The sequence below is a fragment of the Podarcis raffonei genome, chromosome 2 (assembly GCF_027172205.1).
Source record: "Podarcis raffonei isolate rPodRaf1 chromosome 2, rPodRaf1.pri, whole genome shotgun sequence".
Taxonomy (NCBI): domain Eukaryota; kingdom Metazoa; phylum Chordata; class Lepidosauria; order Squamata; family Lacertidae; genus Podarcis; species Podarcis raffonei.
Window position 1 is genome coordinate 112,103,122 of NC_070603.1, and position 117,361 is coordinate 112,220,482.

A 117,361-nucleotide genomic window follows, 5' to 3' on the forward strand; every position below is an offset into this window, starting at 1 on the left:
ATAAATGCACAATAAAAAGGATTGCTGGAGGGGACTTTCTGCAGAGTGGCCATCTTTTTTCCCCTACCAAAATTCTCCACTGTTTTCCCATAGTTAATCTTTTGCATGCTTTTGTCACTGTCGGTACTTTGAACTTCCTAACAGTTGAGCGGGTGGTATTCAGATGGTTTATGCTAGCGGCCCCCAGAAATAATAATAATAACAACAACAACAACAATAATAATAATAGTTTATTATTTGTACCCCGCCCATCTGGCTGGGTTTCCCCAGCCGCTCTGGGCAGCTTCCAACAAAGATTAAAAATACATTAAAATGTCACACATTAAAAACTTCCCTGAACAGGGCTGCCTTCAGATATCTTCTAAAAGTCAGATACTTGTTTATTTCCTTGACATCTGATGGGGGCGTGTTCCATAGGGCGGGCGCCACCACCAAAAAGGCCCTCTGCCTGGTTCCCTGTAGCTTTGCTTCTCGCAGTGAAGGAACCGCCAGAAGGCCCTCGGCACTGGACCTCTGTGTCCGGGCAGAACGTTGGGGGTGGAGACGCTCCTTCAGGTATACAGGACCGAGGCCGTTTAGCTCGGCCCAGTTAACTAAGTACTGTGGAGCCCTTGTTTTTTCAAAAGCCAATTTTCCTACTTTTGAAAACATTGATATATTTGTGGTAGCTTTCGTTATGGGAATGATGTAACCATAGCCTCCAACTTGTCCCAGAGCAAAACCAGGATGCGTCTGCCAGGACATTCTCCCGTGCAAGTCATGTGACCTGTGCAAGAGCATTGCACCCTAAAACATGTTTCAGGGTGCCACAATCTTGCTCAATATGTGTGTTTGGCTGTAATCTTGCTCTCAAATGGGATGTCCCAGACAGTTGATGGGTATGCGCCATGGACAGTATAGGCCTTTGGTCTGACCCAGCAGGGCTGTTATGTTCTTATGACCTCTCTGAGCAACGGGAGCTCACCCCATCGTGGGTCTAAGGGACGCGGGTGGCGCTGTAGGTTAAACCACAGAGCCTAGGACTTGCTGATCAGAAGGTCGGCGGCTCGAATCCCCACGATGGGGTGAGCTCCCGTTGCTCGGTCCCTGCTCCTGCCAACCTAGCAGTTCAAAAGCACGTCAAAGTGCAAGTAGATAAATAGGTACCGCTCCGGCAGGAAAGTAAACGGCGTTTCCATACGCTGCTCTGGTTCGCCAGAAGCGGCTTAGTCATGCTGTACGCCGGCTCCCTTGGCCAATAAAGCGAGATGAGCACCGCAACCCCAGAGTCGGCCACAACTGGGCCAAATGGTCTGGGGTCCCTTTACCTTTTACCTTTGATCTAGGCATAGCTGTCAACTTTCAGATTTGAAAATAAGGGATCAGCAGCCTCACCTGTCCCGGGGACAGTCTATGGGATATCTAACAATCCGGGATAGCAGCGGGAAACGGTGCTGTAATAAGGGAATTTCCCGCAAAAAAGGGAAGGTTGACAGCTATGGATCTAGATATTGCTGGTAGCAGGAGAGCTTGGATCATGTACCCCAAATTCCAAATGTCACAGCTCCATGTGGGAATGGGATGTGAAGTGCACATTAACCGGCCCTGCCCCCTGCAGTTTCATCCCCCCCACACCAACCTTGTGAGGTAGGCTAAAGGCAATGACTGGCCGAACAGTACCCAGTGTGAACTCGAACCCAGGTCCTTGTCTAGCCACTGCACTGGAGAATCAGGTCTGCGGACACCCGTGTTAGCCGGTGCACACGTTGCAAAGAGTTTCTGCTTTAATGGCTAGAAATGCATTCGCTTCTGCGGCCTCGTGTCAGCAGCCAGGATGGCCAGGTGTTTAAGGCCACTTTTAGAGGGGAAATCTGAAGAGTTTAAAACGAGTTTTCTATCCATTCATAGAACCCGCAAAGGGCAATTGAGCAGCAAGCCTCCTTCTCCTTTAAGGCGCGGGGCGAGGCATAATTAGGCAGCGGCCCCTTTAAATAAAAACCTTCCTTCCTCCGCGCTTTCCGAGCGCGTCTGGTTGTCCCGCCCGCTTCCCCGTTCCGTGAGCGCCCGCACGACGCATGCGCAGCCCGGGAAGTTCTTTCTGGGTTCTGAGGTTTGGTCCACGCGGGTTCTTTGCTGCTGCGTCTGGCGAGCGGCGGCGATGGTGAGTTTGTGACGTCACGGGCTGGTTCTGTGACGCAGCTGCCATTGGTTTTTCTCCCCCCACCCCTAAAAGCAGGGTGCAGGAGGCAATGGTGTGTGGGGCTATTATTATTATTATTATTATTATGCAGTCAGGGAAGCCACTTGCAAATCGGGGTCGGTGGGGAGTCGGCGAACTTTTCCTGCTTTTAATTTCTGGACTCAGAGCACAGCAGCCTGTGTTTGGGCGATGAATGCAGGCAGCAGGGTAGCTTAAAATGCACCTTAAATACTAACAGCGTCGCCATCATCATTAGGATCAATGCTTTTTATGTTCTTTTCATAGTAGAGTTGGAAGCGACCACGAGGGTTATTTACTAGTCCAACCCCCTGTAATGCAAAAATCTTTAGCCCGACGTGGGTTTTGAACCCACAACCCTTATGAGTTAAGAGCCTCATGCACAACCTCAGCTGAATCTCTTTAAGCACTTCCTTACACTGGCCTTAGACATCAGAGATAATGTGTTGCCAGGGTCCACCCTATTTCTATGACTGTAATCCGTTTTATTTTATTTTTTAAATATATCTTTATTCATTTAAAATAAATACAGTGGTACCTCGGGTTACAGACGCTTCAGGTTACAGACTCCACTAACCCAGAAATAGTACCTCGGGTTAAGAACTTTGCTTCAGGATGAGAACAGAAATCGCACGGTATTGCGGCAGCGGGAGGCCCCATTACCTAAAGTGGTACCTCAGGTTAAGAACAGTTTCAGGTTAAGAACGGACCTCCAGAACAAATTAAGTACTTAACCTGAGGTACCACTGTACATTTATGAAAAACAGACGCACATACAAGTAAACAAACATACAATCAATCAAACAAACAAATAACAGAAATATCAAACAAACCACCACACTATAAGATATAAGAAGATTAATATAATTATCATATAATTTCCTGGTATTGAACACAATTTTAAAATTTATAGAAAAGAAATTTAAAACTGACTTCCAATTAATCTCACTGTACTATAATCCATTTTAATTGTTGCTAATTTGAAAAGTGTTGGCAACCCACCCTGGGGCCTGCTGGTGTAGGGCGGGTAATAAATTTAATAATGGTGGTGATAATAGCACCATTATTGTTGTTCTGTGTAACACCGTATTAGTGTACAACGACTTGGCAAAGAGCACTGTTTCCTACCCTGAAGGGCTTTTAGCCTAAATTAGAGGCAAGGAAACAGTGGAGCAAAGGGGAAACTGAGTCGTGAATGGGCAGAGGAAAAAGGATGATGGGTATTTCGGTGACCTGTAGTTGAGCACTTGTTGCCACAGGGGCTAGAAACCTCTTTTCAGACTGTGGGTCCTATTCCTTTCTGAGCCTCTACGCTGCACGATGGGAGTTGTAGTCTGAAACATTGGGTGCTCCCACCGTTCGTTGGAAGCTGATATGTATATATGTGATGTGTTTGGTGCATAATGCTTCCAGCTGAGCAGTGGAATAAAAGTTGTGCGAGGCCGTCTTGTCTTTAAGTGCAAGGGAGTCTCTGGGTCAGGGGTAGGCAACCTAAGGCCGGGGGGCCGAATGCGACCCAACTGCCTTCTCAATCCAGGCCATGGATGTTTTTACATAAGTAGAATGCAGCGTGTTTTTACATAAGTAGAATGTGTCCTTTTATTTAAAATGCATCTCTGGGTTATTTGTGGGGCATAGGAATTCGTCCATTCCCCCCCCCCCAAAAAATGGTCCGCTCCCCCCCAAGGACAGTGGACCGGCCCTCTGCTGAAATAGTTTGCTGACCCCTGCTCTGGGTGATCTCTTAACATTTGTTCTTCCTTCATTGCAGCTTTTCTACTCATTCTTCAAGTCCCTGGTAGGGAAGGACGTGGTGGTTGAACTGAAGAATGATTTGAGGTACAGTTGGGTACAAACACATCTTGCTCTCCTTGGGGAAAATCCAGGAGCCTTGGTCCCGGATCCTAACCCTTTTCTAAAAAACAAAACAAAATTTATTATTTCTACCCTGCCCATCTAGCTGGGTTTCCCCAGCCACTCTGGGTGGCTTTCAACAGAACATTAAAAACAAAATAAAATTTCAAACATTAAAAAACTTCCCTAAACAGGGCTGCCTTCAGATGTAAAAATAAGATTTATTTCTCAGCTTTTGCACCCCTCCCCAAATATCCCATGTGTCCTGGCTGGCTTTTAATTGTGCCTTTTCTGCTTTTTTACAGTATATGTGGGACCTTGCACTCGGTGGATCAGGTATGAATTACACCTAAAGCCTATTTCTTCCTTACAGATTATAAAGGTAAAGGGACCCCTGACCATTAGGTCCAGTCGTGACCGACTCTGGGGTTGCGGCGCTCATCTCCCTTTATTGGCCGAGGGAACCGGCGTACAGCTTCCGGTCATGTGGCCACCATGACTAAGCCGCTTCTGGCGAACCAGAGCAGCGCACGGAAACGACGTTTACCTTCCCCTGGAGCGGTTCCTATTGATCTACTTGCACTTTGACATGCTTTCAAACTGCTAGGTTGGCGGGAGCAGGGACCGAGCAACGGGAGCTCACCCCGTTGCGGGGATTCGAACCGCTGACCTTCTGATCGGCGAATCCTAGGCTCTGTGGTTTAACCCACAGTGCCACCCACGTCCCTTGTTTGCAGATTATATCCTACCCTAATTCTTAGTGGATCGCATAGGCGCAGCTTATAGTTAAACTATGGAACTTGCTCCCACGGGTGGCAGTGATGTCCAACAACTTGGATGGCTTTAAAAGGGGGTTTGGCAGATTCACGAGAGAAGGCTACTTGCAGCTAGTGGCCATGATGACTAGGTTCTGTCTCAAGAGACAGAATTGCAGGAGAGGAAGAGTGTTGTCGCTCTCATGCCCTGCTTTTGGGCTTCCCACAAACATCTGTTCAGCCGCTGGGAGAACTAACTGGGCCACTGATCTGATCTAGCAGGTTTTGCTTATGTTATGTTCTAGGTTTTATGAAAAATATGTGCGTTTTGGTTCTTAAAAGGGCTTCATGTGTGACTGTACGATATGTGCAAGCAGGCTTACAGAAAGCAGAACGTCTCTTTAGTAGTGCGGCTATAAGGTTTTATTTATTTTAATTGTGGGGCGTGACAGAGATGTGTAAAATGATGCCTGCCACGAAGATATTGGACTGGGAGAAGTTTTCCTTCCTCCTCTCTCGTAATACTAATGGGGCCACCCAGGGAAGCAGAACATGTTGGAAGATTCTGGACGGGCGAAGGAAAAACCGTCACAGAGCGTATGCTTGAATTCGCTCCACAAAGAGCAGCGATGGCCACCAACTCAAAAGATTAGGAAAATTCATGGAGAAATATAATTGTTAATGGCGGCTACCTCTCCTGGCCATGTTCTGCCTCCACAGTGGGAGACAGCGCCCCTCTGAATAGCAGTTGCGTAGAAAAGCAAATGGGCTGTTGGGCTCAGATTCTGCTTGAGGGTTTCTCGTTGGTGTCTGGTTGGTCACCGTGACGACGGGATGCTGACACAGATGCTCCCAACAGGGCTCTGTGTTCAGTGGAAGCTGACCAGAGGTGTTGATTAAGGTGGATAAACAGCAAAGGGGTAATGAACAGGCCACTAGGCAGAATGTTGTATTACTTTTGAACCTTACTTGCTTAGTTCCGCCCCACCCTCTCTCTTTTCTGACTTTGCAGTATCTGAATATCAAGCTCACAGACATCAGTGTGACTGATCCAGAGAAATACCCTCACATGGTGAGTGATGGCCTTGGGCAAAAGGGGGGATTTGGGACGGCAGGCGTGAGAAGTGTAGATAAATGCCGAGGTAGAAATTGGTATCTCTCTTGCTGGCTTTTAACCTGTAAAGCCGCATAACCAGTGCAGGGATTTTTCTTGGTGGTTGGGGGAGATCTGAGGGAGCTCTATAAAACTCTGACTTTCCACAGGCTTACCCTGATTAATTGTTGTTTTAGAGCAGGGGTATGTAACCTAAGGCCCGGGGGCCGGATGCGGCCCAATCGCCTTCTAAATCCAACCCACGGACGGTCTGAGAATCAGCATGTTTTTATATGAGTAGAATGTGTCCTTTTATTTAAAATGCATCTCTGGGTTATTTGTGGGACCTGCCTGGTGTTTTTACATGAGTAAAATGTGTGCTTTTATTTAAAATGCATCTCTGGGTTATTTGTGGGGCCTGCCTGGTGTTTTTACATGAGTAGAATGTGCGATTTTATTTAAAATGCATCTCTGGGTTATTTGTGGGGCATAGGAATTCGTTCATTTCACCCCCCAAAAAATATAATCCGGCCCCCCCACAAGGTCTGAGGGACAGTGGACCGGCCCCCTGCTGAAAAAGTTTGCTGACCCCTGTTTTAGAGCCATTCAAAACCACTTGGCATTTTAAAAAAAATCTCAAGGTGTTATCCAGAAATTACAACCAAATGAAAATAATAATTATTAAAACAAATAAAATCAGGGATTCAGAAATAGCAAGGCCCGGTCTTAGGCTCAGAGAAAGCCTGGGCAAAAAGATATCTGAAGCCGGTAATAGATGATGTTCTACCCAAGTCTCATTTTAGCCTCCTAGATACAGGAGTTAATGGCGTTTTTGAAAATGAATTGGGGGGGAGTTAATTTCCCACCCCTCATCTGGTGCCCTGTCACCTCCCCCCACCTCAGAAACAACCTTGTGGGGTAGATCTGTGGGTGCTGTTTGGCCACAAGGTCACGCAGTGGAGGATTTGAACTGTTGTGTCCCCCTAGTCCAGTCCGGACGCTTCTGATCTCTGCACCCTGTAATGCTATTCTTCCTCTCCAGTTGTCCGTCAAGAACTGTTTCATTCGTGGCTCCGTCGTCCGCTACGTCCAGCTTCCAGCCGATGAGGTCGACACGCAGCTGTTGCAGGATGCTGCCCGCAAGGAAGCTTTGCAACAGAAGCAGTGAGGGCACTTCCTGCTTTCACCCCCCTCCCCCTTTCTGCACTGCGTGGTTTTCCTGGGAAAGAGTTGAATGAAGATGTGGGGAAGCTAGACCCAGCTTCCATACCTGCCCCCTGTGCCATGGAAGCTGCCACCAATACACACACACACACAGTCCTGCACCCATTGGGAGGCAGAATGCGTGCCCCAGGCTAGAGTTGGTACCTGCCTCCTATGGGCTGGATCCAGACTTAGGAGTCACCCTTGCAGAAGCCCCACGGGAATCAATAGGAATTTAGTTGCGGCTACCTGAAATCCCGTCGGGTTTTGGTGGGTCTGTTCCAAGCGCATCGAAACCTGGGTCCCAACCCTGCAAGAAGCAACAAATTGGTTTCTCTTTTGCTTTAAGTTCAAGGAGGTTGTCTGTACACTCCTGTTCCGTTCCTGGTTAGGACGCTGAACCCCCTTCCATGGTAATGGCAGCAACTTTTTTTTAAAAAGTAATTATTTTGAGCCAGTAGTTCAATTTCCCAGCCCCTGCAAAAGCTTCTAGTATTTCATCTGCTCTACCTGTGGCATTGTTCAGTAGTGGGAAACGTTACTTCTTCACAGGGGGGCTAATATCCCACCATATGTCCTTTCCGGGCTTTCCCCAACCCACTGTTTTTGTCCTTCCTTCATTTGTTCTCCTACCTGTGTTGCCGGTAGAGGCCACAATCCTGTGGGTATTCTAGGTGGTGCAGACTTGAGTTCTGCAATCTATAAATGCCAATTAGCAGTACTGGGGGTGGTTCAGATTGTGTGGCAATGCTCCTTTTGGCCAGCAGAGGGTGCCACGTGGCCAGCCAACTTTCCCTAAGCAAACTTGATTCTCCAGCTGTTTTTGGACTACAACTCCCATCATCCCTAGCTAGCAGAACCAGTGGGGAGGGATGATGGGAACTGTAGTCCAAAAACTGCTGGGGACCCAAGTTTGGGAAACCCTGCTTTATAGCAACTTTTGTGTTTGGCCCACAAAGACGGGACCTGCCCATGTTTGTATTTTCTTGTATTTTGTTTTCCTCATGTATTTTGTGTTTTTTTTAAGAGAGCAAAATGAAAGAGAAATTGCATGTAAAGTTGCAGAAGAATAAAAGGTTGCATTTGAAAGATTGTAGCTGTTATGGGCTCGGTCGAGGACTTGGGGAAAATACCACACCCATGGTTCTGTATAAATGACACGCAATAAGGCCATGGACTTAATTTTCCATGCCCTGCAGCCCAACTTTGGATTGTCGGCTTTTAGGACTGCTCTGCCCCTTACTTTTTCCAAATCCGTCTTCGTGCAATGATGGCTAGAACACCTTGCTTTCACATAATCGCACCAATAAATTCATCATGCGTTTTGCAAGTATGCAAGTTCTTTCTACCAGTGAAAGCCAGGCAAATAACGCACATTTATATCTTAATGTGTTTCCTGTGTTTATGTAACCTGACTGCCGCTGCACCACCCTCCTATCCCTTGACTTAAAGCAACTGTGTGAGAAGGAAGCCTGTTTGTCAGCATTCTATAATAATAATATTAATAATAATAATAAAAATAAATAATTTATTTATACCCCGCCCATCTGGCTGGGCTTCCCCAGCTACTGTGGGTGGCTTTCAACAAAATATTAAAATACAGTAATGCATCAAACATTAAAAGCTTCCCTAAACAGGGCTGCCTTCAGATGTCTTCTAAAAATCTGGTAGTAGTTGTTCTCTTTGTCTGGTGGGAGGGCATTCCACAGGGTGGGCGCCACTACCGAGAAGGCCCTCTGCCTGGTTCTCTGTAACCTCGCAGTGAGGGAACTGCCAGAAGGCCCTCGGAGCTGGACCTCAGTGTCCGGTTACAACAGTGGGGGTGGAGATGCTCCTTCAGGTATACTGGGCCGAGGCTGTTTAGGGCTTTAAAGGTCAGCACCAACACTTTGAATTGTGCTCGGAAACTTACTGGGAGCCAGTGTAGGTCTTTCAGGACCGGTGTTATGTGGTCTCGGCGGCCACTCCCAGTCACCAGTCTAGCTGCCGCATTCTGGATTAGTTGTAGTTTCCGGGTCACCTTCAAAGGTAGCCCCACATAGAGCGCATTGCAGAAGTCCAAATGACACCATATATCCTGTGTGCTGCTTTGTTTGGTTTCTAGATTACATATGCAGAATAAGACACAGCCAGGACTTCCAAGAATGGAAGATTCTACTGTGCAGGGAATCCAGCTTTAGGGAAAACCATCTCTTAGGAACCTGCCTTATGCAGAGTCAAATAACTGGCAAATCATTGGTAGGTTTTCCTAACTTAGCAGCAACTTTCCAGAATTCCAGGTCTCCCCTACTACTAACTGGAGTAGCTGGGAATTGAAAGTTCTGCATGTGTGGCAGATATTCTGCTGCTGAACTCCAACCCTTCGCCAAAGAAGAACAATCCCTTCCTGTTCATCATCGCCACATCCTGCTTTGCAAACTCAGGTTGGTTTAGATACTGCACTCAATGGCCTTGTGCTGTGACCTTCCCAAGGCATTCCCATATTCCTCCTTGTTAGCTTATTTTGTGGAGTTTTTGAAGGCTGCAAAAAAAAAGTTGGGCAACTTACAACACACACCCTGCTGATCCTCTGCATGTAATAAGGAACATAAAAACCAGCTTTGGAGATTTGCCGATTTATTAACGTTTGAACTACAGCAGGCTTCCTCAACCTCGGCCCTCCAGATGTTTTTGGCCTACAACTCCCATGATCCATAGCTAGCAGGACCAGTGGTCAGGGATGATGGGAATTGTAGTTGAGTTGAGGAAGCCTGAACTAGAGCATTCCGGGGGTGTTTGTAAAACCATAGGGCAGATGTAGGGAACCTTTGGCCCTCCAGATGTTGCTGGCTGCTATGTCCCATCAGCCCTGACAAACATGATGTCACAGACTGGTTGGATACAGAGGAACAGCGGGGGACACCAGCTTGGGGAACCCCCAAAGGAAGAAGACTCAGTGCCAGGGTAGAGGTGGTGGGACAATGGTGAGTGGTCAGAGGGAGAAGACTGGGAGGAGGAGGTGTCTGAAGCTGAAGAGGTAACAACTTGGTGAACTGGGGAGAGTCCATGTCAGAGGTCCAGAATCGGAGGCAGAAGCTGAACCAGAAGAGGAGGGAGGTCAAGCGGCAGAGATGTGTCTGGTTGGCAAAGAGCCACAGGTGTCTCCCCCTCCTGGTACAACAAGCTCCCCTCACCCCTGGTCTCCCAGAACCAGCAGAGGCATGAAGAGGGTGGAGGAGGGGTTAGCTTCACGGAGGCGCAGTCTCAAGATTGCTTGGGGGAAACCCTAGAGAGGAGGGGGCAACTGTGGGGAGACAGGGACTGTCAGGGAACTGCCACTGGCTCAGAAGCGAGAAATAGAAGGGCAGTTGTGTTACAGGTAGCCTCTGAAAATCTTGCGAAGCAGTTCCTCTTCCGGGGAGGAGGAAAGCCCCACCTCCAGTGGAGAAGAGGTGCAAGGACCAGAGGATGCTGGTGGGAGCCTTAACACCGCTGCTGGGCAAGCCGGACAGGAGGGAAACACGCCCTTGCCATCGCCCATTCTGCGCAGTAGCCTAAGACGCAAAGAGGGGAGGAGAAGGTTGGGAGTAACGAAACTTTTATGTTGGGGGAGGTACAATAAAAGACCACTCCCGGATTCTGCTAGCAATTGAGCCAGACATGAACTTATGACACTCTTCACTGTAAATAAAGGCAAAGGTAAAGGGACCCCTGACCATTAGGTCCAGTCGTGACCGACTTTGGGGTTGCGGCGCTCTTCTTGCTTTATTGGCTGAGGGAGCCGGCGTACAGCTTCTGGGTCATGTGGCCAGCATGACTAAGCCGCTTCTGGCGAACCAGAACAGCGCACGGAAATGCCGTTTACCTTCCCGCCAGAGCGGTACCTATTGATCTACTTGCACTATGACGTGCTTTCGAAATGCTAGGTTGGCAGGAGCAGGGACCGAACAATGGGAGCTCACCCCGTTGTGGGGATTCGAACCGCCTACCTTCTGATCAGCAAGCCCAAGGCTCAGTGGTTTAACCCACAGCGCCACCCGCGCCACTGTAGATAGTTTGCACCAAAATAAAGACAGGTTGGAGTCCTGCCTGGTTACTCTTGAGCAACCGCAACAGACATCTGACAGGGACCTTCAGTCTCGGCAAATGCTTGGAGCAAACCCTGCTGGAGATGAGTTGTTGTCTTTATGAGGACCGACATTTCCTGTTTTTGCTAATGAAGGGTTAACTCCCAGTTGCTCAGTGTGATTTATTGCTGGCCTGTTCCTATCACATGGAGGGCAAAAGGTCCCCCCCAGCCCCGCCGCCCGTACTCTAGGCTTGGTTTTTTGCTAAAAACGTTGGCCAGCTCTCCTTTTCCGGGTTCCCCCAATGTGCTCACGCACCCTCCATACTCTTAAGCGCTGGCATGGGTCCTCTCATGGCTAACCAGCTGCGACCGCTGACGGAAGCATTTCCCGCAGTGCGCACAGGCGTAGGGCTTTTCTCCCGTATGAGTCCTCCTGTGCTTGGCGAGCAGTGAGCTGCGCGCAAAGCTTTTCCCGCAGTCCGGGCAGTGGTACGGCCTCTCCCCGGTGTGGCTGCGGGCATGCGCCGTCAGCGCCGAGACCTGCTTGAAGCCCTTCCCGCAGTCGGAGCACTTGAAGGGTCTCTCGCCCGTGTGGGTCCTGGCGTGCGCGATCAGGATGGACCTCTGGCTGAAGCTTTTCCCGCAGTCGGCACACCGGTACGGCTTCTCCCCCGTGTGCGTCCGCTCGTGCACCGTGAGCGTCGACCTCTGGCCAAAGCTCTTCCCGCAGTCGGAGCACTTGTGGGGCCTCTCGCCCGTGTGGGTCCTCCTGTGCGCGATGAGGTGCGACCTGTGGCGGAAGGCGTCCCCGCAGTCGGGGCATCCGTACGGCCTGCCTCCCGTGTGGACCGTTCTGTGGGCGATGAGGTTTGAGCGGTGGCTGAAGCCTTTCCCACAAGCCGGGCACTCGAAGGGCTTCTCCCCTGTGTGGGTCCTTTCGTGGATGGTGAGAGTCGACCTCTGGCTGAAGCTTTTCCCGCAGAAAGTGCACGCGCACCGCTTCCCTTCTGGCTGGGAGATTTCATGCTCTGGGTGTCCGCCACGAAGGCGACTGCCCTCTGCCTCCTCTGAGCAGCTTTCTTGCCGTTGTGCAAATGTTGCTTCCTGATCGAGGCCGCAGGAAACATTTCTTTGGCCTCTTCCTGGCAACTTGCGACGTGGTTCTTTATCCTCAGGGTGCTCTGTCTGGTTTCGCTCCTCTGCATGACGCTGCCTATCTTCTCCTAGAATCGGGAGAGAGTTTGTAACGTGAAGGTTATTGTTTGTCAGGGACTGGGCAGAGGAGGAGTGATGGAGACCGCCCTCCTCAGCCTGACTCTTCCGGAGAAGAAGAAGACTGTTCAGAATTACAACAGGGGTTTGAGGGAGGTCACAGCTCAGAGGAAGATGAGGGGGGAAAGCTGGGAAATAATGGGAGAGTAGGAGGAAAAAGAGGAAGAAGAAGATGGACTCAGTCTCTTTAGAAAGCATTCTCTCAGAACCTGGCGGGCATTGAAAGCAGGAGAGAAGAGAGCTCAAAGGCAAAAGGCACTTTTCAGCACCTGTAGTGATGACTCATGAGGAAGTGGGAGGGACAGAGGGGCTGGGGTTTCACTCGGAGCAACACCGTTATTTTGAGAGGCTGCATTTCTAAGCCTCTCTCTGTGAATATTGAATAAAAAGCATTGGTGAAAACTTTCATTTTCCTACAGGGACGCAAGTGGCGCTGTGGTCTAAACCACTCAGCCTCTTGGGACCATTGCTCGGTCCCAGCTCCTGTCAACCTAGCAGTTCGAAAGCACGTCAAAGTAGATAAATAGGTACCGCTCTGGTGGGAAGGTAAACGGCGTTTCCGTGCACTGCTCTGGTTTTGGTGTTCGGTTGCGCCAGAAGCAGCTTAGTCATGCTGGCCACATGACTCAGAAAATCTGTCTGTGGACAAACACCGGCTCCCTCGCCCTGCAAAGCGAGATGAGTGCTGCAACCCCGGAGTTGTCTGCGACTGGACTTAACGGTCAGGCGTCCTTTACTTTTACCTTACAGTGGTACCTCTGGTTAAGTACTTAATTCGTTCCGGAGGTCCATACTTAACCTGAAGCACTATTTCTGGGTTAGCGGAGTCTGTAACCTGAAGGATATGTAACCTGAAGCGTATGTAACCCGAGGTAGCACTGTACTTCCTTTTCTTATCCATTCCTGGCAACCCACAATGGGGGGTTGGATTCTCTGGCGCCTGACATTATTATTATTTGCCCCTGCACTACAATGAAAGAAAACAACTACACAGCTTTCATGTGGGACACCCTTTCCAAAGTGATGTTCCTTCCAACTTGAATTCTCCTCCTTGGTTATGTGTCCACCTGCTTGCTGCCTAAGTCAGTGATGTGTATTAATTTCAATGGGTCTACTCGGTGTAGAAGTAGCATTGGATACAACCCCCCTGGATCCAGCTTTTACCCATAATCCCTTGAAAAAGCGGACTATGTGTGCATGCATAGGCCTTTTGTCTTTCTGCAGGTGGGGGGCTAATCTGGAGGAAGGGGAAGATGAATTACCAGAAAAGGGAGCCCCCGCAGCACTCAAAAAACAACAGTTTGTGCCCAAGGGCCAAATGTAACGCCTGGTTTAGAGGTCCTCGCTTTTTGCTTGCACTTTATCACTTCCACTACTTCCCGTCTGTGTCATTAGATGCCCTGTTTTTCTGCTCACCGCCTGGAATCAGACGTACAAATACGTCGCGCAAACACTTTCGGAATGGCGGTTTCCATATTTCTTTTAAACGCCTTGATTGAAAACGTTGTGAAGAAGCTCGTGCCACTTTCACTCAAGCCGCACGGATTTAGAGGAGCAGCCAGGAATCAGAGACACCGAGAACTGAAGGACAACCTAAACTGTAGCTCGTTTCGAGAACTCGAGATAATCCGCTGACCCAGTCACAATAATTCCTCACCTGGGGAGCTGGCATCACCATCAACCTTCTGGCTGAGTTCTCTGCAGGGTGGTTTCTGCCAGGCATCCGATGGACCGTCACTCTCTGCCTCTGCGCAATGTATGGCTGCCACCTTGAATGGCCCTGGTCCCTGAAAAAGCCAAGGAGACCCAACTGAAGGCATGGGGTAAAGTCTAAACCTGAGCAGGGATTTTGCTTCCACCCCCATCGTTTTGCCCAGACACTGAGGTCCAGTGCTGAGGGCCTTCTGGCGGTTCCCTCGCTGCGAGAAGCCAAGTTACAGGGAACCAGGCAGAGGGCCTTCTCGGTAGAGGCACCTTCCTGTGGAACACCCTCCCACCAGATGTCAAAGAGAAAAACAATTACCAGACTTTTAGAAGACACCTGAAGGCAGCCTTGTTTAAGGAAGCTTTTAATGTTTAATAGGTTATTGTATTTTAATGTTCTATTGGAAGCCGCCCAGAGTGGCTGGGGAGGCCCAGCCAGATGGGCCGGGTATAAATAATAAAGTATTATTATTATTATTTGTTTCTCAATAACCAGCATCTGGCTCTCTCACCTGAATGTCCTGCTGCCGCCTCAGGAAATCCTCTGCCAGGGACATGGCTTGGGAACAGGTTTGTGGTGCACCATCCCTCACCCATTTCTGGAGTTCTTGGGGCAGGATAGACAGAAACTGCTCCAGGATCACCAGCTCCAGGATCTGCTCCTTCGTGTGCCTTTCTGGCTTCAGCCACTGGCGGCAAAGCTGCCAGAGCTGCCCGCAAGCCTCTCGGGGGCCATCAGCCTCCAGATAGTCGAACCGCCTGAAGCGTCGTCGCTTCGCCTCTGCGTCCAAGATGGCGGAGTCCCCCTCCTCCAAGTCTTCCTCTTTCACCCTCATGCTATTTGCCTCGGCTTTGTCTGACTGTTTGGCATCTTTGCCAAGGCCTGGCAGGAACTGGGATAACCGCCCCGCAGCTCCAGGCTCGTCAATGGCGTGGGCTGCTCCTTCAGAGGTGGACAGAAAAGCCTTAGTATCAGCTGGTGCGGCCCCCGGCAATTGTGGGTGTTTCCATTCTGAACAGGGCAACTCGACCCTTTCGATAAATTCCTGTAGCTGAGCCTCCCAGCACTCCTGCAGCTGCTTAGGAGGTTCCTGCTTCATCTCATCCAAAATGGTTATTTCCTTGAAATCCCCACAACTCTCCACACGGACGGCACAAGGGCTGTTTTCCGCACCATTCCTTGTCCCAGGGTCTGCAAGCTCCGGTTCCTCCATTTTCAATCCTTGCTCAATCCTTGCTTGGAGCAGCAGAGGCAGCCCTGATACATCTACCTTTTCAGCAGCCATTTTGTCCCCTCAAAGGATGGAGGTGGGGAACTTAACTGGCGCTCCTAGTTAAGATGAACAGGCTTGATGAGATGATGGGTGGGTTTCTCACCCTTATTAATCGTCGCAGGTGGAATGCAATATTCCTAGGCTGAGGAGAGGGGCTGTTCCCTGAGGGAAAGATGGGACAATTGCCTAAAATTAGATTACATATATTTATGAAACTTATTACCCATGCTTCACCACAAGTCCCCATGAGTGGGCTAGAGCAACAGACTATATATACAACTATGAAAACAGATAAAATTAATGCAATAATAAAACAGTTCAAAATGGAACAGTATAACTTCAGCAAAAGAGGTGTGCCCAGCAAAACAAAAACCAGAACTAGCGCCTTGTTTTTTGGCCAGGGTCCACACATGTTGAGGAGCCTTGGTAAGCCACTGGAATTTGCAGTCAACCCAGCTCTGCCCTTTGAGGGAAGACACACAGGTTTCATTGTTTATGTCACGCCAAGCATTGGAGTTGCAGGGATGATTCCCAGTCCCAGGGTCAAGGCTTCGGACATCGTTTCCCAAACTTGGGTCTCCCCAGCTGCTGTTGGACTACAACATCTCTAGCTAGCAGGACCAGTGGTTGGGGTCAGAGATAATGGGAGTTGTAGTCCAAAAGTTGGAGGCTCAAGTTTGAGAAACTCAGGAGTGGAGATGGTCACACTAGAAGTGATGAGGCCATTCATTGCGTTGAGCAAGACTGCAGGTCTTACCCTACGGTGTGTGTGTGTGTGTGTGTGTGTGTACCTTTCGCAGGCCGCCCCTGCCTCCTGTCCCAAAGCCTTGCTATAGTCTAGAACCAAGACGTTTGACCAAGAACATGGGCTCCCAACACCATCTGAAAGGCCAAAGGCTTCCCTGCTTTCTGCTCATCTTGCGCTACCCCAGACCCGGTTTTCTGCCCGCCTCGATTCAACCCGCCAGATCCCCCCCGCCCCCAAACCCCCAAGCTGTAAAGATCCATCATCCAGTGCGCGTGGGAAATTCAAAGCCCATTTTCCCACGGTGGCGGAAGATTTTCCCACGGCCGGCGGAAGGGCCAGCAAGTCACTTTCCACAAGCCTCCGCCTCCTGCTGCGCCACCGGGGCTGCTTGGGGACGAGGGCTTTTGTCCGCCTGACCCTCAGGAAGGACCACCCGGCAAGGCGGGGAGGATGGCGGGTCCGCGGTCTCCCTCCAGGTGTTTGCTAGACGCCAACTTGCATCCTTGGCCGGGGCTGGTGGGAACCAACAGCATCCTTGGGAGAGGTGGGGTGGGCGCTGCAGGGTCGCCATTCCCGGGGCATTGCAAAAAGGGGCACCAAGCTGCAAGGGGAGGCAGCTGGAAACAAGGGGAAAGGCGGAGGCGACGTACTTCTCAGCCGACGGCTGCCCTGCAGCCCGCGTTCCCGGGGCATCCGAGTGGCACTAGCGGCCCTCCCGCCAGGAGGGGGCGCTCCACCGCTCGACTTGGAAAAACTGCAGCCTCTAACCTAAGGCAGCCTAACTGCCTACCCGCGTGTACCGCTTTGCATTTTTCTAGTTCTACGTTCGCGGCTCCCTTTCTCAGCCGTGGCATCACCAGCTGTCCTTAATAGGTACTTCCGGTCCTGTTTCCCACTACGTAGCCTCGTTAACAGGTAAAAGCGGCTCTACCGGAAGTGCGCGCTATATGTCACTCTACACTGCGCCTTCCACCGGGCTGTTGTGAGCAACGTGTTGCTCTATAAGAATCGGGAGGCGGAAGTCTGGCTTTAGGGTCCTTTTCCACCGAGGGTTGGCCACGGAACTGCCTGTGTAAAAACAGGTGTGATGCAAGCCGGTTGCAATACAGGATGTCTATTTATTTATTTATTTGCTTCATAACATTTATGCACCGCTTAAGCAAACAAAGAAAGAAATAAAGCAGCAACCCTCAGCAAGGTTTTCAAAAAAGATAAAGCAATAAACACGCAACCCTGCATTAAAAACATTGTTGTTGTTCTTGTTTAGTCGTTTAGTCGTGTCCGACTCTTCGTGACCCCATGGACCAGAGCACGCCAGGCACTCCTGTCTTCCACTGCCTCCCGCAGTTTGGTCAAAGTCATGCTGGTAGCTTTCGAGAACACTGTCCAACCATCTCATCCTCTGTCGTCCCCTTCTCCTTGTACCCTCCATCTATCCCAAGATCAGGGTCTTTTCCAGGGAGTCTTCTCTTCTCATGAGGTGGCCAAAGTATTGGAGCCTCAGCTTCACGATCTGTCCTTCCAGTGAGCACTCAGGGCTGATTTCCTTCAGAATGGATAGGTTTGATCTTCTTGCAGTCCATGGGACTCTCAAGAGTCTTCTCCAGCACCATAATTCAAAAGCATCAATTCTTCGGCGATCAGCCTTCTTTATGGTCCAGCTCTCACTTCCATACATCACTACTGGAAAAACCATGGCTTTAACTATACGGACCTTTGTTGGCAAGGTGACGTCTCTACTTCTCAAGATGCTGTCTAGGCCTGTCATTGCCCTTCTCCCAAGAAGCAGGCGTCTTTTAATTTCGTGGCTGCTGTCACCATCTGCAGTGATCATGGAGCCCAAGAAAGTAAAAACATACAAAAGTTTAAATGCTAAAAACAGATCAGAATGCTCTATAGGGGGAAATAGTGCCCCATATATCCGTGTGTCGTCCACACAGCTGCATCTGGCGAGCAATGCTTTAAAGCAGAAGAAGTCTTTATTAGGAATATACAATATTAGGAATATACAGTATATGTATATGTATTAGGCCATTATTATGTTTAGATGTATTGTGTTAAAGTGTTTTTTTGTTGATTGGTTTTTTTGCTGTTGAAACTAATAAAGCAAAATTAAATAAATAAATAAATAAAAGGAATATCTCGCCTTAACTCCTTGTAATTTAGCTTCTGCGTGGACCATGCCCAGGATCATCACCCTGCCCAGCCTAACAAAGCCCTCCTCTGCTGCCCCCTCAAAACACCCCACAACTTAAGACTCAACAATCAACATTTCTCCTTCCACGACTCCCCGCCCCCCCCATTCCCCTCCACCCCCACCACCAAATCATTTAGCTTGACGAAGAGTTCTGGAGAACTTAAAAAAAACTTGCACACTATTCTGTGACTTTTATGCTGGCCTAATAAAGATAGTGGCACTACTACTGCTCTTTCCACATTCACTGATTCATTTACTTATTTACTCAGTACTGTATACCACCCTCCATCTGAAGATCTCGGGGGTGGGGTGTTTAGCAGCATAAAAATACAGAATACGACCACAAAGGACATAATATAAACAAGAACAAATGAAGCCCATAACCCTCCCCCACCCGCACACCCCACAAAGACATTTAAAAGGACATAGAATGTTAATCCTTCGTAGGAGGAACACCATCATTTCCTGTGGCAGCACCTGCGGAACTCCCTGCACCTTGAGACCAAGCAGGCGCGCCTTCGCCACACCCCTTTCTGAAAATATTCCTGTTTTAGGAGCCTACCCAGATACTTAATGGTTGAGGTAGCTTTAATGTGTTTTAGTATTTCTTTTCACATGCGTTATAAAGTGCGGGAATTTTTATGAAACGAACAAAGGAGTCAATCAATAGCGTTCTTGCAGGGATTTCAGAATATTTATTGCAGGGCAATATGCAGGGGTCGAGGTGCTGAACTAGGCAAGGGAGACCGGAGTCCAGGCCCTCAGATCCTAACAAGTGGAAGGGGGCAGAGGTGCATAACGCTTCTCCTTGTTTTCTTAAAAGGAAGAAAGGAAGGAAGCCACCAGTTGGGATTTTAAAATAATAATAATAATAATAATAATAATAATAATAATAATAATAATAATAATAATAATTTATTTGTACCCCGCCCAGCTGGCTGGGTTTCCCCAGCCACTCTGGGCGGCTTCCAACAAAGATTAAAAAAACATTAAAATGTCACACATTAAAAACTTCCCTAAACAGGGCTGCCTTCAGATGTCTTCTAAGCATGGGTATATTCCTGCATTGCACGGGGTTGGACTAGATGACCCTCGGGTCCCTTCCAACTCTACAAGTGCCATGCGCTGCAAATGGGTGGCGGTGACGCAGGCGTTGCAGCAGACGGCTACAGGCGGGGTCCTTCCGCATTGGGAAAGTAGCACGTGGGGGGGAGAAGCTGCAACCGGCTGGACTTGCAGGTAAGAGGAGGACCCCGCCCCCTCCCTTCCCCTGAACCCAGGAGTCCTGCCATGGGGGGTTCCCCCACCCCCACCCCGAGAAAAAGACCCCCCAAGCACTTCATTCATTGCCGGAGAGAGACTTATTGCAGATTCGCAGTCCAACCCCTTCCCACCCCCCCTCTAGCGCCCCATTTGTCTCCAGCAAAACCTGGGAGTTTCGACTCCAAGTTTACTGCAGTTTCTGGTTTCCTACCAAAGAACCCACAAAATTGCTCATGGATTTCCTCCCGCGATCCAAAGCTGCCGGCTGCTGCCAAGACCCCGCCGCCAGTCACTTCCCTGCCCTCTCCCAGAGTCAGTGTAAGGCAGTAATAATAATAAATAAAAATAAATTTCATTTATACCCCTCCCCCCTCCCCAGCCAAGACCGGGCTCAGGGCGGCTAACACCAAATATAAAAACGATTGAAATACAGCTTAAAAAACAAGATTAAAATACAACATTAAAATTCAACCTCATTTCAGTACTAGAGCTATATGGACCCGATGGCCTGCCTCAATATAAGGCAGCTTCTTAGGTCATTATCCCATCCCAGAGTAGTTTACTACCTGCTCCTCACTTTAGTTTTAATTTCGTCAATCAGCCGGTCTCTCTTTCTCTCCCACCCTCAGCTTATTAAATAAAAACCTGAGCCCAAGTCCAGATTTAAACAGTTAGTTCTTTTTCTCATCTGTCCCCCACCCCAGTTCACATGCAGATAACTTGTTGTATTTCCGATGTAAACTCCGAGGTCTGTTGTTTGATGATTCGTACAGTGGTACCTCGGGTTACATATGCTTCAGGTTACAGACTCCGCTAACCCAGAAAGATTACCTCAGTTTAAGAACTTTGCTTCAGGATGAGAACAGAAATTGTGCTCCGGTGGTGCGGTGGCAGCAGGAGGCCCCATTACCTAAAGTGGTGCTTCAGGTTAAGAACAATTTCAGGTTAAGAATGGACCTCCGGAACTTAACCTGAGGTACCACTGTATTGGTACCACTGTATTGAGCTGGCGGGATGCAGATTTAACATCCTTTGCCTCATGCCAGCAGAATAAGGTCCCTTTGTACTTACGTGAATTAATTTATTTGGATTTTTGACATGTCATGGTAACAAGTCCTCGGAGCTTGTGAAGTCGAAATAGTTTAAAATAAAACCGGATACTTGCCTATACTTCAAATTGCACATGGCTTTTTCACCCAACTGCTGTTTGAACCTGTTCCCCCACCCCAGTGCCTGAGGGAGAGCTGAGAGAGGCAGATCTGGGAGCCAGGACTCCTGAGTTCTCAGGGTGGGGACTGGGGAATAGCAATAGTAATAAGGCCAGTTTACAACAGGGATGAAATTGCTGAAAGGCAGGCTTCCCATGACATAGAAAGAGTTTGAAGGTGAATTGGAGACCAGGTCTCTTGCCAATTTAAACTCCTCTCCTCCATATGGTGGTGGATTTTTTTTTTTTAAAAAGACCCATAAAGTTGTAAGGCCTTTTATACTTAACTCTGCGGACAAACATATTGGAGGTTGGAAATCCTGAGGAGAGAGCTGTCTCTTCTAGCCATCTGTGGCATTTGTATATTTGCCCTAAGTAAGTAGACCGATGAATCCTTGTTTGCATATTGCATCACCTCAGGTGGACAGAAATCAGGTTTGTAGTACAGTGGTACCTCAGGTTAAGAACTTAATTCGTTCCGGAGGTCCGTTCTTAATCTGAAACTGTTCTTAACCTGAAGCACCACTTTAGGTAATGGGGCCTCCTGCTGCCACTGCGTGATTTCTGTTCTCATCCTGGGGCAAAGTTCTTAACCCCTATTTCTGGGTTAACGGAGTCTGTAACCTGAAGCGTCTGTAACCTGAAGCGTCTGTAACCCGAGGTACTACTGTACTGGCCTCGTTTTCTGCTAGAACCTTGAGATCTTCTAACTGAAGCCTCAAGCAAAATAATTTTGATTTCAGGGATTTGGTTTGATGTGACAGCATTGAGCTGAACTCAGAGTTCTTTCTCTCCCCCCCCCCACTCCCGGTTATCCCCTCCCTCAGCTTCCTCCGCCCCCATCTCAACAGTACAGTGGTACCTCGGATTACAGATGCTTCAGGTTACAGACTCCGCTAACTCAAAAATGGTACCTCGAGTTAAGAACTTTGCTTCAGGATGAGAACAGAAATAGCACGGCAGCAGTGGGAGGCCCCATTAGCTAAAGTGGTACCTCAGGTTAAGAACAGTTTCAGGTTAAGAGCGGACCTCCAGAACGAATTACAGGTGAAACTCAGAAAATTAGAAAATCGTGGGAAAGTTCATTTATTTCAGTAATTCATGGAATCATAGAGTTGGAAGAGACCACAAGGGCCATCGGGTCCAACCCCCTGCCAAGCAGGAAACACCATCAGAGCACTCCTGACATATGGTTGTCAAGCCTCTGCTTAAAGACCTCCAAAGAAGGAGACTCCACCACACTCCTTGGCAGCAAATTCCACTGTCGAACAGCTCTTACTGTCAGGAAGTTCTTCCTAATGTTTAGGTGGAATCTTCTTTCTTGTAGTTTGGATCCATTGCTCCGTGTCCGCTTCTCTGGAGCAGCAGAAAACAACCTTTCTCCCTCCTCTATGTGACATCCTTTTATATATTTGAACATGGCTATCATATCACCCCTTAACCTCCTCTTCTCCAGGCTAAACATGCCCAGCTCCCTTAGCCGTTCCTCATAAGGCATTGTTTCCAGGCCTTTGACCATTTTGGTTGCCCTCCTCTGGACACGTTCCAGTTTGTCAGTGTCCTTCTTGAACTGTGGTGCCCAGAACTGGACACAGTACTCCAGGTGAGGTCTGACCAGAGCAGAATACAGTGGCACTATTACTTCCCTTGATCTAGATGCTATACTCCTATTGATACAGCCCAGAATTGCATTGGCTTTTTTAGCTGCCGCGTCACACTGTTGGCTCATGTCAAGTTTGTGGTCAACCAAGACTCCTAGATCCTTTTCACATGTACTGCTCTCAAGCCAGGTGTCACCCATCTTGTATTTGTGCCTCTCATTTTTTTGCCCAAGTGCAATACTTTACATTTCTCCCTGTTAAAATTCATCTTGTTTGTTTTGGCCCAGTTCTCTAATCTGTCAAGGTCGTTTTGAAGTGTGATCCTGTCCTCTGGGGTGTTAGCCACCCCTCCCAGTTTGGTGTCATCTGCAAATTTGATCAGGATGCCCTTGAGTCCATCATCCAAGTCGTTGATAAAGATGTTGAATAAGACCGGGCCCAAGACAGAACCCTGTGGCACCCCACTAGTCACTCTTCTCCAGGATGAAGAGGAACCATTGATGAGCACCCTTTGGGTTCGGTCAGTCAGCCAGTTACAAATCCACTGAGTCGTAGCATAGTCAATTCAACTTAAAAGGTGAAACTAATATATGAGATAGACTCATGACATGCAAAGCGAGATATGTCAAGCCTTTATTTGTTATAATTGTGATGATCATGGAGTACAGCTGATGAAAACCCCAAATTAACAATCTCAGAAAATTAGAATATTAAATGAAATCAGCAAAACAAGGATTGCAAATGGAGCAATATTGGACCTCTGAGAAGTAGAAGCATGCATATGTACTCAGTACTTGGTTTGGGCCCCTTTTGCATCAATTACTGCCTCAATGCGGCGCGGCATGGATGCGATCAGCCTGTGGCACTGCTGAGGTGTTATGGAAGACCAGGAAGCTTCAATAGCAGCCTTCAGCTCTTCTGCATTATTCGGTCTCATGTCTCTCATCTTTCTCTTGGCAGTGCCCCACAGATTCTCTATGGGGTTCAGGTCAGGCGAGTTTGCTGACCAATCAAGCACAGTAATCCCATGGGCATTGAACCAGGTTTTGGTACTTTTGGCAGTGTGGGCAGGTGCCAAAGTCCTTCTGGAAAATGAAGTCAGCATCCCCATAAAGCTCGTCTGCGGAAGGAAGCATGAAGTACTCCAAAATCTCCTGGTAGACGGCTGTGTTGACCCTGGACTTAATGAAGCACAGTGGACCAATACCAGCTGATGACATGGCTCCCCAAATCAACACAGACTGTGGAAACTTCACACTGGACTTCAAGCATCTGGCATTGTGTGCCTCCCCATTCTTCCTCCAGATTCTGGGTCCTTGGTTTCCAAATGAGATGCAAAAGCTGCTCTCATCAGAAAATAGATTTGGGGAGCCATGTCTCATATATTAGTTTCACCTTTCAAGTTGAATTACTGAAATAAATGAACTTTTCCACGATATTCTAATTTTCCGAGTTTCACCTGTAAGTTCTTAACCCGAGGTACCACTGTATCTTGTCCTTAAATTGTTGTTAAACAGTTAGGAGTTGGAAACCTTCACCAGTCTACCTCAGATCACCCAGAGATCTGGCAGGAAACCCCAAACTACCCTCTGCCCATCTCTGACCTACCTTCCTGTAGCATAAGTTCCTTCGCTCTAGTCTTGCCCTCTGCAGCAGCAGAGAACGTCTTCTCCCTCTTCTTCACGACAGCCCTGTTGTATTTCCAAGAGGGCTCTTAACGTCCTCCTTCTTAACGCTTTCATTGCCCTTTCTTTCCAGGTCGTCATGCCAACTCTGTACCTTTCCCCTCATCCGGATAACTTCCAGAATCTGCGGGTGCTGGTTGCGGCCCGCTATGGCCGACACGAGCCCAGGGTGGTCGCTCTGCCTCCTGACAAGGAGCTGGGGAATCCTTCCTTCTCTGTGCCCAAACTCCCAGCCCTGGAGACGCAGGCGGGCGTCCGTGTCTCTGGCGCAGCGGCTGTTTCTTACCTGCTGTGTCCAGATGCCATGAGAGGGCAGAGCCCAGAAGCCAGCGCCCTGGTACGGCAGTGGGTCAGTTTCGCAGACTTGGAGATCGCTCCTGCCGCCTCCGCAGCTGCTTTCTCTGTGCTGGGGGTCTCCAAGCAAAGCAAAGAGGTGAGAGGCAGGCTAACTCTGCTGTGACGGGGTAGGGTACTGTGTCTAACTCATAGCGTAGTGGTTAATGGAGTGAGCTGTGAGCCAGGAAGAAAGTGGGCAGGGCGGGGGAGGAAGTGTAAAAAAAAAAAAAAAAGCTCTGAGAAATAGCTCTCGTTTATTTGAGACAAATGAACAAAACGAAAAGCATAAACATACATACAAGTGCTGTATGCTTTTCAGCACCCGCCCAAAACGTTGTTGTTTAGACCAGCCTAGCCAGGCATGTATAATGCTGGCTTGTGTTTTAATCTGGTTTCTAATTTTTCATTGATTTTTTTTTTTTGGGAAAGTTTAAAATAGTTGTGTTTAACTGCTTTGACTGATAATTTTATTGCTCTGTTCTTTTCGCAATCTGCTCTAAGGATTTTCTTTTAGCAGTTGTGCGCTATATACCGTATTCTTTGCTCTATAGGACGCACCTGACCATAGGACGCACCTTGTTTTAGAGGGGGAGAACAAGAAAAAAAAAATTCTCCCCCTCTCTGCTCAGCGTCCCTTCAGCGAAGCGGCAGGAGAAACGGAGCCCCTTCCATTTCTCCTCCCGCTTGGCTGAAGGGGCGCCGTGCAGCTCTCCCTCTCTGCTGAAGCTGGGAGAGCAAGACTCTCCTGGCCTCAGCAAAAGGAACCTGAAGCCTGCGGAGCACAGCGGGAACTTGGGCTGTGCTCCAAAGACTTCAGGCAGCTATCCCTGAAGCCTGGAGAGCGAGAGGGGTCGGTGCGCACCGACCCCTCTCGCTCTCCAGACTTCGCGTTGCTATCACTGAAGCCAAAGAGCCTGCACTCGCTCCATAGGACGCACACACATTTCCCCTTAATTTTTGGAGGAGAAAAAGTGCGTCCTATAGAGTGAAAAATACGGTACATTTTGCCAAATAAATAAATAAGCAAGCACACTATGCAGCTGAGCCCCACGTTGCTCTGTGCTGTTTTCTTTTCCTACTTTTGCAGGATCCAAAGGTCATGGCACCAGCGTGTTTAACAAGACCCTAAACACTTTTTCATTCATTGTTTTTGTTGGATTTTAACCCCCCCCCCAAATCATGAGCAAGGGCATTTCGTGAGCTAGACCACATTCAAGGCGGAAGGCACACAGTGGCAGGGAGTAGTGCCAGTGTACCTCAACAGAGCGGGAGGGTCACCTTTAATTCAGGGACCCCTTATGCAGAAAGGCCCTGCAAGGAGTCCAGGCGACAGGTATCTTCTGAGCATTGTACCATGAGAGGCGGTGGTTTGTGGGTGTGACCACACACTCTTCTCTTGCCCAGGTGACGGACCGTGCTGTGGCAGAGCTCCAGAGTCTCCTTGCGGTGTTGGACGGCCACTTGAAGCTGCGGACATACCTGGTGGGCGAAGCCGTGACGTTGGCCGACGTGACGGTTGCGTCTTCTCTGTTGCTGCCGTATAAATATGTGAGTCTCCCTGCAGTATCCCTCCCATCCTCTGCTCCAATGGGGCATCAGTAGCATAATTTTGCAGCAGTTTCTACTACTCTGCTTTTGTTGGGGCAGGGAGTCAGTGGCTCTGCATTCTGTTGGTGCTGACCTTTAAAGCCCTAAATGGCCTCGGTCCTGTATACCTGAAGGAGTGTCTCCACTCCCGTCGTTCAGCCCGGACACTGAGATCCAGTGCCAAGGGCCTTCTGGCGGTTCCCTCACTGCGAGAAGCCAAGTTACAGGGAAGCAGGCAGAGGGCCTTCTCGGTGGTGGCGCCCACCCTGTGGAACGTCCTCCCTTCAGATGTGAAGGAAATAAGTAGCTATCTTATCTTTAAAAGACATATGAAGGCAGCCCTGTCTAGGGAAGTTTTTAATATTTATTGCTGTATTGTTTTTAACACTCGATTGGGAACAGCCTAGAGTGGCTGGGGAAACCCAGCCAGATGGGTGGGGTATAAATAATAAATTATTATTATTATCATCATCTGCAGATGTTCTGCCTTAACACTGTTGTTGGGTTCCTGTCCTTCTTCTCACCTATATTCATAATGGTATATCTCGCGCTCGTGTTCCTCTCCTCATCTCCAAATGATTCCTCTAGGTTCTCGACCAAGCTCTCCGCGTTTCATACACCAATGTCACCCGGTGGTTTCTGACCTGCGTCAATCAGCCAGAATTCCAGTTTATTTTGGGTCCAATGAAGCTGTGTGAGCAAACGACTGTTGTGGGGACCCTGAAATCGGATCTCAGAGGTAAGGTGCTGCTACCGTTGTCCTCGTTCCCAGACCCTCGTGAATTTGCTGAGGACAAAGAAACCTCAAGGAAGAACAGAGCTACACTCTGTATTGATTGGGAGAACAGGTTGTTGTTGTTGTGACAATTTAATGTTGAACTGGGTAGGCTTTTGGTCTGACCTAGCAAGGCTTTTCTGTTCTTGTCGCCCTCAATCTGAATAGGTGGGCCGTAGAGTCAGGGATCCACTGCTGATTTAGTAATAGTTATCATAATCAGCAGGGCTTTTTTTAAAAAGGGAAAATAAGGTGTTGGTACTTACCATGAAAGGAACGTGGGTGGCGCTGTGGGTTAAACCACAGAGCCTAGGACTTGCCGATCAGAATTTGAATCCCTGCGACAGGGTGAGCTCCCGTTGCTCGGTCCCTGCTCCTGCCAACCTGGCAGTTCGAAAGCACGTCAAAGTGCAAGTAGATAAATAGGTGCATTGCTCTGGTTCGCCAGAAGCGGCTTAGTCATGCTGGCCACATGACCCGGAAGCTGTACTCCGGCTCCGTTGGCCAATAAAGCGAGATGAGCACCGCAAACCCAGAGTCGGCCATGACTGGACCTAAAGTTGTTACAGTAACTGCCACACTTTTAACATGGGGGAGATGCTGGTACTTTGTATCCTTTAGTACCCCCAGAAAAAAGCACTGATGGTGATGATGAAGATGAAATAATAATATATTTTTTATTCCCTGCTTATTTGACTGGATTTCTCCAGCCACTCTACGCGGCTTCCAACAGAAATACAAAACATCAAACAGGGCTGCCTTCAAATGTCTTCTAAAAGTCAGATATTTCCTTGACATCTGATGGGAGGGCATTCCGCAAGGCGGACGCCACCACTGAGAAGGCCCTCTGCCTGCTTCCCTGTAACCCCGCTTCTCGCAGTGAGGGAACTGCCAGATGGCCCCCAGAGGAGAACCTCAGTGTCTGGGCTGAACAATGGGGGTGGAGATGCTTCTTCAGGTATACAGTATAGGAGTTTAATGGTTAGCACCAACACTTTGAATTGTGGTCGGAAACGTGTTGTTCATATGGGCACAGACTTTTTGGCAGCGGCAGGGAGATGTGGGTCTAGTGCAGGGGTGGTGAACCTGCAGCCCTCCCAACTATTGATCTGGGCTACAGTTCCCATCATCCTTGACCATTAGCCATGCTGGCTGCAGCTGATGGGAGCTGGGGCCCAGTAGCTTCTGGAGCGCTGCAGGTCCCCCACCCCGTTCTGGAGAGCAGATGGCAATTAAGCAAGATTTATTAACAAGGCCGCTGCACGTTGGTTTATTTCCTTTTCTCTTAAGAACCTAAGGCAGAGTTTTCGGAGCCCAAGGAGCTCACAGAGCCGCCCAAAAGCGCATCCCAGCTAAAGAAAGAAGCCAAAAAGAAAGAAAAACTGGAGAAGTTTCAGCAGAAGAAGGAAAAAAGCCAGCAGCAGCAACAGCAGGGGGAGGTAAGAAAAGCAAAAAGTACGCGACTATATAATTTATTCGATACTTACCAAAGGAGTGGAGGGAAGTCCAAGGCTCAGTTGAGACTAACTCAGTTATGTATTTTATTTATGATTTGTGAAGTGGATATAATTTGTATAAGGTATGTGGTGGATTTTTTGTTTATGTTTTTCCTGTATATATGTGCAAATATGAATAAAAATTTATAAAAAAAAGAAAAGAAAAGCAAAACAAAATAAAAAAATTAAAAAAAAAATCCTTCCGGTAGCACCTTAGAGACCAACTAAATTAGTTATTGGTATGAGCTTTCATGTGCATGCACAGAGTGAGGGAAGATTTAAATATTCCAGAAAAGAAGAAAATAGGATCCTTGTGTGTGAGAGAGATATTTTTCAGCGCTATCTATTCCAAAAAAGGAGCTCTCTGCATGTGGAATACTAGTGTGTTGGGAATTGAGGGATTCTGGTCTCGCCAAGATTTGAGCAGATTTGGGAGATGTTTGGGGAAAGGAGAGGGAAGACAAGTTACATGACACTTACGCATGCAATGTTTTGGATAGATGTCCCCCAACAATTATTTTATTATTGACCGGGTTTTCTTACCTACTCCGTCACTGTAAGTTCCCAGGGCAGGTTGAATCAATATAAAACGTCATTTCAAACAGTTTTCAGTCAGAAGAATAGAGTGGGTTCCTAAAATACACCTCAAGTTGGTATGTACGTGTATATATGTGTGTGTGTGTGTATCACTAATAATAATAAATAAAATTTATTTTAAACCTCGCCTTTTTCCAGTAATAAATAAAACCGGGAAAAGGTGACGTTTAAAAAATTGCACGCCAAACTTGCCTGAATTCAGGAAAATAGTGAGGAGCTCGGGGCAGGGGGTGATAATTGTGTTTGGGGCCTGCCCCCATCCTGATTCTTTGCAGAAGAAGCCAAAAGTTGAGAAGAAAGAGAAGAAGGATCTAGGGGTCATAACCTACAACATCCCAACTCCCCCAGGAGAGAAAAAAGGTAATGTAAGTGGGGTGGGGGTGGGAGGGAGCTGGGCAGGGCTGGAGTTCTCTGCCCCACACTGCGCTCAGGCGTCCGACATGCCAACTGTGAAGTCCGTTAACCCAAGCGGGGGTCGTAATGTAGCCGAAGCAGCAGCACCCAAACACACCAGGGAGGTATTAGGAGGCCTTGACGTCTCTTTTCTCCTTCCAGATGTGGAGAGCCCGATGCCTGACTCCTACAGCCCCCAGTACGTTGAAGCCGCCTGGTACCAGTGGTGGGAGAGCCAGGGCTTTTTCAAGCCAGAGTATGGGGTGAGTTTGAACCTGGGGCGACTGTGGGGCGGGATTCTCTCACCCCACACTACCGGGAAGGTAACATGGCCAGCCCAATACTTTTTGGCACCTGAAGCCGACAACAAAATGGCCGACACGCACACCCCTCAGCCAGTGAAGAAGGGGTGAGGGAAGATTACACCACGGATGGGCAGGGGTGGATAAAGATCTACGTTGGGATCCGCCGCCCCAGCGGACCTTGCTGCCTGAGGCGGTTGTTTCGCCCTGCCTCATGGTTGGGCCGGCTCTGTGGCTGATTCGCGGAGGGCCGCCTGCCTCACGAAAATTGCTCTCCTTTCCAGCGTCGCAGCGTCTCCGAGCCAAACCCCAAAGGCCTCTTCATGATGTGTATCCCTCCGCCCAATGTCACCGGATCCCTCCATCTTGGCCATGCCCTCACCAACGCCATCCAGGACTCTCTGACCCGATGGTGAGGTTTCCTTCAGTTGCCTTGACTACAGCCTTCTGGCCTTACGCTAGGGCCCTTCCTAGACGTCTCTGTCCACCTGGACCCTCTGTTCTCCACCCCTTAACTGGCATTCTTTGGCCTTGCCCCAGTTTTGCCCTGCCTGATCGCTGAGAGCCAGTGTGGTGTAGTGGTTAATCTGGTGAACTGGGTTCGCTTCCCCGCTCTTCCACATGCAGCTGCTGGGTGACCTTGGGCTAGTCACATTTCTCTGGAGTCTCTCAGCCCCACTCACCTCACAGAGCGTTTGTTGTGGGGGATGAAGGGAAAGGAGATTGTTAGCCGCTTTGAGACTCCTTCGGGTAGTGATAAAGCGGGATATCAAATCCAAACTCCTCCTCCTCGCCCCAGTTTTGCCCTGCCTGAGAGCTGATTCAGGTAGCCCCAACTCCCAAGGGGCATGGGGCTTTGTATAGGTCTTTAACACATAAGTCCACAGAATGGGCTACAATGCACAGAATTCAGATTCCTGAGAATCGCTGCGCTTTCGATTGGAACGAAACAAGTTCAAGTTCCCTAACCCTCATGGGTTAAAACACTTAAAAGGGTGTTCAGAGCTCTGCTGCCTCTGTAGTGCCTTTCTCTCCCCATGGCTAACCCAAACAGAGGTTATGTAAAGGTATGCAAAATGGTGAATAGGCTAAATATACTAGCATAATTTGTACAGAGGGATGCGGGTGGCTCTGTGGGTTAAATGGTCACATGACCCGGAAGCTGTACGCCAGCTCCCTCGGCCAGTAAAGCGAGATGAGTGCCGCAACCCCAGAGTCGGCCACGACTGGACCTAATAATCAGGGGTCCCTTTACCCTTTACCTAATTTGTACAGGTTGAAGAATTGTGGTGTTCCCGGTATGGAGGCTTGCATTTTAAATGAAATGAAAAGTAGCCTCAGGAGGCTACTCTTTCGACCAGAGGATTCCTAGGAGAGGGATTTGTCCTGGAATTCTACTCAATATTGATCCAGAGCAGAGCCTCAACGTATAGTTAACAGCGTAAAAACTGAAACACGTTGCAGGATTCCCCAAAAATAGACCAGAAGCAATTATATTTCATCCAGCAGAGCTTTCCTGAAGGCAAATGAGCATAATGATCACAAATCCAATACATTCAGGATTGGCACTGTCCATAAGAAATCCAGTTGCAGCAGACGTAACTTAAATTTACAATAACTTATCATAAGTCTAAACCTTAACACTAAGTGTACTATGTACAGAACACCGCACCAGAAGGAAAAGAGATAGAGAAAGTGAAACCCAGGCTCCTTCTGGCCCTACTTTTACAGTCAACATGACTTTGATTGAAAGAGATAAGAGAACCAGTTTAGGCCAGCTGTACTCAGCTTCTCTGAAGGAGTAACCCAAACATCATGGACCTTCTGCTTGTATCTTTCACACAGAGAAGCTTCCAGAACCCCCTTGAATTAATTAGAATAGGAAAGATCTCTGCACATCATATCAATACTTGCTGTAAATGCAAACTGACAGGAATGTGGCTTGGACCTTTCCCCACTGCTAGTTTTCCTATTCAAAATTCCCCTGTCCCTGCCCATTTGCTTCTGTGGTATTCTGGAGAAAGAACCACACTTTCTGAGCACGAGTACGCCACCCTTTGAACGCTGGGGGGGGAAACCCCAGGGTTCCCCAAATAGGAGTACAGCCTTCAAGGTCGACATTGTATGTCATACGACAGGCATGGCCAAACTTGGCCCTCCAGATGTTTTTGGGACTACAATTCCCATCATTCCTGACCACTGGTCCTGTTAGCTAGGGATGGTGGGAGTTGTAGTCCCAAAACATCTGGAGGGCCGAGTTTGGCCATGCCTGTCATAGGAGGATAGCCAACAAAACGTGTCCAGGTGTTGCTGGGCTCCAATTCCCATCAGCCCTAGTTGTCGGGGATGATGGGATTTGTAGTCTGGCAGCACCTAGAGAACACCACATTGGCTGTTCCTGAACAACGTCGCCTGAGGAACAGCTGTTCACGGCCCCTGTGTCTTCCAGGCATCGGATGAAGGGGGAGACCACTCTGTGGAACCCCGGCTGCGACCACGCCGGCATCGCCACGCAAGTGGTGGTGGAGAAGAAGCTGTGGAAGGAGCAACGGAAGACGCGGCACGACCTCGGGCGCGAGCTGTTCGTCGAGGCCGTCTGGAAATGGAAGACCGAGTGAGTTGTCTCAAGGCTGGCCCCGTTTTTCTGAGTGCCTTGAACCTTGTCCCTGTGCGTTGTCACAGGGTTCTTTTCCCTCTGGTTCTTTTCTTGCAGAAAAGGCGATCGGATCTACCACCAGCTGAAGAAACTGGGCGCCTCAATGGACTGGGACAGAGCCTGCTTTACAATGGACCCGGTAACAACAACAATAATTTATTATTCATACCCTGCCCATTGAAAGCACATCAAAGTAAAAGTAGATAAATACTTCCAGCCGGAAGGTAAACAGCGTTTCCGTGTGCTGCTCTGGTTTCGCCAGAAGCGGCTTAGTTCTGCTGGCCACATGACCCGGAAAAACTGTCTGCGGACAAACGTTGGCTCCCTCGGCCAGTAAAGCTAGATGAGCACCGCGACCCCAGAGTCGTCCGCGACTGGACTTAACTGTCAGGGGTTCTTTACCTTTATACCCCGTCCATCTGGCTGGGTTTCCCCAGCCACTCTGGGCAGCTCCCAACAGAATATTAAAAGCACAAGAAAACATCCAACATTAAAAACTTCCCTAAACAGATGTTTTTCTAAGAGTCAGATAGTTGTTTATTTCCTTGACATCTGGTGGGAGGGCGTTCCACAGGGCAGGTGCCACTACCGAGAAGGCCCTCTGTCTGCTTCCCTGTGACCTCACTTCTCGCAATGAGGGAACCGCCAGAAGGCCCTCGGAGCTGGACCTCAGTATCCAGGCTGAATGATGGGGGTGGAGACGCTCCTTCAGGTATACTGGACCTGACGGATAAGATCAACCTGATGGGACGCCTCTATTAATCATCGCTGACCAGTTCAGGAAATGACTGCTCGTGCCAATAGTCTTCTAGGACAGCAGTGGCAGACTTTAGACTTATGGGAGCTGCTTTGGGTTTTTGTTTTTTCAATGTTGTTTTTTGGCTAAACCCCAAGATCCACCAACTGGATTTTGCAGTTATATTTCAGAGTCAAACAGACTGTGCCTCTGTTTGCGTCCCGCAAGAGGTGGAATGGGCTGAACTGAACTTCTCCCTTGCTTTGTCCACAGAAACTCTCCAACAGCGTCCAGGAGGCTTTTATCCGGCTGCACGAGGAAGGCGTCATCTACCGGAGCACGCGCCTTGTGAACTGGTCGTGTGCCCTCAACTCGGCCATCTCCGACATAGAGGTGACAGGGTCAGGAGATGCTGGGCAAATGGGATGCTGTCGCCCCAACTTCAGTTTGCCCTAGTTGGTCAGCAACCCCACTTGCTTGCCTTCCTACTTTCAAGCTGGCCCTGAATGTCAGCTCCCTCCTCCTCAGCCTTAGCGTTGCCTTTGTGGCCAGAGTCACACCATACATTTAAAGACCACTTTAGACAGCCATGGCTTTCCTGCAGAGGATTCTGGGAGCTTCAGTCTGTTACGGGTGCTGAGGGTTGTTTCCCCTCACAAGGGCTGCAGTTCCTAGAGTGGCCTAACAATCGATCCTCACAGGGAATTCTGGGAATTGCAGCTGTGTGAGGGGGAACCACTCCCAGAATTCTTTGGGGGAAACCATGGCTGTTTATAGCGGTATCACATCGCTTTGAACGTACAGTGTGAATGTGGCCTTTGTTGAACTCACCCGGGAAGGAAGAGGAGGACAAAATGAGAATCATTGGCTTCGGCACTCTCTACTGTTTGCCCCCTTACCGTCTACCCACCAGCCCCCTCTGGGTGGGAGAGAATGCAGGATGGGCATAGGGCCAGCTATTGCCCCTGTGTCAGGCCCAGTGAGAAGAGGGTGACACACCTTGGGCACCTTCCTCTTCCCAGGTGGACAAGAAGGAACTTACGGGCCGGACGCTCTTACCTGTCCCCGGCTACGAGAACAAGGTTGAGTTCGGGGTGCTGGTCTTCTTCGCGTACAAGATTGAAGGTTCCGGTGAGTCAGGAGGCCTGGTGGGCAGTTGGGTTGGGATCAGGATCTGACGCCCTTTCTTTTTTCTCTGACTGTTGGCTCGCTCCGTTGTGGGACCAGCGTTTCTCAGAGAGGAGCACTGACCCGCTGTTTTCCTTCCAGTGTGGTGTAGTGGTTCAGAGCGGTAGACTCGTAATCTGGGGAACCGGGTTCGCTTCCCCACTTCTCCACATGCAGCTGCTGGGTGACGTTGGACTAGTCATACTTCTCTGAAGTCTCTCAGCCCCACTCACCTCACAGAGTGTATGTTGTGGGGGAGGAAGGGAAAGGAGAATGTTAGCCGCTTTGAGACTCCTTCGGGTAGTGATAAAGCGGGATATCAAATCCAAACTCCTCCTCTTCTTCTTCTTCTTCTCCTTCCTTCCTTCCTTCCTTCCTCCCTAGATGAAGAAGTGGTGGTCGCCACGACCCGTATTGAGACGATGCTGGGGGACACCGCTGTGGCTGTCCACCCAAAGGATCCCCGGTACAAGGTAAGTAACCCTGAGGGCTGCTAGCAGAGAGTGACTGAAATTAAAACAGAGTCTGCAGAGCAAAAGGAACGAATAAGACTTTACAAAGGGTACAAGGACGAGGAGAAATAAACAGGGGGGCTTATCTTTCTTGTTGGGGAAGAAACTCCATCAGAACAACTTTTCCCTCCCAACTCCACCAATTGTCAAATCTCAATAAGTTGTCCTGGCTGACATATAAGTCCTTAATAAATAATCAATAAACACATGAGACATAACCGGCTGTGTTCTTAGATAAATATGATATACTATTCATAGTATCAAATTGTAAATTTCAACAGAAGTAACTCATAACGTTCAACAAACGAACAAAACAGAAGACCCAGTGGATCAGATCATTCTCTAGTCAGTTCATGCATAAGGTCCATCCGTGTAAAGGTATCCATTCCACCTGTCTGTTCATAAAGTCCAAACCATCCACATGAAAGGTTGTTACAGTTCCACAAAATCCTTTCACAAAGTCTAAGACAAGGATTTCCAGAATATAGGCCTTGTTTCGCCATCCTGGGCTTCATCAGTAGTTAAAGCTCATATATGATATTACAGGATAGTGGATCCTATGGCATAGTAGTAGCTGTTGAAATTTTCAATTTGATACTATGAATAGTACATCTTATTTATCTAAGAACAGAGCCGGTTACGTCTCCTGTGTTTATTGAGTATGCTTATGTGACCATAGGTTTGTTTGTTGTTGCTTTAACATATAACTCCTAGCATCTTCTTCCATCCAGCCTAATACTGTAATAGGATGAATGATTGCTGGCTGAATGATTCTTGCTGCTGCACTTCCTAGTGAAAGACAAATGAACACCTGTAGTGTTCTAGGTTAGATTTATTTCAAAGGGTTATTGCAAGCATAGGGTTAGTACCAGAGTGTCTCTGAAAAATTTTACACATCACTTGGGAAGACAGGCGAACTAATATCAGTGTACTGGAAGAAGCAAAGATCATCAGTTGCAAAGCAATGATTCTTCAACATCAACTTCGTTGGACTGGTCATGTTGTGCGGATGCCTGATGATCGTCTTCCAAAGCAACTACTCTATTCCGAACTTGAAAATGGAAAGCGTAATGCTGGTGGTCAACAAAAGAGGTTTAAAGACTATCTCCAGGCAAATCTAAAAAAATGTAGTATAAACACTGACAACTGGGAAACACTGGCCTGTGACTGCTCCATTTGGAGAACAGCCTTTACCAAAGGTGTCATGGACTTTGAAGACACTCGAACTCAGGACGCAAGGGAGAAATGTGCTAAGAGGAAGGCACACTTGGCAAATCCACACCGTGATCAACTCCCGCCCGGAAATCAATGTCCCCACTGTGGAAGGACATGTGGATCCAGAATTGGCCTCCACAGTCACTTACGGACTCATTGTTAAAACTGTGTTTTTATGGAAGACAATCTTACTCGGCTACGAGTGATCGCCAAAGAAAGAAGAAGTACCAGAGTTAAGGTGTTTTTTCTCAATTGTGCCTGGTGCCTGCTCTGTATTTTCAGATATGGTCAGTATGCCCAGACTGATGAGGCAGCATTTCCTGTATTTGCCCAAGCTGCTTAAAAGCTCCCTCCACTTTTTCTTTTTGGAATAAATGAAGGACAAGTAATCCCGTTTTACTTAGTGGAATATGGCACCTTGGTTAGCGGCGAAAGTTGTAACAGGATGAGAAGGCAGTTCAAACACAGCTGGTGTGGGCAACCTTTGACCCTCCAAGTGTTGCTCCAGCTCCCATCAGCCCTGTCAAACATGACACTAATGGCCAGGGATGATGGGAGTTGTAGTTCAGGAACATCTGGAGGGCCACAGGCTCCCCTACACTTGAAAATATAGGATATTTTGCCCTAGGAAGAGTGTTGTAGGAATGGAGAGCTGAGTTGGTTGGGCTGCAAATGCGTGGAATGGATCTTCTCTTAAGGACTGGATGTGGGCAGTAGATTCTACTTCAAGAGTATTCTTTATTTGGGTGATCTGGGAATACTTTAGCGAAACTTTTCTCCTCTCTCTCCATTTGTCTTCCAGCACCTGCACGGCCGGAGAGTCCTCCATCCCTTCACTGCTAAGTGCTTGCCTATAGTTTGCGACGACTTTGTAGACATGGAGTTTGGAACTGGTATGTCTGTTTTTATATATATATGTATGTATGTATGTATAGATACAGTGGTGCCTCGTTGAGCACCCATTCCGTCCAATGTCTGCGGCAAACCCGGACGTACCGGAACAGGTTACTTCCTTTTTTTTTTTAAAGCGTTTATTAATTTTCCAATAAAAACATCCAATTAACATATCAAATCAGATCCAATAAAAATAAAAAACTAAAATAAAAAAGGTCCAATTGTCTTCCAAATTGTAATAATTTTGTTTTGACTTCCCACGGTCTGAATTTCGAAGCGCATTCAACATCATAGTCCTGCCTCTCATCATCCTCAATGTTATTCGTAATTCCATGTCCGATTTTTCCCTTCCACGTTTTGACTCTGGTTCTACGATCCTCATTCATGTCAGAAAACAGATACTTTTTTTTCCCTATGAAGTGCAGATTTGTCCGTATATTGTACTCCTTCAGCTGTTTTTTCATCGCACCGCTTCATTTAATTGCATCCAATTTCAAAGTTCTGTCCAGCTCTTTGAGAGTTGTTATTTTGGCAGCTCCCAGATCGTTAATCTTTCCCGTCCAGGTGTTATCAAAGAAACAGAGAGAAATTTCCTTCTGTACCCTCCTTGTTGATTTATCTTAAACAGACTGTTTGCAATGTAGCCATATATCAGACAGTTAGCAATTGGCCTTTGGAATCTTCCCAGTCCCCCCTCCAGGCCCTAGAAGGGGGCTGCCAGACATCCATTTAGCCCTCTCTCTCGCTCGTAATCAAAAAAACATCTTTTTGCAAACAGTTGTATATGTAATATTGTTTCCAGTCTTTATAACCAACCATCCGTTAGCTCCTGTTTCTCTTAATCAGGGAAGTATTTCAGATATTCAATAACGACGTGGTGGGAGACGCCATTTTGTCCTTTGTCCTTTGTTTTCGTCTTTAACAGACATTTCCGGTCTTAAAAGAGAAGTGGCTGCGAGTAGATCCCAATTATATATGAAAGTCCATCTGAACTCACTTTTTGAAGAGCAATTTAAGTTCTTAATGAGACTTGGCATGCATTACGGATTGTTGATGTTAAGGATAAAATAATGTTTTTTTTACATACCAAGCCCCTCCACATTCCAAACGTCATGATGAGGATCTCTTTGAAGTTCGATCTTTTGCACCAGAGACTGTACATACTGCAGGTTTTTTCCAGCTTCTTCAATTCAGAGCGTGTCTGTTTGTTTTCCAAATCTTTATATTTTCCCAAACAGATGCGTCCGGCTATGGGGTGGCGTCGCAGGAGTGTCAGTCCGTCCCTTGCTCCGTGACCCAGTGCCCCTGCCGTCTGCCACATCAGCAGTCTGGGGCAGACCGCGGGTCGTTGAGACAGTCCTCCCCTGCCCTGGGGAGGCTGCCAGGGCTAATTACCCCCATATCAGCCCTGAATTATCGGAACGGCTGAAGTCCGATTGTGTGGGATCAGCCATTTTCCACCGCCGGAAACAGGAAGTCCCCCGGAACAGGTTACTTCCGGGTTACTTCCGGGTTCGCCATTCGTGCATTCGCAGAAGTGCAAACTGCTCCGCGCACGTGCGCAGATGCGGCGCTTTGTCCAGTGTCCTTTTCGGCCAGCGACCGGGGCTCCGGAATGGATCCCAGTCACAAAGTGAGGTACTACTGTATATATTTATATTTATTAAATTTTCTGTTCTACAATTTAGAATATTCATTTAAACAACCTTAAAATATCAGTGATTTCCCTTCTTCTCTTTCCATGGTTCATTTTGCATAATGTAAATCACTGCATATTTTATATAAACTAAACCATTCAGTATTCCATTATTACATCCATCAAAACTAATTTACACTGTTGAATTCATCTTGATGCTGCTAACGTTTTCAAGTGTACACAATTCCCCCCCCCCATATTCAATAAACAGTTCCCAATCTTCTCTAAACGTATGTTTTTCTTGTTCTCTTATTCTATATGTTAGGTCTGCAAGCTGTGCATATTCCATCAGTTTAAGTTGCCATTCTTCTTTAGTTGAGCCGCAGTAGTGGCATACATAAATAAACTTTTTTTGACACCTTGGAATTTCCATCTGAATTATCCCCAACAAAAAGGACTCTGGTTGTTGTTGTTTGGAAAAGTGTTTTTAAACATTTTTTTCCAACTTATTATAAATTATTTCCCAAAAGAACTGGTATGTCTAGGTGGAGACGCTCCTTCGGGTATACTGGACCAAGGCCGTTTAGAGCTTTAAAGATCAGCACCAACACATTGAATTGTGCTCGGAAACATACTGGGAGCCAATGTAAATTTAAATTTAAACTTTCCCCCTCTCCAAGTTAGTTTTGCGTTTCTGACAGCAAGCTTGGTTTTTCAGCTGAGTGAAGGTCTTCTGTGAAAGCTCAGGCAAGTTCTCCTGAGCTCGTGAGCCTTACTCGCAGGCACAGCAGCCTTGGTTCACAGACATTTATAACCTTTGCGCTGCTGTGGAACTCCCTCTTGAAAGACTTGTTGGTTGTGTATTAGTTTACACACACATGCACTATCTGCACTTTCAGATTGTCCTCCTTTGGGTGGTGACTTGGCATTTAGGGGCATGCTGTTTATGTATTTACAGTGGTACCTCAGGTTAAGTACTTAATTCGTTCTAGAGGTCCGTTCTTAACCTGCAACTGTTCTTAACCTGAAGCACCACTTTAGCTAATGGGGCTTCCCGCTGCTGCCGCGCTGCCGGAGCACGATTTCTGTTCTCATCCTGAAGCAAAGTTCTTAACCTGAAGCACTATTTCTGGGTTAGCGGAGTCTGTAACCTGAAGCGTATGTAACCTGAGGTACCACTGTAATAGGATTTATACACTGCCTGATCATGTTAAAAAAAAAAATAAAGTCCTCAAAGCTATTGGGGTAGGTGGGGCTGTTCCTGATGAACTTCACCACCTCAGGTTCTGCAGCTACAACACTGGGTGTAACTCGAAGAGCCTTCTGGTTGAAGGCTGGGAAAAGCACCTGCCCAACTGCATGCAGTTGGGAAGCAACCTGAACAGCCACCAGTCAGATCCAAAGGCAGGATGGATGCTGTCCTCTTCTAATATCTCCTCCTCCTCTTCCTGCGTCTCTCAGGTGCTGTGAAAATCACCCCGGCCCACGACCCGAACGACTACGAGGTGGGCTTGCGCCACGGGCTCGACTTCATCACCATCATCGACGAGACCGGCTGCCTCGTCAACGTGCCCCCCACCTTCCAGGTACAGATGGGAGGAGCGGGTTGTACTGGGGATCTCTGTTGGAGATTCAGTGCCAGTTTCTGAGAACCACAAGTGGGTCCGGGTAGCGGAGTAGCTAGCCGCTTGGGTGCCCGTGCAGCACATGTGTGCTGCAGCTAGGGATGGGGCGAGCTGGCCATGGCGGCGGGGCAAGCTGCCTCTGGCGGCGGGGCGAGCCAAGGCAGGGCACACTGCATGGAGCCTCTCTGCAGCCTACCCCTCAGCTGTAGGGCGGCTGGAGGCCATGGGCAGACGCAAGTCCCACGCTGCTCGAAAAAGCAGTGTGGAGCTTGCAGGCAGTCCGCCCACTGCCTCCCCCCCCCCAGGAGAGACGTGTGGTTCAGGCACGCTGCAGGCCCCATGGTGTGGCGCCCAGTGCCCCCCACCTCACCTAGCTCACAGTGGCGTAGGAAGGGGTGTGTGGTGGGTGCAGGAGTTATTTCCCCCCCAAAAAAAGTGTCGTGAGCCCAAATTTTATTTCAAAAACACATTTTTGTCATTTTGTCACCCCCCCCCTCAGTGATGACACGCAGGGCGGACTGCACCCACCACACACGCCTTCCTGCTCCACTGGGTCCGGGGGGCTGTTGCCCTCAGGTCCTGCTTGCAGGTCTCCCAGAGGTTGGCCAGTGTGAGAGCAGGATGCTGGACTCAGTGGGGCTTCGGCCTGGTCCACCAGGCGGTTCTTAACGTTGCGATTGGACAAAGCAGCCTCTGGTTTCTTATCTGGGAATATTAAGGCTGTGGGTAGCTGCTGTCTCCAGTATTGGAAGTAGTAGTAGGCCTCTGTGTGGAGTCGCAAGCGGGGAAGGTGACTATGGCATTCAGCCCCTTCTTGAGGGCTTCAGGTTAGAATCTGGTTGGCCACTGTGAAAACAAGATGCTGGACCAGATGGGCCTTTGGCCTAATCCAGCAGGCCTCTTCTTAGATGTTTATAATCTGTTTATGCCTGGTCCTTGAAGGATGGGTTTGGAGCGTGAGGATCCCATTTCAGTGAGTTGGGCCTAGGTCACTGACATGGACCTTCCAGTCCTCTCGTTTCTTCTGTGGGATTTGACAACTTTCCGCAGGGCCTGCAAGACGGAGCTGTTCCGCCTGGCCTTCGGCTTAGATTCACTCTGACCCCTTATATGGGATTTGGTATATACATTTTCCCTTGGCTTTTTCGCTGGCCCATGTAGGACCAGCATGGATAGCTGGCTCGGGTGAATATCTGATGTTTCCTCCCTTTATGGTCTTGATTTATGGGCTACTACTAAAATGAATCTGCATTTTAAGCTGTATTAAGCCATATTTCAATTAACTGTTTGTTTTTCTGTTGTTGTTGTTTTCTATTACATTTTATTGTAATTTATATTTGGTGTTAGTCACCCTGAGCCCTGCCCTGGCCGGGGAGGGCGGGGTATAAATTTTATTATTATTATTATTATTATTATTATTATTATTATTATTATTATTATTATTCTGATGTTCAGTGCTTGTTGCTTAACCCCCGACGCTATAACTAAAGGTAAGCAGCATGCTTTGGGGAACCTCAAGGTTTTCAGAAGTACCAAAATACGTTTAGGCAAAACAGCAGACGCCCTAAGGTAGGGGACCCCCTGTCTCCCACAAAGCCCAACAACAGCCAAGGGACGACTGAGCTTGCTCAGTAGCTCTAGTGTGGTGACTGACTGTTGTGAGGAGGAGAAAGGGAGGAAAACTGGAGGCGCACGTGTGTAAAAAGGAGCCAAGTTTCTGGAATTCCCGAGAAACAGTGTTCCACGCTGCAACATTTTGTTGTAGATCCTGTTGCCAAATGACCTTCTCCTTAACCTGTTTCCAGGGCATGAAGCGATTTGATGCTCGTCGTGCTGTGTTCCAACTTTTGAAGGACGCGGGGCTCGTGAGGGATGTGAAGGACAATCCCATGGTGGTACCGATCTGCAGGTGAGGAGAGGATGATGGGGAAGAGGAATAATTTTGATCTGGGTGGTGGGACCTTCTGGTTTTTGGCAGGCAGCCCTGTTCTCTGAAGCGACCTCTTCATGGATGCTTAGGTTGCACCTAACACAATGGGTACCGTCTGTCAGGAAAGGGTGTTGATGTTATGGGAGACGTGAGTTCTGAGGTGCACAAAATAAAAAAAAAGGGTTGGAAGGGACTTTGGAGGCCCTCCAGCCCTGACGCCTTGCTCAGTGCGGGATCTACAGTGCCGGATGTAATTGCAAGACCCTTGACGGGTGGATGTTCAGCCTCTGCTGAACTGCCTCCAGGAAAGGAGGCAGCCCGTTCCAGTTGTAGCACTGCTACAAATGTAGAGTCAAACCATACTCTATCCGGTTTCATATGTAATGGCAAACTACGGTTTGCTCGAACCAGGTTGTGAGTGAGGCAATGGGCCCATAACCTAAGGGGGTCAGAGGAGTGTGCAAGCTCAAAGCAGTGACCCTGGTGGCCAAACCATGGTTACGTATGAACCGCCAGAGATGGTTACTGGCCCGTGGCTAAGCTATTTAGTTTACGGTGAGATCCTAACCATGTCTGCTCAGAAGTAGTTGGGCGAAGCTTCAAAGGGTGCGATACCTTGGGGGGAAAGGATTCTGAGGGGAGGAGGGTTTCGAAACTGGTTAGATGGAAGGGCATTCTGTATGCAGAAAAGGTGGAAAATACCTTGTCTGGTGTGGAGAATCGTAGAGTTGGAAAGAACCGCAAGACTTCATCTAGTCCAACCCCCTGCAAATCCAGGAATCTTTTGCCCGATGTGGGGGTCGAACCCACGACCTTGAGATTAAAAGTCTCCTTCTTTACCGACGGAGCTATCCCAGAAATAGGAAGAGCAATGAATCGTTCTAGGAGGAGCCTTTACTATCGTGGGGGGGGGGGGAGATCCTTCTGCCATCCATTGGTGCCGGCTTCACTCGCTTGCCGGAGCTAACTCTGTTTCCCACTACTCCCCCCCCCCCGGATGCCTGCAGCCGTTCCAAAGACGTGGTGGAGCCGCTCCTGAAACCCCAGTGGTACGTGCGTTGCGACACAATGGCCCGCGGAGCGGCCGAGGCAGTGCGCCGGGGCGACCTGCGCATCGTGCCGGACTTCCACCTCAAGACCTGGTTCAACTGGATGGACAATATCAGGTGAGGGTTGCTGTGGGATTGCCCAGCTCCTGTGGCGCTGTAGGGGGAGGGCGCTGAATGCAGTGGGTGGGTGGGGGGCATTAAAGGCAGGCAAAGGGGGCAGAAAGAGCCATGTCCTTTTGTTCAGGCGAGATTTCTGTGTGCGTGCTGGTCCTTTGGTTTTTGTGTGCTGTGCGCATGCATCCAGATTCTCCATAAGTTTCAGTGTTCTGTGCTGAGGGCTTTTATGACTCTTTTCTTTCTCTCTCTCCACCTCTAGGGACTGGTGCATTTCTCGGCAGCTGTGGTGGGGCCACCGTATCCCGGCATATTTTGTGACTGTTAACGACCCCTCCGTGCCACCAGGAGAGGTAAGACACTGAGGGCAGATGGTGGACCAGACAGCCGAGGAAACGAAACACAGAAAATGTTTGGGATGTATAAACGGCCATCTCCATGGTCCTCTCTGAGCAGGTAGCCCAGGGTGGGATTAGAGGGCTTGGAAAAGAACTACCATATTTTTCGCTCTATAAGACGCACCAGACCACAAGACGCACCTAGTTTTTGGAGGAGGAAAACAAGAAAAAAAATATTCTGAATCTCAGAAGCCAGAACAGCAAGAGGGATCGCTGCGCAGTGAAAGCAGCAATCCCTCTTGCTGTTCTGGCTTCTTCGCTCCATAAGACGCACACACATTTCCCCTTACTTTTTAGGAGGGAAAAAGTGAGTCTTATAGAGCAAAAAAAATGGTATTTCCCTGTTACTAAGTTCAGATTTCCAAAGAGAAGCTGAAAGCTAAGGGGCAATGCTGTTGTTTATTTGAAGCACCCCCCCCAACAAACATTCTTTAGCCGTATAAAGGCTTCCAGAATGGTTTGCAATAGATCAATAATAACAGAGCCCTTGCCCTTCTGGTTTGTAGTGCGAAAGAAACAACACAAAAGGGAGAGGAAGAAAAGGAGCCATATTGGGCGCTATTGTTACAGAACGCACAATAACAACCTTGTTTCCTTCAAAACAAGGAATAAGCTTATGGGCAAAGTCAGGAACCATGCACCAAAATGCCTGGGAAAGTCTCGCAAAATTAATATGGTAGCTTACCCTGGAATAAAATGTACATGCATGATCCCTCTCTCGCTTCTGGGAATGAGCATGGGTGCAAGATAGAGAGGGGTGTGCGAGGGGCGTATGTGGCCCTCGGAAGGTTGCTGGGAAAGAAAAGTGGCCCCTGAGCTGGAAGATTCCCCCCACCCCCGCTTTATAGCTTGAATTTATTGTCCCTTGTTTTTAATCAGGTTGGGGAAGCTGTTTTAAATAATCTGTCCTCTTATGCCCAGGATACGGATGGTAGATACTGGATAAGCGGCAGAACCGAGCAGGAGGTCAAAGAGAAAGCAGCCAAAGTCTTCAAGGTGCCTGCGGAAAAAATCTCCCTCCGGCAAGGTACAGCAGGGGGAGGGATAAGGTGGGTGGGTGGGAGATTCGCAAGGAGGTTGTGAAGCAGCGGGAGCCGTCGTCTTATCCTGGCTGCCGTCCTCATCCTAAAGAGGGACTCCCATCTTGCACATTACACACACACCTGGGAAAGCGTGGTGGTTGGGTTGCCATACGTCCAGATTTTCCTGGACATGTCCTGGATTTCTAGGGTGAAAAAATATTAATAATAATAGTAATTATAATTTTTTTTATTTATACATACATACATACATACATACATACCCCGCCCATCTGGCTGGGCTTCCCCAGCCACTCTGGGCGGCTTCCAACCAAATAATACAGTAATGCATCAAATATTAAAAGCTTTCCTAAACAGGGCTGCCTTCAGATGTCTTTTAAAAGTTTGGTAGTTGTTGTTCTCTTTGACATCTGGTGGGAGGGCGTTCCACAGGGCGGGTGCCACTACCGAGAAGGCCCTCTGCCTGGTTCCCTGTAACTTGGCTTCTCGCAGTGAAGGAATCGCCAGAAGGCTCTCGGAGCTGGACCTCAGTGTCCAGGTAGAACGATGTGGGTGGAGACGCTCCTTCAGATATACTGGACCGAGGCTATTTAGGGCTTTAAAGGTCAGCACCAACACTTTGAATAGTGCTCGGAAACATACAGGGAGCCAATGTAGGTCTTTCAAGACCGGTGTTATGTGTCTTGGCGGCCACTCCCAGTCACCAGTCTAGCTGCCGCATTCTGGATTAATTGCAGTTTCCGAGTCACCTTCAAAGGTAGCCCCACATATAGTGCATTGCAGTAATCCAAGTGAGAGATAACTAGAGCACGCACCACTCTGATGAGACAGACTGCGGGCAGGTAGGGTCTCAGCCTGCGTACCAGATGGAGCTGGTAGACAGCTGCCCTGGACACAAAATTGACCTGCGCCTCCATGGACAGCTGTGAGTCCAAAATGACTCCCAGGCTGCACACCTGGTCCTTCAGGGGCACAGTTACCCCATTCAGGACCAGGGAGTCCTCCACACCCGCCCACCTCCTGTCCCCCCAAAACAGTACTTCTGTCTTGTCAGGATTCAACCTCAATCTGTTAGCCGCCATCCATCCATTCTTCTTATTATTTTTGCTCGCCCTGAGGGAGCAGGCGAGCAGTTTGGCCAGCTGAGCGGGCCCCGCTTCTGCCCCTTGCCGAGGTAAAAGCTGTGTCAGGCCTCCCTCCCCTTCCTCTTCCCCTCAGTGGTCTCCAGGTCCCGGCCTGGCCGCAGGCCCCACCGCCACTGCAGAGCCACTCGCCAGAGGAGGCCCCAAGGGAGGCAGGCATGGTGGAGGCCTGAGGCAGAAGGGCAGAGGTTGAGGTGGAAAATGGAAGCCTAACCCACCCCCACTCCTCAATATCATTGCTGCCTGCCGCCACAGGAAAGTCCCCTTGCAACTGCCAGGGGTACTGGACTCCCTCAAGGGACCTGTCAGCGCTGTGCAGCGCGAGTCGCTTCTGACGCGGCTTGAGCAGCCGTTGGGGGCCACTGCTGCTGCTGGGGAAGGGCCAGCCAGGACCAAAGAGGATTCTTTGGGGGTAAGCCGTGACTGTTAAAGCGTGCTATAAATGTATAGTGTGTGGGTGCCATAATCGAAGCACAATTTTTGATGTTTACTTGCCCCTTGAACAGGGTGAAAAGTTACTTATTCTTGGATTAAATGAAAGCTAAACTTGCTTGTTAAGGGACGCGGGTGGCGCTGTGGGTTAAACCACAGAGCTTAGGACTTGCCGATCAGAAGGTCGGCGGTTTGAATCCCCGCGACAGGGTGAGCTCCCGTTGCTTGGTCCCTGCTCCTGCCCACCTAGCAGTTCGAAAGCACATCAAAGTGCAAGTAGATAAATAGGTACCACTCTGGCAGGAAGCTAAACGGCGTTTCCGTGCGCTGCTCTGCTTCACCAGAAGTGGCTTAGTCATGCTGGCCACATGACCCGGAAGCTGTACGCCAGCTCGCTTGGCCAATAAAGCAAGATGAGCGCCGCGGCCCCAGAGTCGGCCACAACTGGACCTAATGGTCAGGGATCCCTTTACCTTTACCTTTAAACTTGCTCGAATATAAAGAACAAAGGTCCCGATCTCTCTCTCTTAATAGATGACTCTATATTTCTCTTGTCTCCTTTGCAGATGAGGATGTCCTGGACACCTGGTTCTCGTCCGGTCTGTTTCCATTCTCCATCTTTGGGTGGCCAAACCCCGTAAGTCCCTCTGTGAAGCAGGACTGTCAGGCCTTAGTGACGTCTTGGCCTTTTGTATTACTCCAGAATCTCTGCTGGGAGATTCAGGGAAGTACTTTGCACAGTTCAGATATGGCATTCTCCGCAAGATGCAGTTATGGCCAACGGGATGCCTGTAGCAAACCTGCAAAGCAGGATTTGAATTCAAGAGCCAACTTTTCCCTCCTGCAGTTTCCAGCTGCTGTTATTTAGAAGGAAGCCGCCCTGACTAAGCAGAGCCATCATAGCTGGTAACTTTACCCTCTGTTAATTTTTCTAACCTTTTTAAAGCTAAAAATTTTTTTTCCTTCCAGTAGCACCTTAAAGACCAACTAAGTTAGTTCTTGGTATGAGCTTTCGTGTGCATGCACACTTCTTCAGATGCTGTTAGTTAGATTCTGTAGTCTTCACGGTGTCCAAGCTACTTACATTTAACAACCTAAATATATCATACCATTAAAATTCATATAAAACATTGAAGTTATCATACAGTAACCTATGATTCAGATACCTTCAGATGCACACGAAAGCTCATACCAAGAACTAACTTAGTTGGTCTTTAAGGTGCTACTGGAAGGGAAAAAAATTTTTTGTTTTGACTATGGCAGACCAACACGGCTACCTATCTGTAACTTTTTAAAGCTGTCCAAGTTGCTGGACCTGCGGGAGTTAAACTGTGTGCTGTGCAAAGAAGTACTTTCTTTTTTTCTGCCCCCAAACTTCCATCAATCATAACAGCATTCCAACAGTTCATAACAAGCTCCGGTGTTGCGAGAGACGAAAAGAAGCCTTTCCCGATCTGTGATGTTGCAAACCTCTGTCATGTCTCTTCTTAACTGCCTTTTTTCAGAACTGAAAAGTCCCAAATGCTGCAGCCTTTCTTAGTAGTTTCTCCATCCCCTTGATCACGCTGATTCCCCCTTTCTGAACCTGATGATGAGCCTCAGGTCTTAGCCTGTCCATGGCTACTAGCCATAATGGCGGTGTCCTACTTCCCCTGTCGGAGGCAGTGTGCTTAGGAATGCCTAGTTGCTTCGAAGAATGTCTGTTGCACTTAGGTGCTGCTCAGGGGCTTCTGAACTAAATATGCAGGATTCATATTCCTCCCCGTTCTTATTCATTCACCCTCTCCAACTTTTTATTTCTCTTCTAGAGCGAAGATCTCCAAATTTTTTACCCGGGGACCCTTCTGGAGACTGGGCACGATATTCTGTTCTTCTGGGTAGCCCGCATGGTCATGTTGGGCCTGAAGCTTACGGGGAAGCTGCCGTTCAGAGAGGTGTGGTTTTCGGCTGTCCCTCCCTCAACCCCATTCTCCATGACTGTGTGTGCTCAGAGTGGCTTATGTCGCGTGCAAGTAGCCATAGGTTCCCTGCACAAGCATGCAATCTGCCATTTGCTGTGCAAGGTTTTTGAAGTGCTTACTTTAAAAAAAAAAATAGTAGTCAAGTTACTAGTCCTCATGGAGGCAACACAAAAACCTGATAACACTGACGCTCCACCCCCATCGTTCAGCTGGGGCACTGAGGTCCAGCGCCGAGGGCCTTCTGGCGGTTCCCTACCTTCAAGAAGTGAGGTTACAGGGAACCAGGCAGAGGGCCTTCTCGGTAGTGGCGCCCACCCTGTGGAATGCCCTCCCGTCAGATGTCAAAGAAATAAATCTGGAAGGAATATCTGGCTTTTAGAAGACATCCGAAGGCAGCCCTGTTTAGGGAAGTTTTTAATGTTTGATGTTTTATTGTGCTTTTAATATTCTGTTGGGAGCTGCCCTGAGTGGCTAGGGAAACTCAGCCAGATGGGTGCAGTATTATTATTATTATTATTATTATTATTATTATTATTATTATTTTATTTGTTTGTTTGTTTATTTCAGGTATGCTTATCCACACAGCTACTTATTGATCACTTCAGTGTTAACGATCTTTGCCCCCGAACGCACTTGATTTGAACCCAGTCCTCTTGTTCTTGGGGTCAGACTTGGAGTGCTGGGAAACCCAAATATCATGCTGGCCAGTTCCCCAACCACAGATTTGCTTGATACCACCACAGAACTTTTACTGAGGCCTAGCCACTTGATCCTTAAGTTGCAGTTCTTCTGTAGTGTCATTTTACTGTTTTAGAGGCCATAACTCTTGCGTGTAGCGTATTTAGTTTTTTCTCTAACGGAAGCCCTGTGAGGACCAGCTCCTGCTGAATCCTGGGGAACTGAGTGCCACTTGAAACATTAATCCCTTTCCCACGAGAAAAACACTCCCCCGCAGAGCAAAACATTAGAAAATGGCGTGCAAATCATCATATGTAGCCATTTTACTTTATGTACACACATGGAGAAGCCAGATATTCCTGCAGTGTTAGATGCCTTAAGAGATGTGTGCAGTCAGCTGCTGATAAGCATTTTCATGCTTTGCCCTGCAGGTCAGCTAATGCATAGTGTTTCAAAACATTCCCTGAGGATGAGAGAGGTTGGGCCAAGTTCACAATTGCAAGCCTCTCCCCTCTTGCCACCCAAGCGTACATTTTACCCCTGTTCCTCCAACTAACCCTCTTTCTGCTACTCCTGCCAGGTTTACCTCCATGCCGTTGTTCGGGATGCTCATGGCAGGAAGATGAGCAAATCGCTGGGGAACGTGATTGATCCGTTGGATGTTATTACCGGCATTACACTGGAGGTAACCTATGGTTTTAGGCCAGGGAGGGGGAAGCCACCAGGCCACACCCGCCAAATTTGGGGCTGGGAAAAAGAGGGCTCTTATCTGGGATTTTTTCCTCCACAAAGAGTCTCCCTATTACACATCTGGCTTTGTCGTCCAATGAGAAGAAAAACCCTTTTTCTTCCCCCCACTTTATATAATTTTATAAAAAAATTCTGTTTCACAATTTAAAATACTCATCTAAACATTCTTAAAATATCAACGACTTCCTTTCTTCTCTTTCCATGTTGCATATCATAAATCCCTGCATATTTGACATAAACTAAACCATTCAGTATTCCATTATTGCATCCATCAGAACTTATTTACACTGTTGAATTTATCTTAACGCTGCCAACGTTTTCAGGTGTACACAATTTTTTTACCATATATTCAATAAACGTTTTCCAGTCTTCTCTATACAAATGTTCTTCTTGTTCTCTTATTCTATATGTTAAGTCTGCAAGATGTGCATATTCTGTCAGCTTAAGCTGCCATTCTTTAGCTGGGACCTCACATGTTTTCCATTTTGGGGCTAATAAAACACGGGCTGCAGTAGTAGCATACATAACCTTTTTTGACACCTGGGAATTTCAGTCTGAATTATCCCCAGCGAAAAGGACTCTGGTTTTTTGTTTTGTTTTTTTTGGAAATGTACTTTTAAACATTTTCTTCAATTCATTATAGATCATTTCCCAATACTCTTTTACCCTTTTGCAAGTCCACCACATGTGAAAGAACGTTCCCTCAGCCTCTTTGCATCTCCAGGTGCAACCCTTTCCCTCTTATCTGTCTCTGCAGGGCCTCCATGCACAGCTGCTAGAGAGCAATTTGGACCCATCTGAGACAGAGCGAGCAAAACAAGGACAGGTAATGTGTTTTCCCCCCTGTTGCCGCCAGTTTCCCCCCCTAATGCTGATGTTGTAGTGGATGCTGCAAAGAACACCAACATGACATGGCCGTGTGTGTGTGTCTGTATATATGTCAATTACCGTATTTTCCGCTCTATAAGACGCACCAGACCACAAGACGCACCTAGTTTTTGGAGGAGGAAAACAAGAAAAAAAATATTCTGAATCTCAGAAGCCAGAACAGCAAGAGGGATCGCTGTGCAGTGAAAGCAGCAATCCCTCTTGCTGTTCTGGCTTCTGGGATAGCTGTGCAGCCTGCATTCGCTCCGTAAGACGCACACACATTTCCCCTTACTTTTTAGGAGGGAAAAAGTGAGTCATAGAGCAAAAAATACGGTAGTTAGGAGGCTAGGTTCAAGGTGCTGGTGGTCTTGGTGTACAAAACCCTACACAGCTTGAGACCAGAACACCTAAAAATATCGCCACATCCCCTATCTACCCAACCAAGCACTGTGTTCTGCAGGAGAGGGCATCCTGTAAGTGCTGTCCTGCCCAGGTCCCTTCCACACGATGTCAGAATTAGGGCTTTAAAGTGGTGGCAGTTCCTGTCCTGTGGAACTCCCTGTCACTGCATGTTAGACAGGCATCTTCTCTGTTGCCTTTTTGGCCTCCTGCTGAAGGCATTTTATCTTTCTAACATCTTCATCCCAGTTGGTCTGTCCTGCATCTGAACTGACGATATGTACGTGTTCTTGTTGCTTTGAACTGTTTTTGTATTTATTGTCTTTTAAAGTTGTTTGCAGCTGCTTTTGTATTTGTTATTAAATTGTAAAATTCCTTCCGGAGGCTTTGTGAGAAGTGATTCATAAACGGAATACAGTCGTACCTTGGAAGCCAAACACCTTGGCACTCGTACGTTTTGGGTCCCGAACGCCGCAAACCCGGAAGTGACTGTTCCGGTTTGCGAATGTTCTTTGGAACCCAAACATCCAATGGAGCTTCTGCGGCTTCCGATTGGCTGCTGGAGCTTCCTGCAGCCAATCGGAAGCCTCGCCTTAGTTTCTGAACATTTTGGAAGTCGAATGGACTTCCGGAACAGATTCCTTTCGGCTTCCAAGGTACGACTGTACCCACATACACAGTCTCCCTCCCTCCCAGAATTATATGATAGCTTTAAGTCTACATATTATACACACATTCTCAACTGGAAGCCAGTCTAAATAAGCACTTTCAGTTCTGAAAACTTAATGGTGAGGATTAAATACTTTACTTGTGAATCCTTCACAGAAGTCGGATTATCCCAACGGGATTCCAGAGTGTGGGACTGACGCCCTCCGTTTTGCTCTCTGCGCCTACACATCCCAAGGTAATTTATCCCTCTGCCTGACTTCATTCTCTCTCTCTCTCTCTCTCTCTCTCTCTCTCTCTCTCTCTCTCTGTGAAAGAGGCCCTGCTCTTGTTGTCCTATCCCTGCTCCAAAAAAGGGTTAATGTCGAGCAGGGAAAAGCTCACAAATCGTTTAAACTCTGCTAAATTATATAAACGTTCCCGCAATCACAGCTTAATAGCCACTGATAGCTTTGTTTTCCCTGTGAATTGGTCCAGTCCTCTTTCACAGCCATCACAGTGTGGTACGCTAGTTTGACATCAACTGATAGGCAGTGCCTACAGAGGGTGGTGAATACAGCACAAGATATTATGGGCTGTCCCGTGAATCCGCTGGATGAAATAGCGGAAGAACGTTGCCTCAGGAGAGTGAGGAAAATTCTCAGGGATGATTTACACCCTGGCCGGCACTTTCTTGATCTCCTGTCCTCAGGCAGATGATACAGAAGCATGATTAGTCGCACCAACAGGGTAAAGAAGAGCTTCTATCCGTGGGCTGTTAGGCTGCTGAATGAAAAGATCACAACAGGGCAACTGACTTTTGGGTTTGGTGGGTGTGCGTCAGTAAACGAGGGGAATTCAGACTAAGAGAGCTGAGTGGGGGGTGCTCGTGTAATCTCACTGTATACAAGTTGCACAAGTGACAATAAAGTATTTCAGTTTCAATGGACCCTTTCCTTGATGCAGAAGGGCTCTTGTGCCTCTCCTGCTTGCGTTTCGTAACGCTCTCTGCTCCCTCCAGGCCGGGATATAAACTTGGACGTGAACCGCATCCTAGGCTACCGCCATTTCTGCAACAAGCTGTGGAACGCGACCAAGTTCGCCATCCGCGGTCTCGGGGACGGGTTCAAGCCGCAGCCCAGCCCAGAGGTGAGCCTCTTTTCGAATGATTCCCTACTCCATTCTCTCCACCCCTCCCCTGCCCCATCTTTTTTGGAAGGGGGGGGCGGTTAGTGCCTCCTGGAGCTCAGCACAGACTGCAGGGTTTGGAGATCCACTACGGCACAGGGGTTGAGAGTGCTGTCAGGGAAAACGCAGCTTCAAATCCCCTCTTAGCTGTGAAGCTCGTAGTGCATGGGTTGGCAAACTAAGGCCTGAGGGCTGGATCCGGCCCAATTGCCTTCTGGATCCGGCCTGCGGACAGTCTGGGAATTGCAGCGTGGATCTGATTCTGATTATTCGGGCTGCGCCACTTCCTCCCCCTCTCCCTCACACAAACCGCGGCGTCGCCTCCTCCCTCCCTCCTCCTGGCTTCTCCCCGCCCTGCCTAGAGGAGGAAGGGGGCTGGGCTTTGTTGAGCTGTGGTTGGCTGAGTGCCATTTTAAGCAGCCCTCATCGTCCCTCTGCTGCCGCCGCCAGCCCCTGCTGCTCGCAAGGCACAGGTAAGCAGCCACCGGGCCTCGTCTGGTGCTGTAGAGAAGGGAGGGGAGAGTCGTGGGGGGGAACGATTCCCCCCCCCAAAGATAGTCTGCCCCCCCCACAAGGTCTGGGGGACGGTGGACCGGTCCCCTGCGGAAAAAGTTTGCTGACCCCTGTCGTAGGGTGATGTTAGGCCTGTCATCACTTTTCATTCCAGCCTACCTCACAGGGTTGTTGTGGGGTGGGGGGAGTGGAGGGGAGTCTTGTGAGCCACCCTGAGCTCCGTGAAGGAAGGCTGGTGGAAGGAATAAGGCTTGGGTGCGCCCAGGTCAGGGGGGCGGGAGTCCTAGGAATTAACACATTGCATTATCCATTTAGAAACAGCAGTGTTTTGTTGGTTTCTGAGAACTCCCAGGCAATGCCAGTGAGCAAATAAAGCATGTGCCCTCTCGCTTTCCCGCCTCAAAGTCCCGCCCTCAGACGAGGGCCACCGGGAACGATTCCTTATTTAACAGGAAATGCCTGTTTCAGCCCAGTGGATCAGAGAGCCTCATCGACCACTGGATCCTGAGTCGCTTGAGCCATGCTGTGGAGCTGTGCGATGCAGGATTCCAGGCCTACGACTTCCCTGGCATCACCACAGCAGTCTACAACTTCTGGCTCTATGAGCTCTGTGATGTCTACCTGGTGAGTGAGGTTTCTGAAGGATGGGTTTTTTGCCCCCTTTCTCTCCTGGGGAGGTGTGATATTTACTGTTGCTGGACAGATCATTTTTGTTTTGTCATTTTGCTACCAAGAATACGCTAAAATATAATTCTAGTTACAGGTAGGTAGCCGTGTTGGTCTGCCATAGTCGAAACAAAATAAAAAAATTCCTTCCAGTTGGTCTATAAGGTGCTACTGGAAGGAATTTTTTTATTTTGTTTCGGCTAAAATATAAGTCAGGGATGTGTGAGGGCCTAGATAAGGCCTGTGGCACTCCAAGATGAAATGTTGGGACTACAACTCCCATCATGCCCTGCCGCCAGGGCTGATGGGAGTCGGAGTCCAGCAACATCTGAATGGCCCAAGCTTCCCCATTCCTTGCCTGGAGTCTTACTTTTGGACGCGGCAATCTCAGTTCAGGAAAGCAGCGCTCAGCCACAAAGCTCACCATGCAGACTTAAAAGTAGTCTGAGCAGATCACAACCCCATCAATAATACCATAGTACCCTGATCATAGTACCCTGATATTTAGGGACGCGGGTGGCGCTGTGGGTTAAACCACAGAGCCTAGGACTTGCTGATCGGATGGTCGGCGGTTCGAATCCCCACGACGGGGTGAGCTCCCGTTGCTCGGTCCCTGCTCCTGCCAACCTAGCAGTTCGAAAGCATGTCAAAGTGCAAGTAGATAAATAGGGACCGCTGTCCGGCGGGAAGGTAAACGGTGTTTCCGTGCGCTGCTCTGGTCCGCCAGAAGCGGCTTCGTCATGCTGGCCACATGACCCGGAAGCTGTCTGTGGACAAGCGCCGGCTCCTGGCCTCTTGAGCGAGATGAGCACGCAACCCCAGAGTCGGTCACGACTGGACCTTACGGTCAGGGGTACCTTTACCTTTTTTTTACCATGATCTACTTGACAGAGCTGTTTTGAGGACCTGAGCTTCTTGGAGGAAGAGACAAATGCAGATGTAATACTGACGCATAATGCACATTTTTAACTGTCCCAGGCGTACTGTGAAGACTGCTCTTGTATTTCAGAAGTTGCATGGTCGCCACAGGTGCACGGAATTGCATGTAGGCGAATACATGGAGTTGTGGGCAGGCTGGCAGAGGAGGGGCAGCTCATTTGCCCTTTGTCTGCTAGCCCTCTTGGTCGAAGTCCAACATTATTTCTTAACTGTCCTGTCAGCTTGTGTTTCCATGGCAAGGCAGGTTCTCTTCTCACCCATTGGCCCACCCACTTTGGCCTCTAGCCCCGCCCACCACCTGAAGGTGGCCCTCGGAAGCTGGCCTGCGAGGGAACGTGGCTCTTGTTCCTGACTTCTGCCCTTTTGAATCCCGCCCCTCTCAGGAGTGCCTGAAACCGGTGTTTGCCAGCCCAGATGAGGCTGCGATCCAAACGGCCCGGAACGTCCTCTACACCTGCTTGGATGCCGGACTCCGTCTTCTCAGCCCTTTCATGCCCTTCGTCACTGAGGAGCTGTTCCAGCGGCTGCCTCGGCGGTCCCCCTCCGACCCCCCCAGCATCTGCGTCACTCCTTACCCCTCCACAGAGCAGGTAAATCCTCAAGCTCACAGAGTCAGGGATGTAGCGGTGCAGGGACCTTTCCGTTCATAATGGAACATGAAGCGAAATCTTGAACCTAGAAACAATGTGCTTGTATTTATCATGTAGCTTTGTTTTGAAACAAAAGTTTAGAAGCGCATGAATTACTGGAAAATAACGACAGAAGGAGAAAATGTACAAATTGTTGTTACACCAGTGTGGTGTAGTGGTTAAGAGCGGTAGACTCGTAATCTGGTGAACCGGGTTCGCTTCCCCGCTCCTCCACATGCAGCTGCTGGGTGACCTTGGGCCAGTCACACTTCTCTGGAGTCTCTCAGCCCCACTCACCTCACAGAGTGTTTGTTGTGGGGGAGGAAGGGAAAGGAGAATGTGAGCCGCTTTGAGACTCCTTCGGGTAGTGATAAAGCAGGATATCAAATCCAAACTCTTCTTATTTACGCGTTTTGTTTTCTTAAAGTTCTTCGATCAATTGCAACGCCACTTTGCCAAGCTGGCGCTCTCCAGTCCTTTTCATTTCTATCCTGTCATTGAACAAATTTATAGGCCTGCTTCACAGCATAAGGCCGTCAGAGCTGTTTGAAATACGGAATAAAATACGGAAGCGCAAATAACTAAAGTCATACCTTGGGAGCCGAAAGTCTTGGCACTTGTACGTTTTGGCTCCTGAACACCGCAAACCCGGAAGTGAGTGTTCCGGTTTGCGAATGTTCTTTGGAACCTGAACATCCAGCAGCTTCCTGCAGCCAATTGGAAGCTGCGCCTTGGTTTTGGAGGTCAAACAGACTTCCGGAACGGATTCTGTTTGACTTCCAAGGTATGTCTGTATAACCAACTTGGCAAACTCTGAAACAAAAAAAAGTCTCATTGGATATAAACCAATCCTCTGTAGATGATGGGAAAGCCTTCCTAAAGCTTCAGTAGCCCTGGTGTTCTGGACTACAGTTCCCATCAGTCACAGCTAGCACAGAGGGCTGATGGGAGGTGTAGTCCAAAGCCCCAGGTTTGCGAAGGCTGAATAATAATATAAGAAAGCTCAACCTTCTGTCCCTTTCTCTACAAAACCAGGAAAGGAAGTATCTTTTTTTGGGTCAAGTTCATTGCTTTATCCCCTTCTGATTTGTTGACTTGCGATACCCAAAACATTACTTTAAACCTGGGCATTGTTATCCCTTTTCCCGCGTTACCCCAGTACCGCTGGAGGGACGAGGGCTTGGACCACACCGTGGACTTTGCGCTGAGCATCATTAGGGCTGTTCGATCGCTCCGGGCAGACTACAACCTCACCAAGACCAAAGCTGACTGTGAGTGGAGAGGGGGGAGGGAAGGGTCTTCATTTGGAACAAAGGAAGCTGCTATTGGTCTTCAGAGCCCGAACACGTGGCAAAATCTCAAGGCGGAATAAATCAGGGTGTGTGTTGTGGCTTCTCAGTTGCCTGGGCCCTGTGGCTCAGAGTGAGGCTGAGAATGCAGCTACTTGGCTCCAGGACACTCCAGGACTCATAGCTGAGCAGGGATTAGAACTCAAAGGAGACCTGTGGCTCAGTGGCAGAACAATGGCTTTGCACGCAGAAGGTCCCAGGTTCAGTCCCTAGTGTCTCCAGGTAGGACGGGCTTCCTAATTTGACCAAGGGATAGAAAAGGAGATCTAAGAGGTCCTGAGGGAGGAGGAAGCGAAGGATAGAGCCATCCCTGCAAGGAACATCAGCCGCAAAAGCCAAGGGAGGTTCAGACAGGCCAGCATCTCCTTTTCTCCAGCTCTGACTTCCTCTCCCTCCACTTCCCAGGTTACCTGCAGTGCCTGGATCCCGGAACGGCACAGTCCGTATCTTGCTGCTCCAGCTACATCCGGACTCTCAGCTCCTCCCACCAAGTGCTGGTTCTGGAGCCTGGGCAAGCGCCCCCTCCGGGTTGTGCCGTGGCCATCGCTTCCGACAAATGCACTGTCCATCTTCTGCTCAAGGTACGCAACGTCACCTGCACGACCAGCCAGCGAGTTTGGGGCTCTGGCGTCAGCCACAGCCCGGCTCTCCGGTCTCTCCCACCAGCAACCACCACTATTCCCTGTCACCTCACTCCGTTGCCTGACTCTGTCTACTTGGCCCTCCAGCTGTTTTGGGACTACAGTTCCCATCATCCCTGGCCACTGGTCCTGCTAGCTAGGGATGATGGGAATTGTAGTCCCCAAACAGCTGGAGGGACAAGTTTGGCCATGCCTGGTAGCCCAATGTTTCCCAAATAGCTGTTTTTTGGACTACAATTCCCATCGTCCCAGACCACTGGTCCTGCTAGCTAGGGATGATGGGAGTTGTAGTCCAAAAACAGCTGGAGACCCAAGTTTGGGAAACACCGCTCTAGCCATAGATGTTAGGAACAATAAGCTGTTCAGCCCTGTTTTGATGGCTGTTGATTACAAATAATACATTTCTGAAACAGATTGCAGCCCTGCTTTCTGAGCTTTTCTTAAAAAAATAATAACCCACGAGGACTAAGACTCTTTCCTGAAAACTAATAGATTTCAGTGCATGCTCTGTTGATTAACCTGTGCATGGATACTCTTCAGTACAGTATTCACTGGTGGGGACCTGTATCTTATTTTTGGAGGCAGGGGCATTTGTGTCGTGCTGGTCGATGGAGGCCGAGAGAGAGAGATGGACTCTCCCTGCTGTCCATTAATTAAGATGCACTCTGCATTTCCCCCCATCCCCTGTACTTTTCCATCCTCCTGTGCCAGGGCTTGATCGATGCCGAGAAGGAGATTTCCAAACTGGCGAGCAAAAAAGCAGAGCTGCAGAAGCAAATCCTCCGGCTGCAGGAGCGCGTGGGCAGCCCGGACTACGCTGCCAAAGTGCCTGCCAAGGTCCAGGAGGCGGATGCAGCCAAGGTAAGGAAAACTGCCCCCCCCAAAAAAAACCTCTGAAAGTCGCATAGGCAACGCCTCCGGGGCTCTAGTGACAAGCAACGTTCCTGCTGCCGTCGCCTGAGCCAAAGCCATTGAGGGCTTTTTAAAGGCCTTGAATTGTGACCGCAAGAAAGTTGGTTGCCAGTGCAGACGTTGCAGGTTAGGCCCATGAACATCCTTGCCTCTTCATTCTGGACCAGTGACCTTTGGTCCTCCAGGTGTCGCTGAACTACAACTCCCATCATCCTGCCAGTGTGGTGTAGTGGTTAGGAGCGGTAGACCGGGTTCGATTCCCCGCTCCTCCACATGCAGCTGCTGGGTGACCTTGGGCTAGTCACACTTCTTTGAAGTCTCTCAGCCCCACTCACCTTACAGAGTGTTTGTTGTGGGGGAGGAAGGGAAAGGAGATTGTTTGCCACTTTGAGACTCCTTAAAGGGAGTGAAAGGCGGGATATCAAATCCAAACTCTTCTCTTCTTCTTCTGTGTGACTCACTATGCTTGCTAGGGCTGATGGGAGTTGTGGTTCGGCAGCACCTGGGCAGCCAAAGGTTCCCCACGCACGTTCTTCTTCCCAGTGAAGCTTCCCAGACTCTCTAAAGGAAATCCCCTTGTTGAATGTGTTGCAGTAATCCAACCTGGATGTGAGTAAGGCAGAGAGAGATGGGGAATCGGCCCGTGGGCCACGTTCCCTTGGGGTCGGCCTTGTGGGGCCCGAATGCCCCCTTGCACACTTCTCCATCTGGGGATTGTCCCAGTTCAACAGCACATCCCAGCCAAGCGCAGAGCGTTTGGGATAGCTCTGTCGGTAGAGCATGAGACTTGCACTCTCAGGGTTGTGGATTTGAGCCCCATGTTGGACAGGAGATTCCTGCAATACAGGGAATTGGACCAGATGATCCTTGTGGTCCCTTTCGACTCTACAATTCTATGACTCTACGAGAGCACAGAGCAGAGCCGGCTAGGGGTGGGGTCTAGGGAGAATCCCAAGGGCTGGGATCAGAGGCTTAAGAGGCTGCATTTGACCAGCAGACCTGAGGTTCCCAACCTTCGGACGAAGGCGTGCAGCCACATCTGACTTCCTCAAAAAGAGGCGCAGGCAGCCGTCTCAGCTGGGCAAGTGCCCTCCAGCCACTGCTGCCACCCTAACCCGATGCTAAGCTGCATCTGGGAGGACTCCCAAATTGCAAACCTGTTTACTGTGGCTCCTCAAGCTTTCCTGCTCTGAACGCTAGCTTTCAACAGGCTTCCTACTCCCTAGGATAGACTTACTCAACCTCGGCCCTCCAGACATTTTTGGCCTACAACTCCCATGATCCCTAGCTGGCAGGACCAGCGGTCAGGGATGATGGGAATTGTAGTCTCAAAACATCTGGAGGCCCAAGGTTGAGGAAGCCTGCGCTAGGATTTCTCTCTTGGGTTTTAGGATCTGGTACCTAACATGCAATGGCCTTGCCAGGCCATTAGTCTCAGCCATTTTAATTAAATAAAATTGTGTTGCTTGCGCTTCCCTCTCACATCTGCTTTGCTCACGTTGACGCTGTGTCATCAGGGACCCCAAGGTAGCTTGTGGTGCCCATTCTTGGAATGAGGAGGAACGATGAAAAAGAAATTGTTCGGTTTCCCCCCCTTTCTCCAGCTGAAACAAAGCGAGACTGAATTGCGGAAGTCGGAAGAAGCCATTGAGAACTTCAAGAAGATGCTCTGAATACGCTGATCCTAAGGGGTGGGAGGAAGGGAGAGGAGAACGTTAAGCCCTTTTACCTTGAGAAAAGAAGACTCGTCTTCGGTTCAGCTCTCCTTGGTTTATTCTATTTTCTGCAGAGACATTAAAATATTTTGCTGAGTTAGAAGGTTGCGGTGTCATTGGTGTGTAAAGAAGCAAGCGAATGCAAGGCATGGCCAACCTAGCCCTTTGGGTCTGCTGGCAGGTTCACATGTTGGCACTGGTCAGTTGTTTGCTGCAGCCGTCAAGTGATGACTCCGTATGTGTGAATGGGCCATCGATGTCTCGGAGCATTCAAACGCAAAGGTTTAGTGGAGTTGGTTTGTACATCTACCTGCAATCAAAACAAAGGGTAATAAAATAAGAAGAGCTCAATTAAAGGTAGACAGGGCTGTAGACAGGGCTCGTCCTACTCAGAGTAAACCCATTGAAGCTAATGGACATGGCTAACTTAGGCTCATTCATTTTAGCAGGTCTGCTCTGTATAGGATTGGAGTCAATGCTATGGATCTGTTTGGAATTGAGTCAAGACCATGTTTACCCAGTGCTTAATTTGTTTCTGCACTTAATTACCGAGAACAGTGCAATTCACTATAAACCATACAAATTTGCATATGTTCCCCGCATCAGTGCATGTGTAATTTTTACTGAAACCCTGATTATCTTAACTCATCCACCTCTTTCAGAAGGCGGAGTCCGTTCCCTATATACTTCAGGCATATATTTTGCAGTCCTAAAAGACTAGACGCTTAGGTGTTTTTTTGTTGGACAGGGGACGTTTTGCTTTTGCTTTTATGCCTACTCCCTAACTGTGATGCACACACAGTCCTAATGGCAAATTCACACATGGTGTTCTTGGTGTGTTCCCCTCCCCTCCACTGACCTTGGTTGAACTTGTATAGCATTTCTATGTAATCTTATTCCTGCTATTATTATGATTAGACTTGTTAGTCGCTTGTTACCCAGAGCTCTTCAAGAAACTTATAACACGTTTAAAAACCTCTTCTGGTGCTGCATAACGGAACAGAAATAATTATTCTGGTGGTGAAGCAGACCCTCCTACACCAAAACATCCAAAAAATATGGCCTCTTTAAGAATGTGCTGCAAAAGGCATAGTGAAATGGTGGGTCTCCCACTTCACTATGATATGCTTTCCATAGACATATGGAATCATAGAGTTGGGAGGGACCCCGAGGGTCATCTAGTCCAACCCCCTGCTATGCAGGTATCTCAGCTAAAAGCGTCCCTGACAGATGGTCCTCCAACCTCTGCTTAAAAACTTCCAAGGAAGGAGAGTCCACCACCTTCCAAAGGGAGTCCGTTCCACTGTCAAAGAGCTTTTAACTCTCAGAAAGTTCTTCCTGCTGTTTCGCCGGAATCTCCTTCCTTGTAACTTGAAGCCCTTGTTTCAGTTCCGACTCTCCAGAGGAGAGGAAAACCAGCTTGCTCCGTCTTCCATGTGACAGCCCTTAAGATATTTGAAGAAGTCTATGCTTTCCCTCGCCTCCAATTTTAGCTAAAAGGCTCTGCCTGTCCCATCCTCTGCCTGTGAACCTGTGGTAAGTTTATCCACTCAGGATAAAATGTCCCGGTCCTCAAAACTTTCAAATGTTTAATCACGTCTCTCTCTCTCTCTCTCCTGAGTACATTCACATGCCAGCTGAAGAGCTTTTGAATTGCCCAAAGCATTTCTAATAGCAAGATACACACATATATGTATTTCAGCAAGGTGAAATAGCGTTTCTGAATCGCTCCATAACTATTCTGCTTCTGTAGTTGTGCCCTTAAACTTTGTTTGGCAGAATTAGATAGTTGACGAAGTTTTGCACAGCAGGGCTATAAAAATTTGCAGCTGCAGTTCCAGGTGCTGTGAAAAGCAGAGCTCGGGAACTGCTTGGGAACTCAAGTTCTCACACACGCATCCTTACCTACCTTGACAGCCAAACCTAAATCTTATCGCCCGAGTACCCCAGAAAAGTTGGGAGCTCATGCCTCCTTGTCTGCTAGTCCTGTCTCCTCTGGTATTCTCACAACTCGCCCTCACCACGCCCTCTTAAAGCATTCAGCAATTTCTTGCCACTATGACTCAGTTCCATCTTCTGAGCCAAGAAACCACTTAGGTTAATGCGTAAGAACCTTGTCCCTGATGGGTGAAAATGGCTCTCTTGTGGGTTAGCCGTAATGCAGAGGAGTGTCTGTGATGGAGAATGCTTGGGTGTACTTTTTTAAAAAATTGCCCTCGTCAGCCCACAAAGGGACCTGTTCTCTCCCTAGGGAGCCCAGGAGCCTGACATTTGACCAGCTGCTTCCAGAATCAGACTACTGGTTCACCTTGCTTAGTATTTCATACACTGGCTGGCAGCAGCTAGCCAGGGTTTCAGTCAGGGGTAGCATTTCCAGTCCTATTTGAAGATGCCAGGAGTTGACTCAGGCCTGTTCTGTCACTCTGAAATATGGCTCTTTTCTAACACACCTGGGAAGTGCTGTATTCTGGGGAAAATAAGACCCACCTTCTCTCATTTCCATGCCAGGATGCTGTTCCTTGAGAAAATATGTTGACCTGTTAAACCACCCCTGGGAATGGTAGGGGAATCAGGGCCAGCTCAAGACATTTTGACACCTGAGGCAGACCACAAAATGGCCAGGGAAGAAGGGGAACAAGCTGGGAATAAAAACACACATCAGGAACAAGGGTGATGGAACCCATAAGGCTTACTGGGAAATGATATACAATGAAATGAAAAAGATGTTCAAAATAACGTTTGTAAAAAACAACAACCAGAAGTCTCTCTCTTGGGAATTATAGGGATAGAACTACCTAAACTGTATAGAAACTTATTCATGTATATGACTAATGGGAAGAATGCTACTTGCCCAAAAATGGAAAGAAGTTCCAGCAAAGGAAGACTATATGCAAAAACTTATGGAATATGCAGAAATGGCGAAGCTTACCAGAAGAATAAGAATAATTGTTTTTTGTAACATAAAATCATTCAATAAAAATTATTTAAAAAAAGGGGGGGGGAGAATAAGAAATCAAGATAACAAACTTTTTATAAGAGAGTGGAAATGGTTTATTGAATATTTACAAATAAATTGTAAGCAGATAAAAACACTGGCAGGATTATTGTAATAACCTGCAGTTACATAAGAGTATATATTTAAAGAAGATAAATAAGTTAAGTGAATTTGGATATGCAGAATATATTGAAAATAAATTTAAGGAACTGCAGAAAGGGGGAAGGAAGTTGAGTTTGAAAATGTCAAAATGATTGTAAAATCAGTGAAATGTATATATCAGAAAGGTATAAATTAAATTTTTTTTTAAAGGGTGGTGGAACTCAAATCACCCATATCCTGGCCTATACAGTAGTTGAAGTGGGAATCAAAAGCTATTGTGGGGTGGGGGATTAGTGAACTGCTTTGAATCCCACTAGGTGGGCGCAGAGCCCAGGATACCCCAGAGGGCATCCCTGCCAGAGGTGGGAGGAAAACAGCCCCATAGGCTGCTGTGGGGGTGGCACTGGGGGCACAGATCCAGTCTCCAAGGAGTGCACCACAGGCGTCACTAAAACCTCAGTAATGGCAGCAGCAGCAGCAGGCGGCAATTCCTTGGAGGCCAGATCTGCAGCCCCTGTGCATCTTGTCGGCTGAGGTGGTCGCCTCACGCCTCACGGGTGGGCCGGCGGAAGGGAATTGTGTGTGCATGGGCCTCGTAACAGCTCTCAGCATAATTAACAAACTACAGCTCCCAAGTTTTTTTGTGTGAGGGGAGAAGAAGGGGTACGATGCTACCATTATGCCAGTGTAGCGTAATGGTTAAGAGTGTTGGACTAGGACCTGGGGGACCAGGGTTTGAATCCTCGCTCGGCCATGAAGCATCGCTGGATGACTTGGGGCTGGTCGCCATCTTTTAGCCTAACCTACCTCACAGGGTTGTTGTGAGGAGAACCGTGTACACAACCTTGAGATCCTCGGAAGGCAAAGGTTGGTATATTAAATCATAGCCATAGCCAGGATTTTTGTTGGGGGGGGGCAGGCCTTTTGTTAGGGAGTGGGGGCGGAACCTCAGATTGCTATGTCTTTTTATTGAATGTTATTGATTAAGTGGGGGGCAGCTGCCTTTCCCTGCCCCCGCCCCCAGCTACACCCATGTAAAATAATAATAATAATTTATTATTTATACCCTGCCCGTCTGGCTGAGTTTCCCCAGCCACTCTGGGCGGCTCCCAATCAGGTGTTAAAAACAATACAGCATTAAATATTAGAAACTTCCCTAAACAGGGCTGCCTTCAGATGTCTTTTAAAGATAGGATAGCTGCTTATTTCCTTCACATCTGAAGGGAGGGCGTTCCACAGGGCGGGCGCCACTACCGAGAAGGCCCTCTGCCTGGTTCCCTGTAACCTCACTTTTTGCAGTGAGGGAACCGCCAGAAGGCCCCCGGTGCTGGACCTCAGTGTCCGGGCTGAAAGATGTGGGTGGAGACGCTCCTTCGGATATACTGGACTGAGGCCATTTAGGGCTTTAAAGGTCAGCACCAACACTTTGAATTGTGCTCGGAAACATACTGGGAGCCAATGTAGGTCTTTCAAGACCAGTGTTATGCTGTCCTGGCGGCCGCTCCCAGTCACCAGTCTAGCTGCCGCGTTCTGGATTAACTGCAGTTTCCGGGTCACCTTCAAAGGTATCCCCACGTAGAGTGCATTGCAGTAGATAACTAGAGCATGCACCACTCTGGCGAGACAGTCCGCAGGTGGGTAGGGTCTCAGCCTGCGTACCAGATGGAGCTGATAAACAGCTGCCCTGGACACAGAATTGACCTATGCCTCCATGCACAGCTGTGAGTCCAGCTTTTAAAAATCATATTGTCAGGAGAGCACTGTTTAATGTTTGGACTAGATATAAAGATCTATTGGAAAATAAAACTCCAAGGTGGTTGTCACCAATGGAGGCTAAGGCTCAGAGAAAACTTAATATGGAGGCCAAATGGCCAAAATACTGGGAAATTTTGGAACAAGAAGGGGACAGACTGAAATTGCAGAGTTTTGAGAAACTGAAAGATAAAGTGCGAGATTGGCTTCATTATTATCAGATAATGGAGGTTTATAATTTGGACAAGAAAGTTGGTTTCCAGGTGGAAAAATCTAAATTGGAAACAGAATTGCTAGAATCCAAAACTAAGACTTTGTCAAAAATGTATAACTTGCTGCTGAAATGGAATACTCAGGATGAGACGGTTAAATCTGTAATGATTAAATGGGCACAAGACGTTGGACATAATATCATGTTCGCTGACTGGGAACAGTTGTGGACCACCGGGATTAAATTTACGGCATGTAATGCCTTAAGAGAGAATATTATGAAAATGATATACAGGTGGTACATGACCCCAGTCAAGCTTGCAAAAATCTATCATTTGCCCGACAACAAATGTTGGAAATGTAAGGAAAATGAAGGCACATTCTTTCACCTTTGGTGGACGTGTCCCAGGATTAAGGCTTTCTGGGAAATGATATATAATGAATTGAAAAAGGTATTTAAATATACTTTCTTGAAGAAACCAGAGGCCTTTCTCTTGGGTATGTCTGGCCAAGTGGTGCCAAAGAAGGACAGAACTTTTTTTATGTATGCTACAACAGCAGCAAGAATACTTATCGCAAAGTATTGGAGGACGCAAGATCTACCCACTCTGGAAGAATGGCAGATGAAACTAATTGACTGTATGGGACCGGCAGAAATGACGAGCAGAATCCGTGACCAGGGAGAAGAGTCGGCAGAAGAAGATTGGAAAAAATTTATTTACAGAAATATTGCAAAATTAAGGAAAGTTAAATGGTGTTGGATTGAAACTGAGTGGTTTCTAGCTGTAATGATATAAAGGAACATAGATGGGAAAAAAGGGTTTGAAAAATAAGGTAATGTTATAAGCTGTAATGCTTTAAATGAAGGATTTGCTGAACAAATAACCTTAATTGGGATGCAAGGAGGAGAAGTATGAGGAGGTCTGAGAAATTTGTTATCTAAAAGTATGATTTATGAACTTTATGTTTTTTTTAATGTTTTTGTTTGTTCTGTTTTTGTTTGTTTGTTTAAAAAATTGGAAAATTTAATAAATATTCTTTTAAAAAAAACAACAGAATGACTCCCAGGCTGCGCACCTGGTCCTTCAGGGGCACAGTTACCCCATTCAGGACCAGGGAGTCCCCCACACCCACCCGCCCCCTGTCCCCCCAAAACAGTACTCCTGTCTTGCCAGGATTCAACCTCAATCTGTTAGCCGCCATCCATCCTCCAACCTCCTCCATGTATTAAATGAATGAATGAATGTAGACGGGGCCTAAATTTCAACTGCAAGGCCAGTCAACGGTTGCATATGGAGGACTGGCACGCCCTTGCCCTTCCCTCGAATTACTGGATTATTTTAATTATTTGGAGGGGAAGGAGAACGAGACGTGCAGTTCTTGGGATTACTAGGAATAAGCGCCCCCGTGCAAAAAAACAAAAACCTCTTTGTAAGAGAGTGTACGCGGGACGGGGCCGAGCATTTAATAGGTCAGCTGGGGTGGTGGAGAGTTTCAGAGCCCGGGTCGGCGGGATCACCAGGGGGCCAAATTTTCCATCCCCCCCCCGCGGGCCTTGCTCCTGCGCTTTAAACAGAAACCCCGGCCGGCTCCTCCTTGGGAGAAGAAGTGAAGCGATGATTGGGGAACGCGCATTGCACCTGCAGGATCTCTCCGCGCTGCCTTTTAAGGGCGCATCCAGAAAAAATAAAAACAGGTGGAGAGACTCGCCCGGGGAGGCGGATGGATTTTGAGAGCGGGTGGAGGAGGCAATCCCGGACGCCTGGGTCCCCCAGGCAGGACCCGGGGGCTTGATCTGCGCGTCCCGCCCTTTCCCTCCCACTCTCCCTTCCTCCTCCGTTCACGTGCGCTGTAATTATAGCCCGTGACTGCAGCGGCGGCGGCACCGGTTGGCATCGTACCTACTTCTTCTTGCCCTCTATTAATAGGGGCGGGAGATCCGGTGTCCCGGCAGAGGGGCGGCGCCCGCGGAGGCAACAACACCAACCCCCCCCCCCCCGCTTTGCCGAGGCGTGGGAAGATAGATTCCCACGATAGGAGGCGCTGCGTGGTGGGCTCCCCTCTCATTCCCGGGGCTTCTCCTCCGCGACAGGTGAATTGCTTCTGAGTCCATTCCTGCGGCTGAAACCTGCCCGGTAAGTCTGGCGTCTTTTTTAGGGGATCTTGGAGGGAGGCGAGGGGTTTGGGGCTGGGGAGATCTGAGAAAAGGGCGGAGTGCCTTCCTCCCCAGGGGATCGTGTTTGTGTTTGTTTTGATCTGTCCTTCCCGTGAGCACTCAGGGCTGATTTCCTTCAGAATGGAGAGGTTTGATCTTCTTGCAGTCCATGGGACTCTCAAGAGTCTCCTCCAGCACCAAAAGCATCAATTCTTCGGCGATCAGCCTTCTTGATGGTCCAGCTCTCACTTCCATATGTCACTACTGGGAAAATAGTGTGGCGCAAAAATGTATAGGACAAGTTCAAATATCTGCTGGAAATGTAAAGAAAAAGAAGGTACCATTTATCATATGTGGTGGACTTGTCAGTACCTTTGTTGTTGTTGTTGTTTAGTCGTGTCCGACTCAGAATGGAGAGGTTTGATCTTCTTGCAGTCCATGGGACTCTCAAGAGTCTCCTCCAGCACCAGAATTCAAAAGCATCCATTCTTCGGTGATCAATAAGCTGTCATAGTCTTCAGCTCTTTTTTTTAAAGATTTGGGCTCTGGTTTTGGTCCTCACTTGTCGTAGGAAACCCATTAACCCATTAATACTTTTCCGACCCTCCAGGTCGCCTTTTACAGGGACAGCACCGGATTCGCATAAACCGTTTCTGATTTGATCCGCTTTTCATTAAGACGACCCTATTTCCATTGGAGAAATGTGGGAGGGTATTATGGAGGTATGCAACCCCCCACCCCCAAGCCAAGGAGATAAGCAAATATACAATCTTTAGAAGACATCTGAAGGCAGCCCTGTATTGGAAAGTTTTTTGTTTTTTGTAAAGTTTAATGTTTTATTATGTTTTTTATATACATTGGAAGCTGCCCAGAGTCACAACCCAGTCAGATGGACAGGGACTAATAATAATAATAATAATAATAATAATAATAATAATAATAATTAATGGAACAGGACATCCCAAGTTCCATCAGATAAATGTTGGAGGGTGTGAATTTTTAAAAATTTTTATTTTTGCTATATGTGTGGCACTGTGGGTTAAACCACAGAGCCTAGAACTTGCCGATCAGAAGGTTGGCGGTTCGAATCCCCACGACGGGGTGAGCTCCCGTTGCTCAGTCCCAGCTCCTGCCAACCGAGCAGTTCGAAAACACGTCAAAGTGCAAGTAGATAAATAGGTACCGCTCCGGCGGGAAGGTAAACAGCGTTTCCGTGCGCTGCTCTGGTTCGCCAGAAGCAGTTTAGTCATGCTGGACACATGACCTGGAAGCTGTACGCCGGCTCCCTCGGCCAATAAAGCGAGATGAGCGCCGCAACCCCAGAGTCGGCCACGACTGGACCTAATGGTCAGGGGTCCCTTTACCTTTACCTTAATTGTTTCCTGTTGTATCATTGCTAAAAATGTAAAGGAAAACTGGTAGTGGCTCAGGAGGCTCAAGTTGCAGGCCAACCGGGTGCCCGAACAGCTCCTATTGCAGGGGCAAAACTAGGCTTTACTTCACCTGGTTTGGCACCCCACCCCATGTGAATTTGCGTGCGTACACACACACACACACACACACACAATCTGCCTAGCCTCCCCTAGTTACAGCACTGCCTATTGACTTGTGTGTTCGTTCCCATTTTGCTTGTCCATGTGTAACCATATAACAGTGAAGTGTATGTTACTATTCCTGTGTTGTGTGTTGAAAGCTGCAAAGGGGGTGGGTGCGGTTTGTGTAGCACACGGCATTCTGCCGACTGTTCTTCTACTACTTAACAGCCTACAAATCTCAGGTGGGTAACTTATTCTCATGACCGCAGGTCATAGCAAACATTGTCGAACGCAGTTATTCGGCATTGCCCGTGCTTGGCAAATGACCCAGTGGCGAATATAGAGGTCAGTGAAACAAAAGCACTTAAAAAGAGTGTGCCGTTATTAAGAACTTTATCCTTATGGCAATGGCGTAAGTTGGTTTCTACAAGATAAGATGTGGTTTTGCTGTGGCAAATGTAAACAGATATTTCCAGAGGTATAGCCAGGCAGCAAAAAGCAAAACAAGGAGACTTGTGGCTCTTTTTAGCGAATTGTATCATAGCTTACATAGGGACGCGGGTGGCGCTGTGGGTAAAAGCCTCAGCGCCTAGGGCTTGCCGATCGAAAGGTCGGCGGTTCGAATCTCCGTGGCGGGGTGCGCTCCCGCTGCTAGGTCCCAGCGCCTGCCAACCTAGCAGTTCAAAAGCACATCAAAGTGCAAGTAGATAAATAGGGACCGCTTACTGGCGGGAAGGTAAACGCCGTTTCCGTGTGCTGCGCTGGCTCGCCAGATGCAGCTTTGTCACGCTGGCCACATGACCCGGAAGTGTCTCCGGACAGCGCTGGCCCCTGGCCTCTTGAGTGAGATGGGCGCACAACCCCAGAGTCTGTCAAGACTGGCCCGTACGGGCAGGGGTACCTTTACCTTTACCTTTATCATAGTGTAAGCTGTGTTGGACTATTGCCTGTTAATAAAAAATGGTCTGAAAAACAAACAGACAGGCCCCCTTGTTCCAGATTCGCAGTTGGTGTAGGGCAGTCTTTGCTAACCTGGTCCTCTTCAGAAGTTTTGGACTGCAACTTTTATCCCCCCAGGCCCAGTGTGGGGCACTTTCCCTAAGATCAGGGATGGGGTCCTCCAGATAATTGCTAGATTCACTGAGCCTCCGGATAATTGTTAGACTCCGATCAGCCTCAGTGGGCAGGAGCTGGTGGGAAGTGGAGTCCGGTAATGTAACATGGTTTGTATGTCGCTTACGCTTGCCCTGCTTAAGAGGAATGACGGATGTTTTAATAATTGCTAATGGTGTGGACACTGTAGATAGGACAAGTTTTTTGGGAGGTCCTTTCTCATAGCTCTGGGACTTGGGGATGCCTAACAAAATTGACCGGCAGTAGAGTCAGGACGGATCAAAAAAGAGACAGACAGACAGACAGAGTACTTCATAACAGCTTGTAACTTACGGGACTCTCTGCTACAATATATCCAGTTACAGAAAGGTAGCCGTGTTGGTCTGCCATACTCAAAACAAACAAACAAACAAATTTCTTTCCAGTAGCACCTAAGTTAAAGAACTAACTTAGTTGGTCTTTAAGGTGCTACTGGAAAGAAATTTGTTTGTTTGTTTGCTACAATATATGGTGGTGCCCCTGAGCCGTCTGGCTTAGAGGGCTTTAAAAGGTCGAGAGGCACAATCTTTTGACCAAATGGAACAGTTAGGAAGGGCTGTAGCTTTCTGGTAGAGGCCCAGCTTTGAACAGAAAAGGTCCCTAGTTCAATCCATGGTGTCTTGTATCTTTTTAATAATTTAATCATTTTTAATTTAATATTTTTAATTATCTTTTTTAATGATAATTTTTCTTTGGTTTTACAAATATAAAATTAAAACAATCCAAATTACATATCCATATTTAGAGATTTCTCCAAATCTCTGGACTTCCCACCTTCCCTTCCATGGGTCTTATTGTGCACCCTCTCAACTGCATATTATATCATAATGCATATTTTGTATCTCTCCATATTGCCCATAAATTTCGCTACGTTACAAAGGTTATTAATATCCTGCCAATGTTTTCATCTGATTACAGTGATCTCCTAGATAATTTTTTTTTCAAAGGGCTCTAGGCACGTTCCATTGTGCATTTGAAATTCTCTTCATTCATTCAACGGTGCTTTGAATTTAAAGGAAGTTTTCTCCTACCCTAATGCTTGGGCATAACCATCGTTCTACCTCATAGAAAATGACAACAATGTTTTTAAAGTAATTCCCCCCCCCCATTCTTTGTTGAAGTTTTGGTCTGCTTGGTTCCTGAGCTTTCCAGTGAGATTTGCCATTTCGGCATAGTCCAATAGCTTGGTTTGTCATTCCTCTCTGGTAGGGACTCTGTCTTCTTGCCATCTCTGGGCTAGCAACATCTATGTGGCTGTTGCAGCATACATGCAAAGTACAGTGGTACCTCGGGTTAATTTGTTCTGGAGGTCCGTTCTTAACCTGAAGCTGTTCTTAACCTGAGGTACCACTTTAGCTAATGGGGCCTCCCACTGCTGCCGCACGATTTCTGTTCTCATCCTGAAGCAAAGTTCTTAACCCGAGGTACTATTTCTGGGTTAGCGGAGTCTGTAACCTGAAGCGTCTGTAACCTGAGGTACCACTGTATTTTCTGTTCCTTTCGAATGTCGGTACCTAGAATTCCTAATAAAAAAAGCTGCTGCTGCTTCTTTTTTACAAAAGTTATTTTAAACATTTTTTTCAATTCATTATATATCATTTCCCAGAATGCCTTATATGTCCACCACATATGAGAGAAGATGCCTTCCTTCATGGCGTCTTGTATCCAGGTGGGGCTGGTAATGTCCCCTGCTTGAAATACAGGACAACTGTTACCCGCCAGTGTTGACATTGGTTTAGCTCCATGGCCAAGTGGTCCGCCTGCATAAATTAGCTTCCTCTGTTCTGTGGATGAAGAAGAAGAGTTTGGATTTGATATCCCGCTTTATCACTACCCTAAGGAGTCTTAAAGTGGCTAACAATCTCCTTTCCCTTCCTCCCCCACAACAAACACTCTGTGAGGTGAGTGGGGCTGAGAGACTTCAGAGAAGTGTGACTGGCCCAAGGTCACCCAGCAGCTGCATGTGGAGGAGCGGGGAAGCGAACCCGGTTCACCAGATTACAAGTCCACCACTCTTAACCACTACACCACACTGGATCTCTCTCTACATTCAGGACAAAAAAGCTCTCTCTGGCTGCTGTTGGAAACAGAACCAGGATAGATGGACTTTGGGGTAATCCAGCAATACAGCTGTTCTGGTCTCCCTGAATTCAGGACTGTATTTAAGTTTACACGGCTGGCCTTGCCCATTTACAACCAGACAAGATATAGCTCAAAATGTGCCGGCTAGGTGAAGGAATGCCCAGGCTGCTTTGGCTGGCTTCCAGTTCGCTGAGAGTTCGGGTGTGTGCTGTCAGTTCTTCAGTGCCATCAGATCTTTCTGTGGCACACCCCCAATCGGTACGGGGCTGGGATCATCCATGCTTGGGAACATTGTGAACTTGGATTCATGTGCTCTCAGCAGCATGTGCCACCCCCGCTGTTTCTCTGTGCTGTTCTTGTCAGTTTGGGGCGTGTGTGTTATCCAGGAGTGTAGCCAGAGCTGTTATCTTCTCAGCCCAAGCTGCTTTCCTTGCCAGCTGAGTTCTAAGAAATGGCACAGATCTCAACGGTCAACATGCAGAGTTCGCGTCGGGGGGGGGGGGGGGCGGGACACAAGAGACCACCAAAAAGAGACGGATACCACGGATTCCACTGCGTGTTTGTTTGTGTGTATTTCATGCAGCTTTGGCTGAAGCCCTTCTAGGTAAGGAGGAGTTCCGTTCAGGTTTTTCTAGCGTGAAAATATCAATGGTCTGTAGGAACAGAATGGCGGTCATCCTTCATCTCACAGCAGGCCAGTGAATTGTCCAGAGAACGTTTTGTTAATGGTTGGCAAGGAACTGGAAGAATGACACACTTCCAGAGATTACTGACTGGCAGATACTCATGTTAGAATATCTACAATTAGCAAAACTGACAGGATCAGTTAGAGGAATATCGAAATGAAAAACAACTAGAGAATGGATAATATTCAAGAACTATGTAAAACTTTATGGTATAAATAATTCCATATTAGCAGAAATTGAGTGATATTTGTAAAGAAAACGATTAGAGGAATATATACAAAGCAGAAATGATATTATACAATACAAATCTGTGTTAAAAAAGAATGTTTATATTACAGTATAATGAGAAGGATGGGAAGTATTGTGTCGAACACTTTTATTGTGTAAATAATATTGTCTTGTCCCTTGAAATTTCCCTGGGTCTGGACGGGTAAAACTTTTTGTTCGTTTTCCCAAGCAGTGATAAAGTCAGCACATGATCTTGATCTTCAGCCATATCTGCATATTGTCTTGTCCTTTCTTTTCCTCTTAATTTTTTTTTACTTCGTATCTTTGTTATTTCTTTGTTTTTTTTCTTTTCCTCTTTTTTGTTCCTTTAAAATTTTTCTATTCTCTACATGATTTTCTTTTTTTCATATGTAAAGAGGTAGCATATAATGTTTGTATAGATATGTAAATTTTTAATCAATAAAGAATAATAATAATAAAAATAGTTGGTATAATATCTTGTAAGTAAGTAAATCACATGGATGCTGTGATGAATCAATGTATGGAAGTGTTTAGTCTCTGCATGTACAGTTTCTCTTCAGCGTGTGTGAATCCACTTGCTTGGGTCGTTTAGGGTCGGGATCGCCAACGTGGTGCCCTTTGGGTACTGCTGTATTTTGTTGCAAGCTCCTCAGAGTGGCTAGGTACAGGAAATAAGTTGTTGTTGTTGTTACATTTCTTCAGCTCTCATCAGTCCTGCAGGGTGGACCTTGGTAATACGGCGCAAGGCCAAAATCTGATCCTCTCGCATCCCTTGCGCCGCCTTCTCAAAGCTGGCGAAAGCCGCGCAAGTGCTTAGGAGATGCCAGAATTTGAACCCAGGATATTCTGCCCACAAAGTAGATGCTCCACCACTGAGTGATGGCTCTTCTTGTTGTGCAGAGGCCTAGCCTTACCCCCTCATGAGCACACCTATATAATGCATGCATTTGCAGGGACATTGTTATTATTTGCAAGGGGGACGGCCACATTCACACTTGAAAAGATAAGTGAAGTGGGCTGTTGTGCCTTCCAGGTAAGATCCTGTGATTGTTTAGCTGCACACAGGTGACAATTCCGGTAAGAAGTCTCAAATATACTCTAGCAGAAGCCGCTCCTGCAAAGCAGCGGAGGAGAAACCACCAGCCACTTTGCAGAATGCTGTGGAGTCAAAAACAGTTGACTTTGGGCCTTAGCCAGCAAAGCACTCCTTACGGTTCTTGAGCAAGAATAGCCTACTCAGGATCACCAAATACAGGTTAGTTACAGCTCGGGATGAGAAGATCCTGAGCAGGCATTATTGCACCGTAAATTTAAAGTGCATTATGGGCATAGCTGTCAACTTACGATTTGAAAATAATGGACCAGCAGCCTCGGAAATAAGGGATCAGCAGCCAAAATAAGGGATCAACAATTACTTTGATAAAAGACATATTTTGTTGCGTGCAAATGGCTTTAGATACCTATTAGGTCCATAAATTACCATATAGCATATATTCAACACAAAAAACAGCAACAATTTGTTGTTGGCAAAGGACAGCTGGACATATAAAGGGCCCCATTACCTTCAGTAGCTTATTTAAGGGACATCATCAATAAGGGACAGCAGCGGGACATGGCCCTGGGATAAGGGACTATCCCGCCAAATAAGGGACGCTTGACAGCTATAATCATGGGATTCTGGTGGAAAAATAAAGTACACCCAAACGAGACTAAAGTCAGTCCGCTCCTGCTGTAAAAGATGTCCTTGACCACCTTATTTACTCAGGGAAGCAATTCCTTTCGTGATGTAGTGAGTTTGAAAAGTGCTTTCTGAATTGTTTCTGAATTTTGTTTCTGAATTGTTTTTAGGTTTACTATTTCCTTGGATTCCTGATAAATGCATCCAATATGGACCATCCCCTGGCCTGGTTCTGGCACTTCCTGTGGCTGCTGCCGCTGCTGCATTTGCCTCCGCGAGGAGCCCAGGCCTTCTTCCCCAACTTCTGGTCTCGCACCATGGCTTTCACCTGGGACTCCGTCACCCACCAGGACATGACCGAGGAGGCCATCCTCAACGTCACCTTGCGCATCTTTGTGGAGATGGAGCATCCCACCAAGGGGAAATGTATCCGGGAGGAGGACTTCAAGGTGAGAGGAATGGGGAGTCTGGACACCAGCAGGGCTGCCCTAGTGACAAACAGAGGTCTTTCCATATGAACTTTCCCGGACCCTGAGATCATCTTCTGAGGCCCTCCTTCACGTGCCTCTTCCTCGAGAGGTCTGGACGGTGGAAACACGAGAGCAGGGCCTTCTCTGCAGTGGCTCCCTGTTTGTGGAATGCTCTCCCCAGGGAAGTCCGCCTGGTGCCTTCATTACACACCCTTAGGCATCAGGCAAAAACTGTTCCTTTTAAACCAGGCCTTTGGTTGATCTGAATTACATCCTATGCCCTTTTAAAATGTGTTTTTTTGTGGGGGGATTATTGGATTATTATTGTTGTTGTTGTTGTTGTTGTTGTTGTTAATTTTGTGGTTTTATAGCTTGATTTTTTTCTGCGAACCGCCCTGATTCCCCAGGGTTTATGGCGGTATATAAATTTAATAAATGAAATGAAATGAAATGAAATGAAATGAAATGAAATGAAATGATGCTAGCCTAGGGGTGGGTGGGCTGATATCGTAAGTAAGCAGGAAGAACAGCAGCTGGTGTTCCAATATCCAAGGTGCAGGTGGAACATATATAATAATAATCATAATAATCTTAATAATTTATTTATACCCTACCCATCTGGCTGGGTTTCTCCAGCCACTCTGGGCGGCTCCCAACAGAATATTAAAGACACAATCCAGCATTACACATTAAAAACTTCCCTCAACAGGGCTGCCTTCAGATGTCTTTTAAAAGTGAGATAGTTGCTTATCTGATGGGAGGGTGTTGCACAGGGCGGGTGCCACTACCGAGAAGGCCCTCTGCCTGGTTCCCTGTAACTTCACTTCTCTCAGGGAGGGAACCGCCAGAAGGCCCTCGGCGCTGGACCTCATGTAATTCCTCCGCCACTAAAACAGGCACACACAATTTATGGGTGCTGAGAGTTGTGCTGAATGAGGCCTTTGGCCCATCTACCTCGATTGGAACTGACTCTTCAGGGTTTCCTATACAGTGGTACCTCAGGTTATAGATGCTTCAGGTTACAGACTCTGCTAACCCAGAAATAGTACCTCAGGTTAAGAACTTTGCTTCAGGATGAGAACAGAAACCGTGCAGTGGCAGCGGGAGGCCCCATTAGCTAAACTGGTACCTCAGGTTAAGAACAGTTTCAGGTTAAGAATGGAATGGCTCCTAGGAAGAAGCCAGTTATGCCTCATTCGCACCCGTGCTGTCTGTACCCACTGCCCTGGTTCCCACTGTTACAGATGAAAGGGTGCTCCTGATCTGATTTCCCTCCCTGTCTCTCACCTAGGGCAGGACCCTCCTGGCTGACGACATCTTTGCTGCTTTCTATGGTCCTGAGGTGTCGGCTAAGCGCTTCCGCGGGGCTATCGCCCAGGTGGCCAACGCCAATGCCGCCATGGATTTCACGAACACCACGCGGGACGACCCTGTGCTCCACTTTGATTCTGAGCTCATCCGCTCCACAAACAGCTGGCTGATGCAAACCCGCAAAGAGATCCTCCAAGCTGTGCGTTCAGAGCAGTATGTCATCGCCCGGGGCAAGCTGGGGCAGCTGCTCCATACCTTACAGGTGCTTACCGAAATGTAGGAGAAGCTGGAGGTAGTAGAGGAAGGTGGCATTCGGCTTTGAGGTAGAGAACTTAGCCCAAGCCCTGATTTGATCTAGCCGCCTTTGTCGAAAGCAGGGTTGAAATCCATTCTAGGGGGTCTCTGTTCATTGCAGAATTTGCACTGTTGTAGATCAGCACGCGGCTGGCACTGTGGGTTAAACCACAGAGCCTAGGACTTGCCGATCGGAAGGTCGACAGTTCGAATCCCCGCGATGGGGTGAGCTCCCGTTGCTCGGTCTCTGCTCCTGCCAACCTAGCAGTTCGAAAGCACGTCAAAGTGCAAGTACATAAATAGGTACCGCTCCTGCGGGAAGGTAAACGGCATTTCTGTGCGCTGCTCTGGTTCCCAGAAGCGGCTTCGTCATGCTGGCCACATGACCCGGAAGCTGTACGCCGGCTCCCTTGGCCAATAAAGCGAGATGAGCGCCACAACCCCAGAGTCGGTCACAACTGGACCGTTTACCTTTACTTTAGATCTGCAGTACAGAGTTCCCATAATTCATCACCTGCGCCAAAGTTAAAATTCCTCTCAGGTTTTAGCCGTAATCTTTGGTTTGTAAACGAAAGATACCAGAACTATCAGGGAACAGCTGCTGCACTCCTTGACAGCAGCCTCGGCAGATATATGGAATATGTGAAAATGGTATGATTTCTGTAGAGTCATATTACGATTTTCTGCATACCCTTTCCCCTTTAACTCATTTCCTGCGCTTGCATTCCTTCTGCAAAGTACAAGAAACACTTGTTATTTATATTATTTAGATCTACTGCCTTATGAAAATGTGATTCACCATTTCTCCCCTATTGTGTTTTATTGTATTCTAAGCCATGGGCAAAATTAAGAGAGTATTTAAAAAAAAAAAAAAAAAAGGGCAAAAATATTCCATGATGTTGTCCCAGCCAATGTTAACCTTTTGGGTTCAAAAATGTCCCTTGTGCTTTTTCAGGCCAAACAGCAACTGAGAGAAGCAGATAAGATTTGTTCCTACACGCAACATGTGCGGCTTTGTTTTGCATTGTTTTATATTTTATTGTATTATGTTATGTGTCTAAAGATGCTGTGAGTGGTTTTTCAAAATCCTTTGTCCCCCATACTGTGGTCCTGATTAGATTAGGCTCCCTGCACCTGCTATTTACATGAGGGAAACTCTCCCAATAATATATTCTGGGTCTCAAGATGAGCTGTGGGCCAGCTGTAGCCCTTTAGCAATGAGGGGAAGGAACTCTGTCCAAGCTCAGAGGAACTAGTGTTTTTAGTCACATAATCAAGGTGGTGGGGTAGAATCCTCTGCTAAAGTCCTCTTCTTTCCACCATTTCTACGGCATTTGCTCATATCACTCTTACTTTTATTATTGCTTGCTTTCCCAGCTTATTTTTCCCACTGTCTAAACTTTTATTTTCTTCTCTACCCATCCGAATCTGTTGTGCCTTAGCAGATCCTGCAAACCTGTTTACAATCCTTTTGCAAGTACACAATAAACTTTTCCCATTCTTTAAAAAAAATTCTTGTCATCTTGATTTCTGAGTTTCCCAGTTAATGTCACCATTTCAGCATAGTCCATTAACTTGGTTTGCCAGTCGTCTTTGGTTGGGACCGCTTCCTCTTTCCATCTTTGGGCTAACAGTACAGGCGGCCGTTGTAGCGTAAACAGTCTCCACTAATAAGCTTCTGTTCCGTTTAGGATTTCTACAGTCACAGCAACTGGATCGAACTTGGCCATCGGAAGATACACCCGCACCTCCTACAACCAGGCCATGAAATCAAGTCCATCGCAGAAGGTGTGGTTTTAGAACATGATGATGATGTTCCACCTCAACTTGGGGAGTATTCATTCTGTTGGTTCCTGGACTGGGTGAGGTTGGAGACTTGGTGCAAAAACTCCTCAGTTGAATGAGGGAAGAGAAACTGAGGCCTGTGCTATGTTGTGTCTTTTGTTTAATCTGTAGGGTGAACCCAGGACTCCTGGGTCCCTGGCTTGCTTGCTATCTTAGGCAGTGGATAGACTAGGTGATTTTAGACCCTGAACTAAAAATTACACATGTGTGTGCGCGTGTGTGCACGCACTAACACTCACACACAGACACACAGTTGTTGGATAGCCATGTGTCTTACCAGCTTACACAGCGGTTACATTTCAGGGGTAGCACATAAAGCCAAAATGAAACATAATAAAAACACATTTTCCCTGTACCTCCAAACACTCTCCCAGTGTGAGTGCAATGGCAGGTGGGATTGCTGACACCTCCCTATCCCAGATGCTCAACTCCTATTTTTATTTTTTACATTTTCAGCGAAACACAGAAAGCTGAATGCGCAAGTTGCAATATGTAACTTGCAAGTTGACTGTACGTGCTTGTAAAGCACACTGTTCCTCTTCTTCCTGCTGCCTGTCTGCGCTTTGCAATTGCTTCTACATTCTTACCATGCTGAAGCAAAAAAAAAAAAGTTTGGCAGTCCTTCTGAAAAAAGGCATACTCTGAGCATATGCAGCTTTGTCTTTTTTACCTTTTTTACCTTTTACCTTTGTCTTAAATTACAAAGGTAAAAAGGTAAAGGTAAAGGACTCCTGGATGGTTAAGTCCAGTCAAAGGCGACTATCGGGTTGTGGCTCTCATCTCGCTTTCAGGCCAGCATTTGTCCACAGACAGTTTTCTGGGTCATGTGGCCAGCATGACTAAACCGCTTCTGCGCAACGGGACACCATGATGGAAACCAGAGCGCACAGAAATGCCGTTTACCTTCCTGCTGCAGCGGTACCTATTTATCTACTTGCGCTGGTGTGCTTTTGAACTGCTAGGTTGGCAGGCGATGGGACAGAGCAACAGGAGCTCATCCCATTGCGGGGATTCGAACCATCGACCTTCTGATCTGCAAGCGCAAGAGGCTGAGTGGTTTAGACCACAGCGCCACCCATGTTCCACACTTAAATCATTCCACCACCGGGACTGCAGGATTAAATGAAATTTACTTCTGATGCTAGACACATTTATTTAGGAATAAGCACCATTTTGTTGTGGGAAATACCTTTTACAAGATGATGTCTGGAGCTATACAGATGCCCATCTGGCCACCTCTCAAGCATAAGAACGGATGTCAAAGCGATAAACAACTACCTGACATTCAGAAGACATCTTAAGGCAGCCCTGTTCAGGGAAGTTTTTAACGTGTGATATTTTACTGTATTTTTGGTTTTTATGGAAGCCGCCCAGAGTGGCTGGGGAGGCCCAGCCAGATGGGGGGGTATAAATAATAAATTATTATTATTATTATTATTATTATTATTATTATTATTATTATGCTGTGATGTCCAGAACCAGCCTTGGAGGACCCAGGGATATCCATGCCACCTGAGGTGTCCAGGCCTTGGGGCCTTTTAGCTGCTGCCCCCATCATCCGCTGCTCTCTGTAAAGACTCAGGAATTCACTCTCAAGCTCCAGCCCAGGCATAGGCAAACTCGGCCCTCCAGATGTTTTGGGACTACAACTCCCATCACCCTTAGCTAACAGGACCAGTAGTCAGGGATGATGGGAATTGTAGTCTCAAAAACATCTGGAGGGCTGAGTTTGCCTATGCCTGCTCCAGCCCTTGCAGCAGACCCCCTGTTAGGATTTGTTGAGGCAGGCTTATCCAGACACATTGCTTTGTTCTTAAAATTGATTGATTTTTATCTACATTTTAATAATTTAATGCCTGCTGTTTTTGCTTGACAACCTTTTGCATAAATTGTTCGGAGCTTTGCTTTGCGTAAAATAAAATAATAAATAAGTAGAATAAAATAAGTAGGCTTTCTCTCCTGCTCCCCTCCAGCCGGCGTACGAACCTGCACGGACTGCTCTGACTGGACGTGTCGGGGAAACCTCTTGGAAGGTCTCCTTGAGAAGGGGCTTTTGACCACTGGTTTCTATGGCGCCCAACCTGAAAAGCCAATCGGTATGCTTTTGTTGCCAGAATACAGCGGGAGGCTCTGTTTGAGGCCTGGGGTTTTGTGTCTGTGTGTTTAGTACTAAAGACTCAAAGGGCTTTGTTCTTCTTCATTTGTATTCCTCCTGCATCTTCCAGCAGTTCACACTGAAACCCTTTAGAATTTAATGGAAATTCGTTTTAGAGAAGCGCTTTTTCTCTCAGGTTTCTTCTCACGGGATTGGTTTTTCTTTCCTGCCCCACTCTGACAGCAGCTTCTTGTTTTGTTTTTTTAAATTCATAAGGCTGCCAACTTTTGCATTTAAACATTCCGACAACTTCAGCTCGGTGTCCGGAGAGTGTGCAAAGGTGTGTTGCCTTCATGGTGGGAACTAGCAGCTTTTTGTTTTCCTTTTCCTCTTTGTTGCTTTTGGGCATGTGGAAAACGTCTGTTCCCACCCCAGCCCCTGCCCTCAAGACAAGGACCAGCTTTTCAAAGGAACCTTTGCAAAGAGCGACAGGATTCTTCTGTGCCCCTGAAGGGTATCACTGTCTGAATAATAAGTATACATTATAGGGAAATGGCAGTTCAAAACACCGAACACTTTACACCCCTGGGGAACACGTGGTGAAGCTGAATGTTGGAATATTTGGGGCAGACGTTAGGCAGGGCGTCCTTCACACAGCGTGTAGTTAAACTATGGGATTCTCTCTTGTAGGTGTCAGTGATGCTTATCAATGGCTGCCAACCACAATGGCATGTTCTCCCTTCACGGTTGGAGGCAGTAAACCTCTGGATAACAGGTGCTGCAAATAGCAGGCAGGGAGAGGAGCTGTTGTGCTCATGAGCTGCTTACAGGTTTCCCATGGACAGGTTGTAGGTCATTGTTGTTGTTTTCCCCCTCTCCCCCCCCCCCCAATTTATATTTTATTGAAAACCTTACAATAGGTTAAAATGAATACGAAAAAGAGAAGGAGGAGGATAACCATAACAAAATACCGTTAGAATGTAATTAGGGTTCCAAAACTATGTCATGTATATCAACATAGACGCTGAGGTCTAGCTCCGAGGGCCTTCTGGCGATTCCCTCCCTGCGAGAAGTGAGGTTACAGGGAAGCAGGCAGAGGGCCTTCTCGGTAGTGGCACCCGCCCTTCCACCAGTTGTCAAGGAAATAAACAACTACTTTGTTAAGTTGTGGGTGAACATATCAGATGACACAGCGATTCTTCAAACAGCTCTTGTTTATTCACCGGCCTGAACAGAACTGAACTGAAGGGTTCAGCCAGCCTGCTTATAGAGAGCTCCACTAGAACGCAACAGTAACCATTTTCTGTAACTATCCAATCACTGAATGTTACTTTCGTTCCCTTATTTGCATATGTGGACCTGAACTATCTACTACAGTATCCCCCTGCTGGCCCAGGGTGAGAACTTCAGTACATAACATACTTGACTTTTAGAAGACATCTGAAGGCAGCCCTGTTTAGGGAAGTTTTTAATGTTTGATAGTTTTTTTAATATTCTGTTGGGAGCCGCCCAGAGTGGCTGGGGAAACCCAACCAGATGGGCAGGGTAGAAATAACAAATTATTATTATTAGAGACTTATCATATCCCTTGTTTATACGTCAGTTCAGGAGTCGAACTATGGGTTCGATAAATATTTCCCAAATACCATTTAATCTGCCAATATGTGATCTTCATTGAAAAGCAATCTGTTCAAGAGTTGCCGTCTCTCTATGGATCAAAGGAAGCTATATTTTTTAGTCCTTCCAGTGTATCAATATTAATCTTTTTTGCAGGTGTAAAGTGCCTGAGATCAGGTTAGTCACTGAGGAAACAGGATGCTGGGCTTAGGCCGGCCACTAGCAGGGTTCATCTTAGGTTCATACGATCCCCTTTTTTACTGCCACAGTTACCTAAAAAGATGGAATTCTGTCTGGGCCTGTGAAAGTTCCTTGTTGGTTGGTTGGCAGTTCTGTTTTTTGTTATACTAAGTGATCCAGTGGCAAAGGGAGCTCTTTGGTGTGCCATGCAGTAGATGATGGTCCTTTTAAGCAATTCTCTGTTGCTCCACAAATTTCAGTAGGGTTGGCGGTCTTATTTTCTCTCTCTCAGCACTATTTAGGGAAATTTTTGATGTGTGACATTTTAATGTATTTTTAATCTTTGTTGGAAGCCGCCCAGAGTGGCTGAGGAAGCCCAGCCAGATGGGCAGGGTACAAATAATAAATTATTATTATTATCTTCTGTTTGCTTATTTCCCTGTCTTCCAGGAAAGTGCAGCCATGGCGGGAGATTTGACGACAGCCGCCACAGGGAGCCTCGGGGTGGTATCAATAAGGACAGCTCGTCGTTCTTGTTCTCGCCTCACAATTACCTGCACAGGGAAGCCGCTGCCGTGGCCCAGGAGGCCTCAGTACACTTCCTGGAGAAGCTCTGGCGGGAAATAAAGAGCAAGCTGTTCATGAGGTAACGCTGCCCGTTCCGCAAGCCTGTGTATACATAATGCTTCTTGCTGCGCTCACGTCTGTCTGTCTGCGATTGATGGATTTCTTTGCCGCTTCCCATTCAAATGAATCCCAAACAATAGGCGACGACAACTTGTAGAACGTTGTGCTTAAAGCACAAGTTATAAACGCAACGAACAAATCAGCAGTAAAACCAGGATCCTTTGGGAGAAAGGGCGAGGGATAAATGTAATATTTATGATCTTTAAAACTATGTGAGGGAATACAGCAACTGAAAGTAAGAGAAACATTACTGCATTCCTGTCCCCTTCTCTTTCTCCTCAGTCCATTAAAATGCTCCCAACCCTTCGTCAACTCCAAGTGAATAATTAACATTGACGGCTGTACGTCATGCATTTGCATTTGAGGTAGTAGGGTTCGCTGTCTTTGGTGCCAAGGAGTAGAAATGCAGAACGCTGCAGCCAAAGATGTCTGATCAAACTGATGTTTATGTTTCTCCTGATACCTTTTTCTTCTCGGGACTCTTTTTCCCTTTGGCACTATTGAATCCCTGGTCTACAGGCTCACAACTTTTTTTGCCCAAGGCGGGCCTTGAACCCACAACCTTGAGATTAAGAATCTCACGCTCTACCAACTGAGGTATTCCAAACAAATTTTTTTTTGCTGGCAGCAGTGGGATTCGAACCCGTGCCCCCCAAAGAGACTGGAGCCTTCATCCAGCACCTTAGTGGCTCCAGGGGGAGGGGGGGAAACAGAGTTATCACTGATGCAACTGAGCCCATGGGTGCCACATTGACAATTCTAGGGACAACTTGCCGTTTTGTTCCCAGGCTACTGGATATCAGTCCAGCTACGGGTTTGAGCTTTGTTGTGGACACCACTGGAAGCATGGGCGAGGAGATCAGCGCAGCCAAGCGCCAAGCCTGGGAGATCATCACGTCGCGCCGAGGCACCCTCCAGGAGCCAGATTTCTATCTCTTAGTCCCATTCAACGACCCTGGTGAGATGGTTGATGGGGGCCCATTATCTAAAATAAATTTTTATTAGATTTTCCGCCATGATAACACAAACCACAAAGCAAGATGATACACAAAAAAAAGAAAAAAAAGAAAAAAGAAGAAAGAGGGAAAAAAGGGGGAAACAATAAACAGATAAACAATAACAACTAACTTAATTCTTCACAAATCCAACCTTTTAAACATCTTGGTTGACTTCCTCAAATCCCTCCCTTCTGAGTTTCCTTGTAATTAAAAGTAACAGCTTTCCAATATCATTATTAAACTAAAACAATTTCCATTTATAGTCCATCTTATTCACTTTTCTTAACATTCTAAATCCCATTTATTAAACGTAATTATAACTTAATTTAATCCTAGGCCTATTTGTTTCTTTCAAGTAATTTCTAATTTTTTATATTACAATATTTATTCAAATAGTCCTTGAATTTCCTCCAGTCCTCTTGAAACTCCTCTTCTTTCTGGTCGCGGATTCTTCCAGTCAGGTCAGCTAGCTCCGAAAAGTCCATCATCTTCATCTGCCAATCTTCCACTGTTGGTTGTTCTTGTGTTTTCCAATTTTTAGCAAGTAATATTGATGAGGGCCCATTTTCAGTGGGGAGGGAAGTGTTTTTTAAAACTAAATATTACATACAGTGGTACCTCGGGTTAAGAACTTAATTTGTTCTGGAGGTTCGTTCTTAACCTGAAACTGTTCTTAACCTGAGGTACCACTTTAGCTAATGGGGCCTCCTGCTGCTGCCGCGCCGCTGGAGCACGATTTCTGTTCTCTTCCTGAAGCAAAGTTCTTAACCCGAGGTACTATTGCTGGGTTAGCGGAGTCTGTAACCTGAAGCGTCTGTAACCCGAGGTACCACTGTATTCGTTAAATGTGAGGAAAGGCCGTATCTGGCTCAGTGGCTTTGCACAAAGGAGGTCAAAGAATCGGAACCACAGAGTTGAAAAGGGACCACAGGGGTCATCTAGTCCAACCCCTGAAATGTGGGAACCTTTTGCCCAACGTGAGACTCGAACCCATGGCCCTGAGGTTAAGAGTTCTCATGCTCTACCGAGTGAGGTATCCCCCCAGGAAAAGAAGTGTTCCCTGTCCCAAGAGTCAGTCCCCAGGACCTGTAGGTAGGGCTGGTAGAAACTTCTCCTCTGAAACCCTGGAGAGCCACTGCTCAGTGTAGACGGAACTGACCTCGTTGGACCCAGTGATCTAACTCAGTCTTGATTGATTTATTAAATTTATAGCTTACTCTTCATCTCAAAGGAGCCCAGAGTGGGCAATGAGAAGGGATAAGGCAATAAAAGGTAAAGGTTCTTAACTAGAGGCGTGCTTTCACTAATGGGGCCTCTTGCTGCTGCTGCGCCGCCGGCACACGATTTCCATTCTCATCCTGAGGCAAAATTCTCAACTCGAGGTAACTCTTCCAGGTTAGCGGATTTTGTAACCACTGGCAGAGGAAGAGGGGGGCGGTTGGAGCGCACCACCCCCGGCAGCACGATCCTGGTGGGGTTCTGTCGCGGCTGCCACCCAGGAGGCACGCCCCGCCCCCGGGACGTGTGCCAGTCCTGCCCCGCCTGCTCTCTGCCCCCGGTGCCGGAGCATGAAGCTCCGCCACTGTTTTTAACCTGAAGTGTTTGTAACCTGAGGCGTTTGTAACTCGAAGTACCACTGTATAAGGCAGCCTTCCTCAACCTGTGGGTCCCCAGATGTTGTTGAACTACAACTCCCATCACCCCTAGTTAGCAAGGCCTGAGCTCAGGGATGATGGGAGTTGTAGTTCAACAACATCTGGGGACCCACAGGTTGAGAACCGCTGGTATAAGGGATGAGGCTATCATTCATGCGTCCCTGGTACAGGGCTTTATATCCCAGAACCAACACCTTGAACTTGGCCTGGTAGCTGATTGGCAGCCAGTTCAATTCTTCCCACAGTGGAGTAATGCGTTGGCCCCAGTGAGCCGTTGAACTTTTGTGTTTTGCATCAGCTAGCCGCAGCTTCCAAACCAACCTCAAGGGCAGCCCCACGTCGACTGCATTGCGGTAATCAAGGCTGGAGCGTACCAGCTTGTGGACAACAGTGGTCCAGCTATCCCGGTCCAGAAATGGCCGCACCTGCCTTACCAGTTGAAGCTGGCAGAAGGCATTCCTAGTCACTGAGGTTGCCTGGGTCCCTAGTGACATAGATGGATTTGGAAAGCACCCAGCAGACTATGTACCTACCTTTTCAGTGAATTGCACTTAAAGGCAATTAAAAGCAGTATAATGCAAAGTAAAGTACAAAGTCTTAACATAAGAATAAGGCACATGAAACGTCAATAAAACAGTCAGCTGAGCCGTACCATGCCAGTTTGTTGGAGAAAGTTCTGCCTGCATAAAAATGTTTTTGCTGCTAGAGGGAGCAAGGATCTTGGAGAGAGCCAGTGTGGTGTAGTGGTTAAGTCTCATAATCTGGGGAACCGGGTTCGCGTCTCCGCTCCTCCACACGCAGCTGCTGGGTGACCTTGGGCCAGTCACACTTCTTTGAAGTCTCTCAGCCCCACTCACCTCACAGAGTGTTTGTTGTGGGGGAGGAAGGGAAAGGAGAATGTTAGCCGCTTTGAGACTCCTTAAAGGGAGTGAAAGGCAGGATATCAAATCCAAACTCCTCTTCTTCTTCTTGGAGACTGCGCAAGACTGGCTTCTCTCGACAAAGGACCTCTAGAGCCTGGGATGAGGTGACCAGAAAGCCCCCTCTTTGTCTCCTGTCAACCCCCCTTCAGATGTTGGCAGCTAGAAAGAAGGGCATCTCTCAAAGATCTTCAAGACCTGGGCAGGCACTTTTGGGGAAGATGGTCTTTCTACGTAGCTTCCTGACTTGTATGGGTTTTAGCTGGGAGAAACCTCTGACTCTTCCAGATGTTGCTGAACTACAGCTCCCATCAGCCCCAGCAAGCACAGCCATTGGCAAGGGATTATGGGAGCTGTAGTTCAGCAACATCTGGAAGGGCACTAGGCTAAGAGGCAACAGTTAAGCGGGTTCAGACTGAGGAATTTTCTGTTCCCTGGTGCTTAAATGTGAGTTGGCAGGTGGGAACGCTGCATAGAAAATGCCGTCCAAGATCTGTTTATAGGCCCAGGTAAATGTCAGGCCAGGAAGGATTAAGTCCTCAGGAATACAAGGCTTAAACTGTCAAAAGAAGTCGTCATGAGGAAAAGCACAGCTAAGAACAGAATAGCCAGTTTATTCGGTGACAGTGAAGCCAGGAGCCAGATAAGGAAACTATTGCAGTGCCATTATAATGGAAGCCTTATATTTGCCTTTTGTTGGCATTTGATTAGACACTAGGAGAGGATATATTTATTAGATACTACCCTTCCTTCCTCACATTAGTGAGTTCATCAGTGTGCCATCCCTTTGCAGTTTAAAGGGAAGCTCAGGGAAGCTAGTTTATCCTTTTAGTGTTGGTAATCCAGAACGCTTTAAGGCAGACTGGATTTTCCTTTATTTCCCCTTTTTCTCCCCCTTAAAATAACAATCACACACAAACAGTCTTATAAGAGGCAAAAATAATATCTGCTCACTCAGAATAAGTCTTAAAGAACGACAGGTACAGTAGCTTGATGCGGGCAGACTTAAAACGGTAATTAAGTTACAAAGGCATACTAGGACCAGCTTAAAAATGGAGTCTGAGCTTAAGTCGGTCACGACTGGACCTAACGGTCAGGGGTACCTTTACCTTTAATATATAATATAATTAATAATATATAATATACCGTATTTTTCGCTCTATAGGACGCACCCGACCATAGGACGCACCTTGTTTTAGAGGGGGAGAACAAGGGAAAAAAATTCTCCCCCTCTCTGCTCAGCGCCCCTTCAGCGAAGCGGCAGGAGAAACGGAGCCCCTTCCATTTCTCCTCCCGCTTGGCTGAAGGGGCGCTGTGCAGCTCTCCCTCTCTGCTGAAGCCTGGAGAGTCTTGCTCTCCCGGCTTCAGCAAATGGAACCCGAAGCCTTCGGAGCGCAGCGCGAGTTCCCGCTGTGCTCCAAAGGCTTCAGGCGGCTATCCCTGAAGCCTGGAGAGTGAGAGGGGTCGGTGCGCACTGACCCCTCTCGCTCGCCAGGCTTCAGCGAAAACAACGCGAAGCCTCTGGAGCGCGGAGGGAGTGCTCCCTCTGCGCTTCGGAGGCTTCGTGTTGCTATCGCTGAAGTAAAGGAGCCTGCATTCGCTCCATAGGACACACACACATTTCCCCTTAATTTTTGGAGGGGAAAAAGTGCGTCCTATAGAGCGAAAAATACGATAATATCATATCATATATCATATCATATTTATATTATACGTATTTATATTTATATTATATTTATATTATACGAATTGTACGTCCCTTTGATTGATGGGGTCAGTGTGGAGAGGGTAACAACGTTCAGATTTGGGGGCATTGAATTACAAGAGGATCTGTCCTGGAGTGTCAACACAAGGGGGCTTGTGAAGAAGGCGCAGCAGAGACTGTACTTTTTGAGAATTCTAAGGAAAAACCATCTTCCGCAGAAACTGCTGCTTGCCTTCTATCACTGTGCCATTGAGAGCGTGCTCACTTATGGCTTATGTGTGTGGTACGGAAGCTGTACTACCCAGACAGGATGGGGTTGTGCAGAGTTGTTAAGGCAGCAGAGAGCATTGTTGGCTGCCCACTCTCCACCTTAGAGCAGATTTATGCCACAAGGTGCCATAGGAAGGCACTGGACATAGTAAAAGATCCATCGCATCCTGGTCACTGTCTCTTCGAGCTCCTGCCGTCAGGACGGAGATACAGGACGATGAAGACAAGAACGAGCCGTCTTAAGAACAGCTTCTTCTCCAGAGCGATCTCGGCCCTGAATGGGAAGCCTGGACTTTGAAAGTCATCTAATCTTCCTTGCTGTACTATACTGTATTGTTTTAATTAGTGTTTTTATGGAGCAGTCAAGTAATTTCGTTGTCCCCGAGAGGGGGTAATGACAATAAAGATATTATTATTATTATTATTATTATTATTATTGTTGTTGTTGTTGTTGTTGTTGTTGTTGTTGTTGTTGTTGTTGTTATTATTATTATTATTATAGCTGTTTAATTCTTACAGTTGTTAGTTGATGCTGGCTCATACATGCATGTCCATCCCTTGGAGACTACAGGTTGACGTGTAGTTTTACACTTATGAATCTGCTGTTGCAGGTCAAAAAAGAAATAACTTTAATCATAGTGCCTCTGATGCCATGCTGTTCCATTGAGACACTTCATTTATTCATTTGACATGTGTCTACATGAATCGGCATTTATGCTCTCTCTTCTCTCTCTCATCCCTTCAGAGTTTGGCCCTGTCCATAAGACCAGCGACCCGGATGAGTTCTGGAAAATCCTCAACACCATTAGCCCTCTGAAAGGCGGAGACGAGCCAGAAATGTGCCTTTCTGCACTTCAGGTTAGTATCCATGCGATATCTTTAAGTTCTGTTTCATTTTCTAGATCTCGGCACTGTAAGATAAATGCTGCTGAGATCAATGTTTATTCTGCAATCCTCTTCGTGAACTTGCAACCTCAAAGGAATTGTACCACCTTGATACTCTAAGGAGAATTGTACGTCTCTGCTTGTTTCTGGAAACAGCGAGGGGCAAGAACGCTCTTGGGCTCGAATCCTGCGGGCAGGTTTCCTGCGGGCATCTGGTTGGCCGCTATGAGAACAGGATGATGGACTCGACGGGCCGTTGGCCTGATCCAGCGCGCTCTTCTGATGTTCTTATATCTCTATATCAAAGCCTTACTCCATGTGCAGAGCTAATGTGCCTGGCAGTGGCGAATGGTCCAGAGCCAAGCCACACCATGAGAGAGAATGAGGAGGATTTAGGGTGCCATATAAAGAGAAGGACATTGTCAGGTGTGCGTGCAGGAGCCAGGCCCTGGGACCAATAGGACTCTGCAGGATTGGGGCCGTCCTAAGTTTGTTCTGAAGAGGCAAGGCGCAGCCTCACAGGTGAGGCCGATTGGTAACTCACAGCACCTGGTGGCAAGAGCCAGGAAGGGATATAAGGTCAGCATTTTCCCTTCGGCTCTTTGCCACAGCAACACGTTCCCTGCCTTGCTGCGTTTGACTTCTTGACTCCTTGCTTCTTGATCCTCGGACCCTTGGCTTCTTGACTCCTGGCTCTCAGACCCTCAGACTCTTGGCTTTATGACTCCTGACTTCTGGCCTCCCGTTCCTGCTCCCACCCTGCCATCTTGCCCCCGATCCTGACGTCCCCAGCCGGGACTTCGATCGCCCGTGAACCAGACCGTGACAGACATTCCCATTTTTTTTTTTACTTTTAATCTGGCAAAGTCAACCTTCTCTGGCTGATCTACTTCACACAAATGTCATAACTGCAAGGAGATAGAAGTTTAGGGCATTTTCCAAAAGAAGAGGATTTAAAGGGGCACATAATTAATTTGTAATGTGCAAGTGCTTGTCTTTGTCAGGGACTGGTCTAGATCGGAAGATGCAATCGCAGGGAGATCATCTCCTAACAGAAGAGGAGGGGGAATATTCTCCCCCCCTCCGAGTCCAGCGTTTCCAGAAGCAGAGAGACAGGCAGACACAGAAGCTGCACAGTTGAGAGAGGAGCTCCCCAGCTATGAGATAGTAGCTAAGCAACCAGAAGGGAGGGAGCAGCTGGGCGATACATCAGTCGAGAGTGGGGGGGGGAACCCCTCCCTCCCCCCGAACTCGGAGGTCCGAGTGTGTCAGAGAACAAAGGAGACACCGGGGGGGGAGGGGGAGGAACTGTTGAGAATTCCGTTCCACCTTAAGGGACAGACAATGTGGAATTGTTGCATGTCACATGTCTGTTTACATTCCAGCACAGTATTCTGGGAACTTCCGTTTGTGTATAGCTTTTGTTTTTCCCGTTCTCTCTGAGACTACATGAGAGAGAGATGACATGTTTCTTTGTCCTGATTTATAAATCTTTAGTTATAGTATGACTTCACAAGCCTCACCCCTATTCTGTGTGCACAGTACACTCTGCTAATAACGTGCCCTGGCTTTTGAAATCCGGGTCGCTGATTTATGTCGGAGCACAGGCTGATGGATGGAGACGGCACAGCTGGGGCTTGCCAACTGGCCTCCCGGCCCTCTGCATGTCGACAGGAACTTCCCATTGGCACGCTCCTTTCTGCGGAAGTGGGGAGCAGTCTGAGTTGGCAACTGATATCCTTGCGGAGGGTTGCCTGTTTGTGCTTGCAACATAACGCTGTAATAAAAGGACTATCCATCTACCAAATGCTCGTTAATTCTTAGCGGCGAGCTACCAGAAGGGAGAGGGGAACTCCCGTACTTTTGACAGTCTTGAACCTACAAAATGGAGAGCCTGTTTGGAGCCAAAGCAAGCAGCCATAAGCTCTTTCAGGGTTTTTCTTTGGCTGTTATTTATCACCAAGGAGGTGAATGCTGTCCTTGGTTCAACAGATAGGAATCTCACCTGTCCTTGTCCGCTTCTCCAGCTTGCCCTCCAGAACTCGCCGCCGTACTCCGAGATCTTCGTCTTTACTGATGCATCTGCTAAAGATGCACACCTGAAGAACAGCGTGGAAGCCCTCATCCAGGAACAGAAATGCAAGGTGGGCTGGGCTGTTTGCTTTTCATGATGCTCGATTTTGAAAAACACTGATAAGGGATCTGAATTTTTGTTAAAGGTAAAGGGACCCCTGACCATTAGGTCCAGTTGTGACCGACTCTGGGGTCGCGGTGCTCATCTCGCTTTATTGGCCGAGGGAGCCAGCGTACAGCTTCCAGGTCATGCGGCCAGCATGACTAAGCCGCTTCTGGCGAACCAGAGCAGCGCACAAAAACGCCGTTTACCTTCCCGCCGGAGCGGTACCTACTTGCACTTTGACGTGCTTTCGAACTGCTAGGTTGGCAGGAGCAGGGACCGAACAACGGGAGCTCACCCTGTCACAGGGATTTGAACCGCCGACCTTCTGATTGGCAAGTCCTAGGCTCTGTGGTTTAACCCACAGCGCCACCCGCGTAATTTTTGTTACGGTTCTGTAAAAATCCAGGGCAAAATGGGCTGTGTAATAACACAATGAAACCATCTGTCTGCCCTGAACCCAATATAAAGCTGCTTCCCCCCCACCTTCCACTTGACGTCAGGTGACCTTCTTAATAACAGAAGATCCCTCCAGAACCCGGGTGAAAAGGGAAACACTTTCCCCAGACCGATTCAACCTCTACATCAGCCTAGCTCACAGCTCCGGCGGCCAGATTATATTTACGGACAACGAGAACATCCAGAGGGTGTCGGAAATCATCGGTGAATCCAGCACATCTTCGGTAATGGGGGTGGAGAGGGGGAAATAGGGGGGAATGCTTATTTTTAAGTACAGTGGTACCTCAGGTTACATAGGCTTCAGGTTTCAGACTCCGCTAACCCAGAAATAGTGCTTCAGGTTAAGAACTTTGCTTCAGGATGATAACAGAAATCGTGTTCCGGCGGCGTGGCAGCAGCAGCGGGAGGCCCCATTAGCTAAAGTGGTGCTTCAGGTTAAGAACAGTTTCAGGTTAAGAACGGACCTCCGGAACGAATTAAGTACTTAACCCGAGGTACCACTGTACTCATTTAAACATTGTAAAATAAAACCCACTGGCCTATTCATTAGGACGCTTTTCGAGTTTATAAAAAAATGTTTTTAATTGGTTTACTTAAACTAGGGGTTGGCAACCTAAGGCCCAGGGGACGGATGCGGACCAGTCGCCTTCTCAATCCAGCCTGCGGACGGTCTGGGAATCAGCCTGTTTTTACACAAGTAGAATGTGTCCTTTTATTTAAAATGCATCTCTGGGTTATTTGTGGGACCTGCCTGGTGTTTTTACATGAGTAGAATGTGCGCTTTTATTTAAAATGCATCTCTGGGTTATTTGTGGGGCATAGGAATTCGTTCATTCCCCCCCTCCAAATATAGTCTGGCCCACCACAGGGTCTGAGGGATGGTGGACTGGCCCACGGCTGAAAAAGGTTGCTGACTCCTGACTTAAACTGATCAGCTAAAAGTTGCAGCCCTCGGGAAGGAACATAGCAAAGAATCATAGAGTTGGAAGGGACTACGAGAGTCATCTAGTCCAACCCCCTGCAATGCAAGAATCTTTTGCCCGACGTGGGGCTCGAACCCACAAACCCCGAGATTCAGAGTCTCATGCTCTGCCGACTGAGCTATCCCAGTCTACGTAGCACTACACTGATCATCAGTGCAAGCCTTTCTGCTTGCCTGATGGAACAGCCTGCCCTCTCCTCCCTCCCCTCCCCCTCTGTTTGGGGTTTTCCTGACCCATCTCCCAGCCCTCTGTGGGGGTGGGAAGAGCAGGGGAAGCCCCACTGTGCTAGCGGAAGTGTTTGTGCAGGCTTCTGCTGGTGGGGCTTTGTTAGCTGAATTGTGCCCCTGAGTTTGTTGTCGTTTGAGAGAGATGACCAACCTGATCCTACGACAGGCATAGGCAAACGTGGCCCTCCAGATGTTTTGGGACTACAACTCCCATCATCCCTGACCACTGGTCCTGTTAGCTAGGGATGATGGGAGTTGTAGTCCCAAAACATCTGGAGGGCCACGTTTGCCTATGCCTGTCCTACGATGTGATGGCTTAAACGACATTTTCATAATTATTTTTTTAAAACCATTGTGAAAGACTCTGCCTTCAAGTTGCTGTGCATTCAGAAAAGCATACATTCTGCTTCAAACCACACATTTCTTCACATGTTTTCCCCGTCGCTTCACTCTTTCCAGGTGACCCTCTTCCGCCACCAGAAAGGGAATATCTTCAGCCCCAAGGGGTCGCAGCGGAGGAGGAGAAAGGAAGCAGCGCAGCTGGAGGATCACACCTTCTGGATTGACAGCTTGGTGGACAAAGTGGTCTTGACCATTCAGGGGGGTGTTCGGGCCTTTGAGATGCAGAACCCTGCAGGTAGCACGATCTGTGGCTTTTCAATGGCACCTGTCTGCTCTCTCAAGTGGGTTGCCCCCAGGGTGGATTTGATTTAAATCAAATTGATTTAAATCACAGTTTAAATCACTAGTCAGTAAGACTTGATTTAAATCTCCCCCCCCCTTTTTTTTTTACAGAAAGACTCATTCTTGCTGTGGTATAATCTTAATATTTACAACCAGATGAAGGTTTCAAAAATTACTGATTAGGTTATACTATTGGAAATGCATAGACAGATAATTATGAAATTATTGTGAGGTTTAATAAGTTAACTGTTTATTTTTGGGCAGCTTTTCTGCTGTACTTTATTGGAAGGAGAAAAAAATAATCATTTCCTTAATAACAATTTAAGCAATTTATTTAACTAAAACAATAACATTGTAGCGTATGTATACGTGTTTGTAAACTGATGTGGTTAAACAATTAAAAAAACAAAAACTTAGACTGAGTTTTAGCACACATGAAAAACTTAAAACAAATCTTTGTTTCCTGATGAATAACCTTTGGACTATAATGTAACTTAAATAGAAAACTATATTTAGAAATATTTTTCCTCCAAAAGCATTTTATTTTAAAAATTCAATTTAAATAAAAAACCCTGATTTAAATTTTAAAAATCTGATTTTTAAATTATTAGTTAAAAAAACACTTGATTTTTAGCCACCCCGGTTTCCTCTGTGCTTTGGGTTCTACTTGCTTTACAATTTTGGTGCTGTGCAGAGGGTAAGAAATCAGGTTACGTTAGGGCCAAGCCACACTGCCATTTATCCTGTGATTTCAAGTCATGGCTCCAAGATTTCCTTTCTTTCGCTCTGCCACTTTGCCCAGGAAAAAAGCCCCTAGTTTACTGCTGAATCGGAACAAACAGCAATCAAGTTTTTCTGTGGATTAATGCTTGCTCTGATTCAGCTGTAAATGGTGGATTTCCCCGGGGGGAAAACAGCGAGACAAAAACAAAAGCAAACCTTTTTGACCCATGGCTTGAATGGCAGGGACCTGTGGATGGGCTCTTAGTCACAGGGGAATTCCAGGCAGGGATTTCTGGTGGGATCAGTCCTTCTCTTGCAGTGCAAGTTTATCACAGTGCCCACACTACTTCAGTGGCATCAGAACACCAGCACGTATCATCTCCTTTCCATTTAATCTTGACTAAATCTCCTGGCAGAAAATCCGATAAGTTAGAAATAACCTGTTGCGAATGGGCCATTTGCAATTACTGAATTGTTCTGCCTGTACACTGAGGTCCAGCTCTGAGGGCCTTCTGGTGGTTCCCTCACTGCGAGAAGTGAAGTTACGGGGAACCAGGCAGAGGGCCTTCTTGGTGTTGGCACCCTCCCTGTGGAACCCCTCCCGTCAGATGTCAAGAAAATCAACAACAACAACTTATTTATACCCCGCCCATCTGGCTGGGTTTCCCCTAGTCACTCTGGGTGCCTTCCAACAAAATATTAAAATACAGTAATCTATTAAACATTAAAAGCTTCCCTAAACAGGGCTGCCTTCAGATGTCTTCTAAAAGTCTGGTAGTTGTTTTTCTCTTTGACATCTGAAGGGAGGGCGTTCCACAGGGCGGGTGCCACTACTGAGAAGGCCCTGTGCCTGGTTCCCTGTAACTTGGCTTCTCACAGTGAGGGAACCGCTAGAAGGCCCTCAGCCCTGGACCTCAGTGTCCGGGCAGAACGATGGGGGTGGAGATGCTCCTTCAGGTATACAGGGCTGAGGCTGTTTAGGGCTTTAAAGGTCAGCACCAACTACCAACTACCTGACTTTTAGAAGACATCTGAAGGCAGCCCTCTTTAGGGAAGTTTTTATCTTGTATTTATTACGTTGGGAACCACCCAGAGTGACTGGGGAAACTTAGCCAGATGGGTGGGGTATAAATAATAGATGATGATGATGATGATGAATGGACCCATTTGCAGTTCTAAGCTCCCACCGTTTATCCAGTCCAGCCAATTTTTTAAATTTTTTTAAAAAATATTTTATTTAGGATTTTCTTGTTTATAGAAGTGTAATGCCTCGTTCCCCCCCCCCCCATGTAACATTTTTACAAATCCGTTTCATTTGTTGAGGCATTAGGGGGAGAAGAAAAAAAAAGGAAAAAGAAAGGGGGTGGAGGGAGGGAAGATGGATGGGGGTGGGGTCAGGGGGTGGTGTTTCTATTATGCTTAATGTATGTAGAGTTTGGTGTCAGCGTTGCTTGTGTTGTTCACTTGTGTTCCTTTGGTGGTGAGAGAGGTTGGGGTTGGCCTAGGGTGTGATTGTTTGTTTGTGATTGGCTGTGGTGATCTTTGTTTTCGTGTGTGAGTGGGGTGGGTGGGTGTTTGGGATCAGGTTAGCCATATTGATTTGTAGGCTGTTGGTGGATTATTGTCATTGTCTTGTTGGGCTGTGTATGTGATAAAGGGGAGCCATACCGGGGTGAAGGTGTCGTCTTCTGTTTGTCCCCGTGTCAGTTTCAGTTTATTAGTTAATTTTTCCAGTAGGGCTGTTTCCCATACTATTTGGTACCATTGGTCCATGCTTACTCCTGACAGGTCTCTCCAGTGTCTGGTTATGGTGTTTCTGGCTGCTGAAAGTAGGTGGGTTATGAGTTCTTTGTAGTGTAAATGGGCGTTGTTGTCTTGGAAGATGTTTAGTAGGGCCAATTCTGGGGTGATATCTAATACTTGTTTAGTTATTTTACATATTTCTCGTATGCCTGTTGCCCAGAATAGTTGGATTTTGGGACACTCCCACCACATGTGGAGGTATGTGCCTGTGGAGGTGCACCCTCTCCAGCATTTTGGTGAGGTTCCTGGGCGTATTAGCGCTAGTTTCCTTGGTGTTAGGTACCACCTGTAGGTGAGTTTCGGTGTGAGTTCTTTTCTTTTCGTTGATATGGATTTAAAGGGAGGTTTAGACCACATTCTGGTCCATTGAGTGGGGTTAATCTCATAGCCTATGTCATTCTCCCATTGTTTTTTGATTGTGTCTAGGGGGTTTGTGGGATTTTGGAGTAGTATTTTGTATATTGCGGATACTGTCCCTTTACTGTTTCCCTTTGTTGTTAGGAGGAGGTTTTCGAAGGTTGTCAGGGGCCTAGTTGCTGCTAATTTTACTGTTGGGTTGTTTAAGAGGGCATGTAGTTGGTGTTGTGTTAACCAGGGCATTTGGGTGTCTTCTAGTTTGTCTTGTATTTCTTGTGTTGACAAAGGTTTGTTATTTTTATAAAAGTCTATTAGGCGATATAAGCCTTTGGTTCGCCAGGTTTTTATCTGGAGGTTTTGTGCTGCATGGTGGAATAATGGGTGGTACGCCAGGGGGATTAGTGGGGATGGGGTTGGGGATAGTTTGCCTATTTGTGTTTTCCATGCTTTGAGCATGGTCTGTGTGTACCTGTTGAGTGTTGTGGGAATTTTCTTTAGTTTGTTTGGGAGGAGTGGGTATGCTGTGGTGAAGGTATTTTCAATTGTGTCCCTCTCTAGGTGTACCCATTGTTTTGTCTCATCTTTGAGTATATATGGGATTATATGTCGTATTTGGTTGGCAATGTAATATGCTTCTATGTTGGGGATTCCCCATCCTCCTTCTGAGGTGGGGAGGTGCAGGCATTTGGGGCTTATTCTTGGTTTTTTATGTGAGAAGATAAAAGAGTGTAGTTTTCTCTGCCAACTGCGGAGTTGGGTTGGGGGGATCCAGATTGGGAGGGTTTGGAATAGGTAGGTTAGTTTTGGGAGTGTGATCATTTTGATCATGGCTATTTTGTCTGAGAGAGTGAAATTCATGTTATTCCATCTCTTTAGGTCTTTGTTAATTTATCGCCACAGGGGCTTGTAGTTGTGGAGGTGCTATTTATTGAGGTTTCTGGTTATTTGTACCCCTAGGTATCTGAACTTGGTGTGGCAAAGTTTTATTTTGGTGACCTTCGTGAGTTCTTTTTGGGTGTGAGGAGGGGTGTTGAAGCACATAGCTTCTGACTTTGTGAAATTTACCTGTAGGCCTGACACCATTGCAAATGTGTTGAGTTCTCTGATTAGGGAGGTTGCTGTGCTTATGGGGTCTGGTGTTGTGACCATTAGGTCATCTGCAAAGAGCCCTAATTTATAGGTTCTGCCTTTTATTTCCACTCCCTTGATGTCTGTGGCTGCTCGGATGCAGATTGCTAAGGGTTCCAGAGCCAGGATAAATAAGAAGGGAGACAGTGGGCATCCTTGTTTCGTGCCTCTTTGGATAGCTATAGTATTAGAATCCATATTATTAGTTCTGCATCTTGCTGAGGCTTGGGAGTATATTTGTTTGAGGATTTGTAGGAAGTTGGGGCCAAATTTTATGTTAGTACTGCTAATATGTATTTCCACTCTAAGCAATCAAAGGCTTTGAGGATGTCTAAGGACATAATTGTCAATGGGAGTTTCGTTGCCTTGCTGTGTTCGATCAGGTTCAGTAGTTTCCTGATGGGGTCTGTTATATTGCGGCCAGGGACAAAGCCAGTCTGGTCTGGGGCTATTAACTTGTGTAGGAAGATTTTTAGGCGGTTGGCCAAGATTGATGTGAATATCTTGTAGTCTTGGTTTATTAATGAGATTGGGCGGTATGATTCTACTTTGAGGCTGTCTTTTAGTGGTTTTGGGATGGAGACTATTTTGGAGTGGGTCCAGGTTTTGGGGATGGGACCCCCTTTTATGATGTCGTTGAATAGGCGGGTCATGTAAGGCATCAAGGATTCTTTGAATTTCCTATAGAATTCTGCTGTGAAGCCGTCTGGGCCTGGGGCTTTGTGTGGTTTCAGATTTTTGAGGACTGCATCTATTTCCTCTGGGGTGATAGGGCTGTCCATGAATTCCTGTTCCTCATCAGTTAGGGTAGGCATGGTCAGTCCTGCTAGAAATTTTTTGATTTCCCTCTCTGGTGGGTTATGGGAGGTGTATAGGTTGGAGTAGAATTCTGCAAATTCTGAGATTATTTCTTTGGGGGAGAATGTTATGTTGCCGTCTTTTTTGGTGATGCAGTGTATTCTTGTTTTGAGTGCTTTTTTCCTACATCTATTTGCTAGTAATCTGGAGTTTTTCCCTCCATATTCATAGAAACGTTGTTTAGAGTATAGAATGTTGATCATTGTTTTGTTGATTTCTAAGGAGTCTAGTTCTCTCCTTTTTTGTTCTATAAGTTTGAGGAGTTTGTTTAGATCCTGTTTGTAGCGTGATGAGAGGACTGTGATGTCTTGTTCTATTTTGCTAATTTTTGAGGTGGTTTGTTTTTTAAGGAATGTTTTCTCTTTTATGCAAGCTCCTCTGGTGACCGCTTTCATTGCGTCCCATAGGAGGGGGGTTGTTATATTGTCTACATCGTTTTCCTCGAAGTAGTTTTGGAGGGTTTTTGTGAGACTCTCTCTAATTTGTTTGTTTGTAGTTAGGATGGGACTGAAGGACCATGATGGGGTGGTTTGTGTTCCTTCTCCTATTTTAACGATGACTTCTACTGGGGCGTGATCTGTGATTTTAATGTTACCTATGTTTGTTGATTCCACTGAAGGGATCAGACCCTGTGTGAGTAGAATGCTGTCCAGTCTGGACACTGTATCATGGCGTCCCGATTGGAATGTATGGCTGATGTCTCCCGGGTTTTGCTCACCCCAAATGTCGTAGAGACCCCTGTTTTTTAGCAATTTTAGTAATTTGTAAGAGTTCCTAGTTGTTGGAGGTTTCCTTCGGAGGAAGGTTGCCCATGGGGTTGTAGGGTGGCTATCTTTCAGGGATATACCTTTCATATTTAGATTGAGGTCCCCTCCTAGGATTGCTTCCCCTTCAGAGAAGGAGAGGAATTTGTTTAGTGTCTTCTGGAAGAATTCTAATTGTTTCGCGTTTGGGGCATATATGGAGCCGATTGTCAGTTTGATTTTGCCGTCCAGTGTCCCTTTAGCGAAAATGAATCTGCCTTTTTTGTCCTTGAGGACTGTTGTGGCAGTGAAGTTCAGGTCTCTACTAAGTATTATGGCTACACCACGTGCTTTCCCTGACCCTCGTGCGACCCACTGTTGACTGAAGCGGGGGTCGCTCAGGAGTTTGCTGCCTTTGGGTGGGTTGTGTATTTCTTGTAGGAAGGTGATGTGTGGTTTCATGGGGTTTATGTATGAGGTGATGCGCTTTCTTTTGATGGGGTTTCCCAGCCCCCTCACATTTAATGTAATTGCTTTTAGGTTAGCCATCTTGCTTATCTATTATGTGGGGCGATTCCCTGCCAACCCGTTCGGGTTGTCTTGTGTCTCTCTCTTCGTGTTGTTTAAAGAACCAGTGGGGTTGCGCTGACCTAGGGTGTGGTGGGTGGGGGGCTAGTGGGATTAGAGTAAGATTTGGGTTAAAGAGTAGGGGGTAAGTTGTGGAGAGTTTCCTATATGTAGTCATATAGGTGTTTGTTTGGGTATTTTGGGCCATCTGGCATTTAGCCGGTTGGTCCTAGGTCTCAGCTGGTGTGGAGGGCCGTGTTCAAGGGCAGGCCATCCCCCCTGTTGTTTGCGATGGGGGGTGATCAGCGAGACAGTGTGAAGTGACTTTGTAACGTCGCTGTCAAGTATAAGGTTCATAAGCAATGTTGCCAATGTTTTGAGCAACATTGTTGGTGTGTTGGGGTGGGGATGTGGGTGCTGGTACGCTCTGGTGCCACCATAGTGCTGGTTGGGTATCAGATTTTAGCCTGATTGTGGGTTGTGTTATTAAGGTTGGAGTTGTTTTTCCTTAGTATGGAGTATGGGGATGTTGAAGGTGTGGGTGATGGGGAGTGTGGTTGAGGTCGTCTGGAGTGGTGTTGGGGTGGGGATTTCTGTGGGGGTGCGGGGCTGGGGGGGATGTTGATGGTGTTAACTAAATCTATGTTTTGGGGGGGGAGAGAGGGGGAAGGGGGGGAATCACCAGTCCTTCAGTTTGTGGTTTTCCCCTGGTTGCTTCATTCAGCTGGGGTTGTTGTTGTTGTTGTAGGGTTGTCCATCTGCGATGAATTGGTTTGGTTAATCTTGGTCTGGTTTCTTGTGTCGTATGGCCGGCGGGACGATTCTGAGCGTGATGCTTGTCTGTATTGGTTTGCATTGTTGTGCCGCTTCTGTTGTTTCTTTTTCTTCTGTACCGTCGTCCACTTGTTTGCTGTTGTTTCCTCGTGGTTGGGGCTGTCACTTGGTGGGTTTGTCGGTTGCCATTCCGGTGGGAGGTCGAGTTCAAGGTTCTTTAGTAGTTGCAGGGCCTCAGATATGTTGGTGGCCGTGTGTTGTGTTGTATTAGTTGTTACAATGAGGCGGAAGGGGAAGCCCCATCGGTATTTGATCCCTGCTTGTTGGAGACGCTGGGTGAATGGGCGCAGGCTTTTCCTCCGGTTTAGGGTATCCTGGGATAAGTCCTGTAAGGCCAGGATGGGGGTTTCTCCATATCGAAGGTTGGTTAAGTTTCTGATGCTGTTCCATACCTCTTCCTTCTTTTTGTAGCGTGTGAAGCATACAATGATGTCTCTTGGGGGGGCGCTGGGTTTTGGCATAGGTTTTAGGGCTCTGTGAGCCCTCTCCAAGTCATGTGCCTCAAGTTTCAGGCTTGGGATTGTGTTTTTCAGCCAGCGTATAATTAGGTCTGCTGGGCTTTTCTCCTCTGTTTTTTCAGGAAAGTTGCGGAAGCGGATGTTACAACGTCTATTGCGGTCTTCAAGGTCGGCTTGCTTAATTTTCATCTCTCTGTGTTCTGCTTCCATTTGGTTTACCAGTTCGTCCAGTTTCTTGTTCACATGTGCATTCTCCTCCCGGTATTGCTCTATTACTCTTTCTTGCATTTGGTTCTTGTTCTCTAGAGCTTCCACTTTGGAGGTTAGATTGTTGATTAGTACCTGCATGGGAGCCATTGTGGCCTTCAGCGTTTCTTCTAATCGTGCTTCTAATCTTGCTTCCATTTCCCTCAGGTCTCGTTTCGTTACTGGGCGGTCATCATCTTGAAGGGGAGTTACGGTCTTAGCATTGTTTGCCATCTCCCTGGTTGGTGTCATCTCAGTCTCCCTAATGGTTTTGGTTTGAGGTTGGCTTGGCATCCTCTTGGAGTAGAGCGGTGGTTAGGAGTTGTGGCAGTGGTGGTTCCTGAGTATTGTTGGGTTGCTAAGCTGATCAGGCTTTGGCTGGTGGCTTGTGCAGAGCGTTTGGATTAGGTGGTCATTTGTGTCACTTCTAGCCTGTGTTTTAAGGACTTCTGTAGGGCTTCTGTAGTTGCCTCAGCGGTGCCGCCAAAGCGGGGGGGGGGCAGGTAAGAAGATGAGTAGACTAACGGACAGACAGTTCATATAAAGGGAGGGGGTCAGCAGGTAGAGATGCAAAAGATTAGGGGGTGGGGCCAGGGGAAATATTTGTTTCGGAGGGGGTTGTATATACCCCAAAGGGGTACTGTACTGGGGTCCAGTTAAGGTGGAAGTTGGGGTTGGGAGTGCACTCAGAAGCAGAGACAGACAAATAGGCTATATGTAAAGGGTGGAGGGAGTAAAAGGAAGAAGAAGGGGGGAGCCGGGGGGAGAGGAGAGATTGGAGTATAAGAGAAGAGAGAGAAAGACAAAAAGAGAGTTGAAAGAGAGAGGAGAGATAGTACAGTAATATCAGCGGTAATAGATTGCAGCAATAGTTTTAGCTATAGTATGAGGGGGGCAAAGTATGATACAGTGATATGAATGTGTGTATGTGTTTCCTTTAGGGGAAGGGGAGGGGGAGGGAGAAAGGGAGGAGGGAGAGAAAAGGAGAGGAGGAGGGGGAATGGTGGGAAAAGGAAGGAGAACAAAAGAGGGAGGGTGAACTGTGGCAATGGTATGGGGGAAAGTCTTATTTTAAAAGAGGGGTGGGGGGAGAGGGCTCCTCCCTCAAAAACAATCTGACGAACAGGCTAAAAAAAGGGGGGGTTGATTTTTTAAAGTAAAGGGGATAGAGAACAAAATTGGGGATGGAAAGTGAAAGGTGGGATAGAAGGAAAAAATAAGGAGGGGTGAAGAGAGAGAGAGGGGAGAGAAAAAAGGAAGAGAAAAATAAAAGGGGAGAGTTGAGGGGGAGAGTATCAATAGCAATAGCAGTGATATGGAGAAAATTTTTGTTTTAAAAGAGAGTGGTGGTCGTAGCAGGGGGGGCGAAGGATTCCCCCCTCAAGAAGAAGCTGACAATTAGAATAGAAAGGGCTCTAAAAAGGGGGGGGGAATTGTGTGTGTGTGTGTGTTGTTGTTGTTGTTTAAAAAAACTATTTCCCCCTAATTATTATTATTATCTTTTGTTTGTAAATAATAATAATAATAATTAAAATGGTACTGGTAGAAAATAAAAATGAGAATTAAAGGTTTAAAAAAATGTGTTTTTGTGTGTATATATATATATAAAGTTATTTTATTTTAAAAAATGAGTAAGGTACGAAGAGGATAGGTAAAAGAGAGTGGAAAGTCTGGGGCGAAGTGGCAGTCCCAGGAAATGACCTGTGTTGTTTCAGGGCTCTTTTCTGGGTACTGCCATTTTAATTCTTAAGAGGGGAGTTTGAGGTGAAAATAAAATGAGATTTAAGTTGGGGTGTGTGTGTGGAAAAGGGTGTCTTTAAATAGTGTAGAAAAGGTAGAAACAACAATAAAAATTCAAGTAAAGGGTGGCTGCAGCAGCAGTGGCCCCTCTTTTAAAAAGAAGAATGATAAAAGTAGGTATATGGGGGGGGGGGATAAAAAAGATTTTTAAATTTTTTTTTAAAAAAAAGGGAGAGAGAGGGGGAGGAGGAAGGGGTTAACAAAAAGGGGGTTAAAAAAAAGAAAAAGAAAGGGGAAAAAAGGGTAGTTTCTTCCTTTCTGTGATCTCCTTTGTCATGCAGCTTTTCGCTGTTTTCCTTTCCGCTGGAGCTCCGGTGGGGCTCAGCCACGTGTTTTTTCGGAGCCTCTTTTTCCTTCCTGGTGCTCACCTACCTCTCCTCTTTTTTCCCGTCGGCAGAGATGGGGGCAGCAGCGGTAAAGTTGGGGCTCCTTTTTCTGTCTTTCTTTTTCTTCCTCTCTCCCCCTTTCTTTCTCCCTCTTTGCTTTAGCTCCACTGTTCTCCTGGTTTTGGAGCTCCTCTGGGCTGTTGGGGGGGGGTCGGGTGCCTTTCCGGCTCAATCTCAGTCCTGGGGGGGTGTTTTGGCTCCTTTGATAGACTCCCGGGCACCCCCGATTCCTCTCTGCTGGCGGTGCTGGCGGCAGCAGTCTTGGGAGCCCGGGAATCGGCCAGACAGCCTTTTACTCTGGCTGGCTTCAGGAGCTCTTTTCTGCTGTTGCAGCCGCCATGCTGCCTCGCCGGAAGTCTCTCAGTCCAGCCAATTTTAAGGGAATAACGTTTAACCCAGTTTATGTTCCCCTTGTGACCTTCCATGCAGGTGTAAGACAGGCTTCTTCATCAGCCAGCGGTCCATTGGCCAAGATCCAGTCCATTGGCAGCATCTACAGAGCAGTCCTTTCTCCCCCTGTCCATGCTGGTAAATGGAGGCTGAGACTTCAGTCACAAGGCCACTACTCTGTGCACGTCCAAGGTGAGGAAAGGCTAAACCGAGGTGCTGGAATAAGTGAGGCCACAATGCTGAGCTCCATTTTCCCTCTGAATGATCTTGCACACACCTGGAGGCGCTAGGGAGTGCCAGTTGCATCGGATCTATTATTGGCCTAAAACAGTGGATATCTTTTTCGGATCTTTGAGCAAACGATTGCTCCGACATGATGAAACTCTGTTCTCTAGAGCAAATGATTTCTAGTGAGGTCTGGAGGGTGGCAACGCGAGAACAGGGCCTTCTCTGCAGTGGCTCCCCATCTGTGGAATGCTCTCTCCAGGGAAGTTTCTTTCATTATTGTTCTTACTGAAATTCTATATCTATCTCTCTACCTCTGTCTGTCTGCCTGCCTGTCTATCTATCTATCTATCTATCTATCTATCTTTTGACCAAACTGCGGGAGGCAGTGGAGAACAGAGGTGCCTGGCGTTCTCTGGTCCATGGGGTCACGAAGAGTCGGACACGACTAAACGACAACAACAACAACAAATCTATCTATCTATCTATCTATCATCTATCATCTATCTATCTATCTATCTATCATCTATCTATCTATCATCTATCTATCTATCTATCATCTATCTATTTCTGTTTTACAGTTTAGAGCATTAATTTAAACAACCTTAAAATATCAGTGACTTCCCTTCTTCTCTTTCCATGGTTCATTTTGCATACAGTGGTACCTCGGGTTACATACGCTTCAGGTTACACACTCTGCTAACCCAGAAATAGTGCTTCAGGTTAAGAACTTTGCTTCAGGATAAGAACAGAAATCGTGCTCTGGCGCCGCGGCAGCAGCAGGAGGCCCATTAGCTAAAGTGGTGCTTCAGGTTAAGAACAGTTTCAGGTTAAGAACGGACCTCCGGAACGAATTAAGTACTTAACCCGGGGTACCACTGTATCATAAATCCCTGCATATTTTCCATAAACTAAACCATTCACTATTCCATTATTGCATCCATCAAAACTTGTTGACGCTGTTGAATTTACCTTAACGCTGCCAACGTTTTCAAGTGTATACAATTTCCCCCCATATATTGAATAAACATTTCCCAATCTTCTCTAAACATATGTTCTTCTTGTTCTCTTATTCTATACATTAGGTCTGCAAGCTGCACATATTTCATCAGTTTAAGATGCTATTCTTCTTTATTGGGACTTTGCTCGTTTTCCATTTTTGGGCTAACAAAACACATAAATAACCTTTTTTTTTTACACGTGAGAATTTCCGTGATACCCTTGTACTTGTTGACAGGTCAGAGTACCTTTGACTTCCTGTATTACTTTGCGGTTCCAAAGGATGGACGCCACCCTGGGCTTTTTATGATGGATAGTTCCCCTGTACAAGGTATGTATGGGATCTTTCTCCTTCAGTGGCTCATTGGTGTGTGTTCTTGCACAGCTGTGTGGCAGCAGCAAGGGGGGTGCACTGGGGAGTGACAGTGATTTTTTTAAAAATTAAAAAGTCCCTGTCATTACCCAGTCTTAAAATACCATAAGAAGTAGACTGGGAATTAGACGCTGCGGGGCAACAAGTGGTCTTCTTCATGGGGCAAATTTCCCCGTGGGTCTACTTCCACCCAGCTTAAAGAAACTTCAATAAAATCTGCACAAAAAGTGTGCTTTGTGCCACTGAGAGTGTCAAATATTCAGAAAAAACAAGTTCACCAATGTGTTGGAAAGAATGAACCATTAAGGGATCATTTTAAACGTATGTGGTGGGCTTGTGGGAAAAGTGACCCAATTAATAAATCAATTTTTTCATGATACTCCTTTAATTGGAAAGGAAGTTTAAAAAAACAAAAAAACCATTACTGAGTTTATTCATGGGAGAATAGCAAGGTATAGTATGGAAACCATTTGTGGGATGTGCATTGTTAGAAGACGGAGTTTTTATACCTCAAACTTAGACATTTAAAGGATTTCACCTGTCTTTTAAAAAATCTATTGGCAAAACACAAAACATTTGTCTTTTCATAATTTTTTGTTTAGTTTTCATCTGTGCTCTCCGTAGAATTTCATTTTAATATGTTCTGATTTTTCCTAATGTTGGTTTTTGGAAAATACTTCCCCCCCACCCCCAAACCTTTGTCTCTATTAACTGTCCGATACAGTGGTACCTCAGGTTACATATGCTTCAGGTTACAGACCCCGCTAACCCAGAAATAGTGCTTCAGGATGAGAACAGAAATCGTGCTCCGGCGGCGCGGCGGCAGCAGGAGGCCCCAATAGCTAAAGTGGTGCTTCAGGTTAAGAACAGTTTCAGGTTAAGAACGGACCTCCGGAACGAATTAAGTACTTAACCTGAGGTACCACTGTATTCTTTGGCAGTCAGATACAAAACAAACCCTCTGTTGGTTCCATTCCACACCTTGGCCTCACCTGTTTCCTCAGACATTATTGCTAGCTGCCAATTTCCAGCCTAATCACAGGCTTGGATACTTCCAGAGGCCATGTCTATAAGCAGACACTCTTAGAATCTTTGGGATTGGATGAACACAAAAAATACAAGAATAGCTCTGCTGGATTTGACCAGCGGCGGATCGAGGGAGGCATCCTGTTCTCACATTGTCCAGTCAAGATGCCTCCAAGGGGAAATCCAGTCAAAGGAGACCGTGGGGTTGTGGCACTCATCTTGCTTTCAAGCTGAGGGAGCCGGCGTTTGTCTGCAGACAGCTTTCCAGGTCATGTGGCCAGCATGACTAAACCACTTCTAGCACAACGGGACACCATGACAGAAACCAGAGCGCACGGAAATGCCGTTTACCTTCCGGCCGCAGTGGTACCTATTTATCTACTTGCACTGGTGTGCTTTTAAACTGCTAGGTTGACAGGAGCTGGGACTGAGCAACGGGAGCTCACTCTGTTGCGGGGATTCGAACTGCTGACCTTCTGATCAGCATGTCCAAGAGGCTGAGTGGTTTAGACCACAGCGCCACCCGCGGCCCTACTCTTCTGTCCTGTACTCTCCCAGCAACTGTCTGTTGGGATGCAGCCAAGCAATCAGGGGCAATTGGCAGGCCCCCAGCAGGTCCCAGCCCACCGGCCAGTGTGCTGGGCAATCTCTAGTCCTTAGATCAGCATGAAACTGCAACCCTAGCTTCAGAAACCTTCAGAAGCGCGGCCCGCACACTCAGCAGAGTAAATAACACTGCACAACAGAAGTGGCAGGGAGAGGCTGTGTTGAGCATATTTACAAGCAGTTTATTCAGCATACATCAGGACAAAAGGAAAAACATGTCTTCTCCCCTTCATGTCAAAAGCAAGCAGCTAAAGCAAAAGCTATACACAAACGGAAGTTCCCAGCAAGCTGTGCTGGAGTGTAAACAGGCATGTGACACACAACACTCATGCCTGTACCTAAGGTGGAACGGAATATCCTAACACTGGCATGGTCCAATGAGCTTTTGCCTGTCATTTCAACAGGCCTGCCCACTTACCTGGTCGTTATGGCGACTGGTTTGAAGCGATCCCCTGAGGCGGGCTCGGTTCAGCTGAAAGCTGTGAACCTGGAGGGGACGGGAGGCAGCCTCGAGGAGCTGAAACTGGAAGGAGGAGCCAACCGGACGGACCTGCTGGTGGCCAAGCTGCCTCCCACCCTGATGACCGACAGCAGCTTCTCTGTAGTGCTGCGTGCTCTGGATGGAGACGGCCAGAAGGTGGAGAGGGCTGCCCCTCAAGCGACCACTGTTGAGGCATCCCTGCTGGAGGTAAGCGAAGAAGAGAGCCATGAGTCTTGACTTGGGGAAGCTGCAGTGGCGGAGGAAGGGGGGCTGCCCCAGGTGTCATCACTGAGGGAATAGACATAGCGCTGTGTGGGGCTTGCATCTGCCCTCCACCTCTCCCTCAGCTGCCCTACAGCTGAGGGGGGAGGCGGCAGAGAGGCTCCACGCAGCTTGACCCGCCCCCGGCTACAGGATGCGTGCACCGCACCAGGCACGCAAGTGGCTGGCCACGCCACTGGGAAGCAGTACTTTGCAAGTCAGTTCTCCAGGGGCCATCAGCTGCACCATCAGGCAGCTCTTAGTCAAGCACCACACTCACCCTTGCCCTCCTTCTATATCTATTAATCCCCGTTGAGGGGATTCGAACTGTCAATCTTGTGATCAGCAAGCCCAAGGGGGGGGGCTCAGTGGTTTAGACCACAGCGCCACCCACATCCTGTTGCTCTGTCCCAGCTCCTGCCAACCTAGCAGTTTGAAAGCACACCAGTGCAAGTAGATAAATAGGTACTGCATTTTTTGCTCCATAGGGCGCACCAGACCATAGGGCGCACCTAGTTATTAGGGGGGGGAATCTTATTCCCCCCCCCAGCCCCAAAGAGCATCGTATAGGCTGCACAACCTCTCCCTTCCGGAGGGGTTGCGCGCAGCTATGGCACAAGCCAAGGCAGCCAGCGGGATGTATCCTGTTAAGTTGTGGGCGAACATATCAGACGACACAGCGATTCTTCCAAAGCGGCTCTTTATTTGTAAGCTGGAACAGAACTGCACTGAGGAGCTCAGTCAGCCTGCTTATATAGAGCTCCCCTAGAATGCAACAGTAACCATTTTCTGTAACTAGCCAATCACTTAACGTCACTTTCGATCCTTCATTTGCATAACTATCTACAGTATCCTCCTGCTGGCCCAGGGTGAGAACTTCAGTACATAACAGATCCTGCTCGCTGTTTTGGCTTCCTCTTTAGCCCCACGCAACCTCTCCCTGCCGGGAGAGGCTGCGCAGGGCTAAATAAGCCATAGCCGCGTGTAGCCTCTCCCTGAAGCCTGCACTACTCCCTTGCAAGCAGTCCAGTTTGATTGAACTACCTGCGGTTTAAATAAACATAGAATCATAGAATTGTAAGAGTTGGGAGGGACTAGTCATCCAGTCCAACTCCCTGCAAAGCAGAAACTGCCATTGTATACCGAGAAACAGGGAATTGTGTTCAAATGTGGGGTGTGTGTGTAAATATGTGCAATTTTTCTGGCAAAGGGTGTTTAAGGAGATAACAGAAATCTCTGGGTTAAAGCTGACCACAAGCCCAGAGGTAGCATTATTTTCAATTTTCGATGGGGTGGAAGCTTCGCAGGCTATAAAGGACTTGCTCACAAGTTTATTGACAGCTGCACACATTATTGTAGCTAGGAAGTAGAAGGGGCAAGCGGAATATAAAATGGAAGAATGGTATAAAGAGGTGTGGGATGTCGCTATTAATGATAAATTAATGTGCCATTAAGGTAAGATGGGGGAATATGCAGGAGAAATGATTTTGAGGATAATTTGTACTGTTAAAATGGAAAGGGGTCAAACCATCGCAAGAGGTGTTGAAATTTTGGGAGGTTGGATAGTTACAATGGAATGGTCTCGGTAGTGGGGTGCACACATTTATTCTTATTTATTTATGATTATTACTTTGTCACAAAAGAAGAAAAAAGAAACTCCATTGGCCCAGTCCTGTGGGAGATTCAGCAGGTGCCTTCTGTGCCAGTTGTTAAATGCCTGCTGGGGAAAAAAATGCCATTCTGCAAGGCCTGTGCAGGCAATTAAGAAAACACTTTTCTGCCAAGGGTTAATTGAAACCCGCTCTTAGCTTTTTGCTGTTTTTGATTGTAAGGATTTATGGCTGTAAACTTCTTTTTTTAAAATGACATATTTAAAAATAAATAAATAAAGGGGCACACTGTCATGCTTTTTTGGTCTGTGCAAACCTACCTACAAATATGCACCTGAGCATTTGCGCATGCCTTCCTTTAGGGACCGAGCAACGGGAGCTCACCCCGTCACAGGGATTCAAACTGCCGACCTTTCGATTGGCAAGCCCTAGGCTCTGTGGTTTAGACCACAGCGCATCTCCTGCCCACCAAGCAGTTCGAAATCATGTCAAAGTACAAGTAGATAAATAGGTACCAATCTGGCGGGAAGGTAGACGACGTTTCCGTGCGCTGCTCTGGTTCGCCAGAAGCGGCTTAGTCATGCTGGCCACATGACCCGGAAGCTGTCTGCAGACAAATGCCGGCTCCCTTGGCCTATAGAGCGAGATGAGTGCCGCAACCCCAGAGTCGGTCCGCAACTGGACCTATCGGTCAGGGATACCTTTACCTTTACCTTTCCTTTAGGGAGCTCTCGTCCGGCTCCAGCCGCTGTGCTCTAACCTGCGCCCTGCTTTGTTCCAGCTGAGCACAGATGCTCCGGTGTTCCCAGGGAGACCGGTTGCCGTTGCCTGGAAGGTGACGAATCCCGGCTCACCCAAGCAGTATGATCTGAGGGTAAGCAGCGTTCCTGGGTTCCCGGTCAACATCTCCAGCTCCAGGTAATTTTGATGAATGAGCAACCATGGAAGACACCAGTTCCTAGCATTGTAACTCGGCGTTTTCTAGTCTTTTCCAAAGGCAGGGCTTGTGCGCATTCCACTATCGCACTGTGCAGAATGCAACTTCCTAAAAACTCAATTTCCGTTCCAAAATAAGAAATGTTTTGAGATCCTAAGGCTGCGAACGTTCTTGGAGATCTCAGGAGCCTGTGCACGTGAGAATGTTTGTGAAAGCTGGGTGATGAGGGTTTAGGCCTCTGTGCAGGTCTTTGTCCCCTACCTCCTCATGTTTAGAGGGGAAAGAAATTAGGGGTGTTGCCTCTCTGATTAGCGGTGGAGGCAGTTTTGTTGCTGGGCATACCACATTGTATTGATCTTACCTTACAAACTACCGTATTTTTCGCTCTATAGGATGCACCCGACCATAGGACGCACCTTGTTTTAGAGGGGGAGAACAAGAAAAAAAAATCTCCCCCTCTCTGCTCAGCGTCCCTTCAGCGAAGCGGCAGGAGAAACGGAGCCCCTTCCATTTCTCCTCCCGCTTGGCTGAAGGGGCGTTGCGCAGCTCTCCTTCTCTGCTGAAGCCAGGAGAGTCTTGCTCTCCTGGCTTCAGCAAAAGGAACCCGAAGCCTGCGGAGCGCAGCGCGAGTTCCCGCTGCACTCCGAAGGCTTCAGGCGGCTATCCCGAAAGCCTGGAGAGCGAGAGGGGTCGGTCTCCAGGCCTCAGCGATAGCAACGCGAAGCCTCTGGAGCGCAGAGGGAGCGTTCCCACTGCGCTTCGGAGGCTTTGCGTTGCTATCGCTGAAGCCAAGGAGCCTGCATTTGCTCCATAGGACGCACACACATTTCCCCTGAATTTTTGGAGGGGGAAAAGTGTGTCCTATAGAGCGAAAAATACGGTACCTTGTTTTATATGAAATACAGTCTATACATGTTTTAAACAGCTAGATAAAATACTGAAGCTGCTTCCACCCATCCATTTCTTAAATATTAACTTCCACTCCCCTTTTCTGCAGGCTACAATTGGACTTTAACCAAACAGCAACTGGACTCATTACCTTGAATGTACCTGATGCTGCTGATCCTGGCTCTGCGATCACCCTGACACTGCAGGCCAGGCTCCTTCACCCATCTGGGGATCCTAGCTTTGCCCATCTACAGCTGCTTGTGATGCCACTACCCCTGGTGAGTCTTGTGGGGGAAGAAAACTGGGGTGCCCGTGGGAGAATTCCTGGAGTTATTCTTTGTTTATATATTGGGATGGGGAACCTGTGGTGTGTGTGTCCCCCGATGCTGGACTCCAAATCCCATCAGCCCCGGTCAGCATGGCCAGTGGATGATGGGAGTTGTAGTCCGACAGGTTCCATACACATGGTTTGCTTCAAAACCATCAGAAGGACGCAGGCTTGTCAAACGGAGCAAGGAAGTACTCATGGGTCATAGCGTTACAAGTTTGGGGAGGACAGTCGCTTCCAAACCCATGATCCTGTGTATGCAATAGAATCTTTAAGAGACAACCAATCAGACCGCTCTCTTTGTCAAACATAGATGTTTTAAAAGAATAAGAATAAGAATAAACACAAAAAAGAAAACAAGCTAGCTCCATCTTCCATGTGGCAGCCTTTAAGATATTTGAAGATGGCTATCCAGTCTCCTCTTAGCTCGGCTAAACATACCCAGCTCCCTCAGCTGTTCCTCATCAGGCTTGGTTACCAGGCCCTATATCCAAACACCTCATTTCTGGATATGAAGAAGAAGAAGAAGAGTTTGGATTTGATATCCCGCTTTATCACTACCCAAAGGTCTCAAAGCGGCTAACAATCTCCTTTCCCTTCCTCCCCCACAACAAACACTCTGTGAGGTGAGTGGGGCTGAGAGACTTCAGAGAAGTGTGACTAGCCCAAGGTCACCCAGCAGCTGCATGTGGAGGAGCGGAGACACGAACCTGGTTCCCCAGATTATGAATCTACCACTCTTAACCACTACACCACACTGGCTCTCCAGTAACAATATGCTGTAACAAGAAGCTCCTCTTCGCCCGCAGGTGCAGAAACCAGTCTCCTCCCCAGTCTGCAACGTCACTTCTGTCGGCGGGTCCTGTGGCCCACCGCGGATCCCTTGCCACGACCAGCGTTGGACGGCCACCTTGCGGATCTGGGACGAAGCTGGCGTCCGCTCGGTACATGTGGAAGGGGGCACCGTGGTCGCTCACCATGCCGACGGGCTGGCAGAGTCCGTCACTTACACCTCAGACTGTTGCTCGCAGCAAGCCAGGCTGGTGGTCACCAACCTACTTGGGCAGAAGTATCGGTGCCAAGTGGCGTCGGCGCCCCCTGCTCTTACCTTGAAGCCAAGAGCGTCCTCTCCTGAGGTCCTCAGGAAGCCTGTGGCGGCAGCAGGGGCTGCTGCATCCTGGGGGTGGGTATTAATGGTGTCCATGGCAACCGGATGGATGATGTGTGTCACATAGGGGAAACTCCTGGCTGTAGGAAGGACCTCTCTGACTGTAGAGGCTGCCCTCTGTAGGGATATTGTGGCCTTTTTCCTTCCCAAGGAAGAGAATGAATGAGCTTGGAAGATGCCAAGCAGATGGGCAGGTCCTGAATTCTGGGTCTTCAAAGCACAAGCCAGGTCCTGACTACTGACGTGTGTGTTGCACTGTGATTGATAGGTGGTAAAACGCTCTGAGCCTCAGATTCCACCCTCTTTACCTGATCTGAGCTGCTCTTGAGCTTTGTGGCGGCGGAGTCTCTTTGAAGAGAACAATAGAAGGAGCTTCCGTATAACTGAGCCAGATATTTGGGTCATGTAGCCCAGATTGAGCGGTCTGGTAGGCGTGCCTGCTGGCTTCTCAGCCTTAACCACCTGAGATCCTTTTAATGGGCAGTGGCAGGGTTGAAATTGGGACGTGCGCATGCAGAACCACCGACCAGAGGGGCATGGCTGCTCCCTGGAGGGAGATGTGTGGGGCCCAAACCCACATCCTCGCTGCTATGAGTTCCATGCGCAGAAGGGCATTACTAGCCAGACTGAACAGGCCATCTTTCCCCCATCTCACATGCTTTTTTCCTATCTGTGCCCCATTCCCTTTTAATCATTTGTCTGTCTGCAGCCTCTACTTGTGTGTCGCAATTCTTACCCGTTCTGCTTCTGTGTACGTCTCCCCATATATTTTGACCTGACCGCCAGAAGTGTGCAAGGCTAACTGTTTCATTTTTGCCAGCTGGAAACATATTCGGTGGTCTCCAAGTCTCCTGCTACCCCTGAAATGGTCCCCAATCAGTTTATCCTACAGTTGTCGTCCTCTTCATTCCTTTGCCCCCAAAGCCCCCTTCTTTTCACACACCCGTTCTAAATTCCTTTCTTACTATGGCTGTATAAAACTTTTCACAGGCAGTGCTCATTGCCTGGACACCCTCTGTACGCTGTTACCTTCTGATCAGCGATCAATTTCCATTCTCTTTTTGTGTACTCAAGAGAATTCTCAGGACTGGCCCTACTGTTAGGCAGAGGGAAGTGGCTGCCTCAGTAGGCTGATGCCAAGGGTGTTAAAGCATTGGAAAAGAGAGTTGGGTGCACGCCCCACACAGACTGCCCTGCACCCCCTAAAAGAAGCCTGCTCCTCTCAGGTGTGCAGTGGGAAAATGCTGTCCCATTGCCTGAGTTGAAACAAGGTTTGGTAGCCAGTCTAGCTAGATTCTGTGCATGAAATTGGGGGCTGCCAGCGGAAAATCAACTTTGCTTCAGGCAGCAAATGTCCTGGGGTGGCCCGGGAAATCTTCCTTCACTCTTCCTTCCTCCTGTTCTTATGTGTGCCTTTCTTTCCACTCCTCTATTTTCCTGCCTCTCTGCCACTTCATCACTGAGTTAGTCTGTCACAGGAAAAAAACACCGGAGCATCCTCTGACACCCTTTAAGAAGTCTAGCCGGGATCTAGTAGCTGTTGAACTGAGACCTCCACACCTTCTCCTTTTGTGTGAGTAGCCCAACTGGCTTTCTGGAGAACCCTTTTATGGTTCCTCTTGTGAAAAGAGTTGGGAATCAGCAAGCCTTGCCAATCCATAATCCAGTTCCTAGATTAACCAGTGCAGGGGTTTCTGGCTGGAACAGAATTGGTCCCTTCCGCTGCTCAGGTGGGTCTGCCTTGCCGCCTCCTCCTCCCATCTTGGGCCCTGCCAAGGCCTCCCTCCCTCTCTGTAACCCCTGTTCCATCAGGCTACTGCTAGTTAGCTGCAGCCATTCAGTCTTAATATGACTGAGCTGGGAGAGGTGATGATCAAACTGGGCCATTCAGTCTTAATATGACTGAGCTGGGAGAGGTGATCAAACTGGGCCATTCAGTCTTAATATGACTGAGCTGGGAGAGGCGATGATCAAACTTTCCCCTGTGTTGTTTTCCTGGTCAAACTCAATATACCTGTCTCACTTTCCATATAGGAAGCTGCATTGTGGGGGGGGGGGGGGAAGATGTCAGATATTTCAGTTGAGGAAATAAATAGTGGTTTTCCTGCTGAAAGCACTAGTTCTTCCGCAGCCACTGTGAAGTAAATAAAAAGTTGTTAGGAGAATCGACCACAGGTCTTCCACCAATTTGGCTTTAAGTGTGCCTTAAGATCTGAGATTCTTCTCTGCATGAAGTGTTCCTCGTCTCCAGACTTCCTTTCAGTTAAACTTGAACTGTATATTTTTGCCTACTGGGTCTAAATCGTCCTCTCTATATTTTTATGCAAATTATTTTTTTTTAAAGTTCTGGATATTTTAGTTTTCGCTGTATGAGATTCATGTTGTTGTTGTTTTGTACATAGATAGATATTTGTTTAATGGATAAAAAGAAGCATTTGGAAATTTTTCGACTTTTGTGTCAACTGAAATGTAGAATGGTGGTGTCTTGCTTTTTTTCTCCTGAACTATTTCAGTAATGAAATGTGCAACAGGCTTTGAGGATCCCCGCATCCCGGGGGTGTGTGGAAGTGAGATTAGGGTGCAAAATTAAAATAACCCAGTGCATTCAAATACGTTTTAATCACGCATACATTTCAGTCCTTTTCTATACAAACGTTTGAATAAATAAAGTTTGGTTGGTGGTTGTTTTTTTAAAACAGGGGTGAGAATTGGGGGATGTGAAAGGGGAATAGGGAATATAAATTATTGACATTTGAGTAGTGTTATATTGTTGAAGCCAGCAGGGGGAGCCATAGATTTGAGGTTTGGGTTGCTGCTAGCATCCGTATGAGAAAGTGATTAAGATAATCAATGCTGGCTTTTAAAAATACCTGCTTAAGAGTGGGCAGGGCCTGGCAGCTTATGTAGAGTCAGGCACTGGAGGCCAGTGGTTCAGATCACTAGGAAATTCCTAAATACCCAGCTCTAAATGCCAGGTTTGAAAATGGGGTTGAAATCCACCCCAGGCTTATGCTCTGGTTAGAAATTACATAAAAGCTGACCCACGCCGTACTTCTTAATTGTTGTCACCTGTGCCAGGAGTAAGCCCTGTCCCCAAATTTCAGTCACTTATCATTTACCATTTCTGTGCTGCAGATGAAAAACACTTAGGACACCTAAGTTTTTTTGCTGTTGGGGTTTAACAGTGTCCGTCGTATTTTTCCCCAAGGAATTCCCAAACCAAGCAAGCAGACAGGTGCCTTTCTCCTGACACACGACACACATGGCTTTGTTCCGAGACATTTTATCACCCTGAGACACATTTGAACAGGCTTGGGTGGGAAAAAATTCCCCTGTATATTTCAGTTCTGTGGAAGTTGCTGAGGGTAGAAAACGACCATGTGAAACTAGCAGTGCTCAATTTTTGCTTTCCCTGGCTAACAAAATAACCCAATACTGAACATGAGCCAGAGATCAAATGGGCACACAGAGACCTGAGGCATAGCTCAGTTGGTAGAGCACAAGACACCTAATCTCAGGGCTGTGGGTTCGAAAGATTCCTGAAGGAGCGTCTCCACCTCCATCGTTCTGCCCAGACACTGAGGTCCAGAGCCGAGGGCCTCCTGGTGGTTCCCTCTCTATGAGAAGCCAAGTTACAGGGAACCGGGCAGAGGGCCTTCTCGGTAGTGGCACCCGCCCTGTGGAACACCCTCCCACCAGATGTCAAAGAGAAAAATAACTACCAAACTTTTAGAAGACATCTGAAGGCAGCCCTGTTTAGGGAAGTTTTTAATGTTTAATAGGTTATTGTATTGTAGTGTTCTGTTGGAAGCCACCCAGAGTGGCTGGGGAAACCCAGCCAGATGGGCAGGGTATAAATAATAAATTATTATTATTATTATTATTATTATTATTATTATTATTCCTGCATTGCGAGGGGTTGGACCAGACGATCCTCATGGTCCATTCCAATTTTATGATTCTAGAGAACTGACCAGTTCTTGGCACCCTAGAAATAAGTAGATTATGCATATACCTATGGGAATGGTCCCTGGCAAATATCTATAGGCAAATCCTATGTAGGGGGTTGCTTCATATTTCCCTCCCTGCAATACAGGAATGCAGAAGACTGCCTACACCAA

The 117,361-nt window shown here is 47.5% G+C and overlaps 4 protein-coding genes and 1 long non-coding RNA gene across 11 annotated transcripts; 4 read left to right on the top strand and 1 right to left on the bottom strand.

Annotated features, from left to right (window-relative positions):
* The first annotated feature begins 2,018 nt into the window (after positions 1-2,018).
* Positions 2,019-7,199, top strand: LSM2 (LSM2 homolog, U6 small nuclear RNA and mRNA degradation associated). The gene is made up of 5 exons (XM_053379416.1): positions 2,019-2,140; positions 3,969-4,036; positions 4,357-4,387; positions 5,819-5,878; positions 6,942-7,199. Exons 1-5 carry the CDS (start codon positions 2,138-2,140, stop codon positions 7,065-7,067), a joined length of 288 nt encoding a protein of 95 aa, XP_053235391.1. The 5' UTR covers positions 2,019-2,137; the 3' UTR covers positions 7,068-7,199.
* A 4,116-nt stretch (positions 7,200-11,315) lies between these two features.
* On the bottom strand, positions 11,316-17,012 carry LOC128409023 (zinc finger and SCAN domain-containing protein 30-like). The gene is made up of 4 exons (XM_053379187.1): positions 16,799-17,012; positions 14,639-15,562; positions 14,080-14,209; positions 11,316-12,373 (listed from the first exon to the last, which is right to left on the bottom strand). The coding sequence occupies exons 2-4, from the start codon at positions 15,410-15,412 to the stop codon at positions 11,478-11,480; spliced, it is 1,800 nt and encodes a 599-aa protein (XP_053235162.1). The 5' UTR covers positions 15,413-15,562; positions 16,799-17,012; the 3' UTR covers positions 11,316-11,477.
* A 2,475-nt stretch (positions 17,013-19,487) lies between these two features.
* On the top strand, positions 19,488-60,091 carry VARS1 (valyl-tRNA synthetase 1). Of its 2 annotated transcripts, XM_053379098.1 has the most exons (31): positions 19,488-19,584; positions 24,175-24,534; positions 25,842-25,985; positions 26,613-26,763; positions 28,090-28,238; positions 29,168-29,252; positions 29,448-29,548; positions 29,872-29,999; positions 32,037-32,201; positions 32,301-32,382; positions 33,253-33,372; positions 34,002-34,110; positions 34,531-34,619; positions 36,676-36,766; positions 39,865-39,989; positions 41,834-41,937; positions 42,966-43,124; positions 43,384-43,474; positions 44,441-44,546; positions 46,700-46,770; positions 47,942-48,067; positions 49,353-49,457; positions 50,280-50,348; positions 51,617-51,695; positions 52,458-52,585; positions 53,606-53,761; positions 55,126-55,332; positions 56,531-56,642; positions 57,126-57,301; positions 58,073-58,222; positions 59,878-60,091. In XM_053379098.1, exons 2-31 carry the CDS (start codon positions 24,181-24,183, stop codon positions 59,944-59,946), a joined length of 3,801 nt encoding a protein of 1,266 aa, XP_053235073.1. In that variant the 5' UTR covers positions 19,488-19,584; positions 24,175-24,180; the 3' UTR covers positions 59,947-60,091. The 2 variants fall into 2 exon arrangements, with proteins under 2 accessions (XP_053235073.1, XP_053235072.1); XM_053379097.1 differs by lacking the exons at positions 19,488-19,584; positions 24,175-24,534; positions 25,842-25,985; positions 26,613-26,763; positions 28,090-28,238 and having other exon boundaries at positions 29,173-29,261; positions 29,456-29,548.
* A 6,989-nt stretch (positions 60,092-67,080) lies between these two features.
* VWA7 (von Willebrand factor A domain containing 7) lies at positions 67,081-113,422 on the top strand. Of its 6 annotated transcripts, none has more exons than XM_053379092.1 (18): positions 67,095-67,182; positions 74,012-74,161; positions 74,755-75,033; positions 76,346-76,627; positions 78,351-78,447; positions 80,454-80,600; positions 82,847-83,042; positions 83,872-84,041; positions 89,377-89,489; positions 91,544-91,660; positions 92,196-92,375; positions 93,821-93,998; positions 104,378-104,530; positions 105,801-105,893; positions 107,972-108,255; positions 110,701-110,837; positions 111,854-112,022; positions 112,882-113,422. In XM_053379092.1, the coding sequence occupies exons 3-18, from the start codon at positions 74,794-74,796 to the stop codon at positions 113,305-113,307; spliced, it is 2,982 nt and encodes a 993-aa protein (XP_053235067.1). In that variant the 5' UTR covers positions 67,095-67,182; positions 74,012-74,161; positions 74,755-74,793; the 3' UTR covers positions 113,308-113,422. The 6 variants fall into 6 exon arrangements, with proteins under 6 accessions (XP_053235066.1, XP_053235067.1, XP_053235065.1 ...); XM_053379090.1 differs by having other exon boundaries at positions 67,100-67,182; positions 74,009-74,161; XM_053379093.1 differs by having other exon boundaries at positions 67,100-67,182; positions 74,009-74,161; positions 112,888-113,422.
* A 1,487-nt stretch (positions 113,423-114,909) lies between these two features.
* Positions 114,910-115,781, top strand: LOC128409181 (uncharacterized). Its single transcript, XR_008329189.1, has 2 exons — positions 114,910-115,106; positions 115,204-115,781. It is a non-coding gene; the product is annotated as an uncharacterized LOC128409181 (long non-coding RNA).
* The last annotated feature ends 1,580 nt before the right edge of the window (positions 115,782-117,361 follow it).

Excerpts from the sequence above, each read along its gene's own strand:
- VARS1 (XM_053379098.1), top strand. The coding sequence starts at position 24,181 with ATGCCAACTCTGTACCTTTCCCCTCATCCGGATAACTTCCAGAATCTG. Across the intron at positions 29,253-29,447 it reads TCCCCCAGGAGAGAAAAAAG|ATGTGGAGAGCCCGATGCCT; the intron begins GTAATGTAAGTG and ends TTCTCCTTCCAG. Across the intron at positions 36,767-39,864 it reads AGACATGGAGTTTGGAACTG|GTGCTGTGAAAATCACCCCG; the intron begins GTATGTCTGTTT and ends TGCGTCTCTCAG.
- LOC128409023 (XM_053379187.1), bottom strand. The coding sequence starts at position 15,412 with ATGGCTGCTGAAAAGGTAGATGTATCAGGGCTGCCTCTGCTGCTCCAA. Across the intron at positions 14,210-14,638 it reads GGCGGCAGCAGGACATTCAG|GGACCAGGGCCATTCAAGGT; the intron begins GTGAGAGAGCCA and ends TGGCTTTTTCAG. Across the intron at positions 12,374-14,079 it reads TGGTGATGCCAGCTCCCCAG|GAGAAGATAGGCAGCGTCAT; the intron begins GTGAGGAATTAT and ends TCCCGATTCTAG.
- LSM2 (XM_053379416.1), top strand. Across the intron at positions 4,037-4,356 it reads GAACTGAAGAATGATTTGAG|TATATGTGGGACCTTGCACT; the intron begins GTACAGTTGGGT and ends GCTTTTTTACAG. Across the intron at positions 5,879-6,941 it reads CAGAGAAATACCCTCACATG|TTGTCCGTCAAGAACTGTTT; the intron begins GTGAGTGATGGC and ends CTTCCTCTCCAG.
- VWA7 (XM_053379091.1), top strand. The coding sequence starts at position 74,794 with ATGGACCATCCCCTGGCCTGGTTCTGGCACTTCCTGTGGCTGCTGCCG. Across the intron at positions 83,043-83,871 it reads AAGAGCAAGCTGTTCATGAG|GCTACTGGATATCAGTCCAG; the intron begins GTAACGCTGCCC and ends TTTTGTTCCCAG. Across the intron at positions 112,023-112,881 it reads TTGTGATGCCACTACCCCTG|GTGCAGAAACCAGTCTCCTC; the intron begins GTGAGTCTTGTG and ends CTTCGCCCGCAG.